This window comes from Herpailurus yagouaroundi, unplaced genomic scaffold (genome assembly GCF_014898765.1).
Source record: "Herpailurus yagouaroundi ecotype Mexico unplaced genomic scaffold, PumYag 180, whole genome shotgun sequence".
In the NCBI taxonomy this organism is placed as follows: domain Eukaryota; kingdom Metazoa; phylum Chordata; class Mammalia; order Carnivora; family Felidae; genus Herpailurus; species Herpailurus yagouaroundi.
Window position 1 is genome coordinate 22,348,594 of NW_024412411.1, and position 144,179 is coordinate 22,492,772.

Consider the following 144,179-nt stretch of genomic DNA (forward strand, 5'->3'; position numbering starts at 1 on the left):
GACTCCAAACTGTTACTGGCTCACATTGGTTCCGTTGGCTGATCAGACCAGTGACCCACCTCTGACAGCGACAATAATAAGGGACCTGTCATAGATGGGGGGCTGTTGTCTTCCGTAAATTTTTTTTCTGAGTATAAATGGTATCTGCAAAAAAAACAAACAAACAAACAAACAAACAAAAAAAAAACGATAAAGAACATAAACAAGAAAATAAAAACCACCACAATCCTGCTATGAACATTTTGGTGTATCCCCTTTAACTCTTTCTACATAATAGTAATTAAGTGTTACTAGTTTTATATCCTGCTTACATTACTCTGAGAACAGTTTCCATGTTCTAAATTTTTCTCAAAAACATCCTTTTAATGGCGGCATATTTTAGCTCATGGAATACCAGATTTTTCACTATAATAAATACTGCTTGATGGAATCATCTTTTTCCATATTTTAAGACCTTTTTAAATGGAAGTATGGTGAATAAACTTACATGTACCCATCATCCAGCTTCAATCGATTTTTCCTCTCCTAGTTTATGATGCGGCAAATTCCAGACATTCCACGATTTTGCCACTTAATCTGCAACACACACACACACACACACACACACACACACAATTTTTTATCAAATATTCCACCAATTGTACATAAATCTTTAATCACATTTCTGATTCTCTCCTTAGGGTAGAGTTAAAACAATAGAATTCCAGGTAAAGGGGATGAAAATACTTTAAGGCTTCTAATATTTTACCAGATTGCTTTGCAGAAAGGATGTATCCGTTTATACTCTAGCAACACGAGGGCACCTCTTTCACTACACCCTAACCATACAGACTCATTTATTTAATTTTTTTGAAATATATTGAAAAAAGTTTCCTCCATTGATTTTAGGCTTTCCAATATTCCTTCACCCAGAAGCTAATGGTGAGATCTTTGGAGTTAGTCAGAGTTGGACTTCCACCCACAGCCTCTATAGCCATGTGACTCATACAAGTCAGTCTCTGAACATCTGCTTCCTCATTCAGTAGGTAAAAATACCCACCTCATAGAGTTTTGAGAATAGATGCAATAGTGTTTGTAAGTGCTTCGTGTACTCCCGGCACACAAAAAGGGTTCAATAAATGGTGTATTTCCTTCAGACTAAAAGTTCCATGAGTCCATATCTATTGTTTTTTCTTTCATTGTTTGGGGGGCGGGGGGTGAGGGGCAGTTGCTTGGTGTCTGATACATGGCCAGCACTTGAATGAATGCACAAAGTTCTATTTGACAGTTAAAAATGACCTGCCGTTTAAAATTTAATAAAGTCCTATTTGCATTTCTAGCCTGTCATTTTTTTAAATTCATGTCCTTCGGCCATTAAAAAATACAATTTGTCAGTTCTTTCCAAATCTTTAAATATGACCACACTCTATGTCCAGTTAACACTAAGAATTTATTTAAAGAAAAAAACAGCTATATTAACACATATATACATATTTGGGGTTTTTTTCTTTACGCTGTTTAATACTTTTTGGGTTTCCCAGAGTATTTTTATAATCAGAAAAAAGAAAGAACTGATAAATATGATTTGGGGGCAAAACCAAAAAATAGAAACACTTGCTATGGGAAATCACTATTAAACAGGTTTTTAGCTGATAGATACATGAAACTTACTAAAACAATCCTGATAAACGTAAAAAAAAAAAAAAATAAGAAATTAGGGGCCCCTGGGTGGCTCAGTCGGTTAAGCGTCTGACTTCGGCTCAGGTCATGATCTCGCGGTCCATGAGTTCGAGCCCCTCGCCGGGCTCTGTGCTGACAGCTCAGAGCCTGGAGCCTGCTTCAGATTCTGTGTCTGCCTCTCTCTCTGACCCTCCCACATTCATGCTCTGTCTCTCCCTGTCTCAAAAATAAATAAACGTTAAAAAAAAAAATTAAAACAATCCTGAGAATCCCAGGGGAAGCCGCTTCTGAGTCTGTCATCTATTACAGCCTAAACCAACTGGGAGCTATTGATGCTTTCAATATTCACAAGAACTTGGTCAACAGGTCATTCATATTTACTATTCATTGTTTAATATGAATCCCTGTAGCCATCTGAAATGTTTCTTTCCAAGGGAAAGATCTCTTCCTGCTATTCACCCTGCCTGGGACAGTCACCAACTTTAGACCCAACTCAGTTTCTCCTCTGGACTTCGCCCTTCTTTTTTTTGTATAGTCCACGCCCAAAGATGCATCAGGGTTTGAGGCTAATGATTTTAGTTTTAAGTCAGGACATGCCTCATAAGTTATGGGAGGCAGTGTGGTCATGTAGAAAGAATGAGATTTGGATTCAGATAGAATTAGCTTTAAATCTCAGCTCTACCATTTATTAGAAGTGTGACCTTATGCTTAAGCCTTTATTCTTACCTATAATGAAAGGGTAATAATGCCTGCTTTATAGCGTTGTTATGAGAAATTAATAATATGCACGAAACCTGGGCCTGGCTTGGAAAGGAACTCAATACACAGTTCTCACTTTCGTGTTCCTCCTTTCCTCTGTCTTTTCATAGCATCTGCTGCATTTGATGAGAAGGGACCCCTGCAGATACGAGGAGATGGCCGTGATAGGGAGCTAAAAGTGCAGTTGGAAGGAACTAGTGGGTAAAGACACGGAGGGGATTGGACAGTGAGGACCAGAGCTGGAGGAAAGCCTGGATTGCCTGCTTTATAAACATAGGCAGGGGCCCAAGACAGGAGGGAAAGACAGTACATGCTTTACACAGGTTGGAGGAAGGGGAGGTGGGTGTGAAATAGGGGTCTAACAGACACGATTACCCTCTATTGATTCAGTAATGTCACAGACGGCAAAGGAACATTAAGCCAGGTAAATGAAGTTGATAACATTTCAGATAAAACAAACAAACAAACAGAAAGATCCTAGCAAGGACAGGATATCTTCCTAATCTCACATAGCAAGCTTTAGCTCTGGCAACCAGAATCACTATCTTTGACTGCCAAAGGAAATGTCCAGTGAAGCCTGAGAATGCAATCAATATTTAAATTAAATCAAATGCAACGGACAACGGCTGAAAATTATAACCAACCTGAAACTAGGCAGTTATTTTTGTCAAAACCTTGTATTAGGGGGGCACCCGGGTGGCTTAGTCGGCTAAACATCCGACTTCAGCTCAGGTCACGATCTCCCAGTTTGTGAGTTTGAGCCCCACATTGGGCTCCGTGCTGACAGCCCAGAGCCTGGACCCTGCTTCAGATTCTGTGTCTCCCTCTCTTTCTGCCCTTCCCCCGCTCATGCTCTGTCTCTCTCAAATATAAATAAACCTTAAAAAAAGTTTAAAAAAAAAACACCCCAAAACCTTGTATTAGGTCACAAGCAATATACATAAATATAAAATTCTGAAAAGTTGTAGGGCCAAGAATTGCCAAGACAGTAGTCTCAATAAATGACTAAATAGTTCTGCAGGGCAGGAGAAGGAACAGTCATTTCAACAAATGGTACTGGGGCAAGTGCATCCCCATATGGAACAGAATGAAACACGATTCCTATCTCACACCACACATAAAGAATCAATTCCCAGCTGGACTGGAGAGTTAAATGTGAAAGTCAATCAGATAATTTTCTGGAAGGTAACACAGAAGAATCTCATTATGATCTCAGTATAGGGGATGTTTTTCTTAAATGGGACACACACACAGTAATCATTAATCATTGATGAGCTAGACTTTGTTAAGAACTTTTGCTCAATAAGACACCATTCAAGAACAAAAAGGCAAGCCACAGACTGGAGATTTTGTAATACACATATCCAGCAAAGCAACTGTATAAAATATATATATTGCGAGGATACAGAGCAGCTAGGATCCTCTTACATGGCTGGTAAGAGTATAAACTGCTATAATCAATGAAAAAGTACAAAGTGTAGGAACATGCTGGAACATGGATGTATCTCAGACACAATGTTCTGTGAAAGAAGTCGTACACAAACAGGGTATATATTGTATGATTCCATTTAAATGTAGTTACTACTGGTTAATTTATAAAGCCTACCTACAGATGCAGAATTTTCAGAGCAACTTTCAGTAACAATTTTTTAACTGCTGTAACATTATCCCAAATTATGTAGAAAAAAAAATTATGTTCCTTGTCTCCACTTTGGCAGTTTTTTGTTTTAATTAACATGGTAGTGGAGGCCAATGCGCTTAGATGCGAGAAAAAGTTAAAGGGATAAAAATGGAAAATAGGAAGGAAAAATATCTCTATTGGTGGATCACATGAAATTATACCTGGAAAATCCTACAGTATCAAAGATAAAAAAAAATTAAATATTACAATTTAGCAAGTTAGCAAGATATAAAATTAATGTGCAAAAATAAATAGTTTTCATATATAAACATAATAACCGGTAAAAATACATGATGGAAGAAAAAAACTGTAATCACAATAGCAACACAAAAGGCAAACACTTGAGACTAAATTTTCAAAGTGTTAAAAACCTATTTCTGAAACACACAAAATAAACTTGAACAAATGTGAAGACATCAATTGGATAGGACATCCTCACAGGATGTCAGTTCTTCCTAATTTACAAATTAGGCAATGCCAATTAAAATACCAAAACCCTTTTTTTTTTGGTTGCTGCAGCCAGGAAATTGATACTTAAGTTTATTTGGGAAAACAAACATAAAAGAATAGGAAAACACTGAAAACAAAAAAAGCTAGGAGGAGTGATGAACCTTATCAGACATTAAAACACTCTACACAGCCTCCATAGTTAAACGTGCAAATGGACATTAACAATGGAATAGAAACCCAGAAAGAGACCCCACCACATACGAAAACTTAGCACATAACCAATCACTGGAGCAAAGAGGCACCTGTAGTAAATGATGTACATTCAACTGAAGAGCCATTTGTAAAAGATAAAAGTAGGTCTATTCCTCACAATTTTACACAAGAGTAAACTCTAAGTAATCAGAGATCTAAATGTAAATGACTTGAAACTGTAAGTTTACAAAAAGGGACTATGAGTAAATTCCTCTATAACCTGGGTGTAGAGGAAGATTTTTTAAGTTCAGATGGGAAAAAAAAAAAAAAGAGAAAAGGAGGAAAAATAGGACATTAAAAATAAACTAGCGCATTGGAGTGCCTTGGTGGCTGTCAGTTGAGCGTCCAACTTTGGCTGAGGTCATGATCTTGCAGTTTGTGGGTTCAAGCCCCGCTTCTGGCTCTGTGCTGATTTGTCTCTGTCAAAGACAAATAAACATTAAAAAGTATAAAAATAAATAAAAATAAACTAGTGCGTTGCAAAAAAATATGAGCAAAATCAAAATACAAATAACATTGTAAACTACATTAGCAATATGTTATTAGACAAAGGGCTAATATCCTTAATATCCTATATCCTTAATATAAAATTTAATTGAAAAAGGAACCAAAACCTTAGAAAAGTGGACATAATACATGAATAGGCAATTCACCAAAAGTGGATACAAAAATGGCCCTTAATCATGTTTTTACAACTTCTTCATTCAATAACAAAAATGCAAACTAAAACTACAGTGAGATACTTTTCCACCAGATGGGCAAAAAGTTAAAAGCTTGACAATTAAATTCTGATGGTGAGGCCATGGAGAGTAACACATTGCTGGCAGAAACACGAAACGGTGCAATATCTATGGAAGGGAATTTGGCAATATTTAATAAAACTACATACACATTTGCTCTTTTACCTAGCAACTCCAACTTCTAGGAATTTACTACTCTTCAATATATACTTCCAAAAAGAAGAAAATGCTAACACGAGGTTAAGTATTGCTGCATTACTTGTAGAGTTGTAAATGTGAGAACTACTTAAATACCCAAATATGGGAGAATGATTGCATAAACAATGGAATTTAAACTCAATGGAATACTATATAGCTATGAAAAAGATGGTCTTTGAAAAGTTATATGGAGTGATTTCCAGCACAGATTATTCGGGGGGCAGGGGAAGAGCATGCACACACACAATTCATTGTGTAAGAAAGAAGGGCAAATTAGGAAAAAAAAAAGCATATTTGCTTATTTTAGCAAAAAGAAATGCGGAAAGGATGAACGAGAATGCGATTGTCTACCTACAGTCGGAGCAGAAAGGAGTGAAAGGGATGGGGAAGGGTGTAAGATTTGAGTACATATGCTGAATGGTTAGACTTCTGAACATACGTTAATGTTCTATACATTAAAAAATACAATTAAATCCCGGACTAGAGGGAAAAAACATGCTTTGTAAGGGAATTATTGGGACAACTGAGAAAATTGGAATATAAAGTATTAAATGCATGTTAAAATTTCTGGAAGTGGTGACTGTACTGGTGTCATGTAAGACAATATCCTTATTCCTGGGAAATATACATTGAAGTATTAAGGGGTGAAGGAGCATTATGGCTTAAACCCTGTTCTCAAAAGCCTGAAAAAAAAATTACATATGTGTGCATATTCACATTTGCATATGAAGAAAGTATGTAACATACACACATACATTTTTTAAATGCCAAAATGTTAAAAATTAGTGAATCTGGGTAAAAGGTAAAAATTCTCTATTCTTGCAAATTTTAAATCATTACTAAAAGACTCTACTATCAAGATTGGGATGATAAGCCATTGGGGGCTTTTGTCTGTGACGGATGGGTAGACTAATTGCCTGATTTCAGGATTTGTAGAAAGACATTTTAATAAATGTAAAATGGATGCCTCCATTTCATGCGCTCTATTTCCAGGTTGTCAAAGGACCAACAGAAATGCAGCCGTGCCTCTCACCTTATTAAACAATTTGCCTCTTGGCAATTTGCTCAAAGTCCAGATATACCTACCCCTCCACCTAATCAGTTCAAATGCACGAACAGGTAGATTGGAGTTACATTTATACGCTCCTCGTCAAGCAAATTTTGTACTTTGAAAGCCCCCTAGTGTTGGTATCTCCACATGAATCATGAGAACTGAAACAGTGGCTCTAAGAAGCCGAAGAGTGTGGTCTGGGTTAACCCGCTGCGCTAATTTTGGCTAGTCAACTAGGATATACCGTCACTGGCCGAGAGCCCTTTGAAAATCACTTTACCACTCTGGATGGCAGGTCACACAGATTAAACGTTCTTGTATTTGACCCAAACTGAGCGGTGAAATTTAAATGATGCATTGGAAAGCAGTGCCATTAACCCTCAAAACAGACAATGGTGGTTTAATTAAAAGAGGTTGACAAAGCAGATGTGGAAAAATCAGGATGTCAATCAAGTATCAAGGTGAACATACACCTTGATACGGGGACTAAAATATTTGACTATATAATTTGGGGTTCTAATTCAACAATTTTTGTCAGTAATCATGCCAAAGTAATGGAGAAACAAGTACCTAATGGCTGGGAGGTGAAGTCTGGGGAGAGGATTACAGGGACATATACACATTTTAATATGTATTTCAATGTTTGAATTAAAACATTTTTTAAAATCTTTATTTATTTTACATGCTCGCTTCGGCAGCACATATACTAAAATCTTTATTTATTTTTGAGAGAGAGACAGAGTACAACCGGGGGAGGAACAGAGAGAAAGGGAGACACAGAATCTGAAGCAGGCTCCAGGCTCTGAGCTGTCAGCACAGAACCCGAGGTGGGGCTCGAACCCACGAACAGTGAGATCATGGCCTGAGCCAAAGTTGGACACTTAACCAACTGAGCCACCCAGGCACCCCTCACTGTTTGAATTTTAAAGAAGGCACCCTGACTTTACAATTTAAAAACAGCTAAAATCAGTTCTAGTGATCAGTCATGGGAAAGATACAAACATGAATGGAGACAGCCATCTGTGTGAGCTGGCTTTACAAAGATCAAACTAAAACGCTAATATTTTCAGACCTAGCTAATAGACATTAAGGTAAAAAGTAGCAAAAAGGATAAAAAAAAGGACAAAATACATTTTTTTTTTTATTCAAGAATATGGAAGCTCTTTGGACTCAAAACAACAAACCTTTATTCTATAAAAGTTTTATAATAATCCTTAGTAGTTAGCTCTAAAAAGCCACAGAATACTAAGAATTAAATGTATGACACACAAAAAAAATCAGGCAACATTGGGGGAAAGTTATTTTTAAATATAGTACATTTCAACAGACAAATTTTACAATGGGAGACCTTTTAATTCAATTTTTCTAATAAAGGGTTTTTCTCGGTTTATTAAAAACATAAAATAGTTTCTTCTTGAACTTTTATAAAATTTATCAAACTGGCAATTTCCTTAGTAACAGGCTGAGCCAGGTGATAAACGGAAAACAATTTCCATCTAAGATTAGAAGGCTAATTTTGGTACTACTGCATAGGTTTAGTATTATTGCATAGGCTGCAAATTTATTGCAAAACTGTACTAACTTTTTCGGTTCAGATTTGCTGTTGCATCATCCTATTTGCCATCGAATGGTGGAGGCACCACCTTGTGGTAAAAAAAAAAAAGCTGCTCAAAAAATTAAAACTAGACTTACCCTATGGCCCAGCAATAGCACTGCTAGGAATTTACCCAAAGGATACAGGAGTGCTGATGCATAGGGGCACTTGTACCCCGTTTATAGCAGCACTTTCAACAATAGCCAAATTGTGGGAAGAGCCTAAATGTCCATCAACTGACGAATGGATAAAGAAATTGTGGTTTATATACACAATGGAATACTATGTGGCAATGAGAAAGAATGAAATATGGCCTTTTGTAACAACGTGGATGGAACTGGAGAGCGTTAAGTGAAATAAGTCATACAGAGAAAGACAGACACCATGTTTTCACTCTTATGTGGATCCTGAGAAACTTAACAGAAGACCATGGGGGAGGGGAAGGGAAAAAAAAGAGGGAGGGAGGCAAAACCATAAGAGACTCTTAAAAACTGAGAATAAACTGAGGGTTGATGGGGGGTGGGAGGGAGGGGAAAGTGGGTGATGGGCATTGAGGAGGCACCTGTTGGGATGAGCACTGGGTGTTTTATGGAAACCAATTTGACCATAAATTTCATAATAATAATAAAAAAGCTTCTCAATGACAGAAGTCAAAAGTCAGAGGGCAGGGGAGAGCCACTGGGTGGGGCTTCCAGGGCACGAGTGGTATTCTATTTCTTGACCTGCATAGAGATGTCATGAGTGCTGACTTTACAATTATTAAAACACATGACTTTCCTGTTCTTGTACCTTGTAATTTTAAAGGTTTATTTTGGGGAAAAAGAAAGGTTTCTATGTACCTGAATTAAGTCTTATGCCTAAATGCTTAAAATTCCTAAGCACCTGGCCAGTCATATATTTATAGAATTTCCTGGAATTACAATACATTCTTAGCCTTATAAATGCACTGCTGTATTTTTATGATAGGAACAAAACACCGAAAAGAGGTATATTCTTTGGTAAATGATGGAAGGCTCTTTCCCTCAGAATGTTTTCATCGCTGCTTTCTTGGCCTCCAAGAGGAAGTGGAGGTACTCTGCAATCATCTGGAATCACCTCTATACACCTACACTGACATGTCTGGAAACTTCCCACCAAACCCCTAGATTTTACTGCATCAACAGTAAGTATGAAGGGCATACTTAAACTATGCGACAATATCCAATCAGAAAGGATTTTCTTTCCTGTTTCCAGGACGTGACACGCACCGTTAACAAAATGATTCGGATTAAGTGAACAGGGTTTCACCTCTCACTGCCCTGGGATCCCTTTGCCTAGGAGCTAACCGCGTTACTCTTAGTACCTTTTTTTTTTTTTTTTATACCATGGAGCAATTTTCAGAAAAAGAGAGTCTTATTCTTTTTTCGTAGGACTTGGTCAGGATGCTTTTGTGACTGTCTCCTTCACTGTGCCCCTCGCCTGAGCACATCTTGGCGGCAGGTGAGAAGGGCCATTAGCAGACGCCCGCTGTGCAGGGGCGGCACTACGCTGTCCACACACCACCGCCAAACCAGCTTCCATTCTGCAGGGAAAGCAACTCTCACTCCTGGTTTCATTTCTGCTGGGAATATTAGAGATGTGGGCCCATGGACCTGAGAAGATTTCGCAGGACAACGCCTTCACTGATTAATACTACCTGCTAAACTAATCCTTACGCTCAAGCTAGGTACAGAAAATATCTATTTTTTAATATTTAAAACGGATTCACACTTTATCCCAATAGAAGGTTATATCCCAGGCCTAGGCCATTTCAAAGGGCTATAATATGGAGACAGCCACCAGGCAAATGTTCTTTTATAATTTGACACAGTCCAAGTGTGACCGTGCCAATAATCATGACTACTGCTCAGTCAAGTGTATAACTCTACAAATGAAGAAATGTGTGCTTGTTGTACTGCCCAGATCTACACATTCCCTAAGGAGTCTTTAAATATAGGTACCTCATAGACGATAGGAAGGAATACTCTAAGGGTGTTTTAACAGTCTTAAGACAGAGAACGGAATTACTGAACTTAAATCTGAAGAGGTCCAATTCTTATACCCCCACTGAACACAGTAAGGAAATACAAACTTGTCCACGGCCATACCACCCTGAATGTGCCTGATCCTGGAAGCTAAGCAGCGTCGGGCCTGGTTAGTACTTGGATGGGAGAAAATATGAACTTAACACAGGCTGCTTCACTAAGATTTCTGGAACTATGTCTGATGTTAAGATAAAATATTACTAATATGAAATTTTGGCACTGATATTCCACAGAGGTTGTATTTTAATATTTTAATCTAATATAATCATAATGACCAACTGACCACTCTATCTAAAAAACGTTCTTCAATTATCTTCTAAGAAAGATATAGTTAAGTATAAATCTTTCTTAACGCTTTTCCTCCTAGAAATAGGGAGACAGATATAGCACAGGAGAAAGAGAGAACCACGAATAATGGAGAATAGAGAAAATGACTATTGCTGAATGGGAACACAATTTTTTAAAATCTTTGCTACAAGTGAAATCAAAAACTTAGTAATTCAGAGATTGCTCTATTTTTTAATACAAATATATCTAATTATTCAAAGTATAAGATACATCTAACATTCAAAGTCTCAGTGGCTGACACGATCACAAACAATAGAAAAAGAACAACACTTAGTAACAAACAATGAGCTTAGGCACGGTTTTACAGATTGTTTTACCTTCAGGAAATCCAGAATCTTTAGAAATTATTAAAATTACAAGGAGGTTAAGTTTTATAAGCTCTTTTCCGCAACTTTGGTTACATGTAACTACATTAAAATACTGACAGTCTTTGATAATGAAGCAGAAACACAGAGTGACAGATTTCTGTTAATCCTTACTCAAGAATGGTATTTAAGCAAAGCCCTCATTCAGTTAGATGTACGCTAATATATGTAAAGAAAACATTCTGATCTTGTAGAGCATCCCCAGGTAATGTTAAGAACTAGATTAAAAAGTATGGAGAACCAGTGCCATTCTGGATGTCCTCAAATTGGGATGTTTCTCAATTAAAGGAGTCATGTTCATGAAATGATACGTCAAAACACAAATTCTTATACGTTAAGTTTCTCTGTTAAGTAAGTCTCTTTCAAATTCTTTAATTAACAGCAATACTTAAAAAAAAAATCTTCAACTGTAAACTGTTTGCTTGCAGTGTTTTGATTTTTCCTGAACCTTGAATGCTTCAAACTGCCATTAAATATATTATCTTCTGTTTCCTCTTAAAGAGCTGGTGTTCATAAAAGGATCATCGTCGTCATCCTGCAATGACACAAATGTTACATGAGTGGTTGTTCCATGCTTCACTGAGGCAAGACAGAAGTGCTTCTGGGTAAACACCACCACCAGTAAGGGCCATTTCCTCCTTTCACATGAGGAAGGCACTCAGTTTTATATTTCCCTTATAAATATGAACTTTTCCCTTCCCTAGTAGCTTGCTAAGAAGCACTCAAAATAATTGATCCTGATATGTGTGTGTGTGTGTGTGTGTGTGTGTATACACACCTATAATACATACCATACACATTTCTATTAACCGAAAAGGCAAAAAAGATGTGGGGAAGCCAAGAAAATTAATACTCTTCAAATTATTTCTATTTGGTTTTTGAATAGGTTTTTTTCCAATTACATATTATTACTGGTGTTACCTAATGTTCTGGAAACTCACCCCCCACCCCCAAATAATGAAGCCACATGGCCTAACTGAGAAATAGCTGTAATTCTTATCTCCCATTACCTATTTTATGCTAGAGATAGCTAGCTATTCTCAGACTGCTGTAAAAAAACATCTAGCAAATCAATCTTTTAAATGTCTTTTTGGGAAAAGAAGCAGTATGAAAGAGGTCCCTTGCTGGAACTAAGCTGCAGATTATAGGCATACTAAGAGCTGACAGGAATATCAGAAGAATTTAGTTAAAGAGTAGGAAAACCAAAACCTTCGAGAAGCCCAAAATATAAAATTTGATGAGGATAATTTGTTGAATTGCTTTAAGGCAGTAACTTTTATTTATTTTTATTTAAAAAGTTATTTAAAAACTTTTAAATATGCAGAAGAGAAAGCAAAATTGCATGTAAAATTTTAATTTATGTTTCTTTTAAGACACCGATAAAAAGGGGTAATTATTTGGTGTTAGGCTTTGTTGGTGGTATTAACACATTCAAATGTTAGCTAAGTTGGCTATCTGGTAAGAAATGGATGCCTTGAAAAATACAAACTCATTCACATTCTTTGATTTATTTTCTGCTATTATCAAAGGCAGAACTTATTAATAAACCAGAAGTAAATCCAAATTGGAGCATAATAATTAGTCAACAGTTTTTCTTTGCAGTTAACATGAACTATATACAAATCTTCAACTGTAACATATAACCACATGTCTATCTAGATGCTTGGGAATTAACAAATTAACGTTAACTGCTCACCCCCCTCCTGGAAAAAACATATTAGTTTTTTCCATAGGTAGATTGAGCTCACGGTGCCATTTTTCTCTGCAGCCTGAACTGTTGGTGAGTCTTCTCCTCAAGCTGGTTCAAAACCTCAGCTGGGATACAGGGACATGATAGCAACAGGGGAAGCTCAAAATGAAAGGTTTGAGTCACACGCCACAGCAGGGGTGGACCTGGAAGACACTGTGCTAAGTAAAATAAGCCAGTCTGAAAAAGACAAAGACTTATGACTCCATTCAGAGCAGGTATCTAAATCAGTCCAATTCACAGAAACAAAAAGAATAGTGGTTACCAGGGGCCGGGAGGAAGGGGAAATGAAGAGTTGTTCCACGGGTGAGGATTTTTAACTCCAAAAGAGGAAAAGACTCTGGAGATCCACTGCCTAACAAGTGAACATACTGAACACGAGGGCACTGCACACCGAACAATGGTTAAGATGGCAAGTTTTACGCCACGTGCTTTTGTCACAATTGAGAAACTTTTAAGTAAAAATAAACAAAAGAGGTTATAGACTTAAGAAAAATGCCTTAAAACAATTCAACAAAAACTAGCAAAGTCCTTTCAAATGGCCTCCATGGAGGAACGGGAAAGGCTAGACTTTATTTAATTCAAGGTAGCTGAACCAACAAACAAATAAAGCCAAGAGGCAAGTCCTGAGTCTGCCTTGTCCTATTCCTTCTTTGCTCCTTTTCTGGCCCAGTCTCGACTTGTCTTGACTTGGTTTCTTTCACATATCCTGCCATTAATATTTCAGTGCATATCTGAACACCTTTGTGAATGAAAATCACCACCACATACCATTTTATATAGGAAATGTGTAAAGCATACAGTGGGTACTTAACAAATATTTTATTAAAGTAACATTAAAAACTTCAAGAATATTATCATCACTTCTCCAAATATAAATGACAGATGCTGAAAACAACTATTCTGATCCACTAACAGGGCAAATTATCTTATTTCAAAAATTGGCAGGCCTTTTACGTCTGAGTATTTACACTTACAGGTACTCAACAGATGCTACTTACGGACTCTTAACATCTTAAGTGCAGTTCAAAGGAAGGTTATCAATGAAACTATTTGAAAAAATAATTTCCAGCAACTAGCTTAGCAATCCCTATTTACATTTTTAAAAAATGTAACCAAGTCAAGACAAGTCGAGTATGTATTTTATTTATTTTTGAGAGACAGAGAGAGAGAGAAGAGAGTGTCAGAGCAAGCGCGAGCAGGGAGGGGCGGGGGGGGCAGAGGATCTGAAGTGGGCTCTGTGTTGAAAGCACAGAGCCTGAAGCGGGGCTCAAACTCACAAACTGTGAGATCACGACCTGAGCCACAGTCAGACACTCAATCGACTGCCACCCAGGTGCCCCAGTCCTTATTTAAATTTTATGAATTGCTAAAAATTAATGAAGATTGAATAATATTACTTGATTACCTCATCTGATTCAAAATCAACCCCTTTAGCTATCTGGCTTTGGGACATGCGCTTGCTTGATGATGATGATGTGCTCGGACACCTGAGGAAGAAACATGGAAAAAAGGAAAATGAATCAGAATTCATCAGAAGTACCTTTTTAGCTAAATGTTTCATTCTAGTAACAGCCACGAATAAAATTAGGTAATACCTTCTCTTTAATGTACATTAGCAGCATAAAAACTTAATGGTGAGAAAAAGGACTCTGGGGCCAGGGTTTGAATTCCAGTTTTGTTGTTTACTAGCTATGTGGCTTTAGGCAAGTTACTTAGCCTCTCTGCCTCAATTTCCTCATCCATAAAATGAGGATAATAATTTTTAGAGATTAATTGTGTTACTATACTTACTCAGATCAGTGCCTGACATACATTAAACACTACACTGATACTTGCTTGTTAGTATAGGGCTCAGCATGTTACTAACATGCGTCTACTACCAACCCCCACTCCTAAAAATTGTGGCAACACTGAAATACTTTTTATTCAAATATCAGTTATGTCTCTTCAACAGGCTAAAACGATTTTAGGAAAGGCTCACTGCTTTCTAGGGTTGCGTCATTATATGATTTGTGTTCAATCCAAAGCAAATAGGAAATATAAACTGAGTGTCTGTTCTTTTCCAGGTACTCTGATAAGTCTTGGGAAATATCAGCGTACAAGATCAAGATTCCCATCCTTATGAAGCTTAACTTGTGCTAATTAATGAAATTTATATTCGTATGTCTTTTTATCCATAAGAATTCTGTCTTCTTAGATCACTAGCACATGCAGCCTATCCAGCCTGCCTGGTTTTCTACTGCCTGTGAGCTAAGAATGGTTTCACATTTTGATATGGGGTACATTTAGATGGTTATATAAATACCTACAGAATATCCTCAGTTTTGCCTCTTGGTCTGAAAAGCCTAAAATATTTATTATCGGGCTCTTTAAGAAAGTTTGCTGACTTCTCTCTTAAATGAAAGCAGCATTTGTCAATTCTTAGTTAATAATTTATTATTATGCTTTGGGATGTTATTACAGCAAAGGAAGTATGTCTGAAGGTCTTGTCTGGAAAACAGGTTGAGAATCAAGCGGTCTTGTGTCAGAAGGAAAGCGAAAAATCCACAGGTTGTTATGCATAAAAGTAAAGGACACGAGGATTTGTCAAGCAAACTTGAAGAACAACATGGTTTTAGAAGTACAGATGGAGGACATTTATCAAATGATCCATTTGGGGAGTGCCCATCTCTATCTATACTTGACCCAGGCAGGAACTACCTGATCAGTTGTTGACTTGCTTCTATCTGTGACAGGAAGCAGATCAAGAGCATAAAGTCATAGTGCCCAGGTGGCAAAGTCAGGTTAGAAAGTTCTTGTTGGGGGCCTGGAGAAAGGGGTGGGGTTTATGGAAACACCCACTGAGATGTGACTCTGCCTCTGATGTCTCCCCAATAACCAATGGAACCCAGAGACAAGCCAGTCATCTATGATGGATGGTGGCTCATCTTATCATAACAAGAATCCTAGTTCAGAGATCCCACAGACCTACAGATCTCATCTGTGAAGGATCCCCTATCCTTAGAAATCAGCAGAGGGGAGGGAAAGAAATAAAGGGAGGAGGGTGTATCAAATCGAGTGCCAGGAGTTGTGTAAGTTTTCTCCATTTTTGTTCAGCTAGCATTTGGGGCCATAAATTAGAGTTCCTCGTCTAGAGATGTTCAGCCAGTAAGTCAGTTGTAGCAGTGTTATAAACACAGGGCAACATGTTAAATTGGCCTTATATTGTGCCTGGTACATAAAAGGTGCCACAAAAACCCTAGTTCCCTGCCACTGCAACGTTCAATAGAATCCTCTCAACCTCTGCTCCTCCCCCTGGCCCAGTGGGGCTGGGTCTTCTTGTACTTGCTGCTTTAAAGGGAAGGTCGATCTTATCCGCCAGCTCTATCAAACCTGAAGAGCCCTCTTATTCTCAGTACAAGGACAGAGTTTGGAACGACTTTTTCCAGGGAAAAGCAGGCTTTCCATTGCCTATTTGGCAGAAAGGAATCTTACAACTGGAAGCTATTTCTGTTTTCAAGTTAACTGCAAGCATATTAGTGCTTTCACTGCTTACCCTTCTTCCTGTTATGCTTGTTTTCCCTAGCGTGTTACTTAATTTATTTAATAAGCACTTACAGGGCTGTTATTGTGTGCCAGGCACTGTAGTTAGTCCTTGATAAACGTGAACTCACTTAAGCTTCATAACCCTATGAAGTAAATATTAGTATATTCATTTTATAAATGAAGACACTCAGGCACAGAAAAGTAAAAACAAAACAAAACAAAACAAAAAAACTTGCACAAGGTCCATACCTAGGAAGCAGCAGAGCTTAACTGCTGTAAATTATAATCAGGGTAACCATACAAACCCTGCCATTAGTAATATAATTCTTCAAAACCAGCCTAAATCATGTCATTCAGTTGCTGTCATCAGAAATACCAATCTGCCATGGCTGATTTCAGATCTACTGCCAAAATGTTAATTTCTAAATTGCCTCTCATCACTTAAATGATTCTTGCTGCCTGCACAACGGTTTGAGAGGTTAATCTATTAAGTTCAGAAGTGACAACAGAGACAGTTCTGGAGCAGAATGTCTTGGCTGTGTGACTAGCTGGGTCATCTTAGGTAAGCCACTTAACCTATTGTGCCTCGCCTTCTTCAAAGGTACAATGGAGATAACAGAGTTTTTTGTTTTTTTTTTTTTTAATATTTACTTATTTTTTGAGTAAGAGCGAGCCCATGTGCAGGGTGAGGGGCAGAGAGAGGGAGAGACAGAATCCCAAGTAGGTTCTGTGCTGTCAGCACAGAGCCCGATGTGGGGATAGAACTCATGAGCCTTGAGATCATGAACTGGGTTGAAATCAAGAGATGGGTGCTTAACCGACTGGGCCACCCAGGCACCCCAGGATAATGTAGCTCTAACCATGAATACCTGGCATGGCTGTGAGCACCAAACAGGCTAATTCACATGTAAAGACTTGGAAGAGTGCCTGACCGAGCAATTCAGTTACTATTATTACCTCATAGATAAATAAGAAGTCAACATTTATTCTTCTGAAAAGTAGACCACCCAAAATGGCAACCACATCATGAGTTTTTAATACCCTGAAAATATATGTCAAACATACTGAAGTTGCATTTTCACCATCCAATAATGAAAAATAAAGACTTCATGCAAGCTAAACTTCTTTTTCCTCTCAACTACTGAGGCGCCACTGAAAAAAACCTGCAAAGGCTACACCTGTTTTTGTGTGTTTAATTCACAGATTTTGTCTTTTTTTTTTTTTTTTTCAACGTTTATTTATTTTTGGGACAGAGAGAGACAGAGCATGAACGGGGGAGGGTCAGAGAGAGAGGGAGACACAGAATCGGAAACAGGCTCCAGGCTCTGAGCCATCAGCCCAGAGCCTGACGCGGGGCTCGAACTCACGGACCGCGAGATCGTGACCTGGCTGAAGTCGGACGCTTAACCGACTGCGCCACCCAGGCGCCCCACAGATTTTGTCTTTAATTAAAGACAAGAATGACCGAACAAGTATGGATATTCTTTCAATAAATCTCCTTCTCCTTAAGCAAATTTGAGTTACGTTTCTATCGACTGGAACCAAAGGAGTCCTGATTGATACTGGACTCAAGTTGAAGACAGTAACTCAAGACTGAGAAATTCAAGTAAATCTTTCTATGAGCTAACTACCTCAATGACCCTCAACTACGGACTGCAAATATACAATCTAACCTGCGTCTGAGCCCATCACAGTATTGTGTACTCCTTCTACAAAGGCTGGCATTGGCCTTGGCAACTCTATACTCTCCTGGGTCTTTCTCAGGTCCTTCTTGTTGCCTTTTCTACTTTTCCTAAATTCGAAAGGTTGAAACCCAGGTACTGGAACACAAGCCCTCTTTGGTCTCTACCTTCTCTTTCGAGGTGATCAATCCATTCCAATGGCTTCATTAAGTATCAGTGTATCAGTTATATGCTGCTTAGAAGTAAATTTTGTGATCATCCTAACCTCTGATCTCAGCTCTGGACTCAGATGTCCAATTGCCTATAACCAACCCCCTTCAAGTCAATTTCGCAGGCATCTCAAACTTTCCATGTCTCAAGCTGAATTTTTGATTATCTGCCAATCATCCTTTACGAGAATCTGTTTCTCTTCTTTTATGCCTTTCTCAGTGTATGGCAGTAAGTGTTCAAATAGGAAACCTGGAAATCAACCCTGGTACGCCATTCTTCCCCACTCCAAATGCTCAATCCACCCCCAACTGCTGTCATGTCTACCTCACAACATAACCTGAAACCATCTATTCTCTCCCTTTCCCCTGCTACCACTCTGGCGCAAGTCTCCATCATCTCTCTTCCAGGGAGTCCAGGGACTCCCCGCAGCAGCACCGGCCTTTCAGGTCAGCCAGCTGGTGCCCTGCCTCCTGCACCACAGGGAGCCTTTAGAAATGTAAATCCCACGGAGCCACTACTCTCCCCAAATCCTTCCGTGTTCCCCCTGCATTTATAATAAAGTCCGAATTCCTTACCTTGCTCAACTGTTCCTGCTTCATGATATACTCCTGCCTCTCCTATTCTTATACCAACTCCCTTCTTTCCCATGTTTTAGTCTACAGTAAGCTTGTTTCTTCTTCAAGAGACTTCTACATGTGCCTTTCCCTGTGCTTTAGGCAAGGCCACGTCTCTTTCAGTGAGATTTCAGCCTAAACGTATCCTCCTCAGAGGCCTTTCCGGATCACCCTTTCAGAGCAGATGTCTGTGGCCTATGACATTACTGTTTACTGCTGCATCCTGTTAACTTTGTAGGGGCCAAGAGCAGGCCACACCAAGATGGGCCACTCTGGCATGAAGATTATTTTGAGTTAAGAAGCAATCAAACCCCAGCAGATTCAGGAAAAGCTCTTTACCTCTCCCTCAAATGCTTACAAAGAGTTTAGTAGAGGACCTGTTCCAGAAAGAAAGCTATCACCATAGATAATTACATTATGACATATATTAAGGTATGACAGGAGAAACCTAGCAAGGCCTGTTTGATCAAAGTCCTCTTTGTCCTACTGATTCTGAATGTCCCGGCAAACATTTATTTACTAAGCATTTACACTTTTATAATCTTCTTGTGAACTGCTTTCCTTCCCTTTGCCATCCCAGACCCCCATCCCCTTCTCCTTAGTTCAGAATGACATATATATCTGGAATTGCCATGTTTGTGTGGATTACCCCCATGTACAAAATTAAATTTGATTTTCTCCTGTTAATCTGTCTCACGTCAATTTGGTTCTCAGCCCAGCTAGAAAGACCTTCAACGGCAGAAGAAATTCTTTACGATTTCCTTTAAGCATTTCTACACATCTGTTGATCATTGGCCCAGATGTGACCTACCTTCTTTGTGAAGCCTTCAATGACCTATTCTAGGAAGACACTGTCACTTCCCTCAGATTTCAATGCACTGGAATAAAACATTCATCTTGTTGGATTATTAGTGCCTTATAATTAGTGTACTGCTAACGTGGAAATTCCTTGAAGGAAGGAAACATTTCTTTTGTATTTCTAGCCCCAGCTCCTAGCATACTGTTTAACCCTAGAAATAGGTGGATAGGGAACTATACCTACCAATGTTTCCAACACAGACCCGTAATTCACATAAAGCATATATTCTCGGTGGGGTCAACATCACACCCAAGGAATGAAAACTGGTCCCGGGAGATGGGGTGGGTGAAAAATACTGAGATACTACAATGGTTTTGACCCTTCCCAAACTCAATCCTACCCAGCAAAATTTCATTCTTTAGCATTTAATTTCTCTTGTTAGGGAGAAATTAAATTTAGGCTATTTTAATTAATTTAAGTCGAATTTAATTTTTATCCTTAGGTAACGAAAAAAGGTTGAGATCATGAAAAACAGTGTGAGAAACACGGAGGCAGAGTTTTTTCTCATTCTCCCCCTTAGTGCCACAGCTCCTGCTCAGGCCATCACTCTCAGCTGTCCTTTTCCACCTCTTTGCTCCAGATGATTCCTATCTTCAAAATCTCAGGTAGATTTTAGTCATTCTATAAAGCCTTTTCTTTTTTCATAGCCCACAATTCTTGCTCCGTTTTCTAAGGGCCTATAAGCACTCACACCTAGTCTGTATCATAAAATTTCGCACACGATTATGTACTGACTCATCATCCTTTAATGGACTGAAATGTGTTCATCTCTCTTTTCCACTATAATTTATGCTGCCTAAAGGCAATAACCATGCTAAAACATTTATTATGTCCCCCATCAGACCTAATTTAATGTTCACACAGAAAATTTGTGTTAAGAGAAGCTCTTGATTATTTTCTTAAGTAGAAATTTTCATTAACTGAGCTTAAGTTAAGCAGTGTTCACCTGAAACATGAACACAGAGAACATGGCAATAGTGAATTAAGTCAACCCTTACAGTAACAGCAAAAATGGCAAAAACCAAAAGGACAGGGAAAAGCACACAAGTGCTTCAAGGGCAGAAAAAGCCAACATGATCCTCTTTTCAGTGTTTATTTAGCACAGCACCCTGTGTAACTCAGTATATAAAAATGTGATAACAAAGAAGAGAAGCTGAAATCAACTATAAACAAATTACAAAATTATTTTCTGTTAATTAGAGAGAATACAGAACTCCATCGGGAAAATCTTTGGGTAACACAGACAAAAGGAAACAGATTACAGGGTAAGTTCCGTTGAAAATCACTTGTAATGATGCTGCACCAACTCTGTGAACCAGTCTACCATCTGTTTTTCACTTCTCTATTTACTTGACCAGTTGGAAAATAAATCTGTTAAAACTTCTATGGCACAGAAAAATGTGTAGGTAGAGCTCTGAATAATTTTAAATTTCTTCAGATGTTTCTTTCTGCACAAAGTCACCGTACCTACCTCTGCTCTGTTTTTGAAGTGGTAGGAAACATGTCTTCTTCATCCGTCTCATCCACCTCAATCACCTAAGGGAAAAACAAAACAGGGAGTAGTTTTTATGGGAATGGAACACCTGAATAAGAATAAGTCACTGAGGGGCGCCTGGGTGGCTCAGTCAGATGAGCGTCTGACTTTGGCTCAGGTCATGATCTCACAGTTTGTGGGTTCGAGCTCTGCATCAGGCTCTGTGCTGACAGCTCAGAGCCTGGAACCTGCTTCGGATTCTATGTCTTCCTCTCTCTCTGCCCCTCCCTGGCTTGGGCTTTGTCTCTCTCTCTTTAAAAAAATACATGTTTAAAAAAAAATTGAAAAAAAAAAAAAAAAAATAATTGAATCTCAAGAAAAATCTTTTTTTTTTTTTAAATTTCATTTTTTATTTTTCTAAACTTACATCCAAATTAGTTAGTATATAGTGCAACAATGATTTCAGGAGTAGATTCCTTAATGCCCCTTACCCATTTAGGCCATCCCCCCTCCCACAACCCCTCCAGCAACTCTCAGTTTGTTCTCCATATTTATGAGTCTCTTCTGTTTTGTCCCCCTCCCTGTTTTTATACTATTTTTGTTTCCCTTCTCTTATGTTCATCTGTTTAGTCTCTTAAAGTCCTCATATGAATGAAGTTATAAGATTTTTATCTTTCTCTAATTTCACTTAGCATAATACCCTCCAGTTCCATCCACGTAGTTGCAAATGGCAAGATTTCATTCTTTTTGATTGCCAAATAATACTCCATTATATGTATGTATGTGTGTGTGTATATATATATACATATATATGTACGTATATATTCTTTAATATATATACGTACATATATATGTGTGTGTGTGTATATATATATATATATACACATATATATGTACGTATATATATATTCTTTATCCATCGACGGACATTTGGGCTCTTTCCATAATTTGGCTATTGTTGATAGTGCTGCTATAAACGTGGGGGTGCATGTGTCCCTTCCAAACAGCACACCTGTATCCCTTGGATAAATGCCTAGTAGTACAATTGCTGGGTCATAGGGTAGTTCTATTTTCAGTTTTTTGAGGAACTTCCATACTGTTTTCCAGAGTGGGTGCACCAGCTTGCATTCCCACCAACAATGCAAAAGGGATCCTCTTTTTCTGCATCCTCGCCAACATCTGTTGTTGCCTGAGTTGTTAATGTTAGCCATTCTGACAGGTGTAAGGTGGTCAAAAATAAATGTTTAAAAAAAAATTAAAAAAAAAAAAGAATAATTGAATCACAAGAAAAATCTTTTTTAAATATACCAAAAAAGTCACAAAAAAAAGGGGGCAGAAACCCCATGAAGAGCAACTGTTAAAACTGAAGCTTAGCCTGACCTCCCTCCAATGTCTAATCATAAATGGTATTCTTTCTATACGTGTTTGAGCTCGCCTTTCTCCTGGACACCACGGAAGCCATGGCACCTAAGGTGAATGACTCACATAGGGTCATGTGCAGACAGTGCCTGTGATTTTCTTGGGTTCTAGTGAGGAGACCATTTCCAGTTTAAAATTTGGTATAAGACCATGTGGAAAGTACTGTATATCTAGCTTTCTATGACATTCATCCCTGTTAAACACCATTTGGTAGTTTTAGGCCCCAGTCAAGATATTTGTGATTCTTGATACTAACATCCAAAATACTACTTCTTCCTCTACATTTAGTGTTATCTTGACATTTAATACACTTAGTTGCTATGTCGTCAACTAACTAATGAAGCCGAGGACAAAACAGTGAAAAGACAGCACCTGAGATCTCCCCCTCCAGGCTGACACTGAACTATTAATAAAAAAAATCATTAAATGCAGTTGTCTAAGAAGCTATGAATCCAGCCAATATTTCTGCATTGTCATAAAACCATCAGAAGATTGTCTTCCGTGCCTTGAAGGAATCAAATGTATTCAATACTCCTCTAATCTACCAATGTGTAACCACAGTTAAAAAGTGAAAAAAAAGTTAGTTTAGCACCACCTGTTCCTTTTGAACTCATGTTCCTGCCTTATACTAGAAAACTCTAGGAAAGAAGCTATCGTGTGGATGTGATGATAATTTTTTTAGATATGATGATCTTGAAGTGACAGCAGACAACAGTTGAATGTAAATAATAAAATGGAGCTCAGGACAAAAGCTAGCACTGGTACACTCACGTATCAGTGACAACAGGAAGAAGGGTGGGGGGAAGATGAAGAGAGACAAAAGAACAAAATGAAAATCAGGACAGAAGTTTCCTGGAGAAGTGGGGTGATCAATTGTGTCACATACTCAAAAGATTAAAAGAAATTTGAGAAAATGCTGCTGGGGCAGGTATTATACAGACCACAGATTCTCAACTGGAGGGGATTTTTAACCCCCACTCCTATTCTGGAAACTTACGTCTGGAGACATTTTTAGGGGGGCTTGCTACTGGCATCTAGAGGGTATAGGCCAATGCACAGAACAGTCCCTCACAGTAAAACTCACCTGGTCCAAAACTTATCTGGTCAGTAGTGCTGCTACTGAGAAACCCTGACACAGAAGGAAGAACACTGGCTTAGGAGTGAGTGGGTTTTGAAAGTAAGGAAATAGGGGAGTCAAGCCCATACAAATTCTTGGAATCCAAAGGAGGTGCAGAGGGCCTATGTTTAAATCTGAACACAGAGGTCCTCAGATTCTGACCGCTTGGTTTGTCTTGAGTCTAGCTCCAAGCCATCAAGGCACAAGCCATAGTATTACGAGAGTATAAATAACAAAAGATAGCCAGATTTACTAAGACCTCTATATGCACTGAACTCCTATGTGCGATATTAATATTCCACACACGGACCTTTCTGGCTCAACACTGTTATCCTTAAAAATATTCCTGGATACATACATTTATGGCTTTCTAATCATGAGATCCATTATTAAAAAAAAAAAAAAAATCCCAGAAGCACTGTCTTGATAATTCATAAAGTTCTCCCTAGCTTTAACACTCCACACTTATCCTTCTCTTGTTTACTTTGTTGATCAAAGAATTGACAATTCAGAATGCAGGAGCATAAATTATTAAAAACCAATTATAAAAACTTTTTTCTTACCTCTGTATAATTCTTAGTAGCAACATTTCGGGAAGGCTGCTGTCTTGCAGATTTAAAGGCTATGATACAAAAGAAGAAACATCCATTATGTTACTCTTGAAATAACTTAGGAAAATTTGTCACATCTTTAGCTGAAGATTTTGTAAGCTCTATCTACAAATATCCATGATGACCAATTATAAAACCATTTCCTATTGTGTAAAATCTAAAGGGACATCAAATTATATGTTCAGATAAATCAATGCCTAGCTGCCAGTATCATGATTTCCTGGCTTAATTCAAATATAGTAACAAGCAGTGTTCATAAACATACCTACACTAAAAACATTTTATAGAAAAATACATGAAAGCTAAAATCTGATCACCTAATGGATTTAACTCCACGTACATTGAAGGTGACCCCTCTTTCTCTTATAAAAGGCAGAAGGTGCCTTCTTTCTCTTATAATTGGCAATACCTTTCCCTAGGGCTATATTAGGAGCCATGTGGTTCCAGTAAGAGCTTTCTTATTCTCCTCTACTTTGTTAGCCATATTCTGTACCTAAGGAACAGTCCAGAGGAAAATTGTAGAAAACAGTGTATCTTCTATGCTATTATAAAACTTCCCTTTAAATCCTTACATTTTAGCTTTATAAAATTTGTTAGAATCATGAAGTTTAGCTAACCCTTCATTTTTCCAAAGACCAAAACCATGATTTTCAGATTTTATAATAAGAAATACAGGGGCACCTGGGTGGCTCAGTCGGTTAAGCATCTGACGTCGGCTCAGGTCGTGATCTCACGGTTTGTGAGTTCGAGCCCCGCGTCGGGCTCTGTGCTGACAGCTCAGAGCCTGGAGCCTGCTTAGGATTCTGTGTCCAAGAAATACATATTTGGTCTTTGTCCCCATTTGTGGCAGAGCTCCTAAAACCCTAGGAATTTCCTAAGTAATGAGCGCTGTAAAGGTGTCTTTTGCTATGTTAATGAAGTGACTTTAGGACTACACCTACAGCTGAGGGCTGCTTACCTAGGGAACCAACTGGAAATCAAAGGTTGGAACTCAATCCCACCCCATGATTTCCAAGAAAGGAGCCTGGAGCCAGAGGTGCAATCAATTACCAATGGTCCATGATTTAATCAATCAGTGGTAAGGAGGCTGCTTTAAAAACCCAAAGGAGGGATCTGGCGAGCTTAAAGGTAGTGAATCAGAAAGCTTCCACATGCCAGGGTGCCAGCCCCTGAACTCCCTGAGGATACAAGGACTTTCCCTTTCATATCTCTTTATCTGGCTGCTGATCTGTATCCTTTAATATCCTTTGTAATAAACCAGTAATTTAGTGAATAAATTAGTTTCCTGAGTTTTGTGAACCACCCTGGCAAATTAACTAAACCCAAAGAGGGAATTATGGGAAAAACTGATTGAGAGCCAGTCAGAAGCACAAGTTTAACCACGCAGACCTATGATTAGCACGTGAAATGGAAGCAGCCCTTAACCCATGGAATGCGATGCTACCTCTGGGTAGGCAGTGTCAGAATGGAATTGAATTGTAGGAAACCCAGCTGATGTCCAAGAATTGCTTGGTGGTGTGGGGAACTAACCCCTCTCCTCCAAAAAGCCCAGAATTGGGTGCATAATATTTAAAACCCAGAAGAAACTTCAAAATGCCAATTAGAGGTTTATTTTCTCCCAAGCTTTACCAGTTTCCTAATACAAAATAATGTTTCCCCCCAAAACAACCCCCAAACTAAACAACAAGGGAAGAGGAGGAAAAAAAATATACGAGGCTTTGAAAAAGTCAAACACTCAAAGAATCCCACAAAGCTAAAAATTACCGTCGTCTGAAAACTCAGGAATCTTTCTACCTAGCCTAAATTTATGACCTGCTCATTTTTCCTATTCCAAGCTCTATTCCCAGTCTTGTGATGTCTATTTGAGAACAGAGATCAAGAGCAGAAGCAAAGCTCTTATCTACTCTACTCTCAATTACTGGAGCCTCACATTCTAACTCTATTCAAAAGATCTTTAAATAAGGGCAACTGAATAAAAAAAGCCAGCCATCATGACTCTTAAAGCATATTTCTGCTCAATAATTATTCACTAATTGACTCCTCAAACTCTCAGATCCTTGAAAACAGGAGCCCTATCTTTTTATCCCCAACAAGTATCAGTGAGGTAAATTAAATCATCAGAAAAATGTGCACTGAGTTCTGTTAGGAAGCAATACAGTATGGTGGTTGTAGGGTTAAACTCATTTGACTTACTAGCTGGGTAACTATAGCCAAGGCCCCCTGGCTTCCTTAAGTCTCAGTTTCCCCACCTATACAATAGTGTTAATAATTCATGCAGAAAATGGTTGAGAAGATAAAGAGAGGCAGTTCATGTAAATCGTTTGGGCAAGTGCCTAGATGTAGCAGGCATTCAAATAATGTGGCTAGCAGCAGTGGTAGTAGATGGAGTAGGGTAGCCAGGATGGTAAATTAAATCCGAACACAGAGTCTTTAGAGGTACCACTCACTCAGTCACCATCCTCTACAGAAAACCTTCAATGGAAAACTCTGGGCTGTCAACTCTTACTTATAACTGTTGCTGGCTGTAAGTGTAATATCTACCTTTCCCAATACAATTCCGGTACAATAATAAATCTCTACACTCCATGGGGCTTGTTATAATAGAATTTTACCTTTATGTATCTCTTCATACCTCCATTTACAGTAGGGAACTGGAAGCTACAGTTTTAAAGATGCTTTTGTCCTGAAGTTATAGTAGATACAGTTAGTACCCCATGGTTATTTTGTCAGAGACTTACCACCAAATCTAACCTAATGAAAATGTTTTACACATGTGTGTTAAAAAGTCTATTTCACTTTTCAAAAAAAGTCTCAATGTTGGAGACAGTTCAATTGTAAATCCATCAGACCAAATGAATTTACATAAAAGACAAATTTAGACTAACATTTATAAAACATCCATTTTCTTAAGTTTACTGTAAACATTGCCACTAATACTAATAGCAGCAATCATTCCCTTGGATTCTTACTAAATCCTGTGCAAAGTAATGTACATGTGTAAGTTTTTTTGATACTTCGAACTTCTCTGTGGAGTCAATTTTATACTGTCAATTTTATAGCTAAGGGATCTGAAGCTTATAGAATAGAAACAGTCTACTCTTACTGGGGGCTTAATATGTATATATACTACACCAAATATTCCACATGTATGTTCTCATTAATCTGCAAAATAACCCAATGAGATCAATGCAATCATCACCCCATCTTACAGATGAGGACACTGAAGATGGAAAGCCTAATTAATGTGCTGAAAGACACAAAGCTAGTAAATCAAGGAGTCAGAATTCAAACCAATAGCTCTGACTTTAGAACCATGCTTTTAACCTTTATGCTATACAATCTCTAAGGGGTTTTTATTCAGTCGTTCTCCAGTATTTAATGGGCATCTGCTCTATGCCAGGCACTATGGATACGGTGATGAAAAAGAATGACTCAGTCCCTGTTCTGCCGGTGCTTGCCGGGGCAAGGGCATGGAGGCAGCCAGTGAAGAGCTGGCCGACCATACCATGTCAGACTCCAAACCCCAGGTTCTTAACCTCACCATCTGCTGCAAAAGACACCACATTTAGATTTTCTCCTAAACATAATTCAGGAAATCTTAAGTTTCACATTAATTTGTCTTTTATCTACAGCTGCTTTTTACAAATGACTATTATTACTTTAAAAAAAATGAACATCAGTGAACATTTTAAGGCACTATAACTGGTCTCTTGTCTTCTCTATGCAAACAGAAGCTTTACTCCACATTATCAATGGGTAACAGCAGGACTCAGGAAAGAAGGTCTTTGGAAAGCCTCACAAGCGCAGTAGTTCTGAAAGGAGCTGATGGCAGAATGTGAAAAAATGCTCACAAAAAACCGTATGAGATAGAAAGTTTTAGATGCAAAGGAGGCAGTCACATGTAAGTTTTAAAGAAAGAAAACACGGATAAAACCTCTGCTACTTGTTTACTGGGGGCTAGGTTGTTGAGACAAACACTGCTGCTCAAAGCAACCCAAAATGCCCCATCAAACATTAAAAAAAAAAAAATTCTGAATGGTATTTAATTGCTGATCACATAAAGAAGTAACAGGCAAAAATGGAAAAAAAGCTCGAACTCAGAGAATCAAGCAGAATCCTTTTTCCTGGGGACCTGTTGATCCGGACAAATGTTCACACTGGTCTTGACAGCTCTGTATAGAGAAAGGAAGAGCTATCTACAATAGGTCAAGGCCTGCTCAAGACAAGGTGGGGGTGGCTAATGCATTTCCTCCCTACCTTAAGCTGGGACCCCAACAGTTAAGAGGCAAGCAGATGTAAATAGGATTTTGCAAGTACATATCAGCTGGCTGAACCTCAAGTCATAAATTTAAACATAGTTTAATGTGGTCTAAGACTTGTGGTGCCCCCAGAGGCCTGGAGAAACAAATAGGAATCATGTCTGGAGGACCTTACCTTCATCCTTGACCTCAAATTATTCCTGCTGAGATTTTTTTAGGGACAACAGATAACAAAACATGCAAGGAAACATGTCACCATACATGAGAAACAACGGACACAGAAATCAGAAATAGACAAATAAAAAGAGGCCAAAGACATTCAGACACTAGGTTCTTAGACACAGAATAGAAAACAAGTATCCTTACTATGCACACACACAAATTACAGACAGGCTTAAAAATACCTGCAAGGAATTTTTAAAATCACACAGCATATTTCAAAAGAACTATGTGAATTTCTACCTCCACAAAAAAAAACACAAAACAATGAAAATTAAACATTTAAAGGACACTTTTAAGAATAGGTGGGTGTGGGGAGCCTGCCTGACTCTGTGGGCAGAACATGTGTCTCTTACCTTGGGGGCTGTAAGTTCGAACCCCACAGTGGGGTTAGAGTTTACTTTAAAAAAAAAAAAAAAAAAAAAAGATGGGTCAATCGGAAGATCACACAGCACAGGAAGATAAAACAATGGAAGATACAAGAGAGATTAATAGTCACTTGGGGACAGAGTGATTCTTGTATTGATGTAAGTGAAGACCCAGAAGGGAGGAGAAAAAGAAGAGCACAGGGGTAGTATCTGAAGGGAGAGAACTCGTAGGAGTGATGAAAGACACCAATTCAGTTTCATAGAGCCCAATAAAGGCTAAGCAGGATAAAAGAGAATCCCCTATCTAGATTCAATGTAGAGAAACTGCAGAACACCAAATACAGCTGGCTGGAGGAAAAACAGACTACTTGGGGCGGGGAGGGGGGGGGCGGGGCGGGGGGGAAGCAAGCAACAAGCTTAACTGATATAGCTCATTTCCTAACAACAAAAGACTCATTTTTAAGTGATTAAATTCTGCCCATTGGTGCCAAGGAAAGCTTCGCATAAACAATTAAGCCAGGACAAAAAAAAAAAAAGGCAGTCTGGGCTGAGGGACAGGTGGGTAATTTATAACATCTATGCCTCTGTGTCACATGCTAACCAATGTGTGGTGGCTTAACATGAAAGTGTACAGATTTTATTCACTTTGTTTTCCTATCTCTCTCTGCTTTTGTTTTTATAATGAACATTTTGTAAAATAACCCCACTATGTAGAGACTACTACATAAACAAACATAGAAGTGTGACTGACTTGTTGAACTCAGCCTACATCCTTTCTCTGCTGCTCATTTTGATTTTTCTCCTTCTCAGCTTTATCTCAGTCCTGCCAAGAATGCAAGAGCACCTTTTTGGATGCCATTTCCTAAATGGCAACAAAGACAGCATGCTTTTGGAGTAAAGACAAGGATCTCAGCTGGCTCTCCTCAAGTACTGAATAATCACCGAGGAAAAACATAGCAAAAGAACTTTCGATAAGAAGGTTAAGAGTCATTTACTTGATCTAATGCTTCTATCCTTCCTCCAATGTCAGTTGCCATCCAATAATGTGGAAAACTTCCTCTGATAGCGTCATAATTCACTTCCTTCTGGGGCAGTCGACTCTATCTTCACATTAATTAGACAGGTTACTCTGTATAATGCAAAGACTGTTCTATTGAGAACTAGTAGGTAGGTATCTAATCTTACCTTGTTCTGGAAACCAGTAGTACAACTGACTTTTGAACAACTCAGGGGTTAGGGGCACTGACTCCTGAATAATCCAAAATCCCCATGTAACTTCTGACTCCCCCAAAACTTAACTACTAATGGCCTACTATTTATTGGAAGCCTTACTGACAACATAAACAGTTGATTAACACTTATTTTTCACATTGTATTATATACTGTATTCTTACAACAAAGTAAACTAGAGAAAAGGTAATGTTATTAAGAATATCACGTGGAAGGGAAAATACATTTATAGTACTGTATTTATCAAAGAAAAAAAAAAACCACACACACACACATATAAGTGGACCTACACAGCTTAAACTAGTGTGATTCAAAGGTCAAGTAGTGACTAACTCCTGGTTCTGGAGTCTAGAGTCTAGGGAATGTGGGATTAATCCAAGTTTTAAAATTTCCCAGTTGTGAGACTGTGGGTAAGTTGCCTATCTTTTCAAAGCCTCAGTTTCCTTTTCTCTAAAAGAGAGATAATGTAAGTATCTAACCAGAGAGCTGTTGAGAAGTATGCAGTAACTCTCATAAATATCAGCTATTATGAGGACTATTGTTAGTGGCTTTATCAACCTAGTACAAATTGCTTAGCTGAGCTCCCCCACCTATAAGATGAGGGAGTAGGTGAAGTATATTCTTAAGTCTTCTGGATCCATTTTATCAGTTAATAAACTTAAATCTGTAAGCTTCTAGTCTTTCCAATCTATCCTTATTGGAGCTCATGGATGAACTTCATGGAAGTCCCAGAATCCTTTGGAAATGAGTGCACCTGCACTTGAGCACCTACTTAAGGAGAAGAGACACAGCTCTCATCAGATTCTTAAGAATCCAGAACTCAAAAATATTTAACACCACTGCCTTTGGGACTACACAAATCAAACGCATTCTATCTTTCACAGGACAGAGTTGAATTTATATAAAGACCTAAATTCTTCCCAGGTTAGATATCTCAAGTTCCTTCTACCATTTTTCCTATTATATGGTTTTTCTTCTGAATGATCATATGTAGTTGATATCCTTCTTGAAACACAGTTCCAAAAGTAAGTACAGAGGGAAAACATCCTTGCTACAAAGAGGCACTACTTCTATTAATATTGTTAAAATACCGGTAAACATGGACAGTTAGGAGGACCTGCACATTCTTACTGACCTTAGTCTTTTTTATTTAAGTATGTGGTTAAACTCACATACCTCTCACAACTCTTTATACAGCCGTCCTTTTGAACATATATGCAGTTTACATTTACACTTGATAAAATTTCATTGTGTAAGATTTAGTCCAACTCTCCAATCTGTCTAAAATTAATCCTAGCTATGAATGAGACAATAATTAACCTCAATAATAGATAACATAAATAAAATGCATATGGCTATGTATGCATTTTATGAATGCTAGGTAAACAAAAACATATAACCACATGTTTTAACAATGTTACTTTTAGGAGCCCCTGGGTGACTCAGTCTGTTAATTTTGGCTCAGGTCATGATCTCATGGTTCATGGGTTTGAGCCCCATGTCAGGCTCTGAACTGCCAGCATGCGGTCTGCTAGGGATTCTCTCTCTCTCCTTCTCTCTGCCCCTCTCCTACTTGCTGGTTCTCTCTCTCTCTCTCTCTCTCTCTCTCTCTCTCTCTAAATAAACAGACAAACAAACATTAAGAAAAAAACCCCAAACAATGTTACTTTTATAAAACTAACAACTTAGAGTGATCTCAAAATTTGAAAACAGCTTATTATATTTTTATGCTATTATTAAAAATAGGTCCCCTTAGGTTGAGGTCAAATTTTAGACCATAACACACACACAAAATTAGTTTAAAGAATCCTAACCATAATTTCTCTTAAATACAGATTACATGACTTCCCTGTGCTAACAGTAGAGTCAGACCAAAGCAGCATAAGAAAGTAAACAACATATTAAGCAGCAGCTCTTTCTCTTTTGATCACTGCTGATACAATGACCAACTGACTCACTTTTCTAGGTCTTCATGATCCCTCTATAAACAGGAAATAAATTTGTCAAAAATAAGGGATTATAAAAAATAATTTTTAAGGCTCACCCTTTTCAAGAGCTCTGATGAACGGCAAAGACCTTTAAAAAAATAATTTATCCTGTAATCCTAATAATCCTTTTGACTCCCCCCAGTGATGGCAACACAGACCGAGGAGGTTTACTAATGGCGAATTCCTAGGTCTTCCTATGTTGACATTGATAAATAACTGCTAGCTGATCATTTCAAGTCCATACTCACCATCTATAATAGACATATTTCTAGATGTTGACACAGCAGCCTTTGAACTTCTGCTTCGAGTAGAAGTATCCAGACTACTGTTTCCTGTTAGAATAGCGAGCAGTCAGTATATAATACCGTCAATAGCCAAGGTTTTTTTAAAACAATGCCAAAATGAAATGTAGTTATGTCAAAACATAGTTTATGTATAAAAAGTCAAAGACATATATAGCAAGAAACACCTAGGCTAATCAATTTTCAAAGACTATATACTTCTATCACATTTGGTTTATACTGTTCCAATCAAAATTTAAGGAAATACTTTGTAAATTTAAGGATAATGAAAATAAATTATCATTAGAGGATGAGGATTTCTCTCCCTGGAAATTTTTAACTAAAATACTATTTTACCAGATAAATATTTAATAAAAACAATTCAAAAATATTCCTAGAAATGATTTATATAATGCACCAGGAAGCCACTGGATGGCCAATTTTCCATTATTTGGATTATTTAAGGGAAACAGTGACACATTACTACACTGATGGCAATTAATGTCAATGACTGCTTTAAGAGATCAAGTTGTTTTGGGCGCCTGGGTGGCTCAGTTGTTTAAGCGTCTGACTTTGGCTCAGGTCATGATCTCACAGTTTTTGAGTTCAAGCGCCACGTTGGGCTCTGTGCTGACAGCCTGGAACCTGCTCCAGATTCTGTGTCTCCTTCTCTCTCTTCCTGTCCCCGGTTTACGCTCTGTCTCTCTCTCTCAAAAATAAACATTAAAAAAAAATTTTTTTTAATTAAAAAAAAAAAACCTCAAATTGTTTTAGGGTAGTTTTCTTTCTGCACACATTTTATGTGTGTACTTTATAAAAGTTTAGCTACTTTATAAAAGAAGCTACTTTATAAAAATGCAGGCATTTGTATCTTATGATAGTAACAGAAATAATAATTTTTATGACCTGGAGTTTGTTTCTGCTGCCAATGGTCATTAGGTAGCCATTTTCCTTAGCAGCTCGTTATTTGCCCATTACCTGATACATGCGAGAGTAAATAGGACATTAAATGTATCCAAAAGGTACTGTGTGAGAAACATAGTGAAGTTCTTAAAAAAAAAAAGTGAAGAGAAATTAAAACCTTATGTGCACATGGCCATTAATATTTATGTAAAACACACATATCAGAACTACATAAAAGATGGACTTTATGCATTACAAAAGCAAAGTTTTAAAGGACTGCATCACTTAAATTCTGATGATAGGAATACAATCTTGTGTTTCCCATCTAACTGCCAAGTCTGAACGTGTGTGAAAGACAGTACTCGGGGCAAACCTCTTCCTCTCTGAGACCCTCCTCTCGAGGCTGAACTCTGCCCTCTTCCCCGTCGGCCTCTTCCTCGGCCTCTTCCTCTGTTGGCTGCTGCTGTGATGTCATCATCAGAGTCATCAGCCATCTGTTCTGCCAGATCTATACTCATAAGGTCCTCAGCACTAAAGGCGGAAGCAGAGTCCTCGGACTGCGATCTGAGGGCTCTGGCCCTAGTCATAGCCTGAGAGGGAGAGAAGGGAAAGTACACATTAACAGACAATGCAGCATCCTAAGTCATGAGTTTGGTCATTGAGATAACATTTAATATTGTCAAACTGCCTACACCATTCTGTTTCACTAATCATGCTATAAAAATGTCAAGCAGGAGAAGAATAAAAAGCTTAAGACCAAGAAGATGCAAATTTTAACTTGGGAAGAAACTGTCTAAAAAGACAGGTGTGAGGTTTAGTGAAATATTTTAACTCTGAAATGAACAGATTTTCTGATTAAAAATAGGGTAAAATAAAAGCAATGCTGTCCTGAGCTCTTCCCTTAACCCAATCGAAAGGTAACAAGGAGAACAGAAACAAGACACAATACACTTTCAATGAAATAAGAAATAGCTCCAACTTCAAAACACAAACTCTCTGAAGAAGAGTTAACAGATATAACAAAGATCTGACCTGTTTGAGGAACAAGGCTGAGAAGAGTGTCAGGGAACATAGAGCTCTCTAAAATGGATCTATACGTCTCAAGGGACCATGACTGTAGTCTCTCTTGCTTGGAATAGAAAATTCTCAGTCTAAGAACAGGTGGCTAGAACATTTCTAAGTGCTCTATGATACCATAAAGTAAGCGGAGAGGGGGCTAAATGAGGAGATGAGAACAAAGCAGGTAGGGCAGAAGCAGGAGTAAAGTGGGCTGTGGGAGATCATCCACCTTCAGGATGATGTTGGATGATCTTAGCTTAAGGCAGATAACAGCTAATTCACTACATGAAGGACTCGACACTGAATACTATGTAAAAAACAAAATAAAACAAAAAAAAACCTTCAGGGAACACAACAAAAAATATAAAGAAAAAATAATAGAAAAAGATTCCAACTCATTTTTCTTGTCATAGATGAAGTATGGCGAATCCTCCTTATTCCCGGATTCTGTATTTGCAACCCCCAGAACGATCCTCCTGACACTTCTGCAGTCATCTGTGGACCTGCGCAGAGTGGCAAAAATGCTGAGTCTCCTGACGCACACGTTCCCCAATGAAGATGAACAACGGGACACCCTGCCTGCTTGTTTCTGCTCTCACACTTTAAACGGGTGTCCTTTTGGTGGCATATTTAGTGCCATGTTTTCCCACACTTTTGTGCTTTTGGTTGGTGATTCGGTGTACTGCTCAAGTGCTGTCTAGTGCTCCCAAGTGCAAGCAGGCTGCGGCGTGCCTTACAGATGACATACATGTCGTTAGATAAGCTGCATTCAGGTATGAGTTATGGGGCCGCTGGTTCTAAGTTCAGTGTTAGTGAATTACAATATATACATTAATTAAGATGTCTTTAAACAGAAACACACATAAAAAGGTTATGTACTGATCAGCTGACAAAAGTGGAACCAGTAGTTGGCAGGAACCTAATCCTGTATTTTCTCCTAGCAGCAATATGGTTCAGTATTTGCTAATTTAGTATTTGTGGTGACATAGAACATAGAACTTGTACTTTTTTTTAAAGGAAAAAGGAGATCTAAATTACATAATTAATAAGACAGATCTAATTGATACATGTTGAACTCTATACTCTGAAAATAAGTAATATACTTCTTTGCAAGACCTCCTGAAATGTTTAGCTAATATATCATAGGGTGTTAAGAAAAATATCAGTAAGTTCTAAATAATTAACAGTATTATTATATTGCCTAATCACCATGAATACAATTAGGAATTACTTACAAAAAAGACAAAAACACTTGCCTCAAAACCTCAAAACTAAAATTGTAGAAATCTAGAAAATAATAAAAATACTACATACAAAACATATGAAACAAATAAAGCTGTGTTTGCAAAGAAAGCCTACAACCTATAAAAAAGAATAAATGCAAATAAGGAGATCTGGCATTCAAAAAGTTTAGACAAATAAAACCCATCCACAGGAAACTATTAGAAATCAATAATGAGGGGCGGCCTGGATGGCTCAGTTGGTTGAGTGCCCCATTTCAGCTCAGGTCATGATCTCAGGGCTAGTGACTTCAAGCCCCATGACGGGCTCTGTCCTGACAGCTCAGAGCCTGCTTTGGATTCTGTGTCTCCCTGTCTCTCTCCCCTACCCCTCCACTTGTGCTCTGTCTCTTTCTGTCCCTCTCTCTCAAAATAAATGATCGTTAAAAAAATTTGCAGGGGGAAGGCGCCTGCGTGGCTCAGCCAGTTGGCTGTCTGTCTGACTTCGGCTCAGGTCAGGTTCTCACAGTTTTTGGTTTGAGCCCTAAGTTTGTGGTTTGTGGTTTGAGCTGTCTGTGCTGACAGCTCAGAGCCTGGAGCCTGCTTCTTATTCTGTGTCTCCCTCTCTCTAGCCCTCCCCTGCTCACGCTCTGTCTCACTCTCTCAAAAATAAATAAATATTAAAAAATTAAAAATATATATATTTTAATTTGTTTGTATAAAAAAATCGATGGTACAATCATAAACACATTTTAAGCAAAAATCATTCAAATTAGCAAATTTAAAAACTGGTCCTCTGGGGCAAAACCATATTGATAAAAATCACTAATTTAACAAAAAGGAAGAAAAGACAAATACACACCATTAGAAATGAAAGTGGAGGGAAAAAAGACCGACAGAAAATTCAAGAATCCTGACAAATACTCTTCAATCCTAAGTAATTGGAAAAATAAATGACCTAAATGGATCCAAGAACAGGTACACAGTCTCAACAGACTAACATCAAAGAAAAATCTGAGAAAACTATTAAAGGAACAACACCTCTGAAAAGGACCACAGCCAGAAAGTTTCACAGGTAAAGTCTATCCAATCTTCAAAGAACAGACCGTTCCACTGCTATTCCCATAGTACCAGAGCATAAAGAAAGCTTCCAATTTATTTTTGTAAAGCAGCATAACATTGGTACTGAAGAAGTGACAAAGGACTGCATGCACAAAAGAAAATTACAGGATCTGACTTATGAATATTAAAGTGAACAAAGAGAATCCAGGATCATATGGAAAAACCGTATCAGGTATACCCATTATCAGGGGGCTCATAAAGTGATAACAAGGATGGGGCAATAATAGGATATGTTTTAATATAACTTATCAAATCAATAAATAGAACAAAGGAGGAAAAGCCCCACATGTTTATCTATACATGGGTCAAAAGGCACTTAATTCATCACCCATTCTGGATTTGAACAAACTCCAAAACCCTTCTTTTGCATGACAAATACCCTAAATATGCTATCCCCTCACCACACAAAGAGTGTGTGCACACTTTCATGTGAGAGAGACCAACGCCCTTGGCACAAAAACAAAACAAAAATTTTGGGGCCAAGAACATGACCAGGTGTCTCATATAAATAATTTATAAACACAAAACCACTCAAAGTCACTGGTAACAAAGGCAGTACGGATTAAAAACAACAGCAAGAGACAATTTCTCACCCTTCAGATTTGTAAAGATCAAAAGGTGTAGTGGGGCACCTGGGTGCTCAGTAGGTTAAATGACGGACTTCGGCTCAGGTCATGATCTCACGGTTCATGAGTTCAAGCCCCGTGTGGGGCCCTGTGCTGACAGCTCAGAGTTTGGAACCTGCTTCAGATTCTGTGTCTCCCTCTCTCTCTGCCCCTCCCCTGCTCACACACTCTCTCTCTCTCAAAAATATTTTTAAAAAATTGAAAAAAAAAAAAAAACCCAAAAGATGTAGTAATACATCATGATGACAAAGATGTGGGGAAATAAACACTCCCAAATACTGGTCAGAATGTAAACTGGGGTGACATCTCTGAAGTGATGGAGAGGTATCCAGCAAAAATCTAAAATGCATATGCTCTTTTATGATTATTCCTTGGAACAAATTACCCACCATCCATTTCCAAATTTTGTACTTTGCCTTTGTCTAAATACTAGACCTTCATTTTATCATCTCAAACATTACATTAAAATAGTTTAACTCTACTTTTCTGTGCAACAGACTTTGGAATTTACAAATATATTTGAAGTACATTACTTCTAAGAATTAGTTGGGGAATTCTAATTTACCTCATGAGTGTAGGCCCAGAACCATTGTTAAGTGCAGATCCACTAGTACGACAATGTTTTCAGGTGCTTTTTTGATGAGTTTCGAAAACATCCTATCCTGGTATTACACCTTTTAAAAAAAAAATTGTGGCAAAATATACAAAAGTAACTCCCCATTCCCTACCCCATCCCCTAGTTATCACTATTCTACTTTTTGTCTGTATGAATTTGACTACTCTAGGTATCTCACGTAAGTGGAATTATACAAGCAATCATCCTTTTACGTCTTACTTCACTCAAGATATTTTTGAGTTTCATCCATGTTGTAGTATCAGAACTTCACTCCTTTTTTAAAAAATTTTATTTTTATTTACTCTGAGAGAGAGCGAGAGAGAGAGACAGAGAGACAGAATTCCAAGTAGGCCCTGCACTGTCTGTGCAGAGACATGGGACTTGAACTCATGAACAATGAGACCATGACCTGAGCTGAAATTAAGAGTTGGATGCTTAACCAACTGACCCATCCAGGTGCCCCACAATTTCACTCCTTTTAAGGTTAAATGAATAGTCTGCTGTACATACATACCACATTTTATTTGTCCATCAACTGTTACTACCTTTTGATTATTGTGAATAATGCTATGAGCATGGGTGTACAAATACCTGAGTCCTTGCTTTCAGTTCTTGGGAGTAAATACCTAGAAATGCAACTGCTAGATCACGTTACTCTATTTTAAATTTTTTGAGGAATTATCATACTATTCTCCACAGAAGATTTTATATTCCCACCAGCAATGCACAAGGTTGCAATTTTTCCATATTCTTTGCAACACTATTTTCTAGTTCTGTTCTTTTTTTTAATGGTCATCTTAATAGATGTGAAGTGAGATCTCTTTGTGGTTTTGACTTACATTTCCCTAATGATTAGTGATGTTGAGCAACGTTTCTTGTGCTTATTGGTCACCCGTTTATCTTCTTTGGAGAAATATCTAAGTCCTTCATCCACTTTTTAAGTTGCGTTTTGTTGTTGTGATCAAGTTTTAGGAGTTCTTTACATGTTATGGATATTAATCATTTACCAAACACATTATGTGCAGATAACTTCTCTCCTCGTATGGGGCGCCTCTTCACTTTGTTGACAGTGCTTGGCACTATAGTTTAGAAGGGGATCAACTCTGCCTCCGATTCAGGTAAAGCACAGGAAACTAGAGGCTGGGAAAACTATGGACTACATGTTAGACTAAGAATAGATTTTACATTTTTAAAGGATTGTTAAAAAAAAACACAGCCGGTAGCCGAGCTGTGGCGCTGCAGAGGAGTCGCTTCGCCGACAACATGTCGCATCTACCCATGAAACTCCTGCGCAAGAAGATCGATAAACGGAACCTCAAATTGCGCCAGCGAAACTTAAAGCTCCAGGTGGCCTCAGATGTGAGCCTCTCAGAAACGCAGAATGGAGCCTATCAGAAACTGTCTGAGGAAACAGTGGGAAGTGGGAAGGTTAAAAAATCTCTAAAACGGTCTGTGAATGTGGACTTGTCAGAAGCCCGGAATGGAGAGATGGCTAAAGAAACAGTGGAAAACATGCAAATTAAAAAAAAAAAAAAAAAGAAAGAAATCTACCGTAATAATCAATGGAGAAGCAGCCACACAGCCTCCCAATTCAGAATCAAAAAAGAAAAAGAAGAAAAAGAGGAAGATAGTGGGTGATGCTGGGCCTGATACCAAAAAGCAAAACCCGAAGACAAGGGGGAGTCTGAGGAAGATTTACAAGCGCCTGAAGAGACAGAAAACCACGTGGAGAAGCCGGATGATCAGGAAGAAGACGCTGAGGTGCCCAGCCTACCCCTGGGACTGACAGGAGCTTTTGAGGACACTTCATTTGCTTCTCTTACTGATCTTGTCAGTGAGAACACTCTGAGGGCAATAAAAGAAATGGGTTTTACAAACATGACTGAAATTCAGCATAAAAGTATCCGACCACTTCTGGAAGGCAGGGATCTTCTAGCAGCTGCAAAAACAGGCAGTGGTAAAACTCTGGCATTTCTCATTCCTGCAGTTGAACTCATTGTTAAGTTAAAGTTCATGCCTAGGAATGGAACAGGCGTTCTTATTCTCTCACCTACTAGGGAACTAGCCATGCAGACTTTTGGCGTCCTCAAGGAGCTGATGACGCACCACGTTCACACATACGGATTGATAATGGGTGGCAGCAACAGATCCGCTGAAGCACAGAAACTTGGTAATGGGATCAACATCATTGTGGCCACACCAGGCCGTCTCCTGGACCATATGCAGAACACCCCAGGGTTTATGTATAAAAATCTCCAGTGTCTGGTTATTGATGAGGCTGATCGTATCTTGGATGTTGGATTTGAAGAGGAATTAAAACAAATTATTAAACTTCTGCCAACTCGCAGGCAGACCATGCTCTTTTCCGCCACACAAACTCGAAAAGTTGAAGACTTGGCAAGGATTTCTCTGAAAAAGGAGCCATTGTACGTCGGTGTTGATGATGATAAAGCTAATGCAACAGTGGATGGTCTTGAGCAGGGATATGTTGTTTGTCCCTCCGAAAAGAGATTCCTCCTCCTGTTTACATTCCTTAAGAAGAACCGGAAGAAGAAACTGATGGTCTTCTTTTCATCCTGTATGTCCGTGAAATACCACTACGAGTTGCTGAACTACATCGATTTGCCTGTCTTGGCCATTCACGGAAGGCAGAAGCAGAATAAGCGTACAACCACGTTCTTCCAGTTCTGCAATGCAGATTCAGGGATACTGTTGTGTACAGATGTGGCGGCTAGAGGGCTGGATATCCCTGAAGTCGACTGGATTGTGCAGTATGACCTTCCAGATGACCCCAAGGAATATATTCATCGTGTGGGAAGAACAGCCAGAGGCCTGAACGGAAGAGGGCAGGCCTTGCTCATCTTGCGTCCTGAAGAATTGGGTTTCCTTCGTTACTTGAGGCAATCCAAGGTTCCATTAAGTGAATTTGAGTTTTCCTGGGCCAAAATTTCTGACATTCAGTCTCAGCTTGAAAAGTTGATTGAAAAGAACTACTTCCTTCATAAGTCAGCCCAGGAAGCATATAAGTCCTACATTCGAGCATATGATTCTCACTCTCTCAAACAGATCTTTAACGTTAATAACTTAAATTTGCCTCAGGTTGCTCTGTCCTTTGGTTTCAAGGTGCCTCCTTTCGTTGATCTGAACGTGAACAGCAATGACGGCAAGCTTAAGAAGAGAGGAGGAGGCGGTGGATTCGGCTACCAGAAAGCCAGGAAGGTCGAGAAGTCCAGAATCTTCAAACACATCAGCAGGAAGTCATCTGACAGCAGGCAGTTCTCCCACTGAAGACCCGCCTTCCTCTCTTCCTCAGTAGCTTCGTCCTGATACGGATTTTTCCCTTTCTCTAACAGAGGAATTTTTGTGGCTTCAGGATTGGGACTGATCGAACAGGAGTATACATGGACTTGGGCTGCAAGCGCTGGGCACTGATCGCTTCCAGGAAATACCTCTCTTACTTGGGGATATAAAACACAGTTCATTTTTTTAGGTTGCTCAAGGGCAAAACAAAGGATCTTTTGGATGAAATATTTTAATTCTTTTTCCTCCAAGTCTGTCATTGTTTTAATATAATTCCTTTTGTACCTTTTCCTCCGGGTGGCTGAGGATTTTCACGGCACGGATTTTGTACCAACCTGCTGTAAAAGGCAGTGACCTGATACTCTGAACAGGTGCTGGTGGTAGTGATGCAGAAAATTGTCTCCACTTACTTGGGTTTGTTTTGGGTTGTTTCTTGGACTTTAACCATAGTTCTTGACCTCCCCTGAAAATGCTGCTGTGGCTAGGAAGCACCTTAGGTCAAAGGTGGCATTGATTTTTAAATAGGCCAGATTTTAAAACTGTGGCTGTTGCCCTTCTTTTTTTCAAGAGTGAGAAGTTTGGGTTATTTGACATTGTTGTTTGAATAAAGCATCCTCAGCCCTCCCAACATTTGTTGGGAGCAGAGGGAATCAGAAAAAACAAAACAAAACAAAACAAACAGCCACCACCTACACAGAGAAGAATATGTGGCAAAGAGCATAGATGGCCTGCAAAGCCTCAAATATCCACTGTTTGGCCTTTTATTTAACTGTGAACTTATATTTAAAGAAAATACTTGAGAGCTTTCCAATGTGCACAAGAGCCTTTAAAGCCTCTTGGAAGGACTAATGCTTTTGTCTGTTTGTTTAAATAATTTAAGCTAACCCCCATGGCTGGAGGTTATAGCTTGGGAAAGTCTCAAACTCCATTACAAAATCTAAGCAGTATCCTGAAGGAAGATAATTTATAACATCCTATGGCAATGCTAACAAATACTTAGGAAACCCCGATTACCTGCTAATGTCTTAAAATACAGCCGAAAAATCAAAACTTAAAAGTGCTTTCTTTTGAAAAATTCCCAAATGCCATCTGTCATGTCCACTATTACCTTCCTTGTATAAAATATTCACTCTTATTTTTTAAAAGGTTAATGAAAAACTGAATTTAGTGGCTCCAAACACAAAGGACGTGCCCAGAAATACTTCCGTAATCTGTTAAATTGAAACGGTTAGTTAAGTTTACATGATCCAAGAATCAGGAGTCATTTCTTTCCTGTAGCATTCACTCTTGCTACTTAGCAAACTCTTTTCTACTTGAACGGAACTCTGTAGATGAATACAAGCATAAATGTGGTAAGGGATCCCTAATCTATAGCTTCCTCTTCTTAGCTCCCCAAAACCATCTTGTAAACGGTAAAGCAGTTATACCTGTGCTTTTTAGGAACAGTGATTTTCATGTGCTGCACATCAAAAACTTTCAGAAATTTTATATTTTTAGCCATTCACTTGCCATGAGTTGTATTAATGTCATGATGATACAGAGTTGTGATAGGACGTGGTATGGTGGAAAAGTCTAGACTTGAAGGTAAAATTTCACCCCACCAGGTAACCTGTACTGTGGTCTCAGTCTCATTTGTGAAATGGAAACTGAAATAGTGTGATACACCTAGAGAAAACTCAATAAATAAAAATTTCACAAATACCATTTGCCCTTTCTCCTTGAAAGCAGCAATGAATAAAACAAAGTAGGCCATGTGTTCTGTTTTTTCCTACATTCATGTAGAAGTGACTCTGACATCGGGAGTGTTGAATGTGAAATTTAGTGGATGGTGGTAGTTTTTAGTTCTCTGATCAATTACTGTAGGCTATTAATGAAAGGCAGGAGGTAGGAAAAACCTGTAGTCAGTATTGGCCCTACTGCTAGTAACGTTAGTTTATGTTGTAAAATCTCCTGTATTACACGATGGAGATAGTGCTAACTTTTACAACGCGAAGAAGCCAGTGAAACTCACAAAACTAGGCATTTAGAAGATTATCTTTGCATATCTAAAGAAAGTTTACTAAGTGAGTTATTACACTTCACATTACTACATATTCTAATGAACTGGGATACAATTTGGGGGGGGCAACTCCACCCACCATAAGTTCAGGTCATCAAACTTTTATAGGAAGACAGAAAGAAAACCACAATAACACCAAAAATGTTACTTTCCTACTCCTTAATATTCCACGTAAGATGCATTACTGGATCAGCTTAAAATGTAAAGTAGCCAGTATGGTATGACAGATATTGAAGTAAATCAGATGCAGACTTAGAAACTGTATTTAAAAAAGAAAAAATTCTATCTAACGGCCTTTAGAGATGGTACTGAAGAATTATCTGATAACTAATCTTTCCTATGTCAGGATCTAAAATTGCTTCACATTAAAGGCTGTGTCGTATTACCTAGTAGTCATCACTAGATCAACCACTAAATGGACTCCTTTTCAGAGGACAAAAAAAGGAAATCCAGAGTCCCCATCTCCTTAGGCAGGGTTCTTTTCCTTTTTAGTATCCCAGGTATTGACTTTTACCTAAGGAGTGTGCTTAAAACAAGGCAAAAAATATTTAAAGGGTGGTGGTGATGGGGGCGGGGGGGTGGGGTTTCCATTAATTCCTTTTTGCTTGTACCTGAGAAAACAGTGGAGTTTGTAAAAGTTAATATGAGGGATGTGTCAAGTGCTTCCGCACCTTCCAACTCACCACCTGTCAGGGGCAGTTCTGATTAGGAAAATGACAATGGACTAGCAGGATAGTTGTATTAATTCAGTGAGGATGACACTTCCGGTCATGATAATGTTTAACAATTTTCTTTCTACATACATCTGCTTCACCTACTAAAGTGAGTCTCTGGTGGACACGAACCACATGCTTTCCACATCTGTATTGCTAATGCCAGTAGGACGGACGGCGAGGTTGTAAGAGATACGGATGAAAGCAATCAAGACAAAGTCCCAATAGTAAATCAGTTATAAGATAACCTTTAAATACTACATAGCAACCATAAAACACGAGGGACAAATGGGAAAACAGAAAAACATGTTTCAATAGTGAATTCACCAAGTACCACATAGAGGCCCAAAGTTTAAGTAAATGGTCGTTAACCAGAAGTTCTAAACTGCAGATTGAGAAAGACAGCATTGATGGTGATCAAGCCCATTTCAACATTTTAGAAAGCCCAGAGGACACTGTGTATTTACCTATGGTAATACTGCTAGCAAGACCCTATGTTTCTTCCTTTTTACCCAAAATAATACCAGCTCGGTAGGGTTAGATTTCATCTTACACTGGTTAAGATGTTCTGATCACAGTTATGTATTATTTTGATTAATAAGGGCTCTTGTTGCCTATGTCCCCTGCTCCCACACAACTAAATCAGTTTTAGAGGAGAGCAAAAGGGAAAAAAGGGAATGGCAGCAAGCAGAATACTGGTAGGGTGAGCTGGTGTAAATCAAAGGCAGCTATTCTCGGCCAATCCCTGCTCAGTCCTATCAATCAAACCTCGGTCCTGTGGACTGACTCCTCTATAAACAAACCTACTAGTCATTCTAACTTAAATTGACATATAAGCACAAGAATTTACAGCAGAAATTACCTCTCGAACTTCATCATCTTCTTCATTAGTGTTTTTTTGCCTGCTTTCTCTGAAACGGCGTACCTGTATTAAAACAGAGTAAATCACAAACATGTTGCTTATTCCTATCATGTAAATATAAATGTGCTACAATTAAGAAATGCTTTCTAGGGGTGCCTGGGTGGCTCAGTTAAGTGGCTGACTTCAGCTGAAAGTCATGATCTTGCAGTCTGTGAGTTCGAGCCCCATATCGGGCTCTGTGCTGACAGCTCAGAGTCTGGAGCCTGCTTCAGATTCTTTGTCTCCCTCTCTCTGCCCCTCCCCTGCTTGTTCTCTCTCTGTCAAAAATAATAAACGTTAAAAAAAAAAAAAAAGAAATGCTTTCTATTACAACAAAAAACTTGGAAATATAAGTACAGTTTTGTCTCACAAAACACTGACTAAAAAATCATATTTTTCTAGTGATTTACATTAAAATTTCAGAATTGTACTATATAGGCCCTAAGCAAAACCGTATTACCTCCTGCTGAAATGTTCCAGATCACTGAAAAAGTCTATCAAACTGCAGAAGAAAAAGTCCTTTAATACCTATGGGTGCTATACTTCAGTAAAATAGTTAAAAACAAAAATCTCTTCTTTCAGAGACTTGAAATATTTATTATATGGCTCAAATCATTCTTAGGCACTTGGGTGTAAGAGATTCAGGAGGCTCTCTGAAATGGTAATGCGAAGTAGGTGGGCCTCTAAAGATCACTTTACTACTGAATGTTTACCACTGGCTGATAATGGTCCTGGAACCAAGAGGGATACTAGAGATTTTTTTTTAATTGTTGCTCAACAAGGCTCTTATAGTACAGTTACATAATTAGAGAAAAGCTCTATTTATTTAATAATTTATTTGGCATCTAGTTACTGAGCACCCATTATGTGTCCAGCTGAGATGTCTCCAGGAACTGAGAATACACCAGTGAACAAAATAGCTACAAACTCTGTCCCCCAGGAGTACAATTGTGTGTGTACGCAAGTGTGTGTGCGTATGTGTGTGTAGCCAATAAATGAAAACAAAATAAGAAGTTCTATTGCATTTTAGAAGGTGGACTGGATTGAGTTAATTTACAACTAGACAGAAAACTCTAGGCTCTTCTCTGGGGAGCCTTTAGCTGGGGCCGTTTATTTACTGATGGTTTTCAACCTGCACAACCAGGTTTGAAGCGTGGCTTGACTATGTGACCAGAGGGGTATAAAAGATCTCCTGGGACCTTTTGCACAGATGTTGGTGTTCAATCCAGGGACCACTGTGTGGATTTGAGGACATGGGGAGCTTATATATGCTTGGGGTCTCCCAGGTCCCTAATGTCTGCCCATACTTTTTCTTGATGCACTAGATCCTTTGCCTTTAAAGAAAAACCTTAGGGGTGCCTGGGTGGCTCAGTGGGGTAAGCGTTTGACGCTTGATCTCAGCTCAGGTCATGATCTCACAGTTCGTGGGTTTGAGCCCCTTGTGGGGCTCTGCGCTGACAGCACTGACCCTGCTTGGGATTCTGTCCCTCTCTCTCTGCCCTTCCCCCACTCTCTCTCTCTCTCAAAATAAACTTAAAAAAAAAAAAAAACACACCTTAGATGAAGAATGCTCAGTGAAGTCTGGAGTTCTTCAAATATCTGAATCTGTGAAATCCTGGCAAAAGACAGTAAGTATGCAGAGAAAAATAAAGCAGGAAGAGGATGAGCAATGCTGAGAGGTCACATCTGAATAGGATGACCATGGAAGGCCTGAGAAGGTAATTTATGAACAAAGATTGTAGAAGGAAATGAATCTTGCAAATGATTAGGGAAGAACACTCTAATCAAAGCAAACAATGTGTTTTGTAAAGGCCCTGGGGCAGAAGTACGCATGGTGTGTGTAACAAATAGCAAGGAGGTTGCTGTGGCTCAAGCAGACTAGATGGGAAAAACAAGGGAAAGCCAGACTGAACAGGGCTTCGTGAAAAACTACAGGGGCTTTTTCTTCAGGCGGGAGTGACTGGATCTGAAATATGTTAGGATCACTGGCAGGTGAACTGAGAATGGGGGGTGGAGGAAGAGCACAGGTAGAAAAAGAGAGGCGTTTGGAGGGTACTGGAAGAATCTAATCAAGAAACGGCAGTGCAGATTGGACCACCGGTAGTGACGAAGGCGTGAGAAGCAGATTCTTTATGTATTCTGCAGTAATGCCACAGGACATTTACAGAGTCAGGACACAAGGGACATAACGGGAAGAGTCAAGGATCACTTCAAGGTTTTTGGCCTGAGCAACGGAAAGAATGGTGTTTCTACTGGGACACGACACAGAGTAAAGGCTGAGAACAGAGCAATTCAGACTGGGGAGTGTTAGCGGTTGGAGAGGTCTACTAAGCATCCAAGTAGAAATGTCTAGCAGGCTGCCGGCCACAGAAATCTTAAGCTAAGAGGAGAGGTCTGGGCTAGACTTTTGAAAGTCACCACCAAACGGATGGAATTTAAATCCAGGCAGCTAGATGAGATTATAAAGGGAGTATGTAGATGAAGGAGAGCTCCAAGGACTGAGTTCTAGGGACTCCAACAAAAGAGGTGGAGAGATGACAAAAACAACGGAAGCGAAGAAGAAGACCAGGAGACTGTGGGGTCCAAAGCCAAAGAAAAAAATGGCTTCAAGAAGAGTTCAACTGAGATTTAAGATGAACTGACAAGTGGATTTAGCAAGAGAAGTCACTGGTGACTCTCAATGAGCAGCTTCACTGGAATGATGGGGTCAACCCACCTGGACGATGGACGTAAGGGAAAAGGGAGGGAGAAAAATCGGGGCAGCAAATACAGAAAACCCTGAAGCAATTCTGCTGTAAGAGAGAACCAATGAAGTAGAGTAGTTGCTAAAGGGAAATGGGACTGAAGAGGTTTATTTGCTGTTTAAGCTGAAAGAAATGACAGTGTCTGTCATGATTCAGGAGAGGGGATAAAATTGTTTTTGAAAATGGCACAGTATGTAATAGTGCTCTAGGTGGCATGTGCCTTACCAAAAGTGCTAAGTCACTCATGCAAGAGAAATGAGTCAGTAAAAATACTGCGTGGGCACTGTGTGCCCGCAGTGCTCCAGGACTTGACACATATTGTTTTCATCCTCACAACAACCTTGACGGAGGTTCTGTCATTATCCTCATTTTACGTATGAGAAAACGGAGGTGGAGAGTAGTTAAAAAACTTACTGATGGTTACACAGGTACTAAGGGTTTTGATTTTGAACACAGGTCACTTGGTCCAGAGTCCACACTCTTAGCTAATACATAGCCCATCCCTCATGCACCCTCCCTCTCAGGAGTCATGACATCTCTCCAGGTTGGGGATGGTTTTTTGCTTTTCTGTTTTTGTTTTAAGAGTAGTTTTAGGTTCACAGAAACATTGAGAGGAAGGTACAGAGATTTCCCACATACCCTCCTGACTCACACATGCAGACTCCCCTATTATCAATGTTCCCCCTACCAGGAATTGGGACATTGTTCTAACAGATGAGCCTACACTGACACATCATAATCACCCAAGTCCATCGGTAGTTTTTTGTTTTTTTTTTCAAGATTTTCTTTTTAAGTAACCTCTACATCCAACGTGGGGCTTGAACTTACAACCCCAGAGAGATCAAGAGCCTGGCAGGCTCAGTCAGGCGGCCCCCGAAATCCATAGTTTACAGTTCACTCTTGGTGACATATATTCTAGGAGTCTGGAAAAGTGTGTAATGACATGTATCTACTAGTATCATATAGAAGAGTTTCATTGCCCTAAAAATCCTCTGTGCATTTATTCATCCCTCTTCTTGCCCCTCACTCAGCCCCTGCAACCTCTGATCTTCTTGCCGTCTCTATGGTTTTATCTTCTTCAGAATGTTGTATGGTTGAAATCGTACAGTTTATAGCCTTTTCAGACTGGTTTTTTTCATTTAGTAATACGCATTTAAATTTCCTCCATGTCCTTTCACAGATGGACAGCTCGTTTCTTCCTAGTCCTAAACAACAGTCCCTTGTCTGAATGTTTCACAATTTACTCACCCATTCACCTACTGAGGAACATCTTGGTTGCTCTCAAGTTGCAGCAATTATGAATAAAGCTGCTATCTACATCTCTGGGCAGCTTTTTATGTGAACGTACCACTTTCAGCATCTCTGGGTAGATAGCAAGGAGCATGACCGCTGGATCATATGGTAAGAGAATATTAAGTTGTTTAAGAAACTGCCGAACTGTCTTCCAAAGTGACTGTACCACTTTGTATTTCCACCGGCAACGAGTGAGCATTCCTTTTGTCCACATCCTCACCAGCATTTGGTGTTGTCAAGGTTCTGGATTTTGGCCATTTTAATAGGTGCGCAGTGGTATACTTCACTGTTAATTTGCATTTCCCTGATGACATAGGATATATAACATGTTTTCTTTAAAAAAAACTTTTTTAATGTTTATTCATTTTTGAGAGACAGAGTGCGAGTGGGGGAGAGTAGAGAAAGAGGGAGACACAGAATCTGAAGCAGGCTCCAGGCTCTGAGCTGTCAGCACAGAGCCCGACACGGGGATCAAACTCATGAACCGTGAGATCATGACCTGAGACGAAGTTGGACGCTCAAACGACTGAGCCACCCAGGAGTCCCTATTTTTTTTCTTTAATTTACTTATTTATTCTTGGGAGAGAGAGAGCACATGTGCCCGTGACCGGGGGAGAGGCAGAGAGAATCCTAAGCAGGCTCTACGTGGTCAGAACCGTGAGATCCTGAGAACTGTGACACCATGACCTGAGCCTATCAAGAGTCGGAGACTTAACCAACTGAGCCACCCAGGCGCCCCTAGAACATGTTTTCATCATAAACTTACTTGACGTTTGTACATATTTGGTGAGATGTCTGTTAGGTCTTTGGTCCATCTTTATATCAGGTTACCTATTTTCTTACTGTTGACTTGTAACAGTTATTTATATTTTTTGAATAGTCCTTTACCAGATGTTATCTTTTATAAATATTTTCTCCTCAAATCTGTTGCTTGTCTTCTCATTCCTTTGACACTGTCTTTCACTGAGCAGGTTCTCATTTTTATAAAGTCCAGCTTATTAATCCTTTCTTTCATGGATCACACCTTTGGTGTTGTATTTAAAAAGTCATTGCCACACCCAAGATCATCTGGGTTTTCTCATACATTATCTCCTAGGAGTTTCACAGTTTTACAATTACATTTGGGCCGGATGTCATGTTTAATTTTTGGCAATTAATTGAGAAATGCATTCCTGCCAAAAATTTATGAACCCCATACACCCAGCGTCACAGTGTGAGTGATTTTAGAATGTGGAATACTTATGCTGACTGTTGAAGTGCTTGGCATGGAACATTACAAGTTGCATACTGACATCATAAGAACCATGCTGACTGACTAAAAAGCACCAAAATCAAAGTGAAAGGGAATGAGTTTTAAAAATAATGTTTTGTTCTTCTGCTTAGAGGGAATCTGGAAGATACAGAAAATGATTCCCTATAGTCCCATTACCTGAATATAACAACCGATAACGTTTGCAATATTTTCTTTCATTCTTTCCATGCACACACACACTCATATATAAAATAAAAACTCACTGGCACCATTCTGAATGTAGTTTTAAATCTTCGGAATTCTTTCCCCACATAACACTGAAAATATTTTTCCATCCTCTTCAAAAGTGTAATTTTTAATGCCTGCATGGTATCTAGTATGTATGTGCCAACATTTACTTCAAAACATTTTCCAAATTTTCCCACTGCAGACAACACTTAAATTACTCCATATGCAAATCTCTATCTCACTGTCGTCTTGGGAAAATTTCCCAGGGCTGAGTTAAAGGTCAAATCTTAAGCCTCTTGACGCACGCTGACAAAATGCCTTTCGGTGCAGTAGCTCAATCCTGACACCCCTACCAGCAGCATAGGAAACACTTTCCTCAAACTGCTGTCACTTGGACAAATAAAAACTACATTTGAGTTTCATTTTTCTTTCCTTTCTTTTTTTTTTTTTTTTTTTTAAGTAGGCTTCATACCTGGTGCAGAGCCCAACGTGGAGCCTGAACTCATGACCCTGAGATCAAAACCCAAGGTGAGATCAAGAGTTGTATGGACACTTAACTGAACCACCCAGGCGCCCCCAAAATACATGAGTTTCTTTGATTATCCTCGGCTAAACACCACTTTCATACGCTTATTACCTGTATTTCTTTTGTGAACCACTTATTCATGTCTTTGTTCATTATTCTATGAAATGTGTACTACTTTTCTTAAGACTATTATAAAGGTACTACAATAACATTGAGTATCAACCTTTTTTCTGCCCATGTACAAATATTTTCTCCACGTCAGTACATTTTGATTTTTTGATACTTTGAGACATGCAAAAATTAACAATTTCTATGCAAACTTAGAGCTTTTCCTTTGATTCTTCCACTGTTTTTCTGCTTACAGAGAAAGCATTTTCTAGATGAAATTCAAAATCTCAAAGCTTACTAAAAAACTGAAAATCAGAACAGAAATTTTCACCCTATCCGGTTTGTCTTAAAGCATTTTCATGATCTTTGAGAGAAGATGCCATCCATGGGGAACAAAGTTAACATTTAATGGGTAGCAATCATGTTTCAGATTCTGTTCCAGGCCTTCCCTACTTTTAATTCTCATTTTGCGATCTCAATTTTACAGATGAGGAAACTAAACACATCAGAGAGGTTAAACACTGGTCTATCAGAAAGGAAGTCAGAGGTACTTTTAAGGAGAGAGTATCCAATTAGACTTATCCACCCCAAATGAGTTACCTCTTCGTCGATTTTATCTTCTAAGGCATCAATATGACGTTCTTTAAGAAATCGCTGTGTTTTTTCCAATTGGTATTTCACTAATTCCTCTATGGCATCTTTTTCTTCCTTGTCCACAAATTCTTGTACTGCTTCGCCCATTCCCCTTTCGGTTAGAAGTGAGAGCTGCACATTCTATAAAAGAGGTACAAACCACTGCCACTGGATGCAGAAATCAGGATCTATTCCTTACCAAATAATTCTATACGAGCAAGAAAAATTATAGTCTAATGTTACCAGGGGAAAAAGACAAAAAAGTTATCTAGTTATTGAAGGGAAAACAAAACAAAACAATGGGCAGTAATTAAGCCTACTAACAAATATTCAGGGCTAGAAAAAGCCAAGTAAAAACCAGATACAGGAGTCGTGTAAAAGACAGGAAGAAATGCAGAGGCCCTAGTGGTTGGGATAAATGGTCCTGAAATGGTAGCCAATGACTAAGAGACTAGGTTAACCAGTGCAGCAGGCAGAATGATGGCCCCTACACATGTCCACATCCTAATCTCTGGGACCTGTGAGTACATTATAAGGCAAAGGATAATTGAGCTTACAGATTACTAATCAGCTGGCCGTACAATTGGGAGGTTACAGGGACTATGCAAGTGGGCCCAGTGTAATCACAACAGGGGGTGAGAGGGAGATCGAACTGGCAGGAAACGGCCAGAGAAATAGAACATTGCTGGCTTTGGAGGTGGAAGAAGCAGGCTGTGAACCAACAAATGTGGACACCTTTAGAAGCTGGAGAAGATAAGGAAATGGAGTCTCCCCTAGAGTCTCCAAAAAGGAACACACAATCCCGCTAATACCTCGGTTTTAGGCCAGTGAGACTGGTGTCAGATTTTTGACCTACAGAACTCTAAGACAATAAATCTGTGTTAATTTAAATTATTAAGTTTGTGGAGACTTGTTTCAACAGCAATAGGAAACGAATACAGCCAGATCTTAAAGTGACATATACTCATGCCAAAAAAAGTAGCTGCACCGTCCCGTGGCTATATTCCTCGAGTTCTGAAACTACATCCAGATGCAAGAAAAGTAAATCCTGGATTCAGAAACATTCGGTAGAGAAAAGAAGGAAGAACAGAACAACATCAACAACAATAGCCACAATAATAATACCATCAAGCACTGATTTTTCTTAATGTAGAGTAACTATAAATGAGTATAATTCACTCTTACCCTACTTACTTCATAGAGACCTTGTGAGAATCCTCTACGTTTACTTATTTATTTATTTTTGAGTGTTTATTGTTTAGGGAGAGTGAGAGAGAGCGTGTGCAAGGGAGGGGCAGACAGAGAGGGAGACAGAGTATCAAGCAGCCTCTGCTGGCAGCACAGAGCCCAATGCAGGGCTCGAACTCACAAACCACCGTGAGATCATGACCTGAGCTGAAATCAGTAGTTGGGTGCTTAACCGAATGAGCCAACCAGGCGCCCCTCGTTTCAAGTATCAACTATACATGACCCAAATTCAAGTCTGCTATCATAAGACAGCCATTATTCAAAATGTAGACTGTAATTAAGAAATTACCTTTTCCGCAGTTTGAAAATACTGTTTTACAAGGTCTTCTACTCTTAGAGTTGTGCCTTCTGAAGGTTTTGTGATTAACTTCCCAAAGTTGATTTCTTCTCCTAGAAAAAAGAAGTCCGTGGAAAAACAGTAGCCTCCATTACAGTGTTAAAGTACCCAAATTTATGGCAAGTCTGGCTCAGTGGAGGCGGAATGGCCAAACCGTATCAACAATCAGCTCGGGCATTCTGAGGCAAAAACATGGCATTTCTACTGACAGCTGCAGTCTCCTCCTCAAAGCTTGTATTTTTCCACATCTCCAAGTACTACGTCTCCTACAGCACAGGGTGGTCTTCAGACCTCTGGGGATCTCCAGAACGACTTCAAGGGATGTTCAGGGACAAACCTACTTTCATAACACCGAGATGTTATTTACCTTTCCCACTATATTGACAATTACAAAAGCAATTCTGGGTAAAATCGCCAGTTCCTCATTACAAACCAAGGCAGCGGCTTGGAACTCTGCAACAGTCACCACCACATACGCACAGCTCAAAACAAAACAAAAAGACAGCCAGTTTCACTCATGGATGTCTTAGATGAAACTATAAAAATTATTGATTTAATTAAATCTCAGCCCTGAGGTATATGCCTTTTTAATAGTCTGTGAGACAAATGGGATGTATGCTTACAGCACTTTTGCTGCTTTCTGAAGCAGGATAGTTGTCGCAAAAACAGCAGGTGAAGAATAAAAAGAGTATTGGGTAGGAAGCCAAGAAGCATAGGGTCCAGTATCTACTCTGCTGGTAACTCTTGTCAGGGAAACAAATATTAGCTGTCTGACATACTGGACCTGGCCATGAAAACCCAATGATAAGACAGGATCCCTGCCTGTGAGAACAAATGATTAAAATTAAGGTGGGAAGTGCCACCTGAGGGAAGAACAGAGAATATGACACACAGGAAAGAAATGAATCAATCTTCTCAGAGAAGGTTGAAAATAACGTGCAAATATCAAATGCAGCTATATCATTTGAATCAAGACCTCCAGAATGAGTAAGATTCACAAGGCAAAACAGGAAAAAGAAAAAAATTTGATGCAGAGGGAAAAATACGTGCAATGGCCCAGAGGGTAAAGAGGCACAAAGTTCAGTGTGCCTCTTGCAAAGTACTAGAGACAAGTAAACAGAAATCGTTTCTAAATTTCAAGACAGAATTAACATCATGACTTCCTAAGTATGAAGTCATGCCAGACACTGTGTTAAGACCGTTTACACGCAGTGTGTCTTCTAATCCTTAACCACAGTTCTGTGAGGCAGGCTCACGTACTATCCTGATTTCACAAACAAGAAAATCAACCATCAGATAGGTTATGTACTTTTGTACAATGTCACACACGTAGTTAAGAAGCAGAGCTGACCAAAATAACAAGAAATGCTTTCAATAAAACACACAAAAACGTTGTTTTTTTTAAGTTTATGATTTATTTTGAGAGAGAGAGAGAGAGAGAGAGAGAGAGAGAGAGAGAGAAGGCCAAGCAGGCTCTACACTGTCAGCATAGACCACCATGCAGGGCTCGAACTCACGAATTGACAGAACATGACCTGAGCCGAAATTAAGCTGGATGCTTAACTGACTGAGGCACCAAAGTGCCCCTTCTGTTTTGCAATTCATGTTTAAACCAAAAAGGAATCATTAGAATAAAACTGACTATGGATGAAACTCAAGTAACAACATACTATTTCTATATTCAGTATTATTATGATCTCAAGGGACTGATAAGGATGGACAATTAAAGAAAACCATGATCAATAAGCAACTAGTTAAAATTCATAGCATAAGAAAGTAATTATCTGACACAGATTTTTTCCTAAAACAGTGTTTTATGAGTTCCACTTAAATACCTGAACGAGGGGTACCTGGTTGGCTTATTCGGTTAAACATCTAACTCTCGATTTCGGCTCAGGTCATGATCTCATGGTTCATGAGTTTGAGCCCAAAGTCTGGCTACATTGTGCGGCTACGTGCTAATAGCACAGAGCCTGCTTGGGATTCTCTCTCTCTGCCCCTTCCTCCACTCGTGTGTGTGGACTCTCTCTCTCTCCTCCTCTCTCTCAAAATAAATAAATATCTGAACCAATGTTTCAGGTTGAATTAATAGCATGGAAAATTCGATCACAATGTGACATTGAAAACAGAAGCTCCATTAAAGCTCGGTTAATAAAAACGTAAACAGCTTACCTATAAAAAAAAAGATCATATTTTTCTATAAAAATTCTCTGACTCAATAGCTTTAAGAAGAACCTCTATATTTAACATGATCAGTATTTCTAATGAAGAAGCACTATTTCAGTTGGATGGCCTTTTTTATAAATACATTTAAAATAAGAACAATTAGGGGCATCTGGGTAGCTTTGTTAGTTAAGCATCCAACTCTTGGTTTTGGCTCAGGTCATGATCTCACACGGTTCGTGAGATCAAGCCTCAAGACAGGCAGCATGGAGCCTGCTTGGGACTCTCTCCCCAACCCCCCCCCCCCGCCCCTCCCATGTTCGCACATGTGCTTGCTCTCTCTCAAAATAAATAAAACGTTTAAAAAAAATGCAATTAGTTATTATGAAATTTAATTGGAACTTAATTATGTGGTCATCAGAGACATCAAACACCTCTTATTCCAAGACTCGAGTTGTCCTAAATCCTGTATACTCAAAAGTTGAAATACTTGAGTAAGATTTGAGTATATTCTCTAAACATTAACAATGTATAGTCAATAATGTATACTTTGAGCAATAAATCTCTAAAGTCTGTGTGTACTGTTAGCACTTTTCACAAACTATGTCTGCAGAGAAAATGTCCCTTTCTTAATATCCACAGGTTTAAAAATGATGGCTATCTAATGTTTAGAAGACAAGAGATTTAATTATTCCAGTGTCAGCTTGCCCAAGATATGAGAAATAATCACAAAAACATTTCCATTAGTTTATATTTCTTTTACTAAAACTTGATTTTTATACATCCTATAAAAAGCATTTTTTTAACCTGTAAAGGTAACTGGCTTACCTGTGTTTTCCTTTTGTTCTCTGTGCCTGAAAAAATGGATAACATCTTTTGGGTTAGCTACCCGATCCACAAATTTCTGGCTAAAGCGAAGAACACTGAAAGGTTCAAAACCTCCACTATAGTCCACCTGGAAATACAAAGCAAGCTATGAAGGCCTGGAAACAGTTTACCAATTCCATTATTTATGTTGCTGCTTTTAAGGTAGTAAGTTAATGTTCTATAATTCATATTAAAAGATCATGATGGTGTTACACCTTTCATTCTACTGAGGAAATAAAGCTTCAAAGGTTTCTAAGCTTACACAAGACACTTTGCTTGACAGAATCAAGATACAGCAAGAATTCCCACAAGATCTGAAGGAGTTACTCTCCCCAGGATAACACTGAGAGCCTGGGCACCAGGAGTACCATCTGGAAAGGAGGGGAAGTTTCTAAACAGGAATATTAAAAAAAAAAATTTTTTTAACGTTTATTTATTTTTGACACAGAGAGAGACAGAGCATGGATGGGGGAGGGTCAGAGAGACGGAGACACAGAATCTGAGACAGGCTCCAGGCTCTGAGCTGTCAGCACAGAGCCTGACACAGAGCTCGAACTCACGGACTGCGAGATCATGAACTGAGCCGAAGTCGGCTGCTTAACCGACTGAGCCACCCAGGCGCCCCTAAACAGGAGTATTTAAACTTTCAAAACAGAAAGAAAATTCTCCACTGAAATAAAAGGCTGGCCCTAGATGCATTAGTGAATTGCTATCATCTCAGGGATATACTCTCACACTGAGGAATAAATGCTGGGAAGATCCATGCAGAAACAGAATCAAATGTGTTAGCTTTGAGAAATGATTACCTTTATTTTTTTTTTTTAATTTTTTTTTTCAACGTTTATTTATTTTTGGGACAGAGAGAGACAGAGCATGAACGGGGGAGGAGCAGAGAGAGAGGGAGACACAGAATCAGAAACAGGCTCCAGGCTCTGAGCCATCATCCCAGAGCCCGACGCGGGGCTCGAACTCACAGACGGTGAGATTGTGACCTGGCTGAAGTCGGACGCTTAACCGACTGCGCCACCCAGGCGCCCCAAGAAATGATTACCTTTAAAACACAGTATCTGTTTACAACAGTCACTCTCCAGGCAGGCTCTAAGTTAACAAGTTTATGGTCATACTTTCACAAAGAGAAATACATACATCTTTTTCCAATACATACATCATTTCCCTAAACTAGTTGTTCTAAAAACAGGCTCTGGGAACCAACATGGTGCTGCAAGGCTGGCCTATCCAAACTATTCCCTAACCTCCACCCAATTTATACTCTTCATCACTCTTAGCACTAGCTGGCATTCTGTTCATTTATTTGCTACCTGTTTTTTAGGTCTCTCCTCATACCTCCATCTCCCATAAGCCCCATAAATTAAAAACCTCTTCTATTTTACCATCACTGTGTCCCTCAGCATGCAGAACAGAATGTACTTCCAGTGTTTGTTCACTTAGTCATAAAATTAACATGGGTCCCCTAGTTGATATAACATACTTTGGAATATTACATACATAAAAATATTTGTTATTTTGTTTCATGAATTTACTGTGTTTAGGAAAAGGAATGCCAACTTTCTATTTAAGTTTGGTTAGTTCTAATGGTATCAGCAAACATAGATGAGAAACATGAGATCTTCTAACCTGACGAAGAGAACGATGTGGTTCTCCCAAAGCAACTATGTATTATATCACTACCACGTCCATGTTATATAGCAGAAAATGCTAAATGCTCATGCTACAGGGTCGCCCCAAAATTCTTCACACACTTTCTCAATTATACTCCAGCTTAACCTGATTTGTAATCTTCTGCTCTGAAGAGCCACAAAACTTGTTCACTAAGCAAACTTTATTGAGGGGTCCACAGTGTGCTAGGTACTCTGCTAAGGGCCTATTTTTATATCACCATAAAAAAGCATAATCTTGGTTGTCAACCTGACTGGCAAGACAAACATGTAGATAACTGCAGCAGAATGTGAATGGTACTAGAACAAGTACGTACAAAGCAGACCGAAGACACAAAGGAAGAAGCACTGCTTCTGAAGGGAGGTCAAGAAAGGCTCCTAGAAGAGGGTAAACTTTAAGTGGATGTTGAAAGAAATGCTATGGAAGGAGAGCAGCACACTCCACACAGCAGGATCAGCAGGGACAAACGTATGAAAGAGGAAAATAAACTCTACTGGACCCAGGGAACAGCAACTTTTAACCTAATATGGCTGGAGCTTAGAAGGTTCTGGCAGAAAAGGAAGGAAGAAGCCAAAGAGTTTGGTTTTGACCAGGTCATATAAACCCTTCAATGCCATGCAAGAGTGTAGACTTCTTCCTGTTAGCACTAGGGGACCATTAAGTCCCTTTCAGCAGGGAAGACATGCAAGACTGTGTTTTACAAGGATCATCTTGGCATTAGTGTGAATAGACTAGAGGCGGAGACAGGGGGAAAACTAATGGCAGAGTCAGGTAGGAGGCTGCAGTTACAGGCCAGATAAGAGAGAATGAAGGCTCGATCTCAGCAATGACAATGGAATAGAAGGCACCAGATTACTTCCTGTGCAAAGGTCAATATGTAATTCATTTAAATTTTGCGAATCTATGAGGTACAAACCTAGGTCATACACTGGTTTGAACCCATACATGCCTGAACCCAGGCATTCGGCTTCGACTGTTCTCTCTTTACCTTCACACTCTACATCCCAGAGTTTCTCAAATTTTAACGTGCATACAAATCTCTTGGTGATCTTATTAAAACGCAATTCAGCGGCACCTGGCTGGATCAGTTGGCAAAACATGCGACCCTTGATCTTGGGGTCATGAGTTTGAGCCCCACACTGGGGGTAGAGATTCACATAAAAAAATAAAATCTTTAAAAAATGCAATTCAGTGGGTCTGATGTAGGGCTTGAGATTCTGCATTTTTAAGAATTTCCCAGGTGATGTAGTGCTGCTGTTGTGATTATTCCTTGAGTACCTGGGTTTGGAAGAAAATAAAGACAGGCAGAGCTAGCTGAAGGGAAAGGCACAGGGACAAAAAAAAAAAAAAAAAAAAAGAGTTGTTACTTTGTTTATATGATGATAGAAAACAGCAGTAGCTTTACAGGCATAGGAAGCATTTCAATTTCTTAGAATTGTTTAATCCTCTCAAATACTTATTCTTTCATCGTATTTATCAAGCACTTGCTGTATGCCAGAACTGTTTGGAGATCTTTGGACACGAGGTAACAAAATCCACAAAGTTGCACGCTTTCATGGAGCTTACAGCTTTGTAGCTGAGGGCTGAGGACACGTTAATAATCAAAATAATTACATTGTATACAGTAGGTTAGGAGGATGTATTGTGGTAAACAAAGGACAAGGAGACCAGAGTAAGGGAAATCAGGAGTGCTGGTGAGAAGGTATGGGGGTGCCATCTCATTTGGGGGGGCCTCACTGAGCAGACGTAGAGAAGGGTAGTATGTTAGAGTAGGGGACAGCAGGTAGGCCACGGTGTCTGGGATGGAGGATAAAGAGGGAGATAGTAGACGATAAAGGCCGAGATCTCAGCCAACCTATTAGATAGAACAGATTATTTAGAAAAGGAAACAAGTATCAAACCTATCAGAATCAAACTATGATTAAATCAAATCCTGGTACCTTTATTATTTCTGGTGCAAGCTGGTGATTGCTATTATTATACATATCCTTCTTACTAATTAAAATAATAAAGTTTAATTTATCTAAGTAGGACTTACTCGAAGTCGTATGAGAGGCTTCTCTGGCTGTCGAGAGTTTCCCAGACGTTCTCGCTCAGCATTTTCAAGCATTTCTTTAATCTCAAAATAAAAATACTGTCATGACTTGGGGCAAAGGGACTACTGGCATCTAGCAGGTGGAGGTCAGAGATATTGCTGAAATCCCTACAGTGCAACCTCCCACGACAGAGAATTACTCAGTCTAAGATGTCTCGGCTGACAGACCTGACGTAGGCCTGACCAATCAATCTGTCTTCCACCTCCCAGGGACACATCCACGACCCGAGTCCAACGGAACCACTGGGAAAACCAGGCTCTTTCGGCTGTAGGCACATTGTGAGTCTGCGGGCCACCGCATGGACACGCCCACCTCTTCAGAGTGAAGCGTAAGACAGCTACCTACAGAGGGGGTGTCATGGGACCAAACACGGAAGCAGACAGAAACTGCAGTCCTGATGGGAATTTTTAGACTGAATCCTCCCGAATCCAGCATACTCTGCAGTTTTTCAGCTATGGCAGTTACATGCTGCCAGGAATGCTGTGCCACTGGGCGAGTTATTCCACCTAAAGTTCGGTTCCTCTTTCTATAAAATGCGGATGGCACAATCTACCCACCTACAGCATTGTTGAGTGGATTAAACAGAAAATGCTGTCACCAGTGCCCAGAATATATAAGCAGCCAATGAATACCAGTGATAATTGTAAGAACTCAGTACCCACAATTAATGTCATTAAGCTGTCAATTTACAGATTATTAAATGCATTCACACCACTTCTGCAGTGGCTCTAGAATGTCTCAGAGGTCCAGGGGTGGCAATCTGCTTGGTAGGTGAGGTATGGTACTTCTGCTGAAGCTACAAGGCACAGAGCAAACACACTTCAAGATTTCATTTGGGGTAGCTTTCAGGGTAGAATGAGATGAGATGAGATGAGATGCTAAGGCTCTCTTCATCCTCCATGGTTCCCCCCCCCCCCGCAATTCCCCAATCAAAGCCACTGCCTCCTGTCATAAATGAAATGCACAAGTTATCCAGTCAGAATTAAAAGAAAAAATTAAGTGTTTGTTTTTGAGGAGGAGGGATGGAACTGGGAGGGGGTTTAATTAAACAGAGTTTGTCCTACATGTAACAGTCTTCCATCTCAGAGACTAGAAAAAAAAAGTCCTTGATACAACTAAACTCATTCATGGAACAACAGTCGTCCCTTGCAGGCTTCCTGAGAATGTTACAAATATGGCGACTTCCCCATCTCCACTGAAGCATTCAATTAATTGTCAATAACCTTCAACCAAAGCACATCTCATTGACCTTTATCCAGAGAAATTACCTTCTCCAAACAGAAGCTTTGTATGGCCTGGGTTACTTTAGGATTATCTGGGTTAAAAATGTCTGGATGATCGGCCAGAACAATATCCTCCATAAAAAACTGCCGCACTGTGTGGAGAGGAATTTTCTGCATATTCATCTTCCTTCCCTTAACGCGCAGCAAACCAACATGCCTGAAGTGAGGAGGGAATCGAAAGCCTTGTCACGCTGTAAATTTTCTCAGGAAAATGTGCACATTAAAACTATCATATTTCTAAGTTTCTACAAAATATTTCTTTATAAAATCATACTCTTAAAAAAAATTTTTTTAGCAACTTAATCTTAATGCTGTTATCACAGGACAAATGCTAAACATCCCTCTTCCCCAGAATAAAATCCAGTCATCCCTCCTGTCTGAACAAATATAGTTTAGTGAGGGAAGACAGACAGACAGTGGATCAAACAAAATGTTACCAGGACTATGATAGTGGTATATATATGTATTACATCTGTGTATATAAGTACACATACATACATAAAATGAACTAGCAGAATATGAAGAAAAAAACCCATATATCCTACTACCATATTCTTTAAACCTACTATTATCATCTTAACAATCAAAATCTGAGTGGATTCAAGTGGTGAAATCCATCATAAAAATTGGGCTTAATCAGTGTTAACTACTTTAGCATATAACTAAAGAACTAAAAGAAATGAGATGTGCTATAATATTCCACTTATAACCAAAAAAATCTTAATTAAATGGTGTTAGGTAAATTTGTTTACAAATGGACTTTGGGAAATTAGTAATCATCGTCATAGCACTTTAACTTGAAATTTAATTAGTAAAACTATTAGCCCTGAATATGCCTAATAAGCTGCAAAATCATTAACACCATTGGGAGGCTCTCCTGTTGAACACAGCTTAAGAGCTGGGAAAACAGTAAGACTACACTGAATGGTGAATCTTTGTGAAGAAATCTATCATATAGAGAACCATCACTATCTTGAACCTATTAAATGATGATAGTATTATAGCAGGTATTTTTTTTATTTGAATTGATTTGGAAAATATAACCATTACTTACTTCTTTACAGCCTCTCCTGGGGAAAGAGAAGTAACCACTGAACTTCCAGGTTGTGATACATAAAAGAGCTGTTGTTCATTTTTGGTTGGAGCTATTTTACACTCATGTTCATGGCCCCAGATAACAAGATCAATGAAGTCATCCAAAAATTGTTCTGGAATGAAGTTAGTATTTCCGTGTTTACTCCTATACCAAGATTTTTAAAAATAAATAAATGTCCAGAGATACAGAGACACTTCACATTAAGTAAATCTACACAGATCTTTCTTTCTCCATTCATCAAAGCCTTGTTATGTCTCTTCTATGTGCCAAAAACTATTCAAGAGATTAGGGATGCAAACATAATACCTAATTCCTGCCCTCAAAAGGTTTACAAACTTGCAGGGCACAGACAAGTAGGCGCCACAAAAGAGAAAGGGTCAGTTCCACACTGAGAGGCAGATCACGAAAGGCTTTACAGAGGGAAAGTCAGAAAAGCATGAGCTCTCTCAATAATGAAAACGGTAAGTTGGTTTGATTATGTACATATGTAATCAGAAAATAAAGTGAATTAAATCTAAACTTTGTAAAAAAAAAAAAAAAAAAAAAAAAAATCTAAAAATTTCCAGTCATTTTTTAGCATGTTTTGTTCACTCATAATAATGGGTGTAAGAAAGTTTGTCTTACTTAAGAGATGAATTTATAAATAACTTTCATAATAAATATTATTAAATGATATTGTATGAAGATTTTTGCATACTCTGGTTTTATACCTAGATTAGTTGCCTTTATTAAGAGATATGTAAACACCCAAAGAGAGGAAAGACCAGAAGAAAGTTTTCCCAAATACTGACTTCATCATTGGGAATTTAAGTAAAAGTATTCAAATACTTCAACCCAGCATTCGCTTAAGGCAAATCGAAAACTTACTCATTCAACAAGTATTTTCTGTGTGCCTACTACGTGCCTAGTGTTCCAGACCTCTTCTAGATACCGAAGACAACAGCAGTGAACAAAGTCCTTGCGCTAGTGAAACAAGCAATAACATAGTATGTATGTGTATGTGCTTACGTACGCACGTATAATTTGTCAGATAGTGCTAAGTGCTGTAAAGAAAAAGGGAAAAGTGACACACAACAGGAATGCTACTATGTGCAAGGTGGTCAGGACAAGCCACTTAGCCAGGTGACGCAAGGGCAGAGAACTGTGATGAGGGATCAAGTGTAAGAGGAACGAAAAAAAACAAAACAAAACTGTAAGCGAGGGAAGAAAGCCCTCGGGAGAGGGCTGAGTCCTGGGCAGAAAGTCACAGAGCACATGACAGAGGTATCGAGGTGGGAATGTGTTCAGTGAGTTTAAGGACGGCAGGGAGGGGGGAGTGGCTGAGCAGAATGAAAAGCAGGAAGGGAAATCAGAGCAGCAGCAGGCTTGTATATCTAAGAATGTTTTTGTGTAAAAAACACCCATCTAGGGAACATTATCACAGTTACTGAAGAAACAAAGCATAACTCAAATATTGTATGATACAATCGTGCCTTCACAGAGCACCATCTCTTGCATGCAGAGGGAAGATTATGCCTGTGGGCTGACTCTGTGACTTCCATCTGACTTTTGACTTAGAAGTCGATCAAAACAGCCTTGTGGAAATATATTACATGACAAAGTGCTCTTCCGCTTTCCTTCTTTCGCTGCCAGAAAAACAAACAGGCCCAGGTATAGAAACAAATGGGAAATAAAGTCATGATCTCACAGTTGTGAGATTAAGCCCTGCGTCTGGCCTCATGCTGGGCTTGGAGCCTGCTGAAGATACTCTCTCAATTCCTCCCTGGCTTGCACGTGGACTAGTGCTCTCTAGAAAACAATGAAGTACTTAAGAATGCAGAGGGTGACAAATGCATCTAACAGTACTACAAAAGAATTGCACAGTTATGTTCAAGTGGGAGGGAGAAAAAGGAGCTGGCCTAAGTAACCTTGGAGGTGGTGTTTTCTTTGTGTCCCTAAAGTTTATTTTGAAAGAGAGACAGAGAGAAAGAACACTAGCAAGGGAGGGACAGAGGATCCGAAGAGGGCTGTGTGCTGTCAGCAGAGAGCCTGATGTGGAGCTTAAACTTACAAACCAGGAGATCGTGACCTGAGCCAAAGTCAGACACTTAACTGACTGAGCCTCCCAGTTGCCCCTAGAGGTGGTGTTTTGACTAGATATAGTGAGGCTAAAAACAAAAATCACTTACATAAACACTGTATACTAGTTGGTAAATTTGTTTCTCACAGGGGTACAGGTCAGCAATTTTAAAAAATTACCTTATATGTCAACCAAGATTGAAAAAATAAGTAAATATACTATAGATAAAATGATCCAGGTTTCTGTTAGAGAAAGAACTCCCAAATAAGAAAAGGGAGAAGACACTCCCTCTGCCCCTCTGCCCTGCTCCCACTCTCTCTCTAAAATAAAAAAGAAAAGAAAAGAAAAACTAAAAAAATGGGGCACCTGGGTGGCTCAGTCAGTTGATCATCTGACTCTTGATTTCAGCTCAGGTCTTGATCCCAGGGTTGTGGAACTGAGCCCCATTTCGGTGTCTGTGCTGGGCATGGAGTCTGCTTAAGATTCTCTCTCTCCCTCTACCCCTCTCCCCTGTTCAAACTCTCTCTCTCTCTAAAAGAAAAAGAAAAAAAAAAGAAAAGGGAGAAGACAAAAATGAACCCTATAGGGCTGGATTAGAGTAAGTATGAACTCATGCTTCTGTTTGTGTGTGTGTGTGTGTAACACATATGTCAATACACAAATATAGATGTGTATGCATGGGTTAGGACATATGCACATATTTCCTTAACTCTGATTACTGAGGGCTAAGACAGCCCCAGTAGCAGTAAGCACACCTAGTGGCCATATCTGGGTTTCTAAATACTCTTCTCCAATAAAAGCAATCAGTGCTCCTTGGAGAAGTGGTTGATTCCAGGGCCAGGGCAGAAAAACACAAGATGAGGCAGAAGCATCTTGTGGTAGTAAAAAATAAGTAAATGTACTTATTAGTTAAGGAAGTTTAAAGTTAAGGAAGTTAAGGAAGATTAAATAAATACATAAATGCATAAAGAAAGAAGAAGCCATGCTGAAAGGACACAGAATCTAATATAAAAAAACTCCCAATGGTCAAAGCTGGAAGAATTTGAGCAACAACAAAAAAACTGGATAGTACTGGATTATAACTCAAAGGATAAAATAAATACCCTTGAGTCCATAACAACATAAATAAAAAAATGAATAAACGAGAGAGAAGCAACAAATTTTCCTTACAGAAGACTTTCAATGAATAAATGCAGACAGAATGAGGGGAATTAAAAAATAACACAACATCATAGTATGCATTGCTAGAAACAAGATTCACCAATGGATGCTAGAATTAGCAGGCAAAATTTTAAGGCAAAACAGGATATTCACACAGCCTCAAAGTATTTTTACCAAACTATTAATTACAGAATGGAAAATGGGACCTTGACAATGGTGAAACCTGGAGCAGACCACCTTCATCAAATGATCACTGTGAACGTCACCAGCAACTGCCATTACCAACCCCAATGCTGCCATTCCATCTCACATTCTGATTGCAGCTCTTGGAATCAATCACTTAGGATTTCTCCTTCCGATTTTTCCCTACTTTGGGAAAGTAGAAAGTGTAGCAGAACTGGGAAACCCTAAGCAAGAGAAGGAGCACACTCCCAAGTGGTGCAAAGTTCTACGGAGACCACACTTACTACAGCTCTGGCCTGCTCCTCCTTCAAAGCTGTTTCTTTCAGAATGTACATAAGGCAACGCAAGGCTGCCTCCTAAAGCCCTCCTTTCACTGAGAACTTAGTGGGTTCAAGTGCCAGGGATCCTGCACTCAATAAATACCTGTTCAGTAAGTAATAAGTTACACAATCAGGCCCAAATCCCTTTGGATTCTTCCTTGATAACTTCTCAGGTCTGTCCCTTCCACATCATCTTCACGCCCATCACTACCATCATTTCACACTATTTTATCTGTGGTCACATAATAAGCCTTGCATCAAGTCTTCCTTCCTTTCCATCAATCCTGCACCCTACCAACAGATTAAACTTCTTCAAAATACTAGCAAAAGAAAACTGATCTAGCTATATTTAATATATTCCAGAAAAACACTTGCATACATGCACCAGGAGATGCATGTAAGAGTAGTCATAACAAAAAGGTTTAAGAAAGCAAGACTCTGGAAGTAACACAGAATATTCACTAACACGTGAAAAAGTAGAACTGTACATACCAGTGAAAATTAATTACACTTTTAAGCATCAAAATGGATGAATCTTAGTAATGTAATGTGTAACACACTAAGCCAGCTGCAAAATATACAGCAGGGCTCCAGTTACACCAAACCAAATAAAATACTCATTGTGGACAGATATACACAATTAAACAATAAGGAAAAGCAATGGATTTGATTAAATACAAATTAAAAATAGTGCTTCCTTTTGGAGTATGTGGAAAGATACGGGGTCAGAGAAGGGCATGGGATAATGCACTGGTAGTGTTCTACTTGAATTTAAGATTATTTGATTTTATGGTTATTCTTGCACATGTCATATTCTTTACAGATAATATATATTGGAACCGATTTCACAATGCAGTCATACGAAGCACAGTTAAGTTCTGCATGATCCTTTAATGACAACTTTCAAAGAATAAGGAACATTTTATGGAAACTGGGAAGCTTGGAAACAGAGATTTAAGGAACCTCCATACTTGACTCAAAATTTTAAAAAGAAGTTTTTTTCAAAAAATTCGTTTACCTGTTCTGATGAATCACAAATAAGTTAAACCAAGAGTTCTCATCTTCTTTTGGTCTCAACATTGTTACCTTTTTATTGACAAACATTCGATAGAGCCTTTCATCTGGAATGGACCCTGAAATAGACGTTATTTTAATAACTGGTTTCTTACTTAGTTTTCAAAAAAGAATGTTTCACTTCTAAATTTTGTGCTTCTCTAAGTATTTCATGTTCTTATTAGAGATACATTTGAAATGTATCATTATTTACAAATGAGTATGTTCCAGGTTCTCACATGACAGCTGCTAAGAAGATACATGTATTAAAAACATGTTTCCCAGGGCGCTTGGGTGGCTCAGTCAGTGGGGCATCTGACTCTTGGTTTCGGCTCAGGTCATGGTTCATGAGTTCGAGCCCCGCATCGGGCTCTCTGCTGTCAGCACAGAGCCCGCTTTCTCCCATGCTCTCTCTCTCTCTCTCTCTCAAAAATAAACAAACATTTTGGAGAAAAAAAAAAAAAATTTTTTTCCATGTCAGGCATACATACCTTCAAAATCTGGAAAATACAGAATAAAAATTTGAGTTTTCTATGCTTAAATTCTTATTAAAATTTCTAATAATATTGTTTTCCACTATCCCTTTATTATACATACTTTTGACCTAACATACACATTATAAAATACACACATTAAAAAGGATGAAATAAAAAAATAAATGCATTTAAAAATAATCTTACATATTGGGTTTTTTTAAACCTTAAAAAAAAAGGTTTAGTTTTGAGACAGAGATAGAGAGTGAGCAGGGGAGGGGCAGAGAAAAACAGGGACAGAATCCACACTGTCGGTGCAGAGCCTGATGCGGGGCTCAAACTCATGAACTGTGAGATCATGACCTGAACCAAAATCAAGAATTAGACGTTTAACAGACTGAGCCACCAATGCCTAGTCCTTACCCAGCCCCCTTATAAATGGTTTTTAAATAAAGATATTATGCTTTTTAATAATATAATGACTTTTGGGGCGCCTGGGTGGCGCAGTCGGTTAAGCGTCCGACTTCAGTCAGGTCACGATCTCGCGGTCCGTGAGTTCGAGCCCCGCATCAGGCTCTGGGCTGATGGCTCAGAGCCTGGAGCCTGTTTCCGATTCTGTGTCTCCCTCTCTCTCTGCCCCTCCCCCGTTCATGCTCTGTCTCTCTCTGTCCCAAAAATAAATAAACGTTGAAAAAAAAATTAAAAAAAAAAAAAATAATAATATAATGACTTTTAAATAATTCTTCTTGTACCCTAAAGGATCACCTTAGTCTAATGGAAGCAGCCAAAAAAAACCAAGTAAACACACAAATTACACTTTTAAATACTGTAAAAGGGACAAAAGATGCTAAGTGGCGAGTATCAGTGAGGGGACGAGTTGCTGCTTTATGCAGTCATTAGAGAAGGCCTTGGAAGAAAATCCAACAATGCAGAAATGTAAGAACTAGAAGTCTAGCTTCTTAAAGAGAATTTCTAGAGTGTGACCAATGGAACAGATGGTGCAATGTAGAACATATAAACTGGAAACAAAAAAGTCAAGGCATACAAAGCCCAAGGCATCAGAAGGTTGACTGATCTACTTAGGTGTTGAAGCTCTGAGAACACAGACACAATTTGAAGGTAAGTAGGTGAAAAATTTGAGGGAAAGGACAGGGCAGTCTAGCCACCTGGCAATTAGCTTCAAGGGGGCAGGGTGTCTGCAGATAGGAAAAATGGCAAGCAGGGAGAAGGGAGAACAGTGATCCCTCACACTCCACCCTAAGGCCTGTAAGAAGCCTGTGAGAAGTGAGTGGGAAGCAGAGCCTTAGGGACTAGTTTCCTATTAAGTCGGAGTGGAGTTAACATGCAGAGAAGAAACTGATGATAGGAGGGAATTTGCTAACTATAGAGTTCTAGTGTGTAGAGAGAAGAAGTGGGGTGTGTGTGTGTGTGTGTGTGTATGTTGTGTGTAGTCCAGTTAAGAAGAGAACAGGATGGGGGCGCCTGGGTGGCGCAGTCGGTTGAGCGTCCGACTTCAGCCAGGTCACGATCTCGCGGTCCGGGAGTTCGAGCCCCGCGTCGGGCTCTGGGCTGATGGCTCGGAGCCTGGAGCCTGTTTCCGATTCTGTGTCTCCCTCTCTCTCTGCCCCTCCCCCGTTCATTCCCTGTCTCTCTCCGTCCCAAAAATAAATAAACGTTGAAAAAAAAAAATTAAAAAAAAAAAAAAAAAAAAAAGAAGAGAACAGGATGGAATGAGACTCTGGGAGAAAATGGAGACTGAGGGATATTCCAGGGGGTGCCTGAGGCATAACAGGATCTTAGTCTGAAAGTAGGGGGATCAATGATTTTCTGCAGATATGACCCCTAACACTACAGTGATTAAAATACCTGTTAGTAGCTTTTTAAAAAGTATATTTCACTTCCTGCTCTATCACCTGGGAAATCAGACATAACACTTTGATCTCATTTTCCATCTCTCTACAGATAACCATGATGCTTTTCTACTTTTTAGAAATTATGAAAACTGGATAAAGACTGTAAGCGCCCTGGAGAAAGTATTTAAATAAACCATCCATCATAATTATACTTTTAAAAACATATTCGAAGAGAATTAAGTAGGGGCGCCTGGGTGGCACAGTCGGTTAAGCGTCCAACTTCAGCCAGGTCACGATCTCGCGGTCCGTGAGTTCGAGCCCCGCGTCAGGCTCTGGGCTGATGGCTCAGAGCCTGGAGCCTGTTTCCAATTCTGTGTCTCCCTCTCTCTCTGCCCCTCCCCCATTCATGCTCTGTCTCTCTCTGTCCCAAAAATAAATAAAACGTTGAAAAAAAATTTAACAAAAAAAAAAAAAAAAAAGAAGAAGAGAATTAATAAGGTCTTCTAAGGCTTCTATTATACTAAAATCACTCAAAAAATAATAAAAACTATGCAAAGGTTACAGTGTGAAATTTCTCATTTCTCTCAGGGTACTACTTTAAGGTTGATTTAACATAGAATATAATTTTTATAACTCTATACATAATAAAACTACTAAAGCTATTGCATTCATAAAACAAAATATCAACCTGAACTTAATCCAAGGAAGACTCAACAAATAGACTTTGAATGCAGTCTAAAAATATTCTTTGATCTTTTGTTCATATGGCTACAAGCCTAGCAAAAAGGCTTTTTTTTTTTTTACCTACTGGACATTAAATAAATTGAGGACAGTCAAGTTGATAAAGCAAATTTTCTGAGCATTATAGATGACAGATCTGAACTAGCACTGTCTAACAAAAACATAATGTGAGCCACTAAAGCAGGCCAAATACAGAATTTAAAATTTTCTAGTAACCACATTAAAACAAGTAAAAAGAGACAGGTAAAATTAATTTTAATGTATTTTATTTATACATTAGTACACTAATTTATACATTAGTATATTAATATACTAGTATTAGTATATAATTAGTATATATTAATATACTAGTATATTAATAAGGTACTTTACTTTTTTTTTCTAAGTCCCTGAAATCTGATGTGATTTTTGTATTTATAGTATACCTCAACGCAGACCAGCCCCATTTCAAGTGCTCCATATCTACCTGAGGCTGGTACTTACTGTACTAGACAGCGAAGCTTCAGACATTTCAAAGACTTCCAAGATACCAAAATGCAGTTTTTCTTTTTCTTAATGTTTATTTATTTTTGAGAGACAGAGAATGAGCATGAGGGGAGAGAGGCAGAGAGAAGGAGACCAAGGATCAAAGCAGGCTCTGCACTCACAGCTTTGGTGGGGCTCGAATTCATGAACTGTGAGATCATGACCTGAGCCAAAATCAAGAGTCGGCCACTTAAACAAATGAGCTACCCAGGCACCCCTAAAATGCAGTTTTTCTAATTACTCTATAATTCTAACATTCAGGATTCTATATCTGAGTCTAAAAGAAAGAAAAAATAAACAATAGATAGTAAAAGAAAACATTTTTTTAAATCAAAACCTCCAATGAAAGAAGTATCAAGGGCTAATGGTGTTACTAAACACTAAAAAATTCTACTAAAACCTTCTATCATTTTTTTATGGTCACACATAAGGAATAATTAGATTTGCCTCACTCTTTCCCAAACAGCAAGAAAATTCATTCCAGAATGTGATTTCCCAGTTGCTTAAACAATTATGTATTGTCATAAACAGTAAAATAAAATCATCTTACCTAAGCCATATAAAGCAATTTTGGAGCTTCCTTTTTGGAGCAAAACTGGACTAATGTCTATCTTCTCCACAGACACTGAACGTCCAAAGTGATTTACAAATCCAGCACAGCTTAGTATGTCCAGGGCACACAGGGCATCTGCCTACGTAGAATGTTTTCAAAGAATATTAATGTATATATCTAAAAATAAGTAATCTCCATCATATTACCTATTAAAAGTATATTCCATATACCACTTACTAAAACATAGATCAGGACAGTGTCTTCTCAAAATAAAATTACAATAGTGAAAGTATTTGCTATGTTTCTTCAATTACAAATGACCTACTGCACCTGGAACCACATGCTAAATGCCACGTTAACATTTCATCAAAACTTAGGATGTCCCAGCCACCAAAAAATAAAAACCAGCCATGAAATGAGTGCTTTGTAATATTAAGCTGACCTCTTAAGCCATGGGGGGAAGAAAACTAGGTAAGTAGTGATTTATGGTGTTCATGATCAGATAAAACAAAAAGATATTTCAAGTGTAGGACCTTTATAAGGTCCTTCCATATCAAACAGGTAATAAGACGATCTAATTTAGATTTAGAACTGTCCATGAAAAATCGTCTTCTACAGGTGAAATTTTGAAATGAGACACACAAAAGCACCAGGTAAACTGTAAAGCTTCATACAAATGTTAGGTATTTATCCTTACTTCGAGTTATTGTCAACCTCAGCACTAATGAAATAAAAGCACACCTCACACACCAACTATTATTACAGATTTTTAAAAATTATCTAAAAAGCAATATAAAAGACTATGTGAATGATACAAAGTCAACTTGACTGTCTGAGCCAACTGACGAAAAATTTCTGGAAAGGACAAGAATGCCTTCCACAAACTAAAGTGACAACAAACTGTAAGAACCCAGTAAGTACCCCTGTGGGATCATCATGATTGCCATGAATACTGAACACTGGAATCGAAATGTTGAGATTGTCATCTTGGTAGTTCACCCATGGAAACCTTAAAAAAACAACAACAAAAACACAAAGTTAATGTTTCCATAAAAGACAAAAGCTATTTTCCACAATACCCTCCTTTAAAAAATTAATACAATTTATGGGCAAACTGGATAAGTTGGCAGAAGACCACTAGTTTGGAGCTTTAAAGAAATACAATGACAGGCAACAATTCATTCCAAGTTTGAAGTGCTTCAAAGTACTATACTTTAAAGAAAACACTGTAGTATATGCTGCTTGTGAATTGTACGAAAGAGAAGGATATCTGACTAATGGCAAGTAAAGAGGCTTTCAAATTTTTAAAGGCCTTTGTATAAGAAGAGAGAGGGGGAGGAAACACATCCATTTTGGAATCCAAGATTCAAAATTCCAGCTCTATCACTTACTACTTGTGCAATTTAAGTCTCCCACCCACGGGGCTCCTGGATGGCTCGGCTGGTTGAATGTCTGACTCTTGGTTTTGGCTCAGGTCATGATCTCTCTGTTTGTGATTTTGAGCCCGCATCAGGCTCTGCTCTGACAGTGTGGAGCCCATTTGTGATTTTCTCTCTCTCTCTCTCTGCCCCTCCCCTGCTCTCAAAAAACAAAAACCAAAAACAAAAAAAGTGTCCCACCCACTCCTGCCCCTGGAGTCAGCCAGCTCCTCCTCTCAGAGGCAGATGCCATTAGAAACTTCATAGTGTATCTCTGCAAAAATATCTTATACCTTCATAGCAAATAAATGGCATCTTCTCCCTTCTTATACAAATAGTAGTGTAATACAGATTTCTGCACCCTGCTTTTTCATTTAATGTTTTAGAAATCATTCTACATCAGTACATAAAGAGCTTCCTTGTGCATTCTCTGGTGGGACAGTACACCATCGAATGGGCTATCAGAATGTGTTTAAGTAGTTACCTACCAATGGACATTAGACCATTTCCAGTGTTTTTGCTTTACAAATAATGCTACAGTGAGTACTCTTGTACCAAGTTGCCCTTGTGCAAATATAAGAAAATATCCAGAAGGGTATTTAGTTAAAGGACAAGAATATATATGGGGCGCCTGGGTGGCTCAGTCGGTTGAGCGTCCGACTTCAGCTCAGGTCACGATCTCACGGTTCATGAGTTTGAGCCCCGCGTCAGGCTCTGGGCTGATGGCTCAGAGCCTGGAGCCTGCTTCCGATTCTGTGTCTCCCTCTCTCTCTGCCCCTCCCCCATTCATGCTCTGTCTCTCTCTGTCTCAAAAATAAATAAACATTAAAAAAAATTTTTTAAAAAAAGAACAAGAATGAATTTGTAAATTTGGAAATACTTCCAATTTCTGTCTATAGAAGTTGGACAAATTTACACACAATACAACAGCAGTGCATGAGAGACAACTTTTCCCTTTATTCCATCAACATAAGCTATCAAGCTTTTAAAAAAAATTTTTTTTTTCAACGTTTATTTAACTTATGGACTCCATTTTGTATTTTTCATATTCTTTTAATATGTCCAAGTGTCACTTTTTCTGTGAACTATGTATTTTTCACATATGTTTTTATTAACTCTTGGATTTTTTAATGGGCTCAAAAGAACTATTTATCTATTGGGGAAATTAGACCTTAATTTGCAATCCATTGCAAATATTCTCCCTACCTTAACTCTCACTGACTTTTGACTCTGTTCTAGGCGGTATTTGCCCTGCAGAAATTTACTTTTACAAAGACTAACATCAATTTTACTTTTATGGCTTCTCAGCTTGTATCATACACAGAAAAGCCTTTCCCATATCTACATTTTTAAAAAATGTCTAATAGTTTCTTCTAGTACACTTATTGAATAATCCATACTTTCCCTAGAGATATGACACCACCTTCTCCAAATATTAAATTCCTACATGTACGGAGTCTATTTCTGGATCTCTTTACTCTTTCACTTACCTGCTTACCAATTCATAAGTCATATTACATTTTTAGTTATTGAGGCATTATATTTTTTCTAACTTTATTATGAAATAATTGACATAGAGCATTGTAGAACTTTAAGCTATACAATGTATTATTTGAACACATATATTGCAAAATAACTGCTACAACTTGGCTAACACTTGCATCACACCCATTTTTTTTGTGTGTGACAAGATTATTTGAAATGTACTCACAGAAACTTTCAAGTATAAAATAAAATATTACCAACTATAAGCACTATGCTGTAAATCAGATCCTTAGAACTTACGCATCTTGTAACTACAACTTAATACTCTGATCAACATCTACACTTCCCTCAAGTCCTGGACCTGGATAACTACCATTTTACACTGTTCCCAAGTTCAGTTTTGTTAGATTCTACATGCTAAGTGATGTTACACAGTATTTTTCTTTGTCTGACTTATTTAATAGCGTAATGCCCTCAAGCTCCATCCATGCTGCAAATGGCAAGATGTTCTTTTTCATGGTTGAATAGTATTTCATATTCATATTACACACCACATCATCTTAATCCATCTTTACCCATTCATCCACAGAGAGGCACTTAGGTTGTTTCTGTATCTTGGCTGTTGTGAATAACGCTACAACGAACCCGGGAATGCAGATTACCTCTCTGAGAGCCTGTTCTTCATTTCGTTTCGATGCATATCCAGAAGGATTGCTTAATCGTATGGTAGTTCTATTCTTTTTTAACTTTTTGAGGCTCCTCTATACTGCTTTCTATAGTGGCTAAGTCAGTTTACATTCCCACCAGCAGCGTATACAAGGGTTCCCTTTTCTCCACATCCTCCTCAACATTTGTTCTTATTTTTTTGTTCTTATTTTTTGATGATAGCCATGTGTGAGGTGATATCTCATTGTGGTTTTAATTTGCATTTCCCTGATGACTAGTGACTTTGAGCACCTTTTCATATACCTGTTGGGTCATTTCTATGTCTTCAGAAAAATGTCTTTGGTTTCTTTGCTTATTTTTAATTGGATTGGATTTTTGGTCTTCTTTTGTTTTTGTTTTTGCGATTGAGTTATAGAAGTTCTTTACATATTTTAGATGTTAACATCTCATCAGATTTATGACTTAGAAATATTTTCTCCCATCCCGCAGGTTCCCTTTTTATTCTGTTGATGGTTGCCTTCACTATGCAGCAGCTTTTTAATTTGACATAGTTCCACTTGTTTATTTTTCCTTTTGTTTTCAAATCCAAAAAAAAAAAAAAAATCACTGCCAAGAATGATGTCAAGGAGCTTACTCCCCATGCTTTCTTCTAGAAGTTATACAATTTCAGGTCTCACATTCAAGTCTTTAATCCATTTTGAGTTGATTTTTGTGTATGGTATAAAGGGGACAGCTTCATTCTTTTGTATGTGGCTGTCCAGTTTTCCCAGTACCATTTATTGAAGAGACTCTTCTTTCCCCCATTGTATATTCTTGGCTCCTTTGTCATAAATTAATTGACCAAACATGCATGGGTTTATTTCTGTACTCTCTATTCTGTTCTACTAACCTAGATGTCTTATTTTTATGCCCAAACCACATTGTTTTGATTACTATAGTTTTGTAACATAGTTTGAAATCAGCAAGGGTGATGCTTCCACCTTTGTCTTTCTTCTTAAGACTGCTTTGGATATTTTGGGTCTTGTGGTTCCATACAAATTTTAGGATTGTTTTTTCTATTTCTATGAAAAAAAAACGTTAGAATTTTGGTAGGAGTTACACTGAATCTATAGATCACTTTGGGTAATAGGGACAGCTTAACAATATTCATTCTTCTTATCCACCAGCACAGAATATCTCTCCATTTTTTGTGTCTTGAGTTTCCTTCACCAATGTCTTATAGTTCAGTGTATAGCTCTTCTGCCTCCTTGATTAAATTTATTCCTAAGTATTTTACTCTTTTTCTTTTCCTATTCTTCTTTTCTTAGTTTCTCTTTCTGATAGCTTATTGTTAGTATATAGAAATGCAATTGATTTCTGTCTACCGATTTTGTACCCTGGGCCTTTACTGAATTCATTTATTAGTTCTAATAGTTTTTTGGGGGAGTCTTTCACATTTTCTACATATAACATTATCATCTGCAATTAGAGACAACTTCACTTCCTTCTTTCTGATTTGGATATCTTTTATTTCTTTTTCTTGCCCAGCTGCTCAAGCTAAGACTTCTAATATGATGTTGAATAGGAATGGTGAGAGTGGGAATCTTTGCCTTATTCCGAATCTTACAAGAAAAGTTTTCAGCTTTTCACCACTGGGTATGATGTTAGCTGTGGGTTGGGTCATATACGGCTTTTATTACATTGAGGTATGTTCCCTCTATGCCCACTTTGTTGGGGGAGTTTTTAATCATAAAAGGATGCTAAATTTTGTCAAATGCTTTTTCTGCATCTATTCAGATGATAATATAATTTTCATCCCTCATTTTGTTAATGTGGCTTAATATACTTTAATATGTAATAGGGCTAGTCATTATTTAGCGGTTTTCTCTTTCAGACTCTTCCTACCTTTTCTTTTGTCTATTTTTCTATGTGAACTGGTACACTAGAAGGGGAAATTATTCAGAATGCAGCACAAAGAGATAAAGTAATGCGCAATATAACAAAAACAGTAAGAGATATAAATAATATTCAGAAAGAGAAAGAATAGGCAACAATGTTTGAAAATGTAATGGTTAAGAACTTCCTAAAATTACTGAAAAAAATAATTCTTAGATTGAAATGCATGAGGATACCCAAGCAGAACAATTAGAACTAAATCCACAACTAAATATGTCCTAGTAAGACTGTGAAATGCTAACGACAATGAGAAAATTTAATAGTTACCTGAGAATTTTCTTTCTGCCAGTTGCTATTCTAAGCAATTTTCTTATTAACTCCACTACTCCTCACAACAACTCTGTAAGATCATCACTATATAAAAGTAAGGTAAAGTAGAGCCAAGACATGAATTCACATGGTCTGGTACCAGAATCCATGCTTTTAATCACTATATTACACTGTTTTTCCAGCAACTACAGTGATAGCAGACTTCTCAACAGCAACCAAAAAATAAGAGTTTACTACTCACTGACACTCAATGAAAAAACTACTGAAAACAGCACTTTAGAAAGAAGAAAATGGAATCCATAGGGAAAAAATGAAATGCAAGAAGCAACAACAGTGAGCAAAGAAACAGGTAAACAGGTCTGCAAAGGTGAGGGGAGCAGTTTAAAAATAAGATGAGAGAAAGAAGAAAACGCTAACGTTCTGGATCTGAATAGGAGACAGGTAAAGATACTGAACAGATTTCTTAAAAACAACGACATATGTTGTTAAAAACCATAGGTACTTTTAAAATCCAATTCTACACTCTGCCAAACTATCAACCCAGAGCAAAGTTAAATACAGCCATTTTCTCACATACAAAAATCTCTAAAAATTTACCTCCCAACATGAACTCGTTTGAAAAAATTATAGATAGTTAGGGGTGCCTGGGTGGCTCAGTCGGTTGAGCGTCCAACTTCGGCTCAGGTCATGATTTCAGACTCATAAGTTCAAGCCCCGTGTCGGGTTCCGTGCTGATAACTCAGAGCCTGGAGCCTTCTTCGGATTCTGTTTCCCTCTCTCCCTGCCCCTCCCCCACTTGCTTGCTTGCTTGCTCGCGCGCGCGCACACACACACTCTCTCTCTCTCAAAATAAACAAACATGATAAAAAGAGAAAGAAAAAATACAGATAGTTAAATAGATGAAAAACAAACCCAGATAGGTCCATTTTAATAGATTAGTATACATGCATCTGTTTCTTAGCTCTGGGCACTGAGAGACCCTAGAAGCAGTGACAAGGTGACAGCAGTGTGCAAGCCTAGCATCTAGGTTTGGGCTTTCAAATACCTTTTCCAAAGGAACCAGGACTCCTTGAAGAAATGGATGAGTCTAAAGCTAGGGAAGGGAAAATAATTCATCTGGAGCATCTTCTAATGCCAAAAAATAGGAAATAGAGGGGGAAATGAGGGTAAGTCAAAAGGAGAGAGGAGCCAATCTGAAAAAGTACCCAATGGCTAACCTTCGTACAAATCATCTGAGCAACAAAACAGATTACAATTGCATTAAATTACAACACAAAGGGAAAAAATGAGTTCATACTGATATAGACAATTGAAGAAGTTCCTTCTGATAGCGGAGTCAATAAATTAACAAGTGGGGGACAAGGGACAAATCTTCCTTACAGAAGAATTTGAATTAATAAATGCAGAAAAATGTGGGAAATGGAAAATCAGCATTAGAACACCACGGTTAAAATTGCTATATAGGCAAGAGCCACTGACGAATGTTAAAATTAGTGGACAAACTTTAAGGCGACACAGAATAAATAGGTACACAGCCTCAAATATCTCCCCCAAAATACTTACTAATGACTACAGTAGTTTTAATATGCCCATCTCCTTTGATACTCTTTCCTCTCTACAGGAAGTGACACTTAAATCCCTCTGAGTGTGGGCTAGACTTAGCAACTCACTTCTAATGAAGAGTGGATGAAAAGGGAAAAATCCTAACTTGACAGCAGAGAAACCTGGCAGGCACCACCTTAACCAAGAGATTAAGGTTATCCTCACCAGTAATTAGCCAACTTGATAGCATGTACTCCAGATATGCTATGAGAGAGCACTTCACCTCTGTGGAATAGTCTTTCCTGAAAACCCTTAATCCTGGTCTGATCACAAGAAAAACCCAAATTGAGGGACAATCTACAAAATGACTGACCAGTATACTTCAGAAGTACCATGGAAATGAAAGGTAAGAAAAGACGGAAAAGCTGGCACAGTGTGAGGAAACTGAGAGAACACTTCAACCACATGTAGTACGGTATCCTGTGCAATGCTTAAGAAAAACCACGAGACTATCTTTACAACATGGGGTTCTAGGTGACTATCATCAGTCAGTCCCCAAAGTATGAATATTAAGGAAAAAGAATGATACTACATCGAAATTAAGTACTGTATTTGTCAACAAAAGTCTCCATTAAAAAAAGTCAAAAGACAATTCACGGATTGGATAGAAAAAAATTCATGCTTAACAAAGGCTTAGCCTCTAGAATATATGAATAACTTCTGCAAATTGAATAGGAAAAGACAAAAATCCCAATTTTTAAAATGGGCAAAGGGTATGCACAGAGCAGGATACCAAAATGTACAATAGAAATTTAAGAAAATTCTCAGTCCCACTATTAATTAGGGACATACAAATTAACACAATGACATACAGAAAATTCAAAGAATTACACTTACTATGAAAATAGCTCATAGTGAAGGTCAAATAGCTAATTGTTAATGTGTTTGTCTTTCACAGAAAATATTACACAAAACATTCACTTAAGCATTTAAATATACTTACTTACTAAAACCAAAGTTGACTGACTGATCACTGAGAATTTCAAACTGTACAGGACGATCACCCATGCAATATTTTCTCAGTAACTCGAGGCAGGTATGTAATGTTTTTCTTGAGGGCTTATTTTCATGAAAAAGATCACCACCTAACAAAATAAAATCCACCTAATCAACAGAAAATAGTGTGAAAATTAGTATGTTTTATAGGGGAAAATGTTAAAACTATAGATTAAAGAAGTAGAAAAAAATCTCATAAAAGATACTGATGTGTATGGAGATTCAAAATTTTATATTTTATTTATTTAAAGAGCTTGCAGTCTGTTGATTACTTTGACTCCAACTTAGGTTCCTAGGCCACCTTCAAAAAAACCATCTTTGGGGTGCCTGGGTAGCTCAGTTGGTCATCCAACTCTTGATCTTGGCTCAGGTCATGATCTCACAGTTTCTGAGACTGAACTCCACGTGGAGCTCTGCACTGACAGCATGGAACCTGCTTGGGATTCTCACTCTCCCTCTCTCTCTGCCCCCCCCCCCCCCATGCACATGGGCTCTATCAAAGTAAACAAACATTAAAAAAAAAAAAAAAAGCCATCTTCAAATTATTACACCAAACCTCTGACTCATGCTACCCAGAGTAATCACTATCTTTTGTTATTCAAATTAAACATAAATTTAGAACTTTAATGGAACCTACGGACAAGATAGCCACTTCAATTTAGATTACTCATTCAATTCATTCAACAATTATTTAGGGCTCACACAGGCACTGCCACCTAAGGAAACTGGAATCTACAGAACAGATGATGTCCAGGACTGACAATGTACAATTCCCTGTACTGGGCCCTGAGGATACAATGACGAATAAAATACAATTCCTTTCCTAAATATGTTCAGAATCTAGTGGAAGAGACAAACTGCTATGCATCTGAACGTAAGTCAGACTCAGACATGCACTAGAAGGAGTATGTAAACAAACCAGGAGCAGCAATGACACTACAGTTAATTCTAACTGAAGGGAAGAAGTCATCTGAGGACAATGCGTGCAGAAGGAAATGTGCCAAGGGGCCCCTAGGTGGTTCAGTCAGTTAAGTGTCCGACTTCAGCTCAGGTCATGATCTCATGGTCTGCGGGTTCGAGCCCCACAATGGGCTCTGTGCTGACAGCTCGGAGCCTAGAGCCCGCTTCAGATTCTGTGTCTCTCTGCCCTTCCCCTGCTTATGCTTCTGTCTCTCTCTCTCTCAAAAGTAAAAGAAACATTTAAAAATTTTTTTTAAAAAGTGCCAACATGGTACCATTTAGATTACCCTATTAAGAATAAATGAGACTTTAAGGAAGAGCATTCTAGAAACAAGAGAATAAAGAAATTATACAGAAAAAAGCCCAACGTGCGTGCTTTCAAGAAGTATATAATCTACCTAAAGAAACTTGATTAAGTTCTTAATTATACAAAAGAACCCAGATCACTTAGGCTACAGTAGTGAGGGGGAGAATACACCACTCCCGAAAGTGTCACTTTGGCACATGGACTGGAGCTAAAGGCAATTAAGACTTAGTAGACTCAGGAATAGCTTTTTTTAAACTTCCCCTAACTACCTCAAAGAACTGACTGGGGGCCTATACCAGGAAGAGAGCTATTATCAGAGAGAACTTTTAATATCAGAAAGACTTCTCTCTCTCTCTCTCTCTCTTTTTTAATTTTAGAGAGAGAGCGAGCCTGGGCGGTGGGGAGGGGCCGAGGGACAGAGAGAGAATCTTAAGCAGGCTCCATGCTCAGTGCAGAGCCTGACGCGCGGGGCTGGACGTCACTGTGAGATCATGACCTGGGCCAAAATCCAGAGCCAGATGCTTAACAGACTGGGCCACCCAGGCACCCACACACAAGACTTCTCTACGTGGCATGACCAACATTTGCTCTTCCCATCTTCCCATGAATCATCTCCCTCCCTTGAAACCCCAGACCTCTACCTCCTTTCTCTTTAGCTCAGGATGGTATATAAGGCTCGATTACCTGACTGCTGGGGAGTCTCATATTTTTATGAGACTCCTATACATACAAAATTTGGTTTTCTCCTGTTAATGTGTCTTAGGTCAATTTAATTATTAGCCCGGCCAAAGAATCTAAAAGGAAAGAAGGGAAAAGTTTTCCATCTTAGAGTAGTCAGAGGAGCTTCAATAAAAATGTGGGACTTAAGCTAGGTCTTCAAAAATGAACACGATTTGAATAAAGGAAGAAAATCATCACAATCAACAGCACAGAGAAAAACAAAAGGAACACAGAAAACATTTCAGGCAGGAGGTGGAGTGGTTGTTTAAATGGTACAGTTTCACTTCTGCAAGAGGAAGAGTTCTGGAGATTGGTTACACAGCAACGTCAATGTGCCTAATGCTGTTAAAGTCTACACTTAAAGACACTGAAGATGGTAAATTTTGTTAGGTGTATTTTACCACAAATAAAAAAAAATTTTTTAATATTTTTAAAAGCTGGTGACTCCAGGCAACACTGAAAAAGGACACACCTTGTTTCTATGGTCTTCCTGCCACAAAGTGAATCCAGTCATGAGGCAATATCAGACGAATCCAAATGAGGAACATTCTACAAAGTTAACTAGCCTGTACTTTTCAAAAATGTCTGGGTCATGAAAGACACAGGCTGACTGAGGAAATGTACCAGATTACAAGAAACTAAGGAGACATGACAACTAAATGCAAAATGTAACCCTGGGTAGGACCTGGACTCTGCCACCCTGCCCCCAGATTGCTGTAACAGACATTACTGAGACAATCAGCAACATCTTGAAGTTATCTAAGTATCGAATCGGTATTAATTTCCTGGTTTTAATAAGTGCACTGTGGTTACATACGCAATGACTCTCAAATGGTTCAGAAAAAGTGTGTGCGCGCGCGTGTGTGTGTGTGTGTGTGTGTGTGTGTGTAAAGAGACAGAATAAAGCAAATGGGGTAAGATGTAGGAAATTATGAGTGAAAGGTAAGGAATTCTTTGTATTATGCTTGCAATATTTCTGAGACTGATACTGTTAGAAGTTAAAAAAAAAGGGGGGCGGGGCTCCAAGGAATTAAGGAGTAGAAACAAGGCAAATTTGATGGCACAGACACACAAAGTAGGGTACTTAAAGTTAGGAAAAATTTAGATTTCAATAGTAAATACTTTGTTAAATACAAACTAAGGGGAAAAGTAAATAAAATACTAGCGTGTGACTGCGGGGGGGGAGTGTTAAACTTAAGGGATGCAGGAAGGGAACTGAGAAAATAGAAGGGAAGCAAAAGACAAAGTAGAAGAAAGAAGCTTATGTCCAGGAAAAGAAATATTTTAGTACTAAAAGAAAAAACACAAGCTTTTCTGGCAGGAAACAGACATTCTTTGGTTATAAGTTTCCCTGACCTCAGGGAAAGAGGAAGTCATCTTAAAAGGAGATATTACTGGGGCACCTGGGTGGCTCAGTCAGTTAAGCATCAGACTTCGGCTCAGGTCATGATCTTGCGGTCCGTGAGTTCGAGCCCCGCATCGGGCTCTGTGCTGACAGCTCAGAGCCCGGAGCCTGTTTCAGGTTCTGTGTCTCCCTCTCTCTCTGACCCTCCCCTGCTCATGATCTCTCTCTCTCTCTGTCTCAGAAATAAATAAACGTTAAAAAAATTAAAAAAAAAAAAAGGAGCTATTACTAGACATTCTTTCATTCATTAACAAATTTATTATTTTTTTTTTAATTTTATGTTTATTTTTGAGAGAGAGACGGGGAGAGCGTGAGTGGGGGAGGGAAAGAGACAGAGGGAGACACAGAATCCGAAGCAGGCTCCGGGGTCTGAGCTGTCAGCAGAGCCTGACGTGGGGCTTGAACTCACAAACCGTGAGATCATGACCTGAGCCGAAGTCGGATGCTTAACCAACTGAGCTGCCCCTCATTAACAAATTTATTAAAAGCTACCTACTGCTTGCTGGATCCTTTCTAGATATTAGGATACAGCATGAATAAGCAGAAAAGATTTTTCCCTCTCATGGAGTTTACCTTCTAGTGGAGGAAGGTCAATAGTCAACAAGTAAACAATTCAATATATTATTTCAGATGGTGTGATGAAAAAAATAAACAGAATAATTGAGAAGAGTGTTTGGAGATATCCGGGAAGTTCATTTTGGCTGCTATGCTGAACAGATGTAGGGAAAAAGAATGCAAACAGAAAGACCCATGGGGAGCTACTGCAGCAAAATAGGATACAAGTTTGGGGCTAAATATATAGGCACAAAACAACAGTTTCCATATACATTCAGGAGGAAGAACCAAAAGACTTGCAGATAAACTGAACACTGAGGAAAAGTCAAGGTTAGAGATACTAATTTGTAAATCATAAGCATTCATGTTTACTCCCCAGCTCTCTTCCGAAATGTCCAGCAGGACATCTCAACTGTCTACTGGAATACTGACCTGAATGTCTTATTGGAATCTCCCAACTCAAATGATCTAAATCAGAATTCATTATCTTCCCACATAAAGAAGTACCTCATCCTTATTTAGAGCCTATTTCTATTACTGGTACCACCATTTGCACAAACTTAACATACTCCAGTCACTGTCCCTTCCCTTTCCCACAACCCCACCCCCGAAGTATTCAAATCCAATCTTTGAAATACCTCTGGCATTCACTTCCTTTTTTCCATCCCATGCCACTACTTTAAAAAAGCCTCAAACCGGTCTTCAATTCATGCTATACCGTTGCCCAAAGATTTTCCGATGAATTGGGCACAAACTCCTCAATCTGGCATTTGAAGCCCTCTTTTGATGCAGCTCAAATCATGTCTTAGTCTTTGAGCATATTTTCTAATGGCCTACAAATGAGCCAAACTGGCTTGTTGTACCCTTAACGTACCTCTCATATTGTCTCACCTCTGTGCCCTTCTTCCTGCTTCCTGTGAAATGTACATCCTCTATGCTCTTCACCCATCAAAAACCTACCCATCCTTCAAAGCCCAAGTTAAATGCCATCTCGTTCATTAAACTGATCTTGCTATCCTCTATGTGATCTTTTCTATGTCTAAACTCCCAGGAAAGGCTGCTGATAATTTTCTTACGGTTCTTACCACATTAAGACCTTGCATCTGAGCATTATGGACATTTGTCTAAATCTTACATCCTGTTATGCTTTATGTTCTTAGAAAGCAGAAACTATGTCATCTTTCCATTTCAAATAGAAACTGCCACAGGATCCAGCACTCTGTAAACACCCCATAAATATTTGTAAACTTTTACAAACCTCTGACAAAAGTAGCTCCTACCTGAATTAAGGTGACAAGGCACTCAAAATCTGCTTTAGGCTTTTCGTATATTGACATTTAAGCAGGCAACGTAGGCACATGAGCCTGTAAAACCAACCTCCAACTTTAAGAAAGCAATGAGCCTATTGACTAAAAGAACATAGCAGAAACTGAAAAATGTAAACCCAACTCACTTCATTTTCCTGGGCAAGTCTTAAAATCTCATCAAATGTTACAAATGTGTCATTTCCTCTGACTGCATCTTTCTCCATAAATCCCAGATGAATATCTGTTGCAACTAAGATTTTAAATGTATTTTCATCGTCACTGTATTAAAAAAGAAACATTTCAATAAGAGTATGCTCAAACCAATTAAAACCTAAATTCGTGAAATAAGAACAGTTATATAGTAAAATCGCTTTTCTAGCCTCAAAATAGGTCTGAAAATGGAAAGCATCCAATAGATCTTTAACATTACATAGTTTGCCTACCACTAATTCAAAACAGAACAAATGAATTTTAAAAAGGTTCTGTGACTCCTTCAAAAAAGTATAACCTTGTTACAACCAGTTTTATATACTTTTTACCTTGGACCTGGGAGCGTGGTTGTTTTCGAATTCTATTCCAGAGCAAAAAAACCAAGAGGATTTGACCCCATATCTAAACCCGCTGTTTATCTATTTTGTACTCATCCAGGAAAATCATACTTGACCGGTTCATTTAAAAAGCCCTTCTTTTATCCTCATAAGCTAATAAGCTTACACTGCAGTCCCAGAAGACACTTGCTTGACTCTACTCTCTATACAAAGTTAGTGTTTCATTAACAAATTTGGCCAAGTAACAAAACAGAATTATTTACAAGTCCATTTCAATTTGGTGGTATTCAAAGGTACTTTCATGTGAAGCAGCAACGTAGTAGTTATTACGGCTTTCCTAAATTTAATGTAAGTTTTAACTCTTTTTAAAAAAGTACTTAGGGATTTATGATCTCATCTCAACTTTCACATGTAAAAGGTAGGTATTTACTGTCTCTGAAAAATGAGAACACAAAACAGAGAAATTAAATGATTTATTGCACAACTAAGTGGAAGAAACAGGATTTAACCACTCAGGCTATTTTCATTAAACCACAAGGAACTTAAAAAAACTTTCACATTTATCTCCAAAATTGAAATCTTTATATATGAGATTTTTCCAGAAAACGTTTCTCTCCAGAAACTTCAAAGATGATATATACGCACAGTTTTAATTGCCACACACACAGGCTGATCAGAATATTTTCAAGATCACATTACCCTAGCAATTTATGTTACAAAATACATAGCGTTTTATGAAGTATTTTCAAATGAATTCTCTCATTTAAACATTTAAATTAATCTGAGAAAGGCAATTTTGTTCCAATTATATATATAAGATAAGGAAATTGAGGCAAGGTTCAGAGAACTGCTAATTTGCCCAAGGTCATACAGTATTAACCAAGGAACTGAAATTAGACACCAAATCTAATGCTTTTCCCACATAACTTCTGATTCTTTTATTGATTTTCATTTTACTCAGATTCATTTCCAATTGATTCAATGCTAGAGCAATTTACTGTTTAAATAGGCTTGCACTGACTAGTTAAGACTTCCTCACAAAAGCTCAAACATATTTATAGCTTCACTATTTTAAGACAAAACCTAAGAATATAAACTTATATACTAAAGTAATACACCAAATTACTGCAAGGCTTTAACCTACAGGTGAATATTATCTTTAAGTTAGTAAACATACAATAGTAATTTTTTTTTTTTAACCTTCTAAATGTTTTTTGATCGCTAACATTTCTGTTCATAGGCAAGCTCTTTATTTACTGCCAATTTATTAAATAAGTTTTCTTTTACGGCGATCATAGTTGATGGGCTTTAGAAATCCAAAGCAACAAAAAAGATTCCAGAAGACAAGTGCTTACAGGGCATCTGCAGGACTCATTTCTACCGTCAGTCTAGGTCCTCTGGAACCAGTTTTTTCTCCAAGTACTCCTGGGTCGTGTGCTCAAATAAGTCAGAGAACTCACTCGATTTCAAATCCCAATACTAAAAGCAAAATTACATTATTATAAAACGCACATTCTTTTAAAAACAGACTACCAATTTTTGGAATCTCATTTTCATCTAAGGACCTACTACATTTTTACTTAAGAACCAACAACAGAAAATGGCACATCCCCAGTGCCATTCTAATTGCACCATTATGATTAAACTATGGGAAACTAATGTCCATCAAATGAATGGGCAAAAAGGGTCGCATGCAGCAGTTTTGGTTTTTAGCACACAAACAATTCTGGGTGTGCAGAAATGTTTAAACTACATGTGCAGCCTACCCTGGAGCATGGAGGTGACCCCATACTTTCTGCTGTTTAAAGAAAAGGTCTAATTTATGAAAAGAGAAGGGCCCACCTTTAAAACGACTGTAAATAAAAAGAAACACGTGCTCCGCAGAAAAACGCCCGGCGCCTGCAAAGCAAGTGGAAATGGCCAAAATATTCGGGCAAGAGTGTATGCCACCGTGAAACCACCCCTCCCACGTCCGGCCTCCTGGTTCGGTCGAGATCCCAAGCCTCAACACACACACACCACCGGACTCTGAAACCAGAACCAGAACCTTCCAGGACTTAGCCGACCCGTCCCATTCTTTTCCAGAGTCAATCCACTCAGGGCTTCCTCCCCGGATCCCACAGAAATAGGCAGTACGTTTCCCAAATTATCCCACACCCTCACTCTCCCAAAGCCTCAACGGGCCCCCAGCGTGTCTTTTACCCGGGAAGAAGGAGCGAGCTTCCCGAAGAGAAAGGCAACAGCAACTCACGAGCGTCGGTCTCAGAACCCGCGGGGCCACTTACCTGAATTAGGCGGGAGAGAAAAAGCAGCTCTTTCTCTCGCGATACCTCACTGATGACGTAGCGCTCAGGTCTTCTCCGGCTCTCATTGGCTACCAAATGCCGTGAGGAGCCGGGAAAGTAGCGGCGAGGCCCCGCCCTCATGCGAGAGCCAATCCAGAGAAGCTGAGGGACGACCCCGGAAGCGAGGTTCGCGGCGGCGATTTTCCCTTCTTTAAGGTGGGTAGCTCTTGCTTGTCCCGGCCCGCGCTCCTTGGTCCCCTCGCGCCACCTAAAAACTAGTGGGCCCTTAGGGGCGGGTCACCTGTCGACCCCTGCTGAGCCCTGCTGAACGGGCTGCGTCGTGGGTCCTGGATAGGGCTGGAGCGGCTTCTCCACTCTTGGCTGTTTGGAAGGCCGCAGGCGCGACTCCGGGCCTGTGAAATGACCAATCGGTGCCAGAGGGCTTCTCCCTCACTCCCACTCCCCAGAGTTAGAGCATTCGGGCCCTTGTATTTATTCCCCGCATCCTTTATTTTCGCCTCTGGACCCTGGGTTCAGCACATCTGTACTACTTTGTGCTCGTAGCAGTAAAATATAGTGTGTGTGTGTGTGTGTGTGTGTGTGTGTGTGTATATAAAGTGAAACTTTTGAATTAGAAAATCCGACCTTTCAGTGCCATTAAAGGGTCCTTAGTCTAGGGCAGGTTGTTTTAATCTACCCGAAACTCAGCGCCTTCACCTGTAAAATGGGGTTTATGATACCATCTGTCACTTGAGTTTTTTGTAAGGAGTTGACATGGTTTAGATCTCTGTCGAAATGTGTTCTTTTAAGAAACATGGGGTATGTTTCTTCCTGGTGGAATGTCGTCAAGTAAGAATCTTAATCGATTTTTTGACTCTAGGTTTGACTCTTAATCTACCTAAAATTTAAAAAATACATTTTACACGTAACTTATTCTGTCTGAAGCAGTAAATTCAGAATTTACTTTAAAAAGGGGAGAGGGAGTTTTTATAGAAAGGAAAGGGGAGGATAAAATATGTGCTTTATTGTTTCTATATTTTCTACAATTAAATGAACTTTATATTATTTCTCGGTATCTATTAAGTGTTTAATGAATTGATGTATGGTCATTTTTGTGTTGCAAGGTTCAAAGAACAGTTTGAGAGGAAAGAAAAAGATGAGAACTCCGATGGGAGTTCCTAAATACAAAGTTCATAAATACAGAACAAACTGGTGGTTACCAGAGGGGAGAGGGGAAGGGAGATAGACAAAATAGGTGAAAGGTTTGGGAGGTACAAACTACCAGTTATAGAAAAAATAAGTCAGAAATGAAAAGTACAGCATAGAGAATATAGTCAAGGAATATAGTGAGGAGTATAATCAATAAGTGAATATAGTCAGTAATAAAGGATACTGTGGTGAGCATTGAATAATGTATAGAGTTGTCGAATCACTGTGTCGTACACCTGAAGCTAATATAGCATTGTGTATCAACAATAGGTCAATAATAAAAAGTGAAAATTCCAAGAGAAGTTGCAAAACACAAAGCAGTTCTGATGGGGCCTCCCAATAGACTGAAAAGCTGGGCAGGACTTGGAAATCCTTTAGTACAGTCATTACATTTTACAATGAAGTAACAGGACAAGAGAAGTTATTAGTTATGAGTAATAGATTGAAACTTGAATTTAGTACTCTTGGCTCTAGTAATAAAATCTAATGCCACATAAGGATTGAATACTATTTAACTGGTGAAATTAGAAAGAAATTAGTATCTTAAGGGTATGACTAACTCAGGAACTTCTCTCAATCCCTTCTGCATTCCACACAAAATCAAGTGATAGGGCTTTAATTAAATTTAATTCTACAAATATTTCTTAATGCCCTCTGTATAAGTAGGGCATAGAGATAAGTTAAATACAGACCCTATCCTTAAGCTTATTAACTTCTGAGGGACTAAAACAAGAACAGATTAGTGCTGAAACAAGGCAATATGTAGCACAGAAAAAGCTACCAGAGAGAGATCTCATTTCGAGGTTCAGGAAAGACTTAATGAAAGAGATAACATCTGAGAAGAGCCTTGATAGGCTGATTTCAGCAAATATAATTGGGAGGCAGAGACATGGTATTTTAAAGATATTTATTAGTTAGTCACATTTTTAAAAATTGGCTAAGATTTAATAAGCTGTGTAACTCTTTAAGCTGATACTGGTTTATAAGTTAATATGGCAGGCTAGCTGAATAAATGTTACTTCCTTCAAGAAGCCTTCTCTAATCCTGTAGGACTGGGTTAATTATAACCCTCTTGTATACTCATTGTATTTGGACAAGGTCCTGTTATAGCACAGATCGTGCTGTTCTTAACTGGTCATTCCCACTAGACAATAAGCTTCATGAGGTTAAGACATGGGTCTTGTTCATTGTTGAATCCCAATATCCAGAGACTGGCACATACCAGGCATTGTATTCATATTTGTTGAATGGAGTGAGTGACAGCCAAAATTCAGTTCAAAACAAGAAGCCAACTGAGAACTATAGTTGTCTATCAATGAATGGGACTCCTTTTTAAAGCAGTGAATTTTCCCAAGCCTGAAATTACCAAAGTAGAAACAGGATAATTATTATAGACGTTACAATAAAGATACCTGCATTGACGAGAGATTTGAACAGATGCCCTTGAGGCTATTCCATCTTTAAGAATGCCTAAGTCTTTGAAGTAGTTTATTAGAAATTAAAAGTTTTTGTTTGTGCTTTGCATCATTTGTCTAGTCTATAAAAATCATGAACGTGCCTTTCTTTTAAATTATAATTTAGAAGCTTTAAGCATTTATCACTCAGTATAGTACAATAGTATCTAAACCAATAGATTCGGAAAAATATAACCATGGACTTAAAAAATAAGAAGTTTTAGACCATTGAAGATACAGATAACTGAAATCTCATTTCCAGCATTTAGAGAATGTAAAGTACCAATAAATCCAAAAAGTTCAGACAGGGTTTATTGTATGTGTTTGCAAAACTTATCTATGCTATTGATAAACACTCAGTTACTGTTTTTCTAATAATTTTTATGTTTGTGTTTCCAGATCTTGATGGATAAAATAAAGCAGACATAATTCATCACTAGAAAGATTAATTATACGCTGGCATTTGAAATGCTTTGTATTTAGAATAACAGTAAAAATGGAAAAAGGGAAAGTAAATGATGATGGGAAACCAGATACAGAAAATTCCTTGGACTTTTCTGAACACTTTAACCAACTTGAATTGTTGGAAACGCATGGACACCTTATTCCCACTGGTACCCAAAGTCTCTGGGTAGGGAATTCTGACGAAGATGAGGAGCAAGATGAAAAAACTGAAGAGTGGTATCAATTGCAAGAAAAAAAAATGGAAAAAGATCCAAGCAAATTGCTTCTTTGGGCTGCTGAAAGAAATCGGGTAAAAAAACCAAAAAACCAAAACAAAAAACAGTTAAAGAGGAAATCATAATATAGTAGGAAAAGTATTGGATTTGGAGCCAGAAGACCTATCCCTGAACCTCTATTTGGTTTGTAACTTTGGCAAATCCCACCATTTCTGAACCTCTATTTTCTTACCTGTAAAAGTGGCCATCATAATACCTGTATCTTTTATATAGGATTTTGAGGAGCATATGAGGAAATGTACATGAAAGTACATAGTAAGCCAGAAAGCATCCTATTCAGTATTATTTGGAAGTTTAAGGGGTAATTATAAAGATGGCAAGAAGTCACCTATATTTTTAAATCATTTCTATTAAGTCATTAAGATCATCCTAGAGACAACTACGGTTTAGAAAAGGGAGGATGGGAATTAACATGTTTTGAATACTAAATATACCATGTGCTTTTACTACATTATTTGATTTAATCCTCCTATATCCCTGCAAGATAATAATATTCCCTTTTACAGTTTAAGAAATGAGTTTCAGGAATACTCATTTGCCCAGTATTATCCAATCTATTCTTCCCACTCATCCACTTCTACCACATTTCACTAAGTTCCTCCATGTCTGTTAGTAAACTAACCAAAAAGGTCTTGTATTTTTGGATAACTTTTTAACCCAAGAGCACACTGCATCCCACCAGAGATCCAAAGACCAAGCTGAAAATCGCTTCCTGAAAATACATTTCTAAGGTTGTTTTAGTTTGAGCTCTTTAATCTCTAGATTTCTTGTAGCATTGTCTTCTGATAAAGAAGTTTATTTTTTAAAGTTTACGCACTGTGTATATTGGTGTGGTAATCCTGTCGAAGAATCAATCAATTATTATGTTTTCTTAACTAATGAAATATAAAGGATTAAACCCAATAGCCTGTATTATTCATCTAGGACTAAAGCTTTTACACAATGAGCCTTAATTGGACCAGGAGTAAATGTATGTTTTGATATTCAGAGAATCACATTCTTAGACGCAAGAGCCTGGCTAACACTAACTGTTCATTCTTAAAAATCTGTTGTCCCCAAAAGAAATGTTAAATCATTTTTATTTTAAAGTCATCTGCTGACAAGGAAGTTTATGTTGAACTTCATCAAATCTAACACCACGAGATAGCTTAATTTTCTCCATTGACTGTTCTGGGTTTTTTAAGATGTCTTTTCCTCCTCAGCTTACTACGGTGCGGAGACTACTTTCTGAAAAGTCCACTCACGTGAACACTAGAGATGAAGATGAGTATACCCCTCTTCATCGAGCAGCCTACAGTGGACACTTAGATGTTGTGCGTGAGCTGATCGCACAAGGGGCAGATGTCCACGCGGTGACTGTGGATGGCTGGACACCCCTGCACAGTGCTTGTAAGTGGAATAATACCAGAGTAGCTTCTTTCTTACTCCAGCATGACGCAGATATTAACGCCCAAACAAAAGGCCTCTTGACCCCCTTACATCTTGCTGCCGGGAACAGAGACAGCAAAGATACCCTAGAACTCCTCCTGATGAACCGCTACATCAAACCAGGTCTGAAAAACAACTTGGAAGAGACCGCATTTGATATCGCCCGGAGGACAAGCGTCTATCACTACCTCTTTGAAATTGTGGAAGGCTGCACAAATTCTTCACCTCAGTCATAACGGTTCTAATAATTTTCCAAGTACCAGTGCCTCCTTTGTGTGAGATATGAAATATCCCCATGATACAGAATTGACATCAAAAAGTTTCACTGCAGACATTCAGTGGTACACATTCGAACACCCTTCCGAGTGAAAATGCCTACCGTTGATGTCAAAATGTGTTTGAAAGTTGTTTGGATGTATCTTTACTGATTTATGTGGAGTTTGTAATTTTTATCAGAAATAATTTTAACTTCTACTTAAAAACTTGTAACGGGTTGTACAGAAAACTAATGGTATTTTTGGTGCTGATCCAAGAGAAGTGTATTTTTAAATACCCCCCCCCCCGATCTTTGTTGAGTATTTAGTATATTGACATGTATTTTTATAAGGTGAGCTAACTCAGAATTTAAAAATCTTAAATATACTGGTGCAGGTCAGCTGTCTTCTCGACATCACCATAGCCATTTGCTTTCATTTTAAATCATAAGAACTGACTTAGCAGTGACTTGAATCGTCAGAAGTTTAAAAAAAAAAACAACAAACAAAGCAGGAGAAAAGCTTAGATCTTCGTCTTTTAGAGCATAGACCATTTTCAGGAAAATAGTTAGCTAAGTGTTTAGTCCATGAATGTTATATATACTGCCTCCGCTACCACAGCTCACACAATCCTGTGGACAGTCCTACCTCACCCTGGTCAACCTACACGATCCTTATTCCATTGGTGAGTCAGCATGACCTTTCAGACATGCACACAACTCTACCTTGGTCCAAGAGATCATAATATATCTGCTCTCCAACTGGTTTTACCTGCCTAATCCTGCTGTTTGGGGCACTGCTCAGATGGTCTCTCCAGTTCACAGGAAGTATTGATTTTCCAAGGCCCTCCTTTTATACAAGCCCTACAAAGGCAAAGAGACAAGGGACAAAGAATTCTAAGAGTAAAGGGATGATGATTATATTGGGGCTAGAACCACAAAGTGGCTAAGGGTTTAAAAAGCCACAGCATGGATAGCGACAAAAGATAAATATAAATATTCAGAAAAAAAATAAAAATTTTGAGCAACAAAAATGGCACCATTTCTTTTTCTTTTTTTTTAACCAGTGTATCTCTTGGCTTGGATCCATAAAATATTTATTCACCCAGCATACATTTATTTAATAACTATTCTCTCAGTCTTTCCAGCTGGAGCTTCTCGTTGGCTACCTAGCCCCTCTGTGACTGTTCCCAAAGGGTTTTCTCTTCACTTAACACCAGAACTGGCACGCTACGGGAAGGAAACTAAACCAATGGGGCCACAGTTATATATTCACTGAGGTTTCACAGTGCTCACAGTGAAATTTGTTGGCTTTGCTTTTATAAATCTTAAATATGCTTCTCTAGGGAGCTTTCTGACCCACAACCTGCCACAGTGAGGGGATTTAGAGTCTTTACACTATGGATGTAAAAGCATTCAGTTATTTCTATTCGTTGGCATCTATTATAACAAAAATCAAAACACCTCCATTTCTTGAAAAACCCCCGTTTTCAAAGGTTCCTTTCAGATGTGAGAGGTCTCCAACAAAAGGAAAAAACACAAGGAATAAGAAAAGAAAAGAAAAAAAAACAGATTTGAGCAAAGACTGAAAGGAAATGAGATTCTGAGAGAAAATGTGTTATCAGAGTGTATCCAAGGGCTAAGAAGTTTAGAGTGACTTTTTTTCATTCTGTGTACAGCTTCTTGATGCCTGTCAAATGAGTCAATCTTTAAATTCAAACCTAGTTTTCCCCCCGTTTCAGGATGGGTCTTATTCATGTTGAGCAAACGGAATAAAAACACAAAAACACCCATATTTGGTTCATAATCAATTATCCAATCAGCACTCGGGTACATCTAATACTCGCCATTATTAATTTAATGACATGGTGCCGTCTGCCAGTGGGTCTCAGAGTAGCAGGATTTGTAGGATAGAAAATCTGCTTAATTAAATAAATAGAAAATCTGTGTGCAAACGACTACCTAACTTGCTTTTTTTCCCCCATTCTTTTTCTACCATATGTTCAGCCTCTCATTTCTACTAGACGTACAGTTGTTTAAAAATGAGGAAGACATCATTGGAGAGTTAATGTGAGTTGATAAGGAGCACTGTCTCCTGAGCAGTCACTGGAGTTCTGTTTTTAGACACAGCTGCCTTAAACGGCGGCAGTTCTTAGGAATCAACAAAACATAAAGAAACCAAGAAAATGAGCCTGTCCTCCTTTAAAAAAGCAGGTGCCTATAAGGTTTTCTCAAATCTCAATTTAGTAACTCATGAAGATAAACGTATCCTGATTGAAGGGACCAACTCTAAGACCAAGATATTGTATTGAGACCTGATACAAAAATCAGATCCTTCAGAGCACATACACAAATAAAAGCACTAGGGTTCAGATTTGCTTTTATGTGCTTTGGCATATTTTTAATTTGAAAATAGGCAAAGCTTATCAAACAAATCAAAAGGGAGAAAAGGTATTAGGGTCTTCATCCATTCTTTTGATTTTATTCTGCACCCTTGGACAATGAGGGGGCTTGGGGGTCCATCTAGAAAGGTAACTATATGTCAGTGTTCCTCACACTATTGACATTGGGCCCAAATAATTCTTTGCTGGGGGGAGGGCATCCTGTGAATTGTAGGATGTCAGGCAGTATTCTTGGCCTTGACTTAGTAGATTTCAGTGGTACCTCCCTCTCCCTCCTCCCAGTTGTGACCAATGGAAACGTGTCCAGACATTGCCAAATGTTCCTTGCTGTACGTCATCAAAAATCTCTAAGGCAGAAGATTTCATAATTTGGCTCACCTCAAAATTGTTTTATTAGCACACAATTGAATTTTACTTTGGTGTACATGTTTTCTTTATACTGTAAACATTCATCAGTATACATTCAGAAATTAGATACTCATTGATTTTATTTTAAATTTTTAGTATCTTATCAATGAGATTATTTGAACACATTCAAATATTGGGATAAAACGTACAGTAAGATACAGAACACACTCTTCGATACTGAGTATCATTTGTAAGAACGGCCCACATCCAACTCCCAGCTTTGGCTTCTAAGAAACACTCCATAGTTCAGATGAGTCTATTTTAAGGAAATTCTAACTTCTGGGTATTAATGAATATAATAATCAAATCCTGATTTTTGATAGGTTGCACCATTACAACTGTAAATTTTTTATTGCATTGCCGAACAAAATGCTATTGGTTGATACACTTATAGAAGGGATAAGAGAAGGCAACACGTTCTGTCAGAATATGAGGAGGGAGCTACCAGCTTCCAAGTGTAAACACCTGGAGAAATAGCAGATAATCTCTTAATGTCATTACAGATCTAAAATTTTTGCTTAGGGCACCTGCGTGGCTCAGTCAGTTCAACGTCCGACTTCAGATCGGGTCATGATCTCAGTGTTCATGGGTTTGAGTCTCACATCAGACTCTGGGCTGACAGCTCATAGCCTACAGCCTGTTTTGGATTCTGTGTCTCCCTCTCTCTCTGCCCCTCATCTGCTCATGCTCTGTCTCTCTCTCTCTCTCTCAAAAATAAACATTGAAAAAAAATTTTTTAAATAAAATAAAAATTGTGTTTGTTACTTAAATTTAAAAATAATATGGTATAGTTTTTGGCAATTCCTGTCATCTTAAAAATTAATTCCAAGATGAAATATATCAAAATCAATGTAAAAGATTGGGCGCCTGGGTGGCGCAGTCGGTTAAGCGTCCGACTTCAGCCAGGTCACGATCTTGCGGTTCGTGAGTTAGAGCCCCGCGTCAGGCTCTGGGCTGATGGCTCAGAGCCTGGAGCCTGTTTCCGATTCTGTGTCTTCCTCTCTCTCTGCCCCTCCCCCGTTCATGCTCTGTCTCCCTCTGTCCCAAAAATAAACGTTGAAAAAAAAACAATCAATGTAAAAGAAACCCCACATCTGATCATCACCCTTCCCCAATCATCTTTTATGTAATGCACAAGTGAAATGGTCTCATCTGGTCTTGTTTATAAAAGTTCTTGCATGTCCAAGATGTGATACACTAGACCATTGTGATAATATTAATAGCTAATATGCTGTATGTAGATGCTCATTAACTTTATGTCATAAGTTCCATGATAACCTTTTGAGATGGATGCCATTGTACAAGAGAAGAAATTGGGCTTAAGGAGGTTAAGTAAATCATCCATTGTCATGAACTACATTTTCACAAAGCTCACATTCAAATACAGTTTTAATGTGGTCCTTGAACGTTAATATCCATGTACCACTAATTTGTCTATCAAATAATCATAACAAAAATTCCATTTTATTTAAAATTATTTTACGAGCTTATTTATGGTAGCGTTTGGGGACACAAAAATTACCCTTATTAGGAGCAAATGGCATTTTATGTCATAGAACATAAATAAACAAATGTTCCTAAATCATAAGAACCAAAGCAATTTAAAAAAAATTTTTTAACGTTTATTTATTTTTGAGACAGAGAGAGACAGAGCATGAACAGGGGAGGGGCAGAGAGAGAGGGAGACACAGAATCTGAAACAGGCTCCAGGCTCTGAGCTGTCAGCACAGAGCCCGACGCGGGGCTCGAACTCCACGGACCGCGAGATCATGACCTGAGCCGAAGTCGGACGCTTAACCGATCGAGCCACCCAGGCGCCCCCAAAGCAATTTTTTAAAAGAACAACAGATTAATACAATCTATGAAATGGCAACATCAAGACTGTGATATTGAATAGACATGTAAATCAATAGAACAAAAGAGAATCTAGAAACAGATCCAGATATAAATGGTCAATTGATTTTTTACAAAGGTGTCAAGGATTCCAGTGGAAAATTCTCTTAAAGAAATAGTGCTGGAGTGCCTAGGTGGCTCAGTTGGTTAAGCATCCAACTTTGGTTCAGGTCATGATCTCACGGTTCGTGGGCTCGAGCCCTACATTGGGCTCTGTGCAGACAGCTCAGAGCCTGGAGCGTGCTTCAAATTCTGTGTCTCCCTCTCTCTCTGCCCCTCCCCTGCTCACGCTCTGTCTCTGTCTCTGTCTCCGTTTCTCTCTCTCAAAAATAAACATTAGAAAAAAATAAAGAAAGAAAGAAAGAAAGAGAAAGAAAGAAAGAAAGAAAGAGCTTTGTGGAGCACCTGGTAGCTCAGTTGGAAAAGCACTGGAGACTCTTGATCTCCAGGTTGTGAGTTCGAGCCCCATGTTGTATGTAGAGATTATTTAAAGTTTTTTTTTTTTTTTTTAAAGAGAAAAAGGAAATGAAATAGTGCTGTGTTCCAATTGAATATCCATTTGGGGAAAAAATTAACACATTTAGGGACAGCAGAACAGTGGTTGCCTGGCAACAGAGACAGAAGTTGGACTGCAAAAGGGCAGGAAGAATCTTTTGCAGGAGATAGAAATATTCTATGTCTTAGTTGTGTGGTAGTCTTGCAGATGTGTACAACTGCCCACGTTGTATTAAGTCGTATTCTTTAAATGGAGTGTAGGTTTTCATAGGTAGGAGTTATACTTCAATAATGTTGATTTTTAAAAGTAGGTATCTGGAGATGACTAGTTTCATCCCTTCATTATTTTCCATAGCAAGCAGGGACCTATTAGGACCTCTTCACTGAATTCTAGGGGTACATCTTTCTGGGGGCTGCAGAGTCCTGTGACTTATTAAAAAAAAAAAGATTTCACCAATTCACTGGTATTTTAAAATCCCGAGCAAAAAGCCCTTTATAACAGGAAGGAAAGTTTCCTCCATTAAGTGTTAGAGTAGGAAACAAAATAATTCCCTTAAATTATTAGTCCATTTGATAGCATTCAACAAATTTGAAAAAAAAAATGTCTTAGTACCAAAGAAGGACTTTGTTGGCTTTTTAAATAATTTAGATCAGGACTGTTAGAATCTAGAATAGGAAACCAAATGGTTTTAGCATCTACTTGTCTAAAGAAAAAGCAATAGTATTAAACTCCATTGCTTTATTCAATTGCCCTGTTTACTAAGGAGAAGACTGTGGTGACTTCTGGACATGTTTAATCTGTAAAATGAAACACAGAATGTGGAACTTAATCCATCTAGTTTTTACTAAAATACCATCAAGTAATCAAAGCAATATATTAACTCTGGTAATATATTTTTATTTCCTTGCTGAAGATTTTATGTTTTTACATTAAATATAGTTTCTAATTTTTTTACAAGAAAAGTTTAGTCTTGGGTTTTGCCTCCATCTAGTGGACATACTTGTCTTTTACATTTAATTGAATTAAGCATAAGCCGTCCTGGTATTGTTCATTTTTAGTTTTTTGGAATAAAAAAAAGTAAAGAAAAATGGTAACCACAATTGACAGATAAAATGGTATGAATTATACTTATTTTCATCAATAATTTATTCCCAAGAAGATTTGAGGTGGTATGTAATTGAAAACACACAAATAATAATCAGAAATAGAAAATCAAAAGCCTTTTTGAAGGAAGGAGATAAACTAATTAATATGGCTACTGCAATCGACAATTATCCACCAAGATTTTTGATATTGAAAAGAAAAAAGAAAAAAAACAATAATTGCGCATATCTTTATTATTTGATCAAAGTGATCAACATTGCTTTTTTTAGAGTAAAAATATTTCCAGCCTGATTTTTTCTAACTAAAATAAGCTTAATATTTTTACAATCTTGTAGAGGTATAGAAAAAAGAATAAGGTCCAGAAATCTTGGTGAATTCTACGAAGTGAACATACCCATGTAAGCACAACCCATATCAAGATATGGAACATAACCAGCACCCAAAAGCTTACTTTGTGCTCCCTGTCAGTGCTCCCTCAAAGGCAGCCGCCACTCCATCACCATCATTTCATTTTGCCTGCATAAATGGAATCATTTATTGTGCATATATTTGTGTTTGCTTCATGGACCCAACCTTAACATCTGTGAGATTCGTTCATATTTTTGCATGTAGCAGGGGTTTGTCTCTTTTCACTGCTGTAGAGTGTTCTTTATATGCACACACATATAATGTATATATACATTTTATGTTGACTTTTGAAGAGCCTTTGAATTGTTTCCAGTTTGGAGATTTTATGAATGGTGCTGGCATAAACATTCTAGTACATGGTTTGGGTGTACACATTACACACTTTTGTATACTTGTGTACTAGTGTTAGGTCTGCTGGACATTAGGGTATACTGATATTCAGCTTTCGTAAAAATTGCCTAAACGGCTTTCCAAAGTGGTCGCACCAATTTACACTCTTAGCAACAAGGAATTAGAGTCCCAGTTGCTCTGTATCCTCCCAACCCTTGATATTGTCACCTTGTTTCTTGTTGTTGTTTAAATAGCCATTCTAGTCAATATGTATTACATTGACATTATAGTCAGTGTGTATTACATTATAGTCAATGTAATACCTCATTGTACTTTTACTTTGCATTACCCTGATGACTATTGATTTGGGGCAATGTTTTATATGCTGATTGGCCATTTGCATCTCCTTTTGTGAAGTGCTTGTTTATATTTCTCCGTTTTCTTACTGGGTTGTGTGTCCTTTTCTTATTGATATGTAGGAGTTCTTTATATATGCTGGATACTAGTCATTTTTTTGTATATATAGATTGCAAAAATGTTTTCTCAGTTTGTGGCTTGACTTTTCACTCTCTTAATGGTGATTTTAAGTGAAGAGAATCATTTCATTTTAACAACTTCTAATTTGTCAATTGTTTTTCTTTAGGTTACTTCTGTTTTGTTTCCTGTTTAAGAAATATGTGTCTACCCCAAAATAATGAACCAATTTTTCCTTGTTATCCTCTAGATGATTTAATATTTTACTTGTCGTGCTATAATCCATTTTGAGTTGATACTTGTGTTTGATGTGTGGTACGAGTCAAGGTTCATTTTTTCCCATAGTAATATCCAATTTATCCAATACCACTTAAGATCCCACCTCCCTCAACACACACCCAAACACACGCACGCAGACACACACACACACACACACACACACACACACACACCTGTCATATATCTGATGACCATATATGACTGGGTCCATTTCTAGACTCTATTTTGTTCTATTGATCTAGTTTTCCTTCAGCACCACAGTTTTAATACAGTAGCTTGATAGTAAGTCTTGCTGTCTGATAGTGTAAATGTTCCAGCTTTGTTTTTATTCTTCACGGTTGTTTTGCCATTCTCGGCCCTTTGCACCTACTTTTCAATTTTAGGATCTCTTTGTGGATTTCTATCTTTAAAACAATTGAGATTTACATTGGAGTTACATTGTACATCAGTTTGAGGAGAATTAATGTGATTATAATGTGGTATTACAATTCTTTTTTTTAAATTTATTTTTTGTCAAGTTTTTTATTTTAATTCTGGTATGGTTAACATGTAGTGTTCTATTCGTTTCAAGTGTACAATATAGTGAGTCAACAATTCTATACATTACTCAGTGCTTATCATAGTAAATGTACTCTTTAATCCGCATCACCTATTTCATCCATTCCCCCCATATGATTCTTGAATATAACGATGTAATGTTTTCCTTCGTTTATGTAGGCATTCATTAGATTTTCTCGAAAACATTTTAGAGTATTCTGGTAGAGTTCTTTTGTTTTTGTCTTAGATTTATTCTTAGGTATTTGGTAGCTTTTGATGGTCTTGTAAGTGGCATTGTTTTTTACATCCCTTTTATTTATTTGTTGCTGTATATAAATATCATTTGTAAATTTATTTTTCTTTATTGACTGTGTGTCCAGTGACCTTAATACAATTATTAATTCTAACAGTTTATCTGTACATTCATTTGAATTGTCTGTATGTAAACCATGTTGACAGATAATGGCAGTTTAATTTCTTCCTTTTTCTTTTATTCTTTTAATGCAGTAAATTATGTTGCTTAATTTTCAAATGTGAACCCAACCTTGCATTTCTGGAACAATCACAACTTTATTATGATGTGCTAAACTTTTTTGTTGTTGTTTTTTTGTTAACATGCTGAGTGTTATTTGCTAATATATATATATATGTGTGTGTATATATATATATATATATATATATATATATATATATATATATTGAGATGGGGAGAAGGGCAGAGAGAGAGGGAGAAAGAGAGAATCCCAAGCAGGCTCTGCACTGTCAGCACAGAGTCTGACATGGGGCTTGAACTCACCAACTGTGAGATCATGACCTGAGCCAAAATCAAGAGTCGGCTGCTTACCCAACTGAGCCACCCAAATGCCCCCTACTACTTTATTTAATATTTTTATATTTTAATCAATCTTCATGAGGGAAATTGACCTATACTTTTACTTCTTTGTGTTTTTTTTCCCAGATTTTGGTATTAAGGTGAGTTGATAAAGGCAAAGATTTTTTTCTAGTTCCTGGAAGAGTTGGATAGAATTGGCATTATATCATTCTTAAATGGTTGGAAGAATTCAGTAGTGAGACTTTAGGTTGTCTTTGTGGCACAGGTTTTAATTGGAACTCAATATCTGTGATAATTCTGCTTCTATGACTGCCATATTTCTTCTTGTGTCCATTTTGGAAAGTTGTGTATTTTAAGTAACTTGCCTGCTTCATCTAAGTTGTCAAATTTACTAGCGTGAAATTCTTCATAATATCTTATTATCTTTTGGGAAGACATTAGGGAATCATTCAATAAATGTATGAAATGAGCAAACAGTGCAGAAAGTGGAGTTGCCTGAGGTGAAGGAGGGCCTCCTCTGTCTCCAGGAAACCCCTTGGGTACTGTGAAACAGTCTGAAACCTTTTTTTTTCTTTTTAACTTTTAACGCTTATTTATTTTTGAGAGAGAGACAGAGAGTGAGCAAGGGAAGGGCAGACACACACACACACACACACACACACAGAATCTGAAGCAGGCTCCAGGCTCTGAGCTGTCAGCGCAGAGCCCAATGCGGGGCTCAAACTCACAGACCCCGAGATCATGACCTGAGCCGAAGTCGGACGCTTAACCAACTGAGCCACCCAGGCACCTCCAGTGTGCAGTCTATTGAACTAGATTATCGATAAGCTTCTCCCTGCTCCAAAGTTTTATGATTGTGATGTTCAATGAGCACTTAGGGATGTCAGATTGGAGTCAGGATAAAGATTGAATGACATCTATAAAAATGACATCTATAAAAACCCCAAACTAACATAGTGGTGAAAGACTGAATACTTTCCATGTAAGATCAACAACAAGACAAGGATGTCTGCTCTCACCAATTCTATTAAACATTATACCAGCGGTTCTAGCCAGGGTAGTTAGGCAAGAAAATAAAATAAAGGGCATCCATATTGGAAAATAAGTAAAAGTATCTATCTATATTTTCCGATATGATCTTATATATAGAAAATCATAAGGAATCCACTGAAAAAACTATTATCCTCATTGAGTTCAGCAACAATCCAGGATACAAGATCAAAATACAAAAATCGACTGTATTTCTAAAAGGTATCAGTGAGCAAACTGAAAATTCAGTTAAAATACTGAGTTTTAGGGACTCCTGGGTGGCTCAGTTGGTTAAGCGTCTGACTTCAGCTCAGGTCATGATCTCGCGGTTCACGAGTTCAAGCCCCACATCGGACTCTGTGCTGACAGCTCAGACTCTGGAGACTGCTTCAGATTCTGTGTCTCCCTCTCTCTCTCTCTGCCCCTACCCCACTCATGCTCTCTCTCTCTCTCTCTCAAAAATAAATTTAAAAATTTTTTTAAATTTAAAAAAATACTGAATTTGATGTACAAAACCATCAAAAACAATAAAATACTTTGGAATAAACAAAAATTCAAAACTTTTGCTCTGTGACTACAAAAATTATTGAAAGAAATTAAAGAAGCACTAAATAAATGGACAGACATCGTGTGTGCATGAATCAAAACACTTATTGTTGAGATGGCAACACTCTCCACATTGATCTATGGATTCAGTGCAATCTCTTTCAAAATTTTGGGTAACTCCTTTATCAAAAATGACATGCTGAACCCAAAATTCATATAGAAATGCAAGGAACCCAGATGAGCTGAAGCAATCTTGAAAAAGAACAAAGTGGGAGGCCGCACGCTTTCGATTTCAAAACTTACTAGAAAATTATCTTCATCAACACATGTGGTACTGGCATAAGGATAGATATATAGATCAATGGAATAGAATTGAGAATCCAGAAATAAACCCTCACATTTATGGACTTTTGAGAGAGTGTCAAGACAATTCAGTAGTGGAAGAAGCAGTCTTTTCAACAAATGGTGCTGGGAAAACTGGATATCCACATGCAAAAGAATAAAGTTAGACTCTTGGGGCACCTGGGTGGCTCAGTCTGTTGAGCGTCCAACTTCGGCTCAGGTCATTATCTCACAGTTTGTGAGTTCAAGCCCCACATGAGGCTCTGTGCTGACAGCTCGGAGCCTGGAGCCTGCTTCGGATTCTGTGTCTCCTTCTCTCTCTGCCCCTCCCCCGCTCATGCTTTGTCTCACTCTGTTTCTCAAAAATAAATAAATGTAAAAAAAAAAAGTTAGACTCCTACATCACTCTGTAATGTTAATAAAAAAATTAATTCAAAATGGTCAAAGACTTAAATGTAAGAGCTAAAACTATAAAACTCTTAGGAGAAAGCATGTAGGGGAAAAAGTCTTCATGATATTGAATTGGCAGTGGTTTCTTGGATGTGACATCAAAAGCAAAGGCATCAAATGGAAAAACAGATAAATGTGGTACATCAAAATTAAAACTTAAAAAAATACTTATTCATTTTTGAGAGACAGAGAGAGGCATAGCACAAGCAGGGGAGGTGCAGAGAGAGAGGGAGACACAGAATGTGAAGTGGGCTCCAGCCTCTGAGCTGTTGGCACAGAGGCCCATGAGGGCCTCGAACCCACAAACTGTGAGATCATGACCTGAGCTGAAGTCGGATGCCTAACTGACTGAGCCACCCAGGTGCCCCTAAAACTTTTAAAAATACTTATTTATTTTTAAGATACAAAGAGAGACAGAAAGACAGAGTGCAATCGGGGGAGGGGCAGAGAGGGAGGGAGGAAGGGGCAGAGAGAGAGGGAGACCCAGAATCCGAAGCAGGCTCCAGGCTCTGAGCTATCAGCACAGAGCCCAACATGGGGCTCTAACCCGTGAACCGTGAGATCATGACCTGAGCTGAAGTCTAACGCTTAGCTGACTGAGCCACCCAGGTGCCCCCGAATCAAAACTTTTTAAAATCAAAGGACACTATCAACAAAATGAGAAGGCAGCCCATGGAATAGGAGGAAATATTTACAAATCATATATCCTATAAGATATTAATATTCAAAATATATAAAGAACTCCTACAACTCAACAACAACAAAGAATCCCACAAGCAAAATACTTGAATAGCTATCTCTTCAAGGAAGATATATAGAGGGGCGCCTGGGTGGCTCAGTCGGTTGAGCGTCCAAACCTTCATTTCAGCTCAGGTCATGATCTCAGGCTCGTGGGTTTGAGCCCTGCGTCGGGTTCCAGGCTGAGTGTGAAGCCTGCTTAAGATTCTCTCTCTCTCTTTCTCTCTCCCACTCCCCTCTCCCCTCCTTGCACGCTCCCTCTCTTTCAAAAAAAATAAATAAATAGAAAGAAGATATACAGATAGGCTATAAGCACATGAAAAGATGCTCAACATCACTAATCGTTGGAGAAATGCAAATCAAAACCACAAAGAGATAACCACTTCGCACTCATTAGGACAGCAGACTATTATTATTTCTTTTAAAAAGGAAAGTAACAAGTGTTGGTCAGGATGTAGAGAAACTGGAACCCTTGTACGTTGCGGTTGGGAATGTAAAATAGTACAGCCACTTGAAAAAGTTTGATGGTTCCTTAAAAAGTTAAACTTGGAATTACCATATGATCCAGCAAGTCCATTGTTAGATATGTACTCAAAAGAATTGAAAGCAAGAACTCAAATAGCTAACTTGTGTATCAGTGTTCATTGCAACATTATTGGAAACCAGCAAAGGTGGAAACAACCCAAACGTCCATCAACAGATGAATAAGAAAATGTAGTATATCCATACATTGGAATACTATTCAACTTTAAAAAAGAATGCAGTTCTTATACATGCTATGACATACATGAACTTTGAAAACATTATGCTAAGTGAAATCAGCCAGAAACAAAGGGAAAAATATTGTATGATTCCACTTATATGAGGTACCTAAAGAGAAATTCATAGAGACAGAAACTAGAATAGAGGTTCCCAGGGGCTAGGAGAGGGGGAAATTGGGAATTATTATTTAATGGGTACAGAGTTTCTGTTTGGGACACAGTTTCTGTTTGAGAGTGGTATCGACTGTACAACATTGTGAATATACTTAATTCCATTGAATTATATGCTTAAAATTGGTTAAATTTTATGTGTATTTCACCACAATAAAAATAAAGCAGTTAGACCCCCGATTTCCCAATTCTGAGAAGCTAAATGAATGACTTCCCACCCGAGCAGAAGACTGGAGGTAAATCTGTGGAGGAAGCTAAAGAGAGGCCTTCTGGACTGGAAGGTACAAAACACAGTTGAGGGCAGGACCACCGTACCAAACAGGGAAATTTTGTGAACATTTTCATACTTCGTGTTGAGCCCTCGGTTGTCTTTTCCCACTCACTTTCCGGGGCACCGACACCAGACAGACACCCTCCAGCAGGGAGATTGGAGGAATCACTCCACGGAGAGTCAGAGCAGTTCAAGAGATAAGAACTCAAAATACTGACATCATACTGTTCCATAACTGAACATCCCAGGCAGTCACCTATCACTAAAGCCCCTAGTTAATAAGTCCCACTATATGCACAGATTCATATTTTCCACTGCTAGATAAGGCAAGACAGTCAAATACCACTTGAATATTGAGGATGATCACCTACTAAGACAGAAACCAAAATAAACAGGAATAGGTATCTTGGAGGAAGCAGCAATTATACAAGAAGAAACTAACATGGGAACTGAAGTATATGGTTAATATCCTCAGAGACATGAGATATTGTACCATGATACAAGGCCAAGATGTTTTGTAAAAACAAACATTCAGAGGGCTCCGAGAAATTAAAAACATGACAGCAGAAGTGAAAAATAGAATTTAGAAAATAATATTGAGGAACTGTCCTAGAAAATAGTGTAAAAATAGACATATAGACAGGAAAAAATAGGTCAGAATAGTAGATGACAAATCAGGAGCTCTAACATACAAATGACAGGACTTCCAGAAGAACAGAGAAAACAAAGAAATTGCAAAAAATAATTCAACAAAAATTCCCTAAAATGAAGGGTATGAATTTCTAGATTGATCTGTTGAGTGCCCAGCAAAATGGATGAAATGTATCCATATCAAGATGTATCGTCATGAAATTTGAGAATAATGAGAACAAAGAGAAGATACTCCAAGTTTCTAGAAGGAAAACACAAAAACAAACAAACAAACAAACAAAAAAATTGGGCCTGTACCAGCGGTAAGGAATAGAATGGCAGCAGAATTCTCTATGGCAACATTAGATCCCGGAAGACAATGACTTTAAAATTCTGAGGAAAAATGATTTCCAATCTAAAGTTCTTTTTTTTTTTTTTTCAACGTTTATTTATTTTTGGGACAGAGAGAGACAGAGCATGAACGGGGGAGGGGCAGAGAGAGAGGGAGACACAGAATCGGAAACAGGCTCCAGGCTCCGAGCCATCAGCCCAGAGCCCGACGCGGGGCTCGAACCCACGGACCGCGAGATCGTGACCTGGCTGAAGTCGGACGCTTAACCGACTGCGCCACCCAGGCGCCCCTCCAATCTAAAGTTCTTTACCCAGCCAAACTTCCACGTTAGTAGAGAGTAAAATAAAGACACTTTCAAACTGATAGGACTTGGACATTTTATCTTCCATATACGATTTCTCAAAATGCTACTGGGGCCAGACTTCGCCAAATAAGTGAGTAAACCAAGAATGAGAAAAGATGGGATACACAAAACAAGGAATCGAATGCAAGAGACAGCCAAAGGGAAATCCTTAGGCGGCAGCTGTGCAACTAGAGGTCTAGAAAGCAACCAGTCCAACCCTTTTTTTTATTTTTATTTTTTTAAATTTTTTTTCAACGTTTTTATTTATTTATGGGACAGACAGAGACAGAGCATGAACGGGGGAGGGGCAGAGAGAGAGGGAGACACAGAATCGGAAACAGGCTCCAGGCTCTGAGCCATCAGCCCAGAGCCCGACGCGGGGCTCGAACCCACGGACCGCGAGATCGTGACCTGGCTGAAGTCGGACGCTTAACCGACTGCGCCACCCAGGCGCCCCTAACCCTTTTTAAAAAAGATAAAATTGACAAAATTGCTCATGAATTGGAACATATTAAGAGAGAGAGTTTAGGAATCCATCAGTGATAAGGACATTAAGAAGCAAGAAAATTGAAAACAAGGGCAGTTATCAACTCCAGGAAGTTAAAACGCTATTCAGAAGGGAAAAGTCACCATAGTATTATTATATAGCTCAGCTGTGACTAGAGTTAACATAGTCATAGTAATACAAATGCTCTGGCCAAAATTTTGATTTATCTTTACTAGGGGTTTGAGGGGGCAGTGAATATATGGGAGGTGAGGAAAAGGAAAGAAAGATAAAGCCTTATTCTTTCAAAGTAGGAGATCAGCGTATGATACCTAAAACTGAAAAACCTAAAAGCATCAAAATAAACACTTGGTTACATGGTTGTGAATACTAAAGTGTCAGCCAAGAGACGTGAAAGTGGTTGCTTTGGGGATGGAATGGAGGCTGGTGAAGTCCCCTGCATTTGGTTATAAGTTTGTAGAACTATTCGACTCTGTAAAATAATGCACATTTACTCCTCATAAAATTAACACCACATCGTAATTTTATTTTTCAATGACTGCAAAAGCAAAACAAAAGCAACCTCATGCTCAAAATAAAGCTCTAGGTTTTCCCGTTTGCTACTCAAATCAAATGTCTCTGAATTTGATATTCTCAACTGTAAAAATAGTTACTATGTATAGATTGAAATAGACTGTGAATACAAAAGTGCTTGAAAACTACAAGAGTTGTTTAAAAACAACTTAGAGGGGCGCCTGGGTGGCTCAGTCAGTTGAGCGTCCGACTTCAGCTCAGGTCACGATCTCGCCGTCTGTGAGTGCGAGCCCCGCGTCGGGCTCTGGGCTGATGGCTCAGAGCCTGGAGCCTGCTTCCGATTCTGTGTCTCCCTCTGTCTCTGACCCTCCCCTGTTCATGCTCTCTCTCTGTCTCAAAAATAAATAAACGTTAAAAAAAATTAAAAAAAAAATAAAAACAACTTAGAATCCAAAAGTTTGGGATCCTCCACATGCATTTATTTGATCACATGTGTAGCAGGGAGCGAGACAGGATGAGCTCAACGCACGTGAAACTAGCGACCTTACCCTGAACTCACCTGTCTAGTAACTGCTCCTACCCCTACCTGGAGTCCAGGGGGTGATCTATTCTTTGGGCCTGTGACCTCGGACAATTTCCTTAGCTTTCCTGAATCTCAGTTTCCCTACCTGGGAATAGTAACGCTACTCCTGCGAAGTGGGAGTGAGAAACAAACGAAAGCCTAATGGAAAGTCCTTTGTTTTGGTGGGTAGGTAATCGATGCTCCCTAACTTCAGGGCCGCCCCGGGGGCGCGGGACACCTAGGGCCTTGGAGAAGCACGCTGAGAACTTCTGCAGCCGCGAGGTTCCGCAGTCACTATGGCAACCGGAGACGCCCGGCGTTCCCTAGGTAGCGCGCGGAGGAGCGGAGAAGCGGAGAAGGCCGGGGGCAGCCGGCGAAGATCCCCGCGGCATGAGGCGGGAGGAAGCGGTGGCGGTGACCTCGGTGGCGGCGCCGGAGCCGGGCCGCGACGGGGAGCAGCCTCGGCCGCCGGCGGGACTGGGGTGCGGGGCGCGAGGGGAGCCCGGCGGCGGCGGACCCCAGGAGTCTTGCAAACAGCGTGAGTTCCCCTCCAGTCGCGCACCCGGCGCGGAGGGACGTGTGGCGTGCAGAACGCGTGAAATGGGGACTGGGGGGAAACGCCAGTAAGACTGGCTGGGGCCAGGAGGGTTTTGGAGGGAGGGGGCAGAGCTGCCGTTTCGGCAAAGGCAGGGGAGCTGATGGCACTGTGGTCGAGAGGATCAGGTCCCTTTCCCCAAAGCCTGCTTCACAAAAGTCTCCCTGAGCCCAAGTAGCCTCCAACCTATAGGTAGTGGCATTGGCCTGGAAGGTATTGAAAAAAAAGTGTGTGTGTGTGTGTGTGTGTGTATACGTGTGTATAAATTATAAAATTGTAAATATAAAATCTGCATAGAAAATAAAATTATAAAATTATAATTATAAAAATCTGTAATATATAATATAAATTTAAAATTGTATATAATAAATATATAAGAATATATTTATATATTTATATATAATAAATATATATAAATAATGCAAATTATTTTATATACTAAGTATATGTAAATAATATAAATATATTTATATATAAAATATGTATTATATATTAATATATTGCTATAAATTCCATATGTTATGTACAATTATGTATTATATATTGTATATGAATTATTATTTATATCTAAATAATATATATTAATTTCTATATAATAAAATGTATAGACATTTATAATCTGTATATATATAAATTATACACACACACACACACACACACACACACACAAATACGTAGATCATTTTGCCAATTCCTTCATTTTACAGACCAAAAAACTGAGGTCTAGATTAGAGGAAATGAAGTGACTTTCCTACAGTGGTTCAGCCAATGCTGGAGAAATACTTAAAACACTTAAACTCACATCTGTTGGACTCTCAGTTGATCAATTGTTACTACCTGAGGCTTTTAGAATCTCACAATTATGGGCCACATTTCAACACACGGTTTCCTCCTTTGCCCTGCCGAACACACAAACAATATTCAAGTGAGTAAAGGCAGCTCTGGTCCAGTCACGACCAACCTGGCTGAAACCTGAGTCTGCTCCAGACCTCAGCACTCATCCATGTTGTTCCGCGAATTTACAGATGTTTCACAGCCCACTTGTGCTCTACAGGTTTTCAGTGAGTGCTGAGGAATGATGATGGTGAATATCATAGGCCAAAAGAGGAACACCAGCAGTTTCTAGCCCTTCTGCATTGCCTCCTTGATTGCCTCTCTAGGGACCGGCCTCAGGCTCTAGCAGTTCCTTCGGTGCCCAGGCAGACCCCAGGAGGGAGGGGTGGGCTCAGCTCCCCTGTCTCAGGGGGCCACACACTCTGCTCCCAGGACACCTCATTAAGGACCCGCAGAACCTGTGTCTCCTAATGAAAGGGCCTCTTCCCTCAGCATCAGCCCCACATTCCTTGGATTATTATCAACAGCATGCAGGGGTCTTACTTACAGCAATGAAATCTAGTATGTTTAAGTGTACAGTATATTTAAGTACATCCTTATTCTGACTAAAATTCCATCTGGGAACTTTCCTTACTGCATGCCAGGCATTGGGCAAGCTGCAGAGAAGTGAGTAACGAATTAAGGCATGTGTCCAAACTTTCAGGAACTCACAAAGTCGGGGGGTGGGGCATGTGGAGTTCTTGCTTCCGCCTTCCGGAGAATCTTCTCTGAGGGCCTCAGCCTAAGTAGAGCCAGGCTATTCACACCCACATGAAGTACCCATTCAATTTTCAAATGTTTTTTGGAAAGGTCTTCAATCTCTCTGTAGTTTCTACTCCCTCATCACAGATCTGATCTGAAATAGACAGAGGTGAAATGAGGTCCTTTTCCAATGAAACACCCTTAAATTGTAGGAAGGTGGATATTTGAGCAGCCACCAAATCTTTCATAGACTTCAGTGTCATCTTTAAAATTCTTTGGAGCTCTCTCACCGTGCTGGCTAACCTCTTCCAACATTCTCCGGTTTATTAAATCACTGAATCCAGTATTCCAGATGTGATCAGATTAGGCTAGTGTGGTGGACGATAACCTCCCTTGAGCTGAACCTTATGCTTCTATTAAACGGATCCAGGATCACATTAGCTGTTTTGGCAGGTACATTGTATTATTAATATACATAACAAATGCAGTCTATGACATCCTTAGTTTCTCTTTCCTCTTTCGTCCAATTGAAAACATTTGGAAACTTTTCCTACCTTATATTTATGCAGTTAATTGTCTCGTCCTAAAAACAAGTTAGTGTATTTATCGCCATCAATACCATTTTATGAAATTTAGCATTTCGTTCCTGGTATGCAAGCAGCCCTTTGAGTCCTGAGTTTGCCATTCAGCAAGTCTGTGCCATTCTCACATTTGGTGAATTTATTGGCAATTCCTATATCCAAATTAGGAGGTGGTTCCAAGAGTTCCGAGTGGAGCCTCTAGAAGACCCTGATCTTTGCCATGAGTGCTCTGCCTCCTACAAATACACTTTATCAAATGCCTTTGTTGAAATGCAGATACATTATGGCTACAACATCCTCCTAATCTAGCTAGTGTAGTAACTGGGGTTTGGGAATCAGGTAGGCTTGGCTTTTAATTTTTATGACTAGGTTTGTGATTTCTGAGAGTTGCTTTCTCAACTATCAAATTAGGAATAATTATCCCTGCCCATAGAGTGATTTTGAGAAAGAGAGATAATATATGTAAGATGCTAACAATATATGTATGGTAGCATTCAATAAATTATAGCAATTGTTAATTAGCTCTTAACAAAAGAAAGCCATTTAGTCTGGGATAACATTGTTTTAAGTAGGTCCTTAAAACTTGGTGATCACTGTTCCTCATTGTCTGTGACTCACAAGCCATCTGTTGACTAACCCACTCAAAATGATGAAGATCAACATCCAGTTGCTATGTCAGAGTTTGTAGAATTTTTTCCTTTTTCCTTCCTTCTTTCTTTTCCTTCCTTCCCTCCTTCCTTTCTTCCTTTCCTCCTTCCTTCTTGGAGCAGGGAATATTTGCCTAGACTAAGCTCTTTCTCACTGTAATTTTTAACAGTTCCTCAAAACCTTTAATGATTTTCTCCAGAAACTCTTGTAGCAGCACAGCTGAAATTCGTCAAGAGACTTGCACTTAGAGCAGGTGATCTCTTCTGTACTACTGACCGGTTACAGGATTTTCTTCCTTCTTAGCCATGGTTCCTACACCCTTTCCTTCCTTCAGCTCCTAATTTAGCCAAAAACATTTAAACCAAAGTTAAGATTGAGTAATGCTAACTGCCACCTCCCATTCATAGGACTCCTAACTTTTGGGAAACAAACGTGAGACCCAGAAAGTGTCTAATTTTACCTTGTTCATGTTTGAGGGCATGTTTGAGTTTCCATGACCAGGAATGACCCACACAGCCAGAGGCAACTGGTCTATTACCTCATTTGGACCAGTCTGTACACAAGTCAAATCTATTCACCAGTGTATCGGTTAGTCTGGAAAAGATGAGGCACATACTACTGTGAGTTCAAGTCACATCTTAAAATAGCTAAAGTATTTGGTTGTTTAGGTTTTCCATGGTTCCTTGGATTGAGCTTTTGAGTATTAAGATTAGAACTACTTGTTCCCTTACATTGACAAGGCTGCATTGGAATTCATGCACAAGAGTAGTCTTTGAACTCTATCTAATTTAACCATGCTGAGTTCTGCTTGAACACATATTTGGTCTATTATTGTGCCAGATTGTGTTCTAGGACTCGGGTGGACTGAACAGACAACATTCCTGCCCTACAGTATGTATGGTCTGGTAAGGAAGGCATATACTCAACTAGTAGTTACATAAATAATGGCAAATAAAGCAAATGAAGCCATATACAAATTGTAATAAATGAAATAAAAGAAAAGAGGGTATCATGAGAAAAAGTAACCAGGGACATTTCAAGATTGTAGAGTCAGGGAAAGTTTCCCCAAAGAACTGACGTTTTAGCCTGCACTTGAAATTGGAGTCGAAGTTACCCAGGCAAAAAATATTAGGAGAAAGGCAGCTCAGGCCGAAAATGGAATGTACAAAGGCTTTGAGGTGGGAATGGGCAGCAGGGCCATGATGAAGCTCAGAGACCAAGAGAGTGGGGCTGACAGGAGAGACTGGGGAAGACAGTGTCAGCACAGAGCTCGGGGCGGGGGGTGAGCAGAAGAAATATTGCTAAAGTGCTTAGAACAAATAATGCAGTCCTCCACAATAGCAGTGATATCCTACAGGGCCAGGCTTAGAGGCCAGGAAAAAGTCATATGTCCATCTGTGGTTCATTACTACAATTCAGGTTGATCTCTAAAAGTAATGATTTTTTTTTTTATTTTTTTTTATTTAAAAAAAATTTTTTTTTTCAACGTTTTATTTATTTTTGGGACAGAGAGAGACAGAGCATGAACGGGGGAGGGTCAGAGAGAGAGGGAGACACAGAATCGGAAACAGGCTCCAGGCTCTGAGCCATCAGCCCAGAGCCTGACGTGGGGCTCGAACTCACGGACCGCGAGATGGTGACCTGGCTGAAGTCGGACGCTTAACCGACTGCGCCACCCAGGCGCCCCTCTAAAAGTAATGATAAATAATGCTGGGGCTGTTCTGTGTCATGTATCTGGATTATAAACTTCATGCACACATGTGTCTTATTCGTTGCTAGGTCCTCTGCCCCTAGCCAAATGCCTGGCACAGAGTAGGTCTGTGCTAAGGGTTTATTGAGTAGGGGCTTCTTGGTGGCTCAGTTGGTTAAGTGTCTGACTCCTGATTTCGGCTCGGATCGTGATCTCACGGTTCATGAGCCTGAGTCTTGCATCGGGCTCAGTGCTGACAGTGTGGAGTCTGCTTAGGATGCTCTCTCTCCTTTCCTCTCTCTCTGCCTCTCCCCTGCTCTCTCTCTCTCAAAAAATAAATAAACTAAAAAAAAAAAAAAGGGATTTATTGAATAAATGAGTTATCTTGAAGCTAACGAAGGAAACTCCATCTATTTCTTCATAATACCTGAAAAGAGGTATCTGAAACTCACCACAAAAGTTCAGGAATTATGTGACGGCAAAAAGTCCCAAAAGAACCAAAAATTACAATGAAAGGGATTTTTTTCCAAAATAGAGTCTCAGGGGGAAATCATCTGCTCTCTGTATGGAAGGATGTGTCCTTCTAGAAAATAGTTATTCAGTGGGCATAATGGCCAGCAAGTTGGGCGTAATTTATGATAAGTAACTAATTTGATTAATGTCTTTACAGGGAAGAAATTCTTGTATTCAGAACCACATAAGCGAATTAAGGAAGTACTGGAAGAAGAACTTTATATTAAAAGAGATGAATGTCACATTAAAAACCCACCTGCAGGTAATCTCAGTGACAAACGAAGTGTAGTTCTGAAATGAAACTGAAATTACCTATTTGATGGGAGAGTGATTATTTTATTGATTACAAAACCATGACTATCAGAAGAAAAATGGATCCTTGGGAAATTCTTGAGCTAATTTTATAATTAGTTCACCTCTGTGCAAATAAGCTTATATTTAGGAAAAAAAATGAGCTGGGCGTCAGCATCTACAATGCCGCCCCACATTTTTGGTGGAATTATTTAATTTAATGAGAAGTAGAGTTTTTACCAGGAAAAGCACAATAACATGTTCAATCTTTATCAATATAGGTATGACCAATAACAGTGGTTCCCAGAGTTTCGATTTCATCAGAATTACCGGGGAGAGCATGTTAAAAGCAGAATGCTGGGACTCATTCCTACAGTAACTGGCTCAGTAGTTGGGGGGGGGGGGGGGGGGAATGGGCACAATTTGCATTTCTACCGAGTTCACGGTTGATGTTGAGGCTGATGGCCCAGGGACCAGTTTGAAAAACCGCTGACCCAGAAGAGTCGAAGTCATTTAAACAGGTCAAAAAACCGGGGTGCCTGGTGACTCAGTTGGTTGAGTGTCTGACTTTGGCTAGGGTCATGATCCTGCGGTTCGTGAGTTCAAGCCCCGTGTAGGGCTCTGTGCTGACAGCTGGGAGCCTGGAGCCTGCTTCAGATTCTGTGTCTCCCTCCCCCTGCCCCTCCCCTACTCATGCACATGCTCTCTCTCTCTCTCAAGGATAAATAAACATTAAAAAATTTTTTTTAAATAAACAGGTCAAAAAACCATCCAAGAATTTTATTGTATATACACATAGTTTATGGGTTATATGGTCTGGGTATTGACAGTTCTCATTGATGGTTTGGGAAAAGATAAGCTCTAGAAGCCCAGAATCCCTCACAGATGTTATTTTGGAACCACTGGAGCCCCTCGTTTTTGTGATTCCTTCTCAGTGACTACTGGGTGCACATTTCATGCTTTTCAAACAATCAGGTTTTTATTGCAAATCTCTTGGGTACCAGCATTCCTAGAGGAAAGAAAAGAACTGTAAGATGTGACTCCTATACTCAGAGAACTTGACATTTTCTGAGGAGGATTGTTGAATCCGCAGCGGGGCCTAAATTCTCTAAGGATTCCCAAGAGCTGATGCTGCAGGCCCATAAGTGCATTTTTTCAGACTCTCCAATTTTTTTTTCCCACTTTCCATCACAGAACCAGCCATACAAACAGATTTTAGGCCTCCTCTATTGCCCATTCTTACGAAAGAAGAGACCAGCAAAAAATGGCCAGTTTTACTGATACTGTGTCTGGAAGGAAAATATAAAGTCTGAATGTAGAATGCTTCTACTAAACTGCTTCTCTGGAACTCTGCCTATATGTACAATTTCCCTAGTGGTTAACAAGATTTTTAAGTCTTACACTTTTATTTTGGGGTTATTTCATATACGCGCTTATAACTCTATAATGTATATACTAGCTAGATATTGTATTATTGTTATTGGTTACAATTGATTTTTTGACAATATAAGCGATTAGGAAATATGATATGATTTATAAAAAATTCATTTTTCTAAGCCATCTTTGCAAATATCCTTCCTATAAAATAGAAATGCTTGGGCTGCATTTTTTGAAACAGCCACCAGAGGTCGCACAGTGGGGGGGGTGGGGGTCTTTTAGTCCAGACTGAGAACAGACTCTGGAAGATTAAAGTTTTATATATTTTTATTTTTATGTTCGTTTATTTATTTATTTTGGGTTCACCATCCCTGGAGATACTGCAATACCAGCTCGATGTGTGGACGGAGAGAGCTCCTATTCCATCTCCCTGCTCCCCAAATCCACGTAACGTATTGTCCTCAGGTAGAGGACTTACCAGGTATTTTAACTGACCAGAGCACACACTGCATTTGATCTAAGCCAAAAGCCCGAGTAGCGATGGAAGGTTAAGTTTTAAAGGGGCTTTGCTTATGGAAAACAGGAACTACTGATTTTTTTTTTCTTTTTCTGTTCTTAAAAAAAAAAAAAAATGAATAAGGCTGGCAGCCCTGTGTCCTTGGCCACAACAGGGAACTGGCACAGGGAGGGTGCATAGTCTGAGTGTTGTCACTCTGGGCCAGCCACTGAGCCTCCTACTGCGGGGTTTCCAGTGACAGTGACAGACTCCTTTGAATACACGATGAAAGCAATCACTTCTCTTTCTGGAGAGCACAGCTTGTCCCATACACGCAGACCTCTGCATAAAATTTTTAGGGGCTAGTATGGCGCCCATAGCAGCTATTCCTACGTGTTAACGGTAAGCACACTAGACCCGTTGCTTCCACTGCTGCCTTTACTATTTACTCCTTCACCCATTGCAAATAGGCTTCTGTTTCCGTGAATCCAAGGAAACTGTTCGTTTCCAGATGGTGAGTGACCTTCCTCTTGAAGGTCAAATCCGATGATCTTGAAAGTCAAACACAGCCCCCAAACTCATCACACTCAACTTCTCTGTAGCACCTGACAGAATTGTTGACTCCTTCCCTTTGAAAAGACTTTGTCCACTTAGCCTCCGGGTCACCATGCTCCAGTCTCCTGGTTTTGCTGGTGCTACTCTTTGTCACCTTTGCTGGCTGTCCCTCCTCCTCCCCTCTAAACTTTGGAGAGCTCAGTCACAGGCCCTACATTCATTCCTTGAGCGATCACATCCAGCCCCGCTGCGCTCATGATTCCAAAATTTGTATCTCTGGCCTCTTTTCCCCTCAGATCCCCAAAGCATAACTTAACTTCCCACCTGGGTGTCCATTAGGCCTCTCAAACTTAACGTGTCCAGAACAGGACTCTTACTCTACACCACCCTTCAACAGCTCTTCCCCATCTCAGCAAATGACATCACCATCCACTCCATTGCTTAGGCCCAATATCTAAAAGTCAAATCTTCAAACTTCCTATCCAGTCCCTTAGCTAATCCTGTTAAGTCTACATTGGAAATACATCCTAAATCTCCCCAACTGCAACCTCGTCCAAGCCCCTTTCATGTCTTCCAAGCCCAGTAGTAGCATCCTATTACAGCTTCTACTGCTGTCCCCCCCATTCTGTTCTCTACACAGAACCCAGAGGGAGCTCTCACAACATAACTCGTTGCACATCGCCTCCATACTCAGAATTCTCCGATGGCTCCTTATTATTCTTAGTCGAAATCCCAGTCCCCTTGTGTGGTCTGCTCAACTTCTGTAGTCAACCCTTATGCTTCCCCACCCCACCGTAGCCACACAGATTTTCCTGATGTTCTGGAACATGCCAAACCCCTTCCCACCTCAGAACCTTTACACTTTGCCCAGACCATCAAATGTCTTTCTCCCTTTTCCTTCAAGTTTCAGCTCAAATGTCACCTTCTTGGAGGTAACATCTCTACCAGGTTAAAATAGAGACTACCCACTCCTCCAATTACTCTCTAATGTTCTATACCACTTTCTTCTTTCCGCTCTTTAAAAAATTGCTACCTGTAATTAAGTATTTATTTGTATACTTCTTTATTGACGACCTCTCCCACATAAGCTACATGAGGATGGGGGCTTTATTTTGCTTACTACAAATCCTCATAAAAGCCATGTGATGTAGGTATTATGATCCCCATTTTATGGATGAGAAAACTGAGATTTTGAGAGGTTTTTGCTGTCCAAGGTGATGCTTTAAGTGGCAAAACCAGATTCCAAACTCAGGTCTGACCCCCAAATCCCATTGGGTTTTATGCACTATAGTGTTTCCAGTGACATGTTATGACTCAGTCCCACGGGTACGGTTCTGCCCTTGACTGGCTTGAGATTTCTGCAACACGAGACATAGTTGATATGTCAACTCATAGATGAGTTCTCTCCTTAAACCTTGTTTCTTCCTCACACTCCTTGATACTAAAATGTCCTTATTCTTCTCTCACTTTTCATCACTTTTCATCCTCCTTTAAGAACTTTCTCCCACACATCCTCATCATCGAATATTAGTGTTTATCAGGGTGTTACCCACAGTTTTCTGATTGTTCCATTGGCTTTCCCTGGATCATCACCACTATTCCCACTCTTTCTACCACTACCTCATTATGATGTGCCTGTGTCTGAAATCTGTGTCTCCAGGCTAAGTTTCTCTCAGTGGATGTCCCATGTGCAACATCAGCACGTCCCAAACAAAACTCATGCTTCTCCTTGGTTTATTCCTTCCTATATATCACCTATCCCAATGCATGACGTGGCCTCATGTCCAAGTCCAAAACCAGAGAGCCACCCTCCATACCCACTCCAGATCACCACGTCCCACATCTAGTGAGGCTGTCGGGGGTATCTTAGTTTGGGTCAGGATCCCTAACTGTTGACTCCTCTGGTAGGTTCATCTTGCAAGCAGATAGACATATTTATTTGTTCTGCATTGTAATTTTTGAGTATATGAAGCAGCTGTCAACATTTTAAAAATCAGGACTTTTTACATACAAATCTAGATGTTTAGATTGTGTTGGGTGAAGAGGGAGAAGGGAGGAGAAAGAGAGATGTGACGACCAAGTTGACGTTCACAGCTGGCGGCAGTGACTGGAGTTGGGTTATGCCACCCTAGCTGGCCTGCCCACTCTGTTCCCCCTTGCGTGTGAAGTTCCCCAGTCAAGTGGGGCATTTCACAAGCTATGTTCACACGTCCACTGCAGACTTTCTCCTTTCATGGTGGAAATGGGAAAAAATGTGTTTCTCTGGTATCCATGCCTCCAACAAAAGTAGAACAAAATAAGAGTAGGAGAGCCAATTATTTCTTACCTCTGGCCTGCTTTAAATAAAACATCTAACTAGTAGATACATTATATATATACATATATATATACAGATATATATATATCTACATATATGTATACATACATCTACAATATACAGATATATATATATATAATATATACATGTATTATATATATTTGAATTTATGACTATAGATAAACAATCTATACTATTTCTTAGACATACCCAAGTCTAGGAGGCGCCTGGGTGTTTCAGTCGGTTAAGCCTCCAACTTCGGCTCAGGTCATGATCTCGCGGTTCGTGAGTTTGAGCCCCCCTTTGGGCTCTGTGCTGACAGCTTGGAGCCTGGAGCCTGCTTTGGATTCTGTGTCTCTCTCTATCTGCCCCTCCCCTGCTCTCACTTTGTCTCTCTATCTCTCTCTCTCAAAAAAAAAAAAAAAATAGACATTAAAGAAAATCTAAAAATATCTGAATTCTAAATATCTAAATCTAAATTCTAGGGACCCCAAGGTATATATGCATGCATGCAAGCATATTTGTGTAGCAAGGGATGCATTAATTGGGTTTGCTTGAATTCCACATCCTCTCACCACAATCGGATTGAGGGAAGTGAGATTTCAGTAAGCATCCAGGCTGGCGTTTCCCTCAACTGTCGATAAAGCACCAAAACGCCAGGTCACATAGCAAAGGGTGAACTTGCCAAAGAGCTTAGGCCATTTATTAAGAGGGGGGTTGGCCTGACGTCAGGCAACTTAAATCATAGCATGTTTTGTTTGTGACCGAACTAATGATGACAATTATGGAAGTGCCCAGAAGCAGTGGACTTAGTTATTTCTGTGCTTTTTCTCTTTTCCTCTGGTTGAGTGAAATCGGTGTAAGATCAAAATTTTCTTTTTCTTGGGTTGAAGGAAGTAAATAAGAAGTCTAAGATGCATTAATTAGGTTTTTTTAAAAAAAATTTTAACATTTATTTATTTTTGAGACAGAGAGATACAGCATGAACGAGGGAGGGTCAGAAAGAGGGAGACACAGAATCTGAAACAGGCTCCAGGCTCTGAGCTGTCAGCACAGAGCCCGACGCGGGGCTCGAACTCACAGTCTGTGAGATCGTGACCTGAGCCGAAGTCAGCCGCTTAACCGACTGAGCCACCCAGGCGCCCCATAGGTTTTATGGACGTGTAACGGAGTAAACATTGCCCTTATTTTGGAATACTTTTGTTTGGGTGGCAGTAGGAGATTCAGGTTTGTCTTCTGGGGCCTTCAGCGAAATGAGCTACCTAGTTGTTCATGTGGTCGTGTTGTGGCAGCGGTTACTATGAGTTGTGACGATGGGGGGGAGGGGGGTGGGGAGCCTGGGTGGTGCAGTCGTTTAAGAGCCCGACTTCTGCTCAGGTCAGGAACTCGAAGTTCAGAGGTTAGAACCCTGCGTCCGGCTCTGTGCTGACAGCTCAGAGCCTGGAGCCTGCTTCGGATTCTGTGTCTCCCTCTCTCTCTGCCCCTCCCCGTCTCATACTCTGTCTCTCTCTCAAAAATAAAACAAGCAACAAAAAGAGTTGTGACCACGTTGACATGGGCGAGATATCCCAGGTGGTTGTTACCCCTTACTTGGATCTGGGGAAGGACATCAGTGACCACAGGAAACATGGGCTTCCAGGCTGCTTAGCCCTCTCTTCTCGGGGATTTTGATTCTTTCCTGGCTCCTTGTACAGAGATAGGTGGGCTCAGTGAGAAGCAGTGGAGGCTGGGGTAAGGGGTAGGTGTGGGTCCAGGGCGTCTACATATATATGATGGTGGCGGTAATCATAATAAGTATTATTAGTAACGAATAGTATTACTATTATATTTTTGCGGTTTTTATAAATTATATCTTTCAACCCTTGCAATGACCCTGCACTCTTATTATTCCCATTTTGCAGATCTGGAAGCTGAGGCTCAGGGAGGTACAGTGACTTACCCTTTGTCACACAGTGCGCAAGGCTTTTCAGAAGCTGATGTCCTTGCTCTGAGCCATTGGCTTATAATGTCTCTTTTAAAACATAAGATTATTGGGGCTCCTGGGTGGCTCAGTCAGTTAAGCGTCTGACTTCGGCTCAGGTCATGATCTCACAGTTTGCGAGTTCAAGCCCCACGTTAGGCTCTGTGCTAACGCTCAGAGCTTGGAGCCTGCTTCAGATTCTGTGTCTCCCTCTCTTTCTGCCCCTCCCTTGCTCGCACTGTCTTTCTCTGTCTCTCAAAAAAAATGAATAAATGTTTAAAAAAATTTAAAAATATTAAATATAAGATTATGTTTTCTGAGGTTATTATTATTGAAATTGTATTGGTAGCAGATAGTATTCTCTTCAGTAAAAGAAAAGCTGTCACAATCTTTTCCAAGTTCTGCCTCAAGTTAAGTTCAAACTTGAGGTAGAACAGTTGTCAGAGGATTTACACATTCCTGCCAGATAAGGACAGGGTCTGGCCTCTACTCAAAAACAGTCTCATCATCCTGACAAACAAATGCCATTTTCTGCTCAAATCTTCTGTCAGATGAGAATGGAGTTTGGGGGGTGGGGGAGGGCACCTGGGTGGCTCAGCCAGTGAGGTGTCCAACTCTTGATTATCGGCTCAGGTCACGATCCCATGGTTTGTGGGATCGAGACCCACATTGGGCTCTGCACTGACAGCGGGGAGCCTGCTTGGGATTCTCTCTCTCCGTCTTTCTCTGCCCATCCTTCTCTCTCTCTCTCTCTCTCTTCTTCTCAAAACAAATAAATAAACTGTAAAAAAAAAAATTAAAAAAAGAGAATGGAACTCATGGGAAAGTTCCAACTTATGGAACGTTCTGGATAGGTAAGAATTAGCCTATTTCATCATTCACATATTCTTAGTGACTCCCTGAAGATTTCCCCCCTCCTTACAACTTTTTAAAATGAAGAGGTAAGCTTGTGAAACAGGTATTATCATTTATCATTTTACCATTTATCTTAAAACTGTTTCTACATTTCTAAGAACTTCTACAGAGGACTGTGTGGAAATACATTAATGTTTTAATTTAATGTTTTCAAGTTGCAAGGGCTTTTATATTTTCCTGGCTACAACCTGCAGAGGTTATAGTAATCATGAAAAATCCGATTAATAACACTTACTAGTTTTCTGTTACACAACATTACCTTTTGCAATGACTTTCCCAAGTGTCCTGCCAAATCCATTAACTTGTGTCTATATGTCCCAGAATGCATAAAAACTGAATTTTCAGCTTTGTTTATTTATTACATTTAGTACCAATTTAGAAAATGTAAAACATCGCTCAGCAAGTGTGGATATGTTTGTTATTCATTAATTCATTCAACAAAAATATTTTGTGTACCTACAATGTAAAGGAATTTACTAGACACTAAAGGCACGTTAAGGGAATTACAGAGCCTAGGAGTCACCAAAGATGAATTTAAATTGCTTGAATTTTTCTTCCTGCTGTCAAATCTCTTGACGATATTTACACAAAGGAAGCCCATATGATATGGCTCTAAACTGGCTTTTCAAGCTCCAATGTTCATTACTCATAAGCAGAGACAGCTGAAGGGAACGAAAATATTCTTGAAGGGCAAACTTCTCTTCCCTGAAAGACCAGGCCAGGTCCTCCTGGCTAAAATTTCTAGCATAAAGTCATGGTTTAGTAACCTTACCATTCAGGACAAACACACACCTAGAAAGAAAGGTCTCTGAGTAGAAGGGGTTGGGGGCAGAGAAGGGAGGAGGGAAGAAGACGCTCCTGAAGATTCTGAGCTTCCAGAAGGGATTGAATTGCTTCCTCTCAGCTGCCCTTTCCTTTCCAGGTTGCATGCCAGCCCTGTGGTCTCCCTGGCCCTCCTCCCCTCTTTGTCTTTTCTTCGTCCTCTTGGAATGCACATGCCCAGAACTGAGGGACTTGGATTTCTCTTTCAAGAAGCTGCTTCAAAAGGCACTTGTGCTTCTTTCTAAGCTTTAAAAAAAAAAAAATTTAAAAATGCTTATTCATTTTTGAGAGAAAGAGAGAAAGAGACAGAGCACAAGCCGGGGAGGGGCAGAGAGAGAGGGAGACCCAGAATCTGAAGCAGGCTCCAGGCTCCAGGTTCCGAGCTGTCAGCACAGAGCCTGACGTGGGGCTCGAACCCACAAACTGAGATCGTGGCCTGAGCCAAAGTCGGAAGCTTAACTGACTGAGCCACCCAGGTGCCCCTCTTGGCTTCCTTTTCTCCAGTTGAACATATCACCATCTGTAACTTCTTCATCCAAACATCAAGTCAAATCAAAGCAGTGCTGTTTTGTTTTTTTTTTTTCCCAGCAGCCTCTTTCCCTGAGTACAATAAATACTTACACATAACTATATTTTGCTTTGATTTTTTGGTCACACGTTACTGAACATCTGCATTTACATTTGAGGTGTATTCCCCAGTAAGTTGTAAACCTCCAGATATTCCTGTGATTGCATTTGAAAGCTTAGTATTAGATTAGTATGATTTTTCTATCAAATTTAATGTGGTTTTTCTACATCTGCCTCCTGATTTCAAATGGTTTGTCATTGGCCAGAACTTCCCACAATGTGGAACAAAACTAAACCTATTCCCTTGGTTTCTTTCCAAAAAAAAATTTTTTTTTGATGTCTGTTTGTTTTTGAAAGAGAGACAGACAGAGGGTGAGTGGGGGAGGGGCAGAGAGAGAGGGAGACACAGAATCCGAAGCAGGCTCCAGGCTCCGAGCCGTCAGCCCAGAGCCCAACACAGGGCTCGAATCCACGAACTGTGAGATCATGACTTGAGCCAAAGTCACATGCCTAACAGACTGAGCCACCAGGGCGCCCCTATTTCCTTGGTGCCTTACCAGTTGTTGTACACAGGGGGTATCTAATAAATGTAGCAGCTCTTTTCTGTCTCTAGACAGGATAGAAGAGGAGGAAGCTGGGTGGAACAGTGCGGAAAGATTTAGGTTAGGTATAAGGAACAGCTCAAACTTTGTAAGGTCTTGACAGAAGGAGACTGTGGAATCTTCACCGAAGGTCTTTGAGGGAGGCCGGAAAACCTTGCCGGCTTCAGCGACTCCATTCAGGAGTGGGGAGGGAGAGGCATGCGCTGACAACCCGCTTGGTGAGTCAGCTCATGGATTTTGACTGTGGAAATAGAATCTGAGTCCCTGCTTGGATAGGAAGATTATTGTCCCTGTGAAACTAATAGCTACCATTTATTGAATACAAAGCACTTTATTTCATCCAAATCCTATAATAATTCTTCAAGCTAAGTGTCCTCCCTATTTCAAAGCTGGGGAAACTGAGACATCGTGGGTTAAATGACTTGCCCAAAGTCATACAACTGCTAGGTGGTGAAGCAAAGGCTGAAACCCAGATTCCCCCCCTGAACCCAAACACCGTGCCCCTGATCACCACATGGCACAGAATCCTTTAGGGAGGAATCAAATGTTAGCGTGGGTGGTAGATTTTTACCAAAAGCTTGTTGATTGACTCTCGAGAGCCAAACAAATGCCTTTAGGATATGGAGGACGATCCAGTGCAAATCAATGAACTAAAACAATACTTACCGAAGGATGTCAGGACTTAAAACTGCCGTCTGCTTTGTATCAATGTGTAGTTGTCACGTCCTGAATATTTTGCTACGGTGTTTTTGCTGTGAGCTGGTTGTTTCCTTCAAGGGGAGATTAAATAGCATTGAGTGCAATGTATTAGATTGTTGAATGTAGTTGATGATACGGTAGCTTTTAATTATATTATCTTTGGAAATATTTTGCACTTCTAGGAAATAAATCCGAATCAGATAGGGTTGGCTGCATGAAGTCTATGTATTAACTAATTTATTACTGATCCTTTGTGTTTTGTTATGTATGTTTCTATATTGACTTTTCATCTATTTCTTTAGGGCCAGTTAAATTATCTAATTAATAGCACTATAGAGGTTTAATTGCCTGGGGGATAACTGAATGAACAAACTGGAATAAAAGATCAAATACTAAAGACCTTGGGTGGTTTGATTAATCACACAAAATAATGCTCCACCCAAATGACTGGAAAAATAATGACCACATAAACACTTGTAAAAAACATTTTGCGCTAAAAAGAAGCTAATAATTGTCATCTTGCTTTTGAAAATATTGACAGTGGCCCTGGAAGGGATTTGGAGCATTAGAAGGAATCTCCCTGTGGGAGTCTTGAAGCCAGGACTACGGAGCAGAAACAGTATGCTGCCACAAGCCAAGTACTATTCAAGGCACGGAGGGCTGGGAAGTAAGATCCGGACACTCCTGACTTCTGCTGAAGCCCCCAAGGGCTCCGATTAGTTCACAGACCAGCGGTGCATGCTTTATTTCAAGTTCTCAATCAGAATTCAGTCTTCTTTTGGTTTGCTTCTCTCCGGTTGCCTTTAGCTTAGCCGTGTAACCTCAGCGTGGAACTCAAACAGTAACAATTCAGCTAAGCAAATTATCCCACCGCTACAATAGAAGTTCATCCTCTGAGTTGTACTCCTGACCCTTTCCTTTTTATCTAAGGAGGCCTTTGTGGCACACGGCCAGCCTCGCTGGGGAGGCACCTTGGGCTGTCCCTTTTTCCAGACGGATGATCTTTGCTTACCAGTGGAAATGGGGAGAGGGAAGAGGAGGGAATTAAGGAAGAATCAGACTACTACTTTGCTTGGCTCCCTTGGTGTCACCCCAGTTGAGGTGAAAGGCCACCAAGCTGGGCCCAGCGCACTGTTCCTCACAGACACACATAAAGGTTGAAACAAAATATTATTCATTCCTCACTGTCATAGTCCGTGTCTGCCAGGAAATTGGTGGCAGGATGTGGAGAAAGCAGGGGTCTTGGCATGGAAGCGTAAGCAGTGTCCAGATATTCTAGGGACCTGAGATTCGGTTTACAAATCCTAAAAGTAGCTCTACAAATGGGAGGTTACCCTAGGATGAAAAGAGATAAGTGGGTAAATGCCAAGCTTGGGTAATGCTGTGTTGTACTTATAATTCCAGACTCCTTATGTATAATAATCTCCTGAATTTTTACAACCACCACAGGAAACAGGTACGATTCACTTGATAGGTTAGGAAACTGAGGCACAGAAAGGGTGAATAATTTACCCAGAGCCACTCAGCTAGTGAGTAGAGGTTCCGAGATCAGAATCCAGACAGCCAGTCTCCAGGGCCCTTTAACCACTAGATATTAGAGCCTTTCTGAGTCAAACTGTGCCCAAGAGCTGGGGAGTCTGTTGAACCTAAGAGTGGGGTGAGAGCTCAGAAAAAGTGGCACAAAGGAGGAGGGTCTCCTGGGAGGCAGTCTCTAGGATCTGATTCAGTAGGGAGAAAAATGCAGTCACTAAGAGACAGAGACACAAGGCTAAAGAAAGAAAGAACCCTGGTTACTAAAGGGGACTCATTGTAGCAAAAAAGGACCAGTATGGAGACATGGGTTCAATAATAAAGGACTAGTGGCCACCATTTGCCATGTGCCAGGCACAACAGTTAAGTGTTTTATATAGCTATGTAATCCACATGTTCACATAAGATGTGAGCTTTAATTTCCATTTTCCAGGTGAGAAAACTGAGGCACAGCGACATTACATTACTCAAGATCCTGTGTCTGGGAGGTGGTGAGGCCAGCACTACCAACCTGTGTCCGTCTGATTTCTGGGATGATGCTCTTAACCTCTGGGCCATCATGGCAGAGAATCTAGTCACTGACCCCGAGGGTGGAACCAGTGTGGGTGGGGTTCAACAGGCTGAGGGGATGTGGGGTTAGGATCCTGGGAGACGGCTCTACTCGAAATCCACAAAGATAGCAGTGTCCTGAAGTAATGTTGATTCAGCTCACGTCTGGGCCTCTTGCCCATCGGGGGCTGTTTATTTCAACTTTCCACCCAATTTGTCAGGTTCTAAGTATAGTGGGTAAATTCATCATTCCAAGAAAACTCACAAAGCAATTTATTTTAAAAAGTGAATGATTTGCTAAATGCCATATTATAAGACTGGTTTGAAGAACAAATTACCTTCACTTGAAGACATAAAAGTCCAATAGATGACCCAATTCATCAGTTGGGGACATAAGATTAAAAACACATGTGTTTCATTTTGACCATGATTGCATTATTTTCATCTGTACAAGTTAGGAGAGACTTGTTTATTGCTCCCCCTCATTTTTACTCATCTACACTTCCTTCCTAGCAGCCTCTAGGCCTCTATCGACAGCCCAGGTCAAGCACTAACAGTGATCATAATATCTTAGGTTATTATATCTATATAATCTCAGATTATAATTATTATAATCTATATATCTTAGATTATTTATTTTAGGTTCATCTCTGTAAGTTATCAGCTGCGTTTTGCCATATGAAATCCTACTATCTGCTATACAGATCACAGCTGATCATTCTATGCGAACCAGATTGGTAACAAGGAATTAGACTCTTCTCATCATCAATGAAAAAGGTAGACGTGAGGCACAGAAATATCATAGATGAACAAAATCCACAGATAGTTTTTAAAAACTGATCAGCAGTAAGGCATACGTATCAGAAACTCCATGAAAGCACAAACCACGTCTCTTCCACTAACGACCACATGCTTAGCAGGGTGCCTGGCAAAGTAGGTCCTCAGTCACCTTTTGTCATGAGAATGACCAGTGAATGACGAACCAGGAAGTACATGTTGGATGCCTACTCTATGTTCAGAATCATCTTGCTGCTAACTCACATGTGTCTCTCCCTCCACAAAAGTATATGGTTTTCCCTACTTGAGACTGCTAAGTTAAATAGAATGCAAAATAGAGGGAAAAGCGAGGGGACATATTGATTTTAGGGTGTTCGTCATGCAAAGTTGCATGTATTGTGTAACAGCTTCGAACTGATGCTTTCAGTGACAGGTTTTCCACGGATTACAATATTTCCAGGGACTTCTCCCATAGAGTATACTTCACTTAGATAATTCAATGGGTCCTCACCACCACCTTTTTCCTATTCACTTGTGCTTCTTTTTCTCTTCCTCATGCACAACATGGTCATTGTAGTGGTGACTCTTCCAACACTTAATACATGCGCCTTAAAATTTAAATTTAGAATCACGATCATCTAATTGTACTTCTAAAACACGTTTCTGTTTGATACTGTGAAGCATCCGCTGCCTTCCTCAGACCGACAAGTTTTATTCATTTCTTTGTATCGTTTCTTTCTTGTCGTGTGGCATATAACAACAGCAGCTAAAGTTGTCCAGCCCAGCACTTCTGAAGCTTTAATGTGCCTACAGATGACATGGGTGTCTTACTAAAACTCAGACTCCGATACAGTAGGTCTGGGGTGGGCTCTGGGATTCTGCCTTTCTAACCAGCTCCCAGGTGATACCAACGATGCTGGTCGCGACACTGTACTCTGAGAATTGAGGGTCCGGAAGACTGAGCGGCAGGTCCTTTAATTACCTGGATCACACGGGTGTGGCCTTTACACTCTGCTCTACCAAATGAAGTGCTGTTGGGAACATGAAATCAAATTTAGATTAAAAGGGGGTTGGGATTGAGAGCATTTCCCCAGAGTAAAAACTTGCTTATTTGTTCACTATTTTCTTTGCTCTAGGATAAGATGAATACATTTTTCCAGTGAGAAGAAACTTCCTTCTCCTGATGCCTGAAAAAACAAGAGCCCAAGCTTGTTTCACAGTTTAAGATGTGTAAAAAAAAAAAAAATGTATATTAGTCTGTAATTCTAATTATTGGTATTAATTCCCCTCTATAAATTAATCCGAGGCAATGGAAGACTATTGGCAAAGTTTGCTAAGCACCTGGAAACAAGGAAGAATATTATATTTACTTTTAGTTGGCACATTTGGAATACATTGAGTTGCTGATTTAACTTATTTTATTAAATGCGTGAAACATGATAAAACAAAGGCATGTTTACTGAGTCTTTACTTCGAGGTAAATATTATAAACCTTAACCCTTCCCTTAGTATAAGTATGTTCATCCATTAAAGCAAACAAACAAATGGGGCCCCCCGGGTGGCTCAGTGGGTTAAGTGGCCAACTTTGGCTCAGGTCATGGTGTTGCAGTTTGTGGGCTCGATCCCCACATCAAGCTCTGTGCTGACAGCTCAGAGCCTGGAGCCTGCTTCAGATTCTGTGTCTCTGTCTCCCTCTGCCCCTCCCCCACTCACACTCTGCTTCTCTCTCAAAAATAAACATTAAAAAAAATTAAAAAGAAACAAATAGGGGTGCCTGGCTGGCTCAGTTAGTAGAGCATGCAGCTCTTGATGTGGGAGTTGTGAGTTCGAGTCCCATGTTGACATGGAGGCTACTTAATAAACAAAACAAAACAAAAAACACAAAAATAAATCCAGGTATAGGTAAAGGTTAGTAAATGAACCATGTAGACGAAAGTCTCAGAGACAACAATTTCAATGCTAGTTTGGTAAGCTCATCATTTCTCTAGAATTTGTCTACTAAACAGTATGGATTTTACTAATGCTATTGGGTTAAAAACAGATTAAAAAGAAGGAGGAAAAACTATTCTCCCCCTTCCCCTTGTCAAACGTAATACATGTGCTGTATAGAAAAATGGGAAAATAAAGAAATGTAATGGGAAACATACCATCTAGAATTCAATTCCCAGAAACAACCACCGATAAAATGTTGGTATAATTTTATTCTTTTTTCCTACGCGTATGTTCCTTTTACATGTTTGAAATCGCTCTGTATACTACATACATTCATTATCGCTTTTAACATAACATCATACAATTTCCCATTCATTAAAATATAACTTTTTTTTTTTTAGTTAAGTAGCCACACAATGTCACATGAGTTTCAGGTGTATAACATAGTGATTCAACAGTTCCATACATTACGCTACACTTTCCACAAGTGTAGCTACCATATGTCACCGGGCAACAGTGTTACAATATCATTGACTTGTGTGTTTCCCTAGTGTAGTGATTATCACGTTAGCCTAACAGTACCCTCGGCTGTATTTTCTATGCTGCTGCTTTCGTCTCCGATCTTATTCAATCCAAAATTGGAAGCCTGGGTCTCCCACTCCCCTTCCCGTTTTGCCCATCCCCGCACTCTCCTCCCCTCTGGCAACCACCAGTTTGTTCTCTGTATTTACAGGTTTGTTTTTGCTTTGTTTTTTAGATTCCACATACAGGTAAAATCGTATCGTATCTGTCTTTCTTTGACTTATTTTACTGAGCATAATACCCTCTAGGTTCATTCATGTTGTTGCAATGACAAGATCTCATTCTTTTTTATGGCTGAATCATATTTCACTGTGTATGTGTACCACAACTTCTTTATCCATTCGTCTGCTTTTTTTAAATTATTTTTACTTATTATTATTATTTTTTTTTTTTAATTTTTTTTTCCTACGTTTATTTATTTTTAGGATAGAGAGAGACAGAGCATGAACGGGGGAGGGGCAGAGAGAGAGGGAGACACAGAATCGGAAACAGGCTCCAGGCTCTGAGCCATCAGCCCAGAGCCCGATGCGGGGCTCAAACTCACGGACCGTGAGATCGTGACCTGGCTGAAGTCGGACGCTTAACCGACTGCGCCACCCAGGCGCCCCTTTACTTATTATTTTTGAGGGAGAGAGAGAGGGAGAGAAAGGGGGACAGAGGATCTGAAGCTGGCTCCACACTGACAGCAGAGAAGACCAATGTGGGGCTCGAACTCACAAACTATAAGATCATGACCTGAATCGAAGTCAGACACTTAACTGACAGAGCGACCCAGGCACCCCACCATTCATCTACTTTTTAAAGTTTATTTATTTTGAGAGGCAGGGAGGGGCAGAGACGGAGAGAGAAAAAAAAGAGAAAATCCCAAGCAGGCTTCCCATTCAACAGGGAGCCTGAAGTGTGGCTCCGTTTCACGACCTGAGCCGAAACCAAGAGTTGGATACTTAACAGACTAAGCCACCCAGGCACCCCTATTTTATTTTTATTTTACAGAGACAGCAAACACTAGTAGGGGAGAGGGACAGAGGGAAAGAGAGAATCCCAAGCAGACTCTATGCTCAGAGTTGAGTCTGTGAGCCTGGAACCACAACCCAAGCTGAAATCGAGAGTCAGATGCTCCACCAACTGAGCCCCTGAGGTGTTCCTATCCATCATATAACTTTAAATGATAATTATATTTAAAAATTATGTGTAGTAAAAATTTGCATTTATCACTATTTTTTGGACATTTGGGTTTTTCAGTCTTTCATTTTATACATAACTGTCATAATACTCATTCCTGTCCCCTTAAAAAATTCTTTTTCATAGGGGCGCCTGGGTGGCTCAGTCAGGTAAGCGTCCGACTTTGGCTCAGGTCATGATCCTGGGCTTCATGGGTTCGAGCCCCGTGTCGGGCTCTGTGCTGACAGCTCGTAGCCTGGGACCTGCTTCAGATTCTGTGTCTTCCTCTCTGTCTGCCCCTCCCCTGTTGGTGCTCTGTCTTTCTGTCTCCCAAAAATAAATAAACATTAAAAAAAATTTTTTTTTAAATTCTTTTTCATAGTATTCTGGTTACATATCTCTCGTTCTCTTTCCTTTCTAGGCTAAGCTCGTCTTAAAACTTCTTCCAGTTCTCAGTTCTCCAGTTCATTTCTCAGTTTTAATGTAATAAGTCAAGTCAACAAAGATGTGTTGACTGGGTGTGTCCCTTCCCTATTTAAAAATATTTACACAGTGAAACAGTCAATAGTCTCTTAAGATCCAAGCTTTTCCAGATTTAATATAAAAAATTCCATTTAGTAAACGCACACCAGAAGAGATCCTACATGTAAGCCAATTCCAGCCACCACCATGTTTATGGAATTCTCCATCGCTGGCTGCTTCAAAAATGGTGCTGTGGGCCAGTGGCTACAATTGGAGAGATTACATTTTAAATCAGTCAAGAAATATAGCCCCCAAACTACCAGGAGTTGGGTAAAGCGTTCATTATTCTTACCAATCGAAAATCTTAACCTTCTAAAAATTCTTCCCATCACCTTTTTGCACCTATGTTAGGATACCCCACAAAAAGTGCAGTGAGTGGGGGAGTGCTGACTTATTCATCCATTAGAAATGATGTCCTGTTTGCACTTGAACTCCAGGTGTGGCTTTACAAACTCACTCTCAGGGATTTCCTTCCTCACTTCCACTCTATTCCTGCCCAATAAACAAGCCCCCCTTTGTTCATTCTCAACCTCACTGCCTAGGCTGGGTCCTTGGCATCAGTCTCCCACTTCCTGATCAGCCGCTAGCTACCAGCACCAAGGACTGATCTCAAGGCTCTGTTTCCCAGCTAAGGTTTCTGTCCTTATTCTAGTTTGAGGTCCTGGCTCCTTTCGTGGCTAAATTCTGTTCTTCATTGCCCCATAGTACACCTTCCTAACTGGATTCCTGGACAGGATTGTTCATGCAAGCATTATGTATAATAGTGAATAAGTGAAACCATTGGAATGCCAAAGATAGGGGATGGTTTTAACAATTACAATATGATACATCCGGTTTTTAATTCAATAAGCATTTTCAATAAAAGCTTTTTGAAAACCAGAAGTACAAGGATACTCCTTTAAAGTGATAGAAATCTATAGCCATCTTAAATCAATAGCCATTTTAATACTCGATGAAATACGCTAGAAGCATTCCTTCTAAGGTCAGAAATGAAACAAAAAAAATTTTTTTTTTTCCTAGAGCTGTTTGAAGCTTGCTCACTTTTAGTTTTCATTTTATATGCTCCCAGCCCAAGAGTTCCTGAATTTTTACAGTTCAGGCTGAAGTTGCTCTGGAGTAACTTGGTGTCATAGGGCTTGCACCACACTTCCTAATTTGGCTAAATAGTCGTGGCAAGAGTATCTGTGAGCCACGCAGATGATAAGATTAGAAGTGGATTCACAGAGCTAGACCAAAGAATCCTCAAACTTCTATGGAACCACAAAAGACCCGGAATAGCCAAAGCAATTCTGAAAACGAAAAACAAAACTGGAGGCATCACAATTCCGGACTTCAAGCTGTATTACAAAGCTACAGTCATCAAGATAGTATGGTACTGGCACAAAAACAGACACATAGATCAATGGAACAGAATAGAAAGCCCAGAAATGGAAGTACAACAATATGGTCAACTAGCCTTTGATGAAGCAGAAAAGAATATCCAATGGAAAAAAAAGACGGTCTTTTCAACAAATGGTGTGGGGAAAACTGGACGGCGACGTGCAGAAGAATGAAACTGGACATTTTCTTACACCAAACGCAAAAATAAATTCAAAATGGTTCTCCTAAAGGAGAACATAGGCAGCAACTTCTTTGACCTTGGCTGCAGCAACTTCTTACGAGACATGACTCGGGCAAGGGAAACAAAAGCAAAAATGAACTATCGGGACCTCACCAAGATAAAAAAACTTCTGCACAGGGAAGGAAACAATCAACAAAGTTAAACACGGCCTACGGAATGGGAGAAGATATTTGCAAATGACATTTCTGATAAAGAGTTGGTATCCAAAATCTATAAAGAACTTCTCAAATTCAACATCCAAAAAACAAATAGCCCAGTTAAGAAATGGGCAGAAGACTTTTCCAAAGAAGACATCCAGTTGGCTACAGACACATGAAAAGATGCTCAACATCCCTCATCATGAGAGAAATACAAATCAAAACCATGATGAGATACCACCCCACACCTGTCAGAATGGCTAAAATTAACAACACAAAAACCAGCAGGTGTTGACAAGAATGCAGAGAAAGTGGAACCCTCTTGCACTGTTGGTGGGAATGCAAACTGGTCCAGACACTCTGGAGAACACTATGGAGGTTCCTCAAGAAACTAAAAATAGAACTATCCAGCAAGGACACTATAAGGTATTTGCCCAAAGGATACAAAAGTACAAATTTGAAGGGGTACATGCACCCCAATGTTTACAGCAGCATTATCAAAAATAACCAAACTATGGAGACAGTGCAAGTGTCCATTGACTGAAGAATGGATAAAGAACATGTGGTGTGTGTGTGTGTGCGCGTGTGTGTGTGTGTGTGTGTGTGTGTATGTATGTGTGTATCACTCAGTCATCAAAAAGGATGAAATCTTGGGGCGCCTGGGTGGCGCAGTCGGTTAAGCGTCCGACTTCAGCCAGGTCACGATCTCGCGGTCCGGGAGTTCGAGCCCAGCGTCAGGCTCTGGGCTGATGGCTCAGAGCCTGGAGCCTGTTTCCGATTCTGTGTCTCCCTCTCTCTCTGCCCCCCCCTCCCCCGTTCATGCTGTCTCTCTCTGTCCCAAAAATAAATAAACGTTGAAAAAAAATTAAAAAAAAAAAGGATGAAATCTTGCCATTTGCAATTATGTGGAGGGAGCTAGAATGTATTATGCTAAGTGAAATAAGTCAATCAGAAAAAGACAGATACCATATGATTTCACTCATGTGGAATTTAACAAAACAGATGAACATATAGGGAGAGGGGAGAAGACAGGGAAACAAGCCACAAGAGACTCTTAATGGTAGAGAATAAACTATGGGTTGGCGGAGGGAGATGGGTGGGAAACGAGCTAGATGGGTGATGGGTACTAAGGAGGGCCCTTGTTACGATGAGCACCTGGTGTTGTAGGCAAGCGATGAATCACTGAATTCTACTCCTGAAACCAATATTTCATTGTATGTTAACAAAAAAAAAAAAAAAAAAGAAAGAAAGAAAGAAAGAAAGAAAGAAAAAAGAAAGAAAGAAAAAAAATTAGAAGTAGAAAATAAGGGGCACCTGGGTGGCTCAGTCGATTGAACACCCCACTCTTGATTTTGGCTCAGGTCATGATCACACAGTTGGTGAGATCCAGCCCCATGTCTGGCTCTGTGCTGACAGTGTGGAGTCTGCTTGGGATGCTCTCTCTGTGTCCCTCCTCTGCTTGCACACATGTGTGTGCACTCTCTCTCAAAATAAATAAATAAACTTTAAAAATACATCAGAAATAAAAAAAAAAGGGCGTTAAAAGAAGCATATGTGGGTAGTCTTTTTTTTTTAATGTTTATTTTTGAGAGAGACAGAGACAGAGCACAAGCAGGGGAGGGGCAGAGAGAAAGGGAGACAGAATCCAAAGCAGTCCAGGCTCTGAGCTGTCAGCACAGAGCCCGATGGGGGGCTCGAACCCACAAACTGTGAGATCGTGACCTGAGCCAAAGCCAGACGCTCAATCGACTGAGCCACCCAGGTGCGCCTATGTGAGTAATCTTAGCAATTGTTGAGTCTTAAGGGGAATTTGGGACTCATCACCCTATTTTTTCTACGTGTAAAGTATTTCATAACGTTGTTTTCAAGGATTTACTTTAGATATAAGGAAGCATTTATTCATGGAAATAATTGAAAGGCTGAGGAAGACCTCCCTTGGTCATCTTTATTTATTAAAAAACAAAACAAACACAGGAGTTAGTCACCTCTCCAGAACGGTTCAGCTCACAAAGGTGTTCCTTCCTCTGAGAATAGCTCACCACCACTGTATCCCTGACTCCCTGCCCCCACTAATCCACTGACCACACTGCCCTGGACTCTGTTCTCGGCCATGGCTAAGTTCACCAGGTAGACAAAGCCCAGGGTGGCCCAGTTGGATTCTTGCTGCCAAAGACTGAAAATTGAGAGTTAGGGCACCGGGGTGGCTCAGTTGGTTAAATGTCCGACTCTAGATTTTGGCTCAGGTCATGATCTCAGGGTTCTTGGGCTTGAGCCCGAGTCAGGCTCTGCATTGACAGCACAAGCCTGCTTGGGATTCTCTGCCTTTCTCTCTCTTTGACCCTCACCTGCTCTCTCTCTCAAAAATAAACAAACATTTTAAAAATAGTGTTAATAAAAATTTTTGAAGTGGGTTTCTGTGAGACTCACTTCTCACCTGTTAATACGTTTTGCCCCCCATCCTGCCTTTTTTTTCCCCCCGATCCGGAGCTGCCTCCAGTAAGTCACTATAACTGCAACTAAAAGAATCCTTACTAATAAAACTGGCTGTAGTTTTGTCTGGCTTAATTATAGCGCTTGCTTGAAGCACATGTATGTGGGCTAAACCGCTTGACTCTGGTTTATAATTCCACATATCTGTCACTAAGAGAGAGAGAGTAGAATCTACTGGGTGGAGAGACTCAGGTCTACCCTCTTTCCCCAGCAGAAACTTGCTTCCCTTTCACATGAAAAACTTCCTTGGTTGGGGCGCCTGGGTGGCTCAGTCGGTTAAGCGGCCGACTTCGGCTCAGGTCATGATCTCACGGTCCATGAGTTCGAGCCCCGCGTCGGGCTCTGTGCTGACAGCTCAGAGCCTGGAGCCTGTTTCAGATTCTGTGTCTCCCTCTCTCTGACCCTCCCCCGTTCATGCTCTGTCTCTCTCTGTCTCAAAAATAAATAAACGTTAAAAAAAAAATTAAAAAAAAAAAAAGAAAAACTTCCTTGGCAAACTGACGAATCTTGCCTAACTAGTTGTAAGTGGAGATGAGAAAGGTGCAAAGATAGGTGGCCTAAAACAACCTTCTACTCTGAGAGTGACACTTGATCAATGCAGAGGTGACAAGGGACAAAGTGATAAGGCAATCGAGGAAGTCTTGCTTCTAGAGGCACGTTCAGCAGTTACTGAAGATCTTACACATCCCAGGTTCTGATGTCAGCCTTCGGACTCTTTAGGTCTGGAATTGCTCTAAAACTATAGTTCAACAGGGTGGATTGAGTGTAATAAATAGCTAGCATCTCCTGCCAGGGCAGAAATGTTTGTCTGTTCAGATGTACCTCAAGGACTTTCACATAATTGGCCTTCCGTAAATGTTATCGCATGAAGTTACAGCTTTTGCAGTGTTCTAAGCCCAAACGAGGTCTGCCCCTAAGGTAGCCCAGCAGGTGTCAATGTCGGACAATTCTCAGTACTGTGTTGTTTGGAAAACCCTTTAGAAAACAAACAAACAAAACAATAGCTCTGCAAGCTGATCATGACAAAGGTGCCATGCCAAAATGTACCAAAGAAAAACTGAAGTATTTCACCTTTCAAAGGCACACAGCAAATCCTGTCACATCAAAATCGTCTATCCACAATCCCCATCAATCTGGCTCAAACTGTGGACTGGGAAAGGGGCCAGGAGAGCTTCAAGGGCGCTGGGAGGCAAAACAGCTGGTCAGTGGTGGGAGTGAGGAGCGGTGGGCTCCGTGAACGGGCGATCAGACAGCATCTACCACTTTCGTTCACATCTGATTTCTCTTCTCTTGACTTTAACAGTTGCCGCTGTTTCCCTGCTGCCTTGGATGATCCAGGAAATGAAGTCTTTGCACAGTGAGCTCACTCGAGAAAGAAGTTGCTTTTTATGCAGAGCCCCGTGGTGCTGCCAGCACAGAAGAAGCTCTTGCCATGCAGTTAGATAGTTAGGGCAGTATTTATTCACCTGTCCTCTTTTCCCCAAGACCAAATGTTCATTGAATTGCACTAAAATGTTTCCGAGGGTGAGTACAGACCGAATGTTCCTTTCGGAGCGGTTGAAAATAATCCTATTATAACCAGCCTTATTAATGTGATTTCAACTTTATGCAGCATGTAAGGTTTCTGGGCTGTGGTTTCTTTGGCCACAGTAAGCTTGGCCTGGAATCATAAATACGTGGCTGTCTTACTTCTTCAGGAATGTTTCTTCCCTTGCCATGTGAGCCATCTAGACTTACCCTTTCATTTTCCATGCCTTTCCAAAATCATTTGTGTGCCACTAATTTGTTCATTGTCACCCAACAAGTATTCCTTAATATTGCAAGTGCCTCAACCCCTTTTTAGAAGGAGAGTCACAGGAACGAGAGTGATGGAGCCTGGTCTGAGCACCGTTCTATTCTGATTGGCTACTTGAGGGAAATTTACTGGTCAAGGCAGAATTACCTGACTTCCGGGGGGGGGGGGGAATGTATCTTCTCTCCATTTTCTTTCATGAAGTGTGCCCTGGGACTGTGTGAGAAGTGGGGTCAGGACAAGGGGTGGGGGACAGGTAGTCAAGATCCTTTCCTCCATCTGCAGAGGGTGGGGGGTGCCTCCCAGAGTTAAGGTCTGGTCCTTGAGTGTAGCCACACACATAAGTACTAATGTGGGGCAGGTACCATAGAAAAGCCTAGTGTTGATATGTTTGAATTTCTGTGATTGTGTAGGATTTGTCCTAACTTGCTTTAGTCAAGTGAGACTTGGGATTGGGGTAGAAGGACAGTGCTGGTGAACCTGGAGGGGATTTGGGGAGGCCAGTGTGATACTTAACAAGATGTACCCTACACTTCTGTTGTATTATTTTCTTAGTAATTATTTTAGAGTTCGATCTTTTTTTTTTTTTTAAGATTTTTATTCTTAAGTAATCTCTATACCTAATGTGGGGCTTGAACTCACAACCATGAGATCAAGAGTCACTTGCTCCACCAACTGAACCAGCCAGGCACCCTTAGAGTCCAAAGTCTTTTGCATAACCTTTATGAATGCAGAAATGAAATTGTTTTGTAAGTGTCTCCTAAAATGTAGAATTAAGAGTGGTGTTCATTCGTTCATCTATTCATGTATTTAATAAATATTTATGAAACACCTCATGTTGCCAGGCATTGCACTGTGTGATGTTAACATATTTCGATGTCAAAATAACTTTCTTTTTTTTTTATTCCATTAATTTATTTTTTCAGGGTGGTGTAGGGGCAGAGAGAGGGACAGAGAGAATCCCAAGCAGGCTCCTTCCTGTCAGTGCAGAGCCTGATGCAGGGCTTGATCTCACGAAGGTGAGAGCATGACCTGAGCTGAAATCAAGAGTCGGACGCTTAACCCACTGAGCCACCCTTGCGCCCCTTACTTTCTTTTGCGTAAGTCTTGTATTCCATAACTTTCACGTGTGACTACAAATAATGTCTATTCTAGGAGGAAGTAGTTTAACAAGAAAAATGCAAAGGTAAATCCTGCCAATATTTAAACAATTATATAAATATTTCTAACAGTAATTGAAATTTCACTATGTACATTTTTCGGAACACCCAACATTCTTGTATCACTCTTCAGTCAAGGAAGTGTGCAAGAGGAACTCGAGTACATAAAGAGTAACACCCTAAAGTAAATACAGCACGTTCTCATATTGTCTCTTCGCGATAACGCCTTTCAGGGGCAGTAACGTTTTGCACTTGGGTAAAAAGAGAAGACCTTATAAATTGGTACTAGGCTTGTTTTTCTACCAGTGATTTCACAGGGCAATGTATAATAAATTGGGGACAGTCGTTGAATTTACACAATTCTTAACAATCTTTAACTAACAATCATCTCCACACTCAACTGCCCAATAACGCACAGTTAAAGAATTATGCCTGACAAAGGAAACAATCTCCACCTACTTGCATCCGGGTTAGCCTTTCCAGGCACACCTTCTCACAGACTGCTCCCCACTTCCTTGTAAGTACAGAATATGGGGAGGGGCTCTGGATTGCCCTTTTCTCTCTTCAAGGAAAAAACTGGAAAGTATACTGAGCAGGTCAATGTTGAGTCACAGGAATCTCAAATCCGTCCAGAGAGAAGAACCCATCTGAGGGTGGCCTCGTGGAGCCCAGCTGACAGCTTGGTGCCGGTGGAAAGGCCTGAGGCAGTCAGAATGTGTTCTGGGGATTCCTAGGGAATATCAAATGTCTTTGGTGAGGAGTCCCAGGACGGGCTGCAAATGTACCATTTCCCGGAGGAAGAGCCAAGAGTGAGTTCGACTTGTAGCAACCAGAGTTGTCCTTGCCCTTGGTCTCAAAGAAATTCTGTCCTATATCAAATTTTGGAACTGAATAGATCATCCTCAGACACGCTTGTGTGCTGATTACTCACTTGGCATGATAAAATAGGCCTTAATTTATGGACTTCTCCTCTACACCGCGTTAGCAATCCTCAGAGTCCAGAAGCCCTTCTTTATACCTGACCTTGTTGTCTTCATACTTGCAACGGAAAGCCAGTTCTTCCTGTGTAATATTCCTTGGAAACTGAGAGGCCTTTAACTACACAAGAAATACTTTGGTTTATCGTTACCAAATTAAAGAGGATCATAGAAATCTTAAAATTCTAAAATCTTAGAATAACAATTTTAGCATTTAGAATAACAATTGCTTACTGCCGGCGGGTAGCCAGGGTTGTTTTGGCCCGCCCACTACCCCGTCCTCTTCAGATAACAGCATTTCCCTTCGGGGAACTCCCTCCGCTGTTGGTCCACGAAGTTTAGGTAAACCTACCCTGTAGCTCCACAAGAGTATCTAAAGAGAGTCCACATCTCCTGATCACAGTGATTGTTTCAAGAATGACACTTGGTGCAGGTTGGGCCAATGAGAGTCAGCCTTATTTGATGGAGCTTCTGATGCTGGTCATCACGGCTCTAATTCGTGGGTAGCATTTACACTTGAAAGCTTCAGGGGCTTCTTCACATCACAGCCAATCATTCACATAGCCAATTTTTCCTGATACTTACACACTGTATAGTGGGGAACACATTTACCAACAGGTTATTTCAGCAATACATTAAGAGCCTTCATTCATTCAACAAGTGTTCAGTGAAATGATGAAAACTACTAGCTGCCTGGTTCAGTGCTAGGGATGGAGTTGTGAATGAAATATGATCCCGGCCCCATGATATTCTGAACGATGCCTATATGGGAGCACACAGGAGAGTCATGTAACCTACCCTACATTCGTGCACATGGGGGTCCAGGAAGGCTTCCTGGAGGAAGGGCCTCCTAACTATCTCTGAATTGATTCTCCTTTAATTTTAATTTAATCTCATTCTCACATCTATCTCAGTTCAGGCATTTTGTTTCATATCTGAATTATACCAACGGTTTTCCAACTGGATTCGATACTTGTGTTCTTATCCTGGTCCTTACTCCCAATTCATCTTTTACTAATGAAAGAATGATTTTTTTTTCTTAGAAACATTTTACTGAAGTATAATATACACACATAAAAGCACATATATAAGTCTGAAGCTTAATGAATTTACTCAACAAAACATACCCAATTAACCAGTGCCTATATCAATGAACATGGCCAGCACACCAGGAGTCTATCTCATGTCAACTTCCATATACTCACCTCCCCTCACAAATGAGTTTTTTTGTTTTGTTTTTTAAGTAGGCTTCTAGCCCAATGTGGGGCTTGAACTCACAACCTTGAGATCAAGACCTGAGATCAAGGGTTGAATGCTTAACCAACTGAGCCACCCAGATACCTGGCAAAAGATCTTTTAAAAATACTCATTATATTGATCCTTTGCTTTCTAAAACCTTTCGAGGACTCTCAACAGCCCTCAGGATAAACCCCCATCTCCTTAGTCAAACTAAAACCCTAGTGATTTCTTAATTTTATAACTTTTTAAATTTATTTTTGAGACAGAGAGAGACAGAGCATGAACGGGGGAGGGGCAGAGAGAGAGAGGGAGACACAGAACCGGAAGCAGGCTCCAGGCTCTGAGCCATCAGCCCAGAGCCCGAGGCGGGGCTCGAACTCACGGACCGCGAGATCGTGACCTGAGCTGAAGTCGGACGCTTAACCCACTGCGCCACCCAGGCGCCCCAAACCCTAGTGATTTCTAACCTACCATCTTCACCCCGTTTGGCTGTTGCTATGCTGCTCCTTCTGTTTAGAAGAACATCTCAGCCCTGTTCCCAATTTGAATCGTTCCTAATTACTCCAGGAACCACCTTCTCAAAGCCTTCTATAATTCTTTCTCTCTGCACTGTTTCAGATTCTTGAAGGTAGAAATGGTATTTTTCAGTCCAGGTTCCTAACTGGTTAAATAAATAAATGAGAACACCTGGCTTTGTTACTTTCCCTTAACACCTTTCTTCCTTTCCATCCCTCTAAAATAAGAACAAACCGGGGGCGCCTGGGTGGCGCAGTCGGTTAAGCGTCCGACTTCAGCCAGGTCACGATCTCGCGGTCCGTGAGTTTGAGCCCCGCGTCGGGCTCTGGGCTGATGGCTCAGAGCCTGGAGCCTGTTTCCGATTCTGTGTCTCCCTCTCTCTCTGCCCCTCCCCCGTTCATGCTCTGTCTCTCTCTGTCCCAAAAATAAATTTAAAAAAAAAAGAACAAACCGTTGCTCAGGGAATAAATCAATGAGTATGATCTTCAATCAGTTGTTTGTAGAGGAGTCATGATTGGTTTCCGTTGATCCCACTACACCCTCCTGCCAGGTATCCCTTTCCCCAACATCAAGATAAGACTAAAGTAGGAGTTGGTGATCCCTCACTCTACCAAGGTAAGAAGATACTATGGAAATTGATATTCATGAGATAGGAGCCATTCTGCCCATAAAAAATTGGTTTAATTGGAATATCTGAAGGACTTAAGGAAAATGGGAGTGGGGGAAGGAAGCAAGGAAGCAGGTTAACATTTACCAAATGCTTACCTACCATGTGCTGGATACAACGTTAGCCTCTATCTGTGATGTCTTATTTACTTCAATTGGGGGAGGAATGTGCATAAATATACAGGTTTTTCAATTGCATAACAAGAAAAGCCAATATATCCTTCCCTTCTTTTGGTTGAAGAAGGAAACACTTGGGCATTTATAGCTTTTTTTTAGAATTAAAAATAACAGAGTGGGGCACCTGAGTGGTTCAGTCCGTTAAGCGTCTGGTCATGAGCGTCGGCTCAGGTCATGATCTCACGGTTCTTGAGTTCCAGCCCCACATCGGGCTCTGGGCTGACAGCTCAGAGCCTGGAGCCGGCTTCAGATTCTGTGTCTCCCTCTCTCTACCCCTCTGCTGCTTGCACTCTGTCTCTCGCATTGTCTCAAAAATAAATAAACATTAAAAAAAATAACAGAGTGGAACTGAAATTCATAACTCCAATGACAATTTGGTTAAGTAGCTTAAAAATTATACCATGAAATTAAAAAATAAAAAATTAAAAAAAAAAAAAAAAACAACTCCACAACATTATAACAAGTTTTAGTG

General features: G+C 39.5%; 4 protein-coding genes, 1 long non-coding RNA gene and 1 other non-coding gene across 16 annotated transcripts in view; 3 read left to right on the top strand and 3 right to left on the bottom strand.

Annotated features, from left to right (window-relative positions):
• The window catches only part of LOC121039532 (uncharacterized), a 1,446-nt gene extending 299 nt beyond the window's left edge, over positions 1-1,147 (bottom strand). The window contains exons 1-2 of the long non-coding RNA XR_005794822.1: positions 488-1,147; positions 1-144 (exon numbers count right to left, since the gene is read on the bottom strand). The exon at positions 1-144 is cut by the window's left edge and continues 299 nt beyond it. This is a non-coding gene — a long non-coding RNA (uncharacterized LOC121039532). The remainder of the gene's footprint in view (positions 145-487) is intronic.
• Positions 1,148-9,716: 8,569 nt separating this feature from the next.
• On the bottom strand, positions 9,717-88,299 carry MRE11 (MRE11 double strand break repair nuclease). 9 transcript variants are annotated; one of them, XM_040489636.1, is made up of 21 exons: positions 88,217-88,235; positions 87,774-87,830; positions 87,287-87,410; positions 85,530-85,662; positions 80,077-80,237; positions 72,679-72,766; positions 71,755-71,896; positions 67,578-67,692; positions 62,795-62,980; positions 61,726-61,897; positions 60,400-60,480; positions 56,646-56,772; positions 53,607-53,707; positions 52,037-52,210; positions 45,247-45,309; positions 34,043-34,259; positions 32,734-32,817; positions 24,374-24,432; positions 21,272-21,336; positions 14,316-14,397; positions 9,717-11,695 (listed from the first exon to the last, which is right to left on the bottom strand). In XM_040489636.1, the coding sequence occupies exons 3-21, from the start codon at positions 87,304-87,306 to the stop codon at positions 11,639-11,641; spliced, it is 2,127 nt and encodes a 708-aa protein (XP_040345570.1). In that variant the 5' UTR covers positions 87,307-87,410; positions 87,774-87,830; positions 88,217-88,235; the 3' UTR covers positions 9,717-11,638. The 9 variants fall into 9 exon arrangements, with proteins under 9 accessions (XP_040345570.1, XP_040345568.1, XP_040345572.1 ...); XM_040489634.1 differs by lacking the exon at positions 88,217-88,235 and adding an exon at positions 88,134-88,212; XM_040489638.1 differs by lacking the exon at positions 87,774-87,830 and having other exon boundaries at positions 88,217-88,299.
• On the top strand, positions 39,535-42,096 carry LOC121039433 (ATP-dependent RNA helicase DDX18-like). Its single transcript, XM_040489643.1, is given in 3 exon segments — positions 39,535-39,845; positions 39,847-39,970; positions 39,973-42,096. Coding segments are annotated over 3 exon segments (2,022 nt in total). The 5' UTR covers positions 39,535-39,575; the 3' UTR covers positions 41,601-42,096.
• Positions 88,300-88,320: 21 nt separating the features above from the next.
• Positions 88,321-94,334, top strand: ANKRD49 (ankyrin repeat domain 49). Of its 2 annotated transcripts, none has more exons than XM_040489645.1 (3): positions 88,321-88,432; positions 91,279-91,633; positions 92,822-94,334. In XM_040489645.1, exons 2-3 carry the CDS (start codon positions 91,376-91,378, stop codon positions 93,281-93,283), a joined length of 720 nt encoding a protein of 239 aa, XP_040345579.1. In that variant the 5' UTR covers positions 88,321-88,432; positions 91,279-91,375; the 3' UTR covers positions 93,284-94,334. The 2 variants fall into 2 exon arrangements, with proteins under 2 accessions (XP_040345579.1, XP_040345580.1); XM_040489646.1 differs by lacking the exon at positions 88,321-88,432 and adding an exon at positions 88,543-89,065.
• Positions 94,335-109,906: 15,572 nt separating this feature from the next.
• On the top strand, positions 109,907-130,184 carry CUNH11orf97 (chromosome unknown C11orf97 homolog). Of its 2 annotated transcripts, none has more exons than XM_040489647.1 (4): positions 109,907-110,214; positions 115,436-115,540; positions 126,421-126,613; positions 129,872-130,184. In XM_040489647.1, the coding sequence occupies exons 1-3, from the start codon at positions 110,067-110,069 to the stop codon at positions 126,597-126,599; spliced, it is 432 nt and encodes a 143-aa protein (XP_040345581.1). In that variant the 5' UTR covers positions 109,907-110,066; the 3' UTR covers positions 126,600-126,613; positions 129,872-130,184. The 2 variants fall into 2 exon arrangements, with proteins under 2 accessions (XP_040345581.1, XP_040345582.1); XM_040489648.1 differs by having other exon boundaries at positions 109,909-110,214; positions 126,421-126,546.
• Positions 117,302-117,488, bottom strand: LOC121039568 (U2 spliceosomal RNA). The gene has a single exon (XR_005794848.1). It is a non-coding gene; the product is annotated as a U2 spliceosomal RNA (small nuclear RNA).
• Positions 130,185-144,179: the final 13,995 nt, after the last annotated feature.

What these genes read in the sequence shown, in the direction of transcription:
- MRE11 (XM_040489638.1), bottom strand. Translation starts at nt 87,306, where the DNA reads ATGAGTCCTGCAGATGCCCT. An exon ending in CCAGGAGAGGCTGTAAAGAA is followed by an intron (nt 61,898 to 62,794) that starts GTAAGTAATGGT and finishes TCCTCACTTCAG; the next exon opens with GCATGTTGGTTTGCTGCGCG. An exon ending in AGGGTCTCAGAGAGGAAGAG is followed by an intron (nt 32,818 to 34,042) that starts GTTTGCCCCGAG and finishes CTATTCTAACAG; the next exon opens with GAAACAGTAGTCTGGATACT.
- ANKRD49 (XM_040489645.1), top strand. Translation starts at nt 91,376, where the DNA reads ATGGAAAAAGGGAAAGTAAATGATGATGGGAAACCAGATACAGAAAAT. An exon ending in GGGCTGCTGAAAGAAATCGG is followed by an intron (nt 91,634 to 92,821) that starts GTAAAAAAACCA and finishes TTTCCTCCTCAG; the next exon opens with CTTACTACGGTGCGGAGACT.
- CUNH11orf97 (XM_040489647.1), top strand. Translation starts at nt 110,067, where the DNA reads ATGAGGCGGGAGGAAGCGGTGGCGGTGACCTCGGTGGCGGCGCCGGAG. An exon ending in CCAGGAGTCTTGCAAACAGC is followed by an intron (nt 110,215 to 115,435) that starts GTGAGTTCCCCT and finishes ATGTCTTTACAG; the next exon opens with GGAAGAAATTCTTGTATTCA. An exon ending in CATTAAAAACCCACCTGCAG is followed by an intron (nt 115,541 to 126,420) that starts GTAATCTCAGTG and finishes AAATATTGACAG; the next exon opens with TGGCCCTGGAAGGGATTTGG.